At 35.6% G+C, this 139840-nt stretch overlaps 7 protein-coding genes and 1 long non-coding RNA gene across 18 annotated transcripts; 5 read left to right on the top strand and 3 right to left on the bottom strand.

The window, feature by feature from the left end:
• Nucleotides 1-25144: 25144 nt before the first annotated feature.
• Nucleotides 25145-27993, bottom strand: LOC127788000 (CEN-like protein 2). Its single transcript, XM_052316118.1, has 4 exons — nt 26850-27993; nt 26560-26621; nt 25908-25948; nt 25145-25701 (listed from the first exon to the last, which is right to left on the bottom strand). Exons 1-4 carry the CDS (start codon nt 27045-27047, stop codon nt 25484-25486), a joined length of 519 nt encoding a protein of 172 aa, XP_052172078.1. The 5' UTR covers nt 27048-27993; the 3' UTR covers nt 25145-25483.
• Nucleotides 27994-34713: 6720 nt separating this feature from the next.
• LOC127788403 (uncharacterized) lies at nt 34714-49817 on the top strand. Its single transcript, XM_052316617.1, has 5 exons — nt 34714-34997; nt 43977-44239; nt 44351-44562; nt 44867-45131; nt 49241-49817. The coding sequence occupies exons 1-5, from the start codon at nt 34904-34906 to the stop codon at nt 49550-49552; spliced, it is 1146 nt and encodes a 381-aa protein (XP_052172577.1). The 5' UTR covers nt 34714-34903; the 3' UTR covers nt 49553-49817.
• A 3967-nt stretch (nt 49818-53784) lies between these two features.
• LOC127788404 (uncharacterized) lies at nt 53785-63843 on the bottom strand. 7 transcript variants are annotated; one of them, XR_008020357.1, is made up of 6 exons: nt 63664-63843; nt 61548-63171; nt 61259-61476; nt 58976-59017; nt 54901-58120; nt 53785-54217 (listed from the first exon to the last, which is right to left on the bottom strand). It is a non-coding gene; the product is annotated as an uncharacterized LOC127788404 (long non-coding RNA). The 7 variants fall into 7 exon arrangements; XR_008020356.1 differs by lacking the exon at nt 53785-54217 and having other exon boundaries at nt 54780-55134; nt 55217-58120; XR_008020358.1 differs by lacking the exon at nt 53785-54217 and having other exon boundaries at nt 54780-55129; nt 55217-58120.
• Nucleotides 63844-67377: 3534 nt separating this feature from the next.
• LOC127788758 (transmembrane 9 superfamily member 4-like) lies at nt 67378-74740 on the top strand. Its single transcript, XM_052317358.1, has 9 exons — nt 67378-67448; nt 68000-68070; nt 68859-68966; nt 69138-69681; nt 69771-69866; nt 70503-70665; nt 70760-71014; nt 71086-71250; nt 74447-74740. The coding sequence occupies exons 1-9, from the start codon at nt 67378-67380 to the stop codon at nt 74738-74740; spliced, it is 1767 nt and encodes a 588-aa protein (XP_052173318.1).
• A 2389-nt stretch (nt 74741-77129) lies between these two features.
• Nucleotides 77130-81287, top strand: LOC127788757 (transmembrane 9 superfamily member 5-like). Its single transcript, XM_052317357.1, has 7 exons — nt 77130-77287; nt 78495-78538; nt 78970-79576; nt 79697-79804; nt 80098-80257; nt 80372-80919; nt 81062-81287. Exons 1-7 carry the CDS (start codon nt 77130-77132, stop codon nt 81285-81287), a joined length of 1851 nt encoding a protein of 616 aa, XP_052173317.1.
• A 9333-nt stretch (nt 81288-90620) lies between these two features.
• LOC127788402 (cell division protein FtsZ homolog 2-1, chloroplastic) lies at nt 90621-111515 on the top strand. Of its 4 annotated transcripts, none has more exons than XM_052316613.1 (9): nt 90668-90764; nt 90921-90990; nt 91069-91810; nt 92220-92519; nt 108337-108427; nt 109050-109174; nt 109961-110053; nt 110852-110917; nt 111077-111515. In XM_052316613.1, exons 3-9 carry the CDS (start codon nt 91154-91156, stop codon nt 111206-111208), a joined length of 1464 nt encoding a protein of 487 aa, XP_052172573.1. In that variant the 5' UTR covers nt 90668-90764; nt 90921-90990; nt 91069-91153; the 3' UTR covers nt 111209-111515. The 4 variants fall into 4 exon arrangements, with proteins under 4 accessions (XP_052172575.1, XP_052172574.1, XP_052172573.1 ...); XM_052316616.1 differs by having other exon boundaries at nt 90675-90764; nt 90921-90979; XM_052316615.1 differs by lacking the exon at nt 90921-90990 and having other exon boundaries at nt 90621-90764.
• A 1523-nt stretch (nt 111516-113038) lies between these two features.
• LOC127788651 (protein BIC1-like) lies at nt 113039-113792 on the top strand. Its single transcript, XM_052317206.1, has one exon. The coding sequence runs from the start codon at nt 113225-113227 to the stop codon at nt 113642-113644; it is 420 nt and encodes a 139-aa protein (XP_052173166.1). The 5' UTR covers nt 113039-113224; the 3' UTR covers nt 113645-113792.
• An 881-nt stretch (nt 113793-114673) lies between these two features.
• On the bottom strand, nt 114674-127954 carry LOC127788650 (protein CIA1). 2 transcript variants are annotated; one of them, XM_052317204.1, is made up of 10 exons: nt 127581-127951; nt 125446-125592; nt 124930-125148; nt 124751-124815; nt 121564-121629; nt 121361-121432; nt 117209-117271; nt 116246-116315; nt 115800-115883; nt 114674-114942 (listed from the first exon to the last, which is right to left on the bottom strand). In XM_052317204.1, the coding sequence occupies exons 1-10, from the start codon at nt 127779-127781 to the stop codon at nt 114793-114795; spliced, it is 1137 nt and encodes a 378-aa protein (XP_052173164.1). In that variant the 5' UTR covers nt 127782-127951; the 3' UTR covers nt 114674-114792. The 2 variants fall into 2 exon arrangements, with proteins under 2 accessions (XP_052173164.1, XP_052173165.1); XM_052317205.1 differs by lacking the exon at nt 114674-114942 and adding an exon at nt 115153-115203 and having other exon boundaries at nt 127581-127954.
• Nucleotides 127955-139840: the final 11886 nt, after the last annotated feature.

Raw genomic sequence — 139840 nt, 5'->3', positions numbered from 1 at the left:
TCATGAACATGATTTTTCCACAAAGAATGATTGAAAATGTTAATTGTGAAGCTCCAAACGGTGTCGTCTCTCTTTGCTGACTGGATGACCATGTGCAGCAACCGCATGCTGCCATTTGGCAGCCGCTGGATGGCTGCACGTGGCAACCATCAGCTGACCCTCAGCTGGCGCCTGATCATGCTCCCTCATCCTTTGCCCGATCATCTCCTGCTCTCCTACTCCTCTGCCGTTTTCTGTTGGGATTCTAATCGTGCTTGCACGATTTGATCTGGTCCATTAATCCTCACCTTTTTTGAGGCGCAATCTCAGCCGCTCTTGATTGCTTTTAATCGCTGCCTCGAGATGTGATCTGGGAGAGAGGCAAAAAGAAAAGTCGGAAGGATAATCAGAAAGGTTTTTCTCTATCGGGTTGATTTCTTGCGGGCTGGTTCTTGCTGGTTGAAGGCTCTCGCCTTCTGGATAGGGTTCTTTCTGGTTTGTTCCCGAATTCTATTTTTCCTGTACATGTCTGTATAGTTTTAGTGGTTCGATAGGTTTGCCTTTAATCTGTATTAAGTGATTGATCGGCAGTTTTGTGTTCTCGAACCATTGATTGTTTGAGGGGTTTTTTTTTTTTGATTGAGGGCTTATGAGAGTGTAATCCGATTTTTCATCTCATAGTGCAGTGAGCTCTTCTCTCTCGAGCTCAACGTGGATGTAGCCTCGTTTTGAGGTGAACCACGGTAAAAACTCTTGTGTCTCTGTTCTTATATTTTTTGTTTCTCTGCGTTTGTAATTTCTGATCCCAGCACTGTGAATGTGTGTTTCATTTAGACCATCAAATATTTTGTGATTGCTTAAGAAAAACCCTAAGTTTTCTGCCAAGTCTCAACAGTGGTATCAGAGCCTCTTTAAGTTCGGCTTCTAGGGTTTTTTTTTTTGGTAAGGTCAATCATTCTTCAATATTTAGGGTTCTCTGATAGAGTCCGTGTCAGCGGGTGTTTGCTGTATTGATTCATTTCAGTGAATAGAGCCCTTTTAGGTTACCTTCGTGCAATACGAAGATGAACTCTACCCGATTTGAGATCGGTATATTTGATGGAAGAGGAGACTTTGGAAGCTGGAAGAAAAAGATGAGAGTATTACTCTCACATCATAAAGTGCTTATAGCACTTGAGACAGACGATCGCAAATGGTCAGTAGACCAGCTTGCAAGAACAGAGGAAATCAGGGAGGAAGCTTTTAATTTGATCTTCCTCCATCTTGGTGACAGTGTGATCCGCAAAGTGGATGGTATGACTACTCCCTTAGAGCTATGGAATAAATTAGATGCTTTATTTTCTGTCATTACTGCACCAAACTTAGTATATCTGAAAGGCATGTTATTTAATTATAAAATGAGTACATCTAAGACAATGGATGAGAATATAGATGAATTCACTAAACTTGCATTGCTACTTAGGGGTACTGATCAAGCTTTAGGAGACTCGAGTGAAGCTATGATTTTATTAAATGCATTGCCTGATGATTATGATGTTGTTAAACATGCATTAAGATATACTGGCATAGTACCTACATTAGACCTTGTTATTTCAGGCATTAAGGCTAGAGAACTAGAATTGGGAACATCTAAGAAATCTGGAAATAACCTATTTGTAAAGAGTAAGAATGAGAAAAAACACTTTGCAAATAATAATGATCAAACCATTGGGTCAGGGCAAAAGGGTAAGAAGAAAGATAAAAAGGGTAAGCAGAAATGGAAATGCTATCACTGTGGGAAAGAAGGACACATCAAAAAATACTGTTATGACTTTATTAAGAAACAAAAGCAAGGGGGAAACATAAATGCTAATCCAAATAATTCAAATTGCTTAGCTGAGGTACTTACTGTTTCAAATGTTTCTATTGACAATGAATGGATCATGGATTCCGGTTGTTCTTTTCATATGTGCCCTAACATTGATTGGTTTCACAAATTTGATAAAAGAGAATCAGGAACAGTGTTTATGGGTAATAACCAATCTTGTAGGATTAAAGGTATAGGAAACATATCTCTCAGATTGCATGACAACAAAATTAGAACATTAACTGATGTAAGATATATTCCTGATCTAAAAAGGAATCTAATATCTCTTGGCACATTAGATGAACTAGGGTTCTCCTATAAGGCAGAAAATGGATCCATGCATGTGTTTAAGGGAGATAATCTAATTCTAACTGGAGTTAAGAAAAATGGATTATATGTGTTGGATGGCTATTATTTTCCTTCTGATATTATTAATTCTGCATGCATAGTAAAATCTGATAAGACAGAATTATGGCACTTGAGACTTGGCCATATGAGCCTAAAAGGTCTTAAGGCTCTGTCCAACCAAGGTTACCTTGGTTCAGTGCCAGTGGGGTCCCTCGACTTTTGTGAGCCATGTGTCCTAGGCAAGCAACACAGGCTGGGATTCCATAAGGGAACCCACCTGGCGAAGGTATGCCTAGAGTACATACATGCTGACTTATGGGGGCCTTCTCAGGTCCTTACTCATGGTGGTAACAGATACTTTCTCTCTATTATTGATGATTTCACTAGGAAGGTTTGGGTTTATCTTTTAAAATCTAAAGACCAGACCCTAGAGAAGTTTAAGACTTGGAAGAACTTAATTGAAAATCAAATAGATAGAAAGATTAAAACCTTAAGAACAGACAATGGTCTAGAATTCTGTAACAAAAAGTTTGATGAATTCTGTAATACCCAAGGTATTCTTAGGCATAGGACTGTGAGGTATACACCCCAACAAAATGGGGTAGCTGAGAGGATGAATCGAACTCTTCTTGAAAAAGTTAGATGCCTCTTGTTCACCTCTAATATGCCAAAGTCTTTTTGGGGGGAGGCCTTGTCTACAGCAGCCTATTTGGTAAATAGAAGCCCTTCCACTGCCTTAAATCTAAAATGCCCTGAAGAAAAATGGACCAGTAGAAAAATAAATTTAGATTACCTAAGGGTGTTTGGTTGTGAAGCATATGCTCACAAATCAGATGGTAAGTTAGATGCTAGGTCCATTAAGTGTGTGTTTATTGGTTACCAAGAGGGGACCAAAGGCTTTAGATTGTGGGAAAGACAATCTGGTGGGATAAAAATTATTATTAGCAGAGATGTCATTTTTAATGAAGCCATTTTCCCTTGTAAAATCATAACTCCTGAAGAAACTAATAATAATAAAAGTAACCCAGATGATTTCATTATTCTAGGAGGGTCTCAAATTGAGGTGGAGCAAGCAGAAGGTCCTCTTCCAGCTGCTCCAACAGAATCCAACCTAGAAGATGTCCCAAACCCTTATGAAAACCAAACCTCTGATCATGATGATGATCAAGAGGAACAAGAAAGAGAATCTGAGATTGAGGTGGAGCATTTGAGCCCCACCCAAGATCTCAGTGATTATCACCTAGCCCGAGATAGAAGCAGGAGGGTTTCTAGACCCCCTGCTAGGTATGCCTATTCGGATCTAGTGTTTTGTGCCCTTGTGGCAGGTCTGGAATTAAGGAGCAGTGAGCCTTCTACTTATGAGGAGGCTGTCAGCTCTAAGGAAAGTGTTAAGTGGCAGCAGGCCATGGATGAGGAAATGGCCTCACTTAAAATTAATGGCACCTGGGAGTTGATGCCTAGACCTCAAAAACAGAAGTTAATCCAGTGTAAATGGTTGTATAAGTTGAAGGAAGGCATAACTCTTACTGACCCTATTAGGTATAAAGCAAGATTAGTGGCAAAGGGGTTTACTCAGAGAGAAGGAATAGACTACACTGAAATTTTCTCCCCTGTAGTAAAGTTCAAAACCATTCGCATGATGCTGTCTGTGGTTGTTCAATTTGATCTTGAATTAGAACAATTAGATGTTAAAACAGCTTTTTTACATGGAGATTTAGAGGAGAAAATTTACATGATACAACCTGCTGGATATATTGACTCAAACAAACCTGAGCATGTCTGTTTACTAAAGAAATCTCTTTATGGCTTAAAACAATCCCCAAGACAATGGTATAAAAAGTTTGATAATTTTGTCTTAGGAATTGGGTTTGTAAGGAGTAAATATGATAACTGTTTCTATTTTATTCTCTCAAATGATCCCATTTATCTATTGTTATATGTTGATGACATTCTGTTAATTAGCAAGTCTAAGTCAAAGATAAATGAATTAAAACAGATGCTCAACACAAGTTTTGACATGAAAGACCTAGGTTCAGCTAAGAAAATCCTAGGAATGACAATAGAAAGGGATAGGAAAAATTTCACCTTAAAGGTTCATCAAAATGACTACTTGATGAAATCTGTGAAAAGGTTTGGCATGCAAAATTGCAAGCCAGTGAGTGTCCCATTAGCTGGACATTTTGTCTTAACTAAATCTCAATGCCCTTCGTCCAACTCTGAAATCATTAAAATGGAAAGTGTACCATATGCTAATGCTATTGGAACCATCATGTATGCTATGATTAGCACAAGACCTGATTTAGCCTATGCCATTTCAACCCTCAGCAGATTCATGTCCAACCCAGGTAAACCTCACTGGGATGCTCTTAAATATTTATTGAGATATATACATGGATCAGTTAATGTTGGATTAAGTTACAAGAAAAGATTTAATTCTCTTGATCTTGTTGGGTATGTAGATTCTGACTTTGCAGGGGATAGAGACTCTCGTAAGTCCACTACTGCCTTATATTTCACCTTAGGTGGAAATTGCATCAGTTGGAAATCACAGCTGCAGCCTCTGGTTGCTCTGTCTTCCACTGAGGCTGAATATGTAGCAGTAACTGATGCTGTCAAAGAGGCAGTGTGGCTTCAAGGTATCCTCCAGGAAATCCAACTGCTCCAAGGTAAGGCTGTGGTATACTCAGACAGTCAAAGTGCGATTCACTTGACCAAAAATCCAGTCTATCATGAACGCACCAAGCACGTGGATGTCAGGTATCATTATATTAGAGATTTGGTTGCTAATGGCACTATATCTATACTTAAAGTGCCTACAGAAAATAACCCTGCTGATATGGGTACAAAGTTGCTAAATGTAACAAAGTTCAAGCATTGCTTGGACCTGTTGCATGTGGGTGTTGGTTGATCTTATCAACCAGAGCCATGAAAGAGAGAATTGTAGCATGCTGCATTTTTTGTTATGATGTTTGGATTTCACTTTTCTGTTTGGTGCTTCAAGGTGGAGATTGTTAATTGTGAAGCTCCAAACGGTGTCGTCTCTCTTTGCTGACTGGATGACCACGTGCAGCAACCGCATGCTGCCATTTGGCAGCCGCTGGATGGCTGCACGTGGCAACCATCAGCTGACCCTCAGCTGGCGCCTGATCATGCTCCCTCATCCTTTGCCCGATCATCTCCTGCTCTCCTGCTCCTCTGCCGTTTTCTGTTGGGATTCTAATCGTGCTTGCACGATTTGATCTGGTCCATTAATCCTCACCTTTTTTGAGGCGCAATCTCAGCCGCTCTTGATTGCTTTTAATCGCTGCCTCGAGATGTGATCTGGGAGAGAGGCAAAAAGAAAAGTCGGAAGGATAATCAGAAAGGTTTTTCTCTATCGGGTTGATTTCTTGCGGGCTGGTTCTTGCTGGTTGAAGGCTCTCGCCTTCTGGATAGGGTTCTTTCTGGTTTGTTCCCGAATTCTATTTTTCCTGTACATGTCTGTATAGTTTTAGTGGTTCGATAGGTTTGCCTTTAATCTGTATTAAGTGATTGATCGGCAGTTTTGTGTTCTCGAACCATTGATTGTTTGAGGGGTTTTTTTTTTTTGATTGAGGGCTTATGAGAGTGTAATCCGATTTTTCATCTCATAGTGCAGTGAGCTCTTCTCTCTCGAGCTCAACGTGGATGTAGCCTCGTTTTGAGGTGAACCACGGTAAAAACTCTTGTGTCTCTGTTCTTATATTTTTTGTTTCTCTGCGTTTGTAATTTCTGATCCCAGCACTGTGAATGTTTGTTTCATTTAGACCATCAAATATTTTGTGATTGCTTAAGAAAAACCCTAAGTTTTCTGCCAAGTCTCAACAGAAAAGATTCTAAAACGATTTGTTCATGCTTGGTATAAGGGGTATAGCACTTGGTTGGAGTATAGTATAGCTAAAGATGCAGTCTATGTTGCTATCTTTATAGGTCAGAAATTGGAGAGCAAACAATGGTTGTTAGAAGAAGAAAGAAATATTTCAAATTCATATTTTGGCAACCATAATAGTGCTCACAATGAAGTTTGGAGGAAATCTCAAAATCTAATGAATCAAAAACAACATATATACTTATGTTGCTTTTGAGACTCAATTAATCAAGCTCAAAAAGATTATTGAATACGCCTAGCTATAACAATAGATTGTATTTGATCGGTTTCTTTTAGGCGAAGCATTAGCTTTTGTAGCAATGATAGATGAATCAAAGAATTTAGATAAAGGTAATTTTCTAGAGCTTTTGCAATTTCTTACTAATTATAATGAAGTCATAAAGAATGTGATTTTAGAAAATGCCCATTGTAATGTCAAGCTGGTTGCATCTGAGATCCAAACTGATATTTGTGTGTGCTGTTTCAATTGAAAAACCTAATGTTATTATCAATAATCTTTAAAATAATCTATTTGCTATACTAATTATTAAGTCTCATGATACATCAATGAAAGAACAAATGACAGTTGTGTTGAGGTATATAAATGCAAAATGATGTGTAATTGAATGTTTTCTTAGTATTGTGCGTGTCAAGGACGCTACTACTTTCTCACTTAAATCATCAACCGAAGTATTATTCTCAAAATATCATTTGAGTTTATCACCTTTACATGGTTAAGAATATAATGGGGTTAGAAACATGCAAGATGAATTTAATGGCTTGAATGCACCATAATGAAAAAGAATCTATATGCATATATATTTTGTCCATTGCTTTGCTCATCAATTGCAATTGGTTATTGTTATTGAGGAAAAAAAAAACATGCTCGTATATTTTTGCTATTCAATATTGTTTCTAATTTATCAAATATTGTTGGAACTTAATGTAAAAGAAGAGATCTTTTTATGTGAGAAATAATATAGTAAAGTTATTGAAATACTTTAAAGTGGTAAAATTCAAAATGGTAGGGGTTTAAATCAAAAAACTTCTTTTCAATGAACTAGCAGTTCACATTATAGATCATTGCTAAGTCTTATTGAGATGTTTTCCTCCACAACTGATGTGCTTGACATAATTGAGGAAAATGTGCAAATTTAGAGCAAAGAGGTGAAGCATATGTCCTTCTTGATTTAATATAATCTCTCAAAATGATGAATTTTTTTCTAAATTCATCATTTTTTTCTCTAATAAATATTGAACAAGTCACACAAATTACGAGCTACAGGACAAGTTCAGGCATGATTTTGTAATGGAATGTGTTGAGGGGGCCGGGACGAAGGATAAAGTTCGAAAATTGATTTGGACAAAATTCAGCCATACTCGAACGCACGCTTTGTCTGGGTGATGGCATCAATTGGTCTGCAATTATTGTCCTTCTGACGATTCTACCGAGAGATAACTACTAAGTGGCCAGCCCAATGGATTGGAAGCTTGACGGCATTGTTGCATCTTGCATTCCTAGCTTTAGCTACTTCAACCTATCCATCTATCCTTCCTGTTTGTTTTCTCCTCCGATCCTCTCTGTCTTTTAACTTTGGATATAGCCTAATTTGACAAGGCCAAAAGCTCTGGTCATATATCTTTTTCTTTTCTTTTCTTTTTTTTTTTACTTTTTATGCATAGTGCTAAAATTAGACATGTGCAAAATTACCATATATTCCCGTGTCAAATCCAAAGTTCTATAAGATTTGAGGATATATGCCTTTCTTTTTCCTTTTTACTTTTTATGCGTAGTGCTAAAACTAGACATGCACAAAACTATCATATATTCACTTATCAAATCCGAGATCCCATAAGATTTAGTGATATATGATATACCCCTTTCTTTTTCTTCTTTACTTTTTATGCTTAGTGCTAGAACTAGGCATGCACAAAATTACCATATATTTAAGTATCAAATCGGAGGTTTTGTAGAGTAGGTTGCTAGCTAGCTCATGGCCATGGCAGCCATCCTTTCATTGATCTAGTCTAGACAAGTTTGAGATAGTGGTCGTATTTTGTGGGCATAATTAAAATGGTAGCTACCTGGGTGTTTATATGACATTATTGTAAAATTTTTATTATTGTGACAGTTATGTTTTATAAAAAAAAAAAAATGATTTAGCAGTCAAATAAATTATCTAGAGAACTCTTTTAATTAATGTTATTTCATGTATTTAACCAGCTATTTCAAAAATGCTTTTACTAAAAAAATTATCAAAAATATATTGTTAAAAATACTTATATGGTTAATAATTATATTTGTTCATGGGGTATGGCTCAGAAGGGATGAAAGCAGTCCATATTTGAATTGAGTAATAGTGATTCCATATTTTATATTTATGGAATAAAATATGCAAGTTGTTTAAGGTGAGGTGGTTGGCTCTACTTGTGCTCTGACTTTTTCCATGGTTTTGGTATATCCAAATTAACTAACGGAAACTACGGGTGATGATCATGAGAGAATTAATTAATTAATTAATTAACTAACATTAGTGCCTTCCAACAACCATCACCAAAGCATGTCAATTTACAGATCTACTGGCTTATGACTTGACAACAATGCATGAGCATGAGATTCCCATCACTTCCATCAAAAATCAGTAATAGCCTGTAATACTTCTGTAGTTAGTCATGTCTCATCCAAACCAAGGACGCCCTACTACTTAAAATTCAGTTTCACTTATTGTACTTTTATAAGTAAAAGGGGATTATAGTATCTCTAGGTTAATGCTTGGGTCCAATTCTCTTTTAGTTTGTAATTTTATTATTATATTTTTTAAAATAATTATGTTTACAACTGAAACCCTTAAACTCTTAGTTGCATTGTTCTAGAGAGGTTTGCGTCATCAATGCACAAAGATTGGACTTTGGAAGAGCTGCAAAGATTAGAAAAATTAATGATTTTTAATTAAAAGCACCAACTTCTAGTTCCTCTCATCTCATCAGATAGTTGTAGATTTGTTGGAGACAGTTCTACTTACCACCTTCCAAACCCCACCCACAAATCTCAATGCATAAATATATAAATTCACACATAAACATGTAAATTAATAGTACTTCGCCATGGCTTCCATTACAGAAGACGAAGAAGAAGCCAGAGCTTCCATGGAGGATGAAGAAGAAGAAGAAGAAGAAGAGCTATTTGAGATCAACTTAGAGGCGGTCAACAAAATCCCTCCACCCCACTATTGGGAAAGCTACTTCACTGCAACTAATAGTGCTCTTCTTGCCAATTGCCTGTTGCCAATCGCAGACCTCTCCTGTGCTGTTCCAATCGTGTCCAGAACCTCACGTGAAAGGCCCATTGCCATTGTCTTAGCAGAGGGGTTGCCTTCTATTGGTGCTTAAAGCTTGATCTCTAATTAAACGGAATTAGCAGAAATTAATATCCTTAAGAAAAAAATAAAAAAAAGCTTGCTGTTATGAAGTTATCCTCTGTTTGGTTCAGTGTAACATTGAGGATCCCATTTCTGGTGAGCTCATGATGCTTGTTTAGAGAAAAGTGTATTTCAAATATGATTTTTTTTGTGATTTTACAGACTGTTCGTTGTCTTTTCTAGTTTTTTCAATTAATTAAATCATGTGAGACAAAACAAATTAAACGTGTTTTACCCATTTGTCAACGATCTCATTTAATAATAAATAAAATTACAAGTCATCCTAATTAATCTCAACAATTATAGGGTTTAGGGTTTAAGATTTTTTCAATTAATTAAGTTGTTAGGACACATATATTGAATACCTTGCAATCCAAACATCCACCAATATTAAGTTATTCCATATTGTAGATAGAGTGGGACACTTTTTCTTCCATCAACGTACATTCATGATGGCAACTCTCTTGGTCTCATTTGAGGGTGATTTTTCGTGCAAAAATTATGGAAGAATGGCCAGAAAAGACAAAGGTGTGTGTGTTTTTGCAATGGCATGCAGGAAGCTTTCTTTCCCTTGTTTCTCACTTAATCGAATGACTTGGCTGCAGCAACAGCTTGCTGTCTTCAAAACTGCTTTTAACAGGCCATTGAGATTCCTCAAGACAGAAAATGAATGGCGGATTCCCCCAAATCCAAATGACTGAGCTTGACACAGGGAGACAAAAATGCTCCCCCGAGGAGACTTAACTTTCACAGGCTTTTCCGGTCTGTGAGCACAGAGGGAGCTTTGGATGAATGGAGCTTCTACCAACTTACACTGTCCTCCCCTCTCTGCATCATTGCTTTCTGAAAAAGGGGTGCAATCGTATCGTTGCTGGTCGAATCCCATTGGCCACTTGAAACTTATAAAATAATTTTTCAAGTAAGTTAAAATTGAAGTAACTGACATTAGTTATATAGATTAAAATTTAATATATTGTAATAGATTTTATTGTGTATTTTGTAATTTTCTTGTATTGTTTGTTTCTTTACTTTGTACTTTGCTTATTTTGTAGTTACTGTATTTTGTCTTTAGTGACAATTTTGTAATCCATTAAACATTATATTAGTTTTAAGTATATTTAACCCGAGATCAATAAAGAGAACAATTAAAGAGGCATTTTAATCTCTTGTCTCCTCTCTCTCTAGTAAAATATTGATATGTAATTTGACGTCGACTCATATAAAATTATAAATAATAATATTTTTTTGAATTAAGGGTAATTGAAGATCTCGTCTCATATTTGTTAAAAAGATTAAGAAAAAAAGCCCAGCTTGTTCTTAGAATTGCCAATTTTATCCTAAATTATTGCTTAGAAAGGTTGGTTTTATCGACCAGGTTAGATTTAGTGTTTGACAGACTAAATTTATATTAATCTACTCTTGCTGCAGTCAATTGAAGTGTTATTTATGGAATTAATAATAATATTTTTTAATTCTAGTGACAACATCATTAGTTTCTTTTACTCTTAAAATCGAAATAATCTCATAACGGACATATGTGCTACAACAATCCCATTACACCAAATGAATTATTCCAACCAAGAAGCCCCAATACAAGTTCCATTATAACCAATGAAAATGAACATTTGGATGATGTATGCTACATGTAATTAGTGGCCCGAGGGCTGCTAAACTTTAAATTACAATTATTTTAGTTCTTAGTTGTAAATTTCAATTATTTTCATCCTATTGATTGAGTTTCTATGCAGATATTCTGTAATTTATTTTACCCATTTGCTATATCACATTTGTTTCCTAATATTTTTTTTTTTTTTGTAAGTAAAAATTTATAAAACAAGAACAATGCTAGAATGACTACAAATCAAGGTCAAAGCATACCCCAGACCACCAAAGAAAACCAAGGGCTAAGACACAGCAACGATCACTCTTTGAGTCAAAAAATAAAAAAAGAACTGAAGATATATATAATGGTAAAAAAAAAATCAAAATCAATATCCAAACTCGAAATTTTTAATATCAAGCATGAGACTTCAGAATGACAATAATCAACCCCCCAAAAAAACAAGCGATCACTCAATGGAAAGAAAATGTCTAGTCCCTTGGAAGTTGCGAGACATGACAAAAAACATGACTTTGAAAAGATGATTTGAATTGGATAGTCGTCAAATGAGCTCACATAGCGCATACTACAAAAAATTGCACTTTTGCGGCAATTTTTTTTTTCTGGGGTCATTTTGCGACAATTTTCAAAACTGCCGCAAATATAGCCATTGCAAAACATTTTGCAACAATTTTTAGCAATCACTGGAGTAACCACCGCAAAGTTATATTTTTTGTAGTACTTTAAGAATAGTCACTATTTTTCAATGACTTTAGTGACGGTTTCAAAATCGTCTCTAAATTTCAATGCAATAAAATTTAGTGACAGTTTTGAAACTGCCGTTAAAAGCATAGCAAATTTAATTCTTCTATTTATTTTTTTCAAAAAACTTGTAATTTATAACCTGTATACTCAACTCACAAACACAATATCTCAACCTATTTAATCATCAAACCATAAATATATATCCAACTCACAAATAACCTAAAATCTATAACCTATGTACCAAATTCACAAACATAATATCTCAATCTATTTAATCAACAAAACATAAATATCCAATCCAACTTAAATATCCAAATATGTAGCATATTAAACTCCAATCAAAATGGACTTACATATCTAAGTAAAATTTAAAAATTTTAATATTCAAGTAGTTCAAATATTTGAGCAATACATTAATTTTGTTGGTGTGCAGGTTGCTATGTCTTGTGAATGTCATGACTAGATATAGAAGAAGGCATTGTCGCTAGTGACGCTTGTCCACTATGCGCATTTGGTGCGCCTAAAATAATTAAAAGTGTATTAAATGTATACAAAAGAAGAAAATTTACTTTAAATAGTATTTGTGGAGATAAATATAAACAATCACTTAAAATGAAAAATTAAAATTTATAATTTTAGAATTAACATATTAATATACCATTAAATTGAGTATACGAGCAAACTCAGGTGGTATATTCTCTACAAGATTTGTGAAAATATAAGCCATTGCACCTTGAAAATTTTGCACCTGTATCTCTAAACTTTGAACCCTTTGATTACTAGTTTATAATTGTTCCTCCAATCTTTGCACCTTTTGTTAGCATTCTACAACAGATGAACCGATATTATTGGAAGACAATGACATCGCATTGAATTAACTAGTGGTCCCAAAAACTTAGTTTGGACTCGGATCGAAGCCCAAACCTCGAACTTGGCCTAAATGTTCTTTTCCTTGCGCCTGAGCAAGTGAATCATCTAAGGAAACTGACTGCAAAGATGTGCTTTGACTGTCAATCTCAAAAATTTTATCCTGTATAGATTAAAAAACAATATCAATCACTCCAAAAACACCATTTAAATAAAAGTCTATTTATGTAATTATAAGAGTTTAAAAATGGAATGGTTATGATACAAAAAAAACTTATTCTTATAGTTCATGCTTCTTCATTCACAAAAGATTCATCTCTCTTCTTATGCGTCACGATATATAATAAACCCCTACTCACAGGTGGGTCACTCTCAATTTCCTATAATTTAGAACAATTTCACATAGTTGATGTTAGAATAAAAAATTCATACTTAAAATAATTTTTTGCAATATTACCATCTCATGTTTTTTTCTTGCCAGACTTTTTGATCTTCCTATGTGTGGGATTGTCAATTTGGATCAATTTTCAATATTTTTTTGACATATCTCCTAGCTATCCAACAAGAACATTATTAGTTTAATCGTAATCATTTACTCGTATAAAAATTAGTAATCTTATATAAACAAGATTAGTAACATCACCTTAGTCTTATCTCGTGCACAATAGTCAAAAAAACTTGCCCATTGGTCTTGAGATATTTCTGGTGGATGCTTTGTAATACTAGCTTCTCGACCAATGACGGGATCATACCACTCATTGTATAATTTGCACCTATAGTCCTTCCATTTCTTTTCAATATTCCTCAAAATAAAACTCTTAACAGGTCCTTCGTCAACATTAAATTTTTCCTTCAAAAAACAACAATATTAATTATAACAATATATTCAAAAAAATATATCAAAACAAACAATATTAGTTAATTACCATGATTCTATTTTTGTAAATTTCTTATATATATATATATATGTCTTCAGAACTTTGTGACAACTTTCATAATTGATGGGAAAAGTAACAAAATTAGAAGGCAACTCTCCTAAAATGTCTCCACAAAGTTCAGTTGCATATACAATTGGTTAGAGTGATTCATTAAATTCTAACATCACACGCATTCCACATGCAAGTAACCAAACATACTTAATCCTTAGCTTTTTTTTTTTTATAAGCCCATGTTTATCTGTCAATCAAAATATATATGCCTAATTTAATAATTAATGCAAGTATATAATAATTACACTCAATTTAAATATTTTGTTCATACCTATATATCACATTAACTGTCTAGTAATGACATGATGTAAACGAGCGTGTCAATACCAAATGCTATGGTAGATTTGGGGTGGATGATCTTGATGGAGTCTGGCTAGATGTTGGAGGCTGTGATGGAGCATGTGCAGATAATGGAGGTTGTGGTGGAGATAGAAAGGATGTTGGAGGCTATGGTGGAGTTGAAGAGGATGCTGGGGGCTATGGTGGAGCGGGGATGATGCTAGCGGCTGTGGTGAAGCTGACAATGATGTTGAAGCATGTGTGGTAAGTGAGGCATCTCTACCTAAATCAATAATGCCTATTTTTCTTATACGTTTCTTCTTATTCATGGCTGCACTTTTTTATAAATAAAAGAGAAAAACATACACGTATAGATAAAGTAAAGCAAAATAAAATAGACACATGAACTCCTAGGTATGCAAAAGCAAATAAGAGGCAAACAATAATATAATAAGCAAAATAAAATGTAATATAATATTCTACATTTGTATTAATTAAATCCTACACAAACATATCCTCATCATCAACATTTTCAACATTAAGCATTGGATCATCATCTATTTGTGCTCTTGCCAATGACAAAATTCTAGTATCATTAGGAAAAAATAACCCTAGGTCTTGTGTTTGATACTGCTCGTTCTCATAGAATGCATCTTCAGTATCTTCACCCATGTTGTACAAATCTCTTGGTTTTAAAGTATAATAGCACTCCAATCATTTTCCACGACATCTGGAACATAGTACACTTGTTGCATTTGTGAAGCCTCAATATAAAGTTCATCTTCTTCACGCTCACCTATATGTATCAATCGAGAGAAATTCACTAAAATAAATTACAAAGCATCTTATCTAATCCCTCTATCAATTATGGTATTAGCTCATTTACACTTGAATAGAATAATCTTAAATCGACCATAATAATTAAGCTCGATTATATTTATCAATTTTTCATAATAATTAACATCTCCATTGACTGGGTTGTTATCACTGATTTTAGAATGACTTCTTGTTTCAGAAATCATTATGAGTTTTCAAGCTATGTTCTCATTCCATAGTTCGAAATTTGTATCCATTGACATTATATGCACTAAATCATCTAGCGCATTGAAGGCCTTGTGCAAGGAACTTAGGATCATCTGAATGGGATTCATTTTCATCATTCATAATCTAAAATGAAGCAAAATGATATTGATAAGTACAATTTTTCATAATTGAAATATTATTCTTAACAAAATATATCAATGGTAATTAAACCTATACGCTTAAAGAACCAAATAATGAATTCTCGATGCACTATTCTTTCAATTTATATAGTTGATCGTGTAATATCCCATGTTCGTATGAGGATGCCACGTAATTTTAATAAGTTTAAAATACCAAAAAATTGGTTTGATAATAGTTATTAGTACTGAATCGACTATAGGGAATCCCTCAGAGCGAAATTATCTAAGGAAAATTATATAGACTCGACGAGCATATCGAGATAGGATTTATGGTATCGAAAGAAATTGAATCAGGAACAGTTTTCGGTACAGCTAAAATACAGCTGCCATTTAGGCTGTAAAACCGAATCGTTGTAGGAGGCTTCCGAAAAATCAACGAAACCCTAGGGGGCTCCGATTTTGTGTAACGAACAACCCTTCAGTGGTTTTGGGATGAAACGACAGCCCGGTGAAGACACTGGGATGAATCGTTCTTTTTTACTAAGCTTCGAGTTATTAATTTTGGAATTTCGGTATCAGAATGCAATGTAATTCAGTATTTAAGAATGTAATTGCAATTAAGCAATTGTCCTAATGAATTTAGAATGAAATGGGAGGTTTAAAAGTATAATTTCTCTATTAATATAAGTGCAATATATATATATATATATAGAATTATATATAAGTGGGCGTAGTAGTGCTCGTGTAATGGCCAGCTTCTGTGAAGCTTTAATGGCCGAGATTTTGGCCGCAAAATGGGGAGATTGTGGCAGCATAAATTGAGGAAAGAAATCTGTAAGAGGTAGTGTCTGAAGATTTGAAAGATTTAGCCATTAATGTGATGTAATATATATATATATATATAAATATACACACGTTCGTGAGCAATGGCTGCCTATAAATAGAGAAGAAGTGGGAAGCAAATGGCAGGGAGCTCGAGCTTCGGCCCAGAGAGAGAGAGTGTAACATCCCGCATCGAGCGATAGGAAGGACCGGAACAACTTACCCTGATGGGCCTACACGAACTTCCCAGGGGGGTCACCCATCCTTGGATTGCCCCAGGTCAAGCACGCTTAACTTGGGAGTTCTTTGCCAACATTCAGCCCAAAAGGTATCCAGCTGGTGTTGTTTCCTTTCTTACACTATCCTCGATATATTCTAACTTCTCTGGGCTCTCAGGGTATTACATTCTCCCCCCCTTAAGCACATGACGTCCTCGTCATGCGACTTTACAACCGGTCCCAGATCTCCCCCCGTGCATGGCCGATGTGGGATTCGCCTAAGGTGCCTACACGCACCCCCCATAGGGGCCTCACACCCCCCTCGAGACTCAGCCTCCTCGCTGAGGTTTGCCCCACCACCGCGCTCAGAGGCTCGGGAGTCGGCTCTGATACCACTTGTAACATCCCGCATCGAGCGATAGGAAGGACCGGAACAACTTACCCTGATGGGCCTACACGAACTTCCCAGGGGGGTCACCCATCCTTGGATTGCCCCAGGTCAAGCACGCTTAACTTGGGAGTTCTTTGCCAACATTCAGCCCAAAAGGTATCCAGCTGGTGTTGTTTCCTTTCTTACACTATCCTCGATATATTCTAACTTCTCTGGGCTCTCAGGGTATTACAGAGAGCAAGGAAGAGAGAGAGTGTGTGTGTGTGCGTGTGTGCTGGATCAGAGATGGCCGAGTGGGAGGCAGCAGCTTGCGGCAGCTATGGCTGCAAGCTCGAGCAGAGCAGCAGTGAGCGGAGCAGGGGCAGCGATCGCGGTGATGTTCGCACGATGCGGCGACAACCGGAGGGCTTGGGGAAGGCTCGCAAAGCGACAAGCGAAGGCCGAGAAGCAGCTTGAAGCGGCCGTTGATGGCAGCAAGGAAGGTCGAAGTCGGCCATGGTAGCTCGTCAGTGAGCTTCCAGCAGGTTGACGTAAAGTAGGGGCAGTGCGAGGAGGCCGCCATATAGCCGATAGTTAGTCGCGGTGATGGCGGGAATGGCCGAAATCGGCCAGGGTAGCAGCACCAAGGCTGCTGTGCGGCAGCCATGGGAGCTTCCGCAAGCTCGGCGAACAGGGCAGCAAGGTGGCGTCAGCCGCGATGGCCGCGGTAGTGCACGGAGGAGCCGGTGGCAACCGGCGACGGCAATGCCGGCCGTAGTGGCGGTGGGAGGTGGCTGAGCAAGGTGGCGGCGTGGCTGGTTCGCGCATGGAGTAGTGCGCGGTGAAGAGGAAGAAGAAATGGAGGTTGAAGATGAAGTGAGGAAGAAATAAAAGAAAAGAGAAAAGAAAAGAAAAAAGAAGAAAGAAAGAAAAAGGAAGAAAAGAAAAGAAAAAGAAAGAAAATAGAAAAAAACAAATTGGAGAAAAGTTCTAGAAAAATCCCAAAAAATAGGATTTGGGTATTTACTAATATTTCGGAGATTTTGGGCTAGAGAATGGTTCGGGCACGCATTTCAAAAATATGGCACGCATACCGAGGAAGCTAGAGGCTAAGTCGAGGTAAGTAAAATTTCTTAGAAAATTCTAGAAATTCCAGAATATTATTTTATGAATCGTCGTAGTGAAATAATTTAGAAATATTTAATCTGGATTTATTGAGTAAAAATAGGAAGAAATAGAGAGAAAATTATAGAAAATGCCAGTAATTATGGAAAATAGGTTTTAATGTTTATTTAAATAATTATGGTGATTAGGATGCTTTGAGGCTTAAATTGAAGAGACTTGTGCAAATTTTGAGGTTGGCACGCAAATCGAGGCGATACACAAATTTCGAGATAAGCGCAGATATCGAGGTAGCTCGATAAGCTTGAGAAGGTAAATGGTACTCCCCAATTAAAGTTAATTTTATGGAAAATGGTTGAGTTGTAAGTGATTTATGTTCCTCGAAAATGTTTTCATCATATTGACATGCCCTGATATGTATCTATCACGTAGACTGCATACATGACATGACTATGAAATGCATAAATACACGTTGATATCATTGATCACTCGCATTTGAGGCCGTAGGAAGTACGAACTGGCACCGCTACTTTACCAATGGTGCACCCATACACCTCAGCTTCGAAAAAATGAGGCCGCAAAAATGGTAGGTAGCATGAGGGGTGTAGTTGACACCTACGAGGTAAGACATTGCATACACACATGATATAGTATTATGTACCCTTACTTAGATGATTAATCATCTAACTTGGGTTTTGCCCCTGGAATATTCAAACGTTCCAAGTGGAGATTGTAGCAGATTCGATGATGAATGAGGCCATGAAATGACACTTAGCAGAGTGCATGATAAATGAAATATATGTAACGTAGCCCCTGTATTTAAGTTCTGCTACTTTAGATTCTGAACATTTTGAGAAATGTTGAAGATGTAAGAATTTATTTATGACTAATGTTAAGATATCAGGTTTCGATCTTTGCTTCCGCATTTGATGTGTATAATGATTTTCTTTCGAGATTAATGTATGGGAATTCTTGGACGAATTCGAGGAATGATGCGATTTAGCTTTAGTGTTAGTAAAAAAAAATTTTATTATCCCGGAATTGTCCCAAGTTTATAACGCGCTTGAGAAAGCGGGGCGTTACAGATCGTGTTCGATTCCTGAGCCTTCTCTTGGTTATCTCTCTAAATTCCCTATATGAAATTAAGTCATTAATGCCACAATCTAAGAAAATATTTTTTATGATAAATTATATATCATTTATGTATGAACTCATATCTTTGTACTAGTAGTTTCTCAATATGAGTAAGGTTGAATATGAAGTACTCCCAATTGATTTCCCTATTTTAGTAAAAAAACGTTGACATTTAAGACGATTCATTATTTGTAGGTTAATCATTAACACGTCCAAGTCGATTGAATATTGTCTCAATGCCCTCCAAATATCTTGAACAAAAGGTCAGACATTCTCCAGCAAACTGCCTCTAAATATCCTTTTTTTTTGTAGTGGCATTGAATCTGACATGTCAACTGAGAAACAGATCTTTCCTAATTTCGGAAGTACCTGTCCTTACACTTCCTTAAGACGAAATACACCAAAGCATGAAACGCCAACCTATTCACCACATGTCAATGGCTCTTGCCACTCTCTCTTGCAACTGCCCAATGCACACTAATATCCCATTAACGCTAAGGCTAGCTAAATTTCTTCGATTTGCAAAAGAAATACAACACCTCTCAGGAACAGGGAACTCAAAAAATAAGCGGTTATGTCTTTTTGCATTCGTGTTGTAAAGAAAACATCTATTTGAAAAAGACAAGAACATGTTAATATGGTTTAGAGTAGATAAATGCTCTCAAATTGCTAACCAGGGAATGAATGAATGGGCGAGGATACCCATAAATGACCAAACTAACCAATGCCAAGGAACTTGGGGACATTGGCCCTAAAAGTCCTGCAAAGTGGCCCTAACCGAAAAAACCTTGTTCGAGGCTGGAAACTAATAAGGCTCATCACAAAATCTCAAGATGAGTGAGGCTAGGAAGGTGATTCGGAAAAAGGTCTGAAGACGGAGAGAAAGAAGTCTCTGGCCAGATCTAGGAAGCATCCTTAATAAAATTCGAGACCTTAGCCATTATTGAAATGCCTAATTACCGAGGCAATTTGAGAGGAGTGATCAATGAGCACACCCAATGGGTGCCACTGATCAAGCCAAAGGAACGTGCTCCAACCGTCCCCAATCCTCCACCCAAAATAGGATCTCAGAGCCCTCCTTAATAAGAGCAGTTTTCGCCAATACCACAGGCAAGCATAGAGAACTCTAAGAAGCCAAAAGCACACCCCTTTTACCCTATAAGTATGCATCCATTTCATCCACAAGAACTCTCTATCCCCTACAAGGAAACACCAAGGAAGTTTGGTAACCAAGGCTTGATTCCAAATATAAAAAGGCTTAAGACCCAAGCCCCCGTACTCTTTTGGGAAGCAAATCTCACACTAAGCTACCTTGGCTCTATGGGGGTTTGCCTTATTACCACTCTATAGGAAATTACAAATAAACTACTCAATCTCATAAACCACCCTTTTTAAGAGGATGAACAAAGATGCCCAATACACATAAATGGTGGATAGAACAAACTGAGCCAACTACAGACACCCCCAAATGAGAGCAACCTACTACACTAGCCACATATCTTATTCCTTACTTTATCAATAATGGACTAAAAATTCGGGAACCTCAAGTAGTGGCTCACAATACCATGTAGAATCTGCATCACAAGAACAAAGAGATAAGGGGACAGGGGGTCCCCTTGCCTCAAACCCAAACCCCTAAGAAAGAAGCCATTTAATTGACCATTGATCTTAACAGAATAACGAGGCATTGTAATATATTCACAGATCTAGCTACAAAATTGTATGGGGAAATTCATCAATAGAAGTACCATCACGAGGAAATCCCACTCCAATGAGTCATAAGCCTTCGCTAGATGCTTTATCGCACATCGAGGGTGCTCCTTATGGAGATGATATTGAAAAACCAACTCTTGGGCTAGCAACACATTATCCTCGATCGAACGACCTAGCACAAAAGTAGCTTGAGAAACATCCACCAAGCTAGAGAGCACTGGCTTAACCTATTAGCCAAAATCTTGGTAATGACTTTATATAAGACATTACAACAAGAAATAAGTTTGAATTGGGATGGCACCTCAGGGTGGGGAACCTTAGGAATGAGACTGGTTATGGTCACATTCATTTGCCCCAGAAAGCGATTGAAAGAGAAAAAGCTATGCACCGCCTCCACAACATCTGGACCTATAAATTTTCAGGCCTTTCTAAAGAACTTAATAGTGAACCCATCCGGCTGATTCCTAATGTCAATTGTTCAATTATGTGTGACCATAATAATCATGCTTGATAACTTGACATATTTACCAAGACTAGCAGACTTCGTTAGACATCAATAAACATGCCCTCAACAATCAATAATAGTGGTTTAATTAAGAGGATTAAGCACTTTGTGTTGATGCAAAATTGAATACTTTCAAGAATAAATACACATAACATAGACAGCGAAAGAAAAAAGTCTTTGAAACTATTTGGTGAAAATCATATTTATACCTATGAAATTTTATGTTTATTTAATTTCTTATGCAACTCTAAACTTTTAGTGGTTTTAAATGTGCTCTTGAATTTTGGGCAGCCAAAAGTATAATTATGCCCATGAACTTTTAAGTTTTTTCTTGTAAAATCTTAAACTTTTTGTAGTTCTAAATGTGTCTTTGAACATTACAAAATTATTTATTTAAACACCTAGCTAACAATTGAACCAGGGACACATTTCAGGTGTTTAAATGAGTGATTTTGTACAATTCAATGGCACATTTAGAACTACGAAAAGTTTAGAATTCCACAAGAAAAAAAATGTAAGTTCAAAGGCATAAATATGCTTTTGGCCAAATTTTAGGAATGCATTTGAAATTACGAAAAGTTTAGAATTTCACAAAAAAAAAAGTAAAAGTTTAGGAACATAAATATTTGGCCAAACTATTTACTATTTTAAAATTAGCTCGTGTTTACCATAATTAAAACACTCTTTTTTATATAATTTTTACTTGGGATAAAAAATTTGAACAATTACAAGTCAATGAAACTCTAAAAAATAACAAATTATTTATACAATACTGAATTATAATTTGTTACTCAAGACTAAGAGTGGGAGATAAAATATTTAAGTGACTACATTGCCATTTCTTTCTCTAGAGTTTCTTTTGATTAGATTGCTTCGACCACCACTCCCATGGCTTTTAGACCTAATTGCCCAATCTTCTTTGTATCCCTTTTCAACCTTTTCTTTTGATCAATTCATCTCCATCTCTTTCTGATTGCTCCATCACCTTGCCCTCTATCATTTCCTATCATTACTCTTTGAGCATAGGTTTTATCGTCTCCATGGTTCGTTGCCTAGAGCCTTTCTCTCCCCTTAACCTTCAAGCTTTCTCTTCATTCCTCTACGTAGTGTTTTATCTCAATCCCATCCTATGGTTTTATCGTTATTCAAAATCTTGTCTCTTGTTCAATGGTTTTCCCTATCTAAGACGTTGCATCTCTCATTTTCAACTCTATTTTGGTTTCTCCTCGTCCTTACCTATTTTAGATCTTGTTACGACCTATATCAAAATTTACCCTTGTTTTAATCCTATCTCCCCCTTCCTCCCCAAGATGATTTTTAGGTGGCCTAGTTTTAATGCTTCTTGTTGGGCCCACATGAGACATTTGTTTGGTCTATTGAGGTTATATTCAGCATGATATCACACTTTCGAATATGTCATTGTCTACACTAGGGTTGAGAAATTAGATATTTAAAGATTTGTTTAGAGATCCCATGGATGAATCACCAAGAAAATACCCATGGTAATCACCAAAACTCAAATCATATATTTTCACCTTCAAGAAGATGAGACAAGCAATGTTTGAGTGCCATTTTAAAATAGCTAAAGAAAGACTAAAACCAAATTGCTTGACGGGAACCATTATCTTGAGGAGGCAAGAAATAGAAAAGATTGAGGTAGGGGTAAGATCTGAAAGCAAGGTCTAAAATAGGTAGGGTGAGGGAAAACAAAAATAAAGCTAAACTAGAGAAGGGTGGCATCTTAAATATGGCAAACCGTGGAGTAAGTAATGGGATCTTTTGATAAGCGTTGAAGCCATAGGGTTAGAAATAAAGATGAAACACTATGGAAAAGAATGAAAGAGGGAATTAAATTAGTGTTGAAGGGAAGGAAAGGAAGCTCTAGGCAATGAACCATGAAAGAATAATGCGAAGAAAGGTTAGGGAAAAAGCGATTGAGTGATAGAAGGAGATGAATCAATTAAAAACAAAAGGTCAAAAAGAAGTATAAAGGTGGGGTGATTGTGCAATCAAACATGACAAGAGGCGTGCAATCAAAGGTGATAGGGGCCGAGGGGAGCAATGGCAACATGAGTAGATGGAGAAATCTCTACTCTAAAGAGAAGCCCTAAAAAAAGAAAAGGAGAAACAGCATATGCATTTTTCAATCTAGCCATTAACATCCTTCATACATATTTCAAAATACATAATCTTAACAAAGAAAATGAAATTTTTGCTACCAAGAGGTGAAATGTAAATTTCACACCTTTGCTTTTTATGTGAAAATCAAGCCAAGGAGTGAGAATTAATGATGTTTCACCCATCTACACACCATAGATTTATGATCAACACTACGTTTTAAAGTGCCAATAATTAAATTTTCATAACAGATGATAAATTAAAAGTAGTTTAATATTCACCTAATAAAAAAATAATTAATATTTGGATTAGATTTCCTACTTGGGCTTTCCTAATATCAAATTCACTTTAATTAGGAAAGCTTTTGATATTGTTACACGCGCACGCGCGCACACACACATATATATGCATATATATATATATTGTGGCTAGCTAGGGATATTAGCACAAAAAATAAAGTTTGTACTACTTATAAATCAACATGATAATGTCCTCACCAATTTGCCATGGCTGCCCCTGCCCTAAACCTTGAACCTGGAGATACTCTCAGCTCCTTTTCCCTGGCCATTTCACTAATTTCTCAAATCACTTCCTCCTTTATTTTGCCTCCCCTATTTTCTTCTACATCACCCATTTCCCTCATTTTATTTTCCCTAAAACCCTTCCTTACTTTCAAATCCTAGCTTTCCCTTCTATTGCTATTTGAGTTATAATCCCAACAACCTTTCCCTACTCCTACAACCTAGCTCTTTCCTTCATTTGAATTCAACTTTGCATCTTTATTTTCACTCCCTCTTTAAGCTTCAACCCCCTACTCCATCCCTCGTTCCCCTCTCTCTATTTCTTCTCCCCAATATTCTGTCTCCTCAAGAGGATGATGATTCTCAATAGGTGCCCAATTCTCAAATGCCTCTTACTTCTCTAAGAAAGGCTCTTGAACATCCTTGCATCATCTAAACAATCCTTGGTGCTTCGTTCATGGGATCTTGAGATAAATCTATAGAAATTTGAATTCTCAACCCCTAAAATAGACATCTACAAAAGGAGATTTTAAGAAAATCCTTGGTGGAGATTGATGCTAGCTACTCATGGGTAGATGAATCTAGTAGGTAAAACCTTTCTCATTTAACCTCCTCCCACCTCAGTGGTCCTATATATATATATATATAAGTATATATGTATATTATCTCCATCAAGTTATCATTTTAATTATTTCCATGGCCTTTAGCTTAGAATCTAGTGACTCTTAGGGACTTTATATATATCTATCCATCATGGACTATAGTTCATGTTCCTCAAACTATTGGATTTTGTTGCTTGGAGAAGGTCATTTCTTGTTGGGATCCTGGCATTCACATCATTGGTTTTTAGTAGCCATTTCTTCTTATATCTACGTTGAAGGGATAGTTGGAAATTTCTATTATATATGTTAATTATAAGTCATTTTCTTTTTTTTTTCTTTTTTTTAAGATTACAAAGAAAAAAAAACTCCTCGATAATTAGCTGCCCAAGGGGGATCAATTTTTTTTTTTTTGATAAATATTCATTTCCATTTTTTAATGCCTAAATATTAGTAATTTATATAATTATGCATGAGAACTTTGTAAATGCATAAAATTTTTTATTACGAGTAATAAGAATCTTGCTAAAGTGTATATCTTGATGAGTGTTCACATCATTTACATGTAAAATTATGAATAAACAAAACCAATAATTATTAAAAGATTATCATAAAAATAAGTCCATGGTTAAGAGACACAAATGTAGATTCTAGAAGACTCAAGATGAAGAACTTGTTTTTTCCTTTTAAATTCCTTAATCAAATTGTAGAGATACCTGAAAATATCAGGTAGATATAATTGCAACTATAATGAAAATTAAGCACTTCGGATTGATGCGCATCAGTTCTCCTCTTCCAGCCCAACCAGAAGCAATAACATCTGAAACCCTAAAAGTAAACAGGCTGGCAAAATGGGATAGTGCCACGTGTACCTAAATAATTAGGCTGTTGAAAATTTGAGACAAATCGTCTTGATATATTCAATAAGATCATACATTAGTTGTACGCAGAAATGACAGTCACAAATCTGATTCATAATGCAAAGCATGTACCACCACCATCTATTACAGAAAAAAAGGGAAAACTGAGAGAAAAGCTAAGAGAGCTCCCCTTTCTTTGACGCCATTATTGTAGCTACAGGCGATCAAGTTTTCTACATATGAATAACCCCTTAAGATCGATATCACATACATGAAGCACAGCTTGATTTATTACTGCATAATATATATAGCAACTCAAATGTGGAGCTTGCAATCTAGTTAGGTTTTAATCTAACCCAGCTAGCGTCTTCTGGCTGCGGTTTCTCTCTGCGCATTGAAGAATACTGCGGCGACTGGAAGGCCGAAATCATTCTCGGCGGCGAAACTTCGGGTGCTGAATTGATCCCTTGAGGAAGGTGGGTTCACTGTTTGTCGGCGTTTCTGCTTGAAAAGAACGAACACAAACCTGTGGATCCCTATGTTTGGCCTCGGAATTTCATAGCTCACCACCTCCCGTCCTGTTAAATAAAAGCACTCTTCAGACCGACACACACATACATAAACCAGTCTTCCCTATCTCTTGCAAGTGCTTTTTCTTTTAAGTGCTTTATCTTATGGCTTAAGGGCACAAAAGTGATAGAAAAACCCTTTATATATATATATATCTATATATAGAGAGAGAGAGAGAGAAAGAGAGAGAGAGAGAGAGAGTAAATGAGCTTACCAAATGAGGCATCTGTGGTGCCTGGGATGTCTGTTACTATCCTGTAATGGTCACACAAATGCTACTGTTAGTTATATGTGATCTTTACATTTATAGCTCAATCCTGTTTCATGCATTTTAGGGTCTGATGATTGCTTCTTTTCCTCCCATCTTCTTCTTCTTCTGTCTGGTAGGTGTCCTGATTTAGTATGCCCTAGTTTTCCTTTTATATACAGTATACTATTATGTGTCACTGTATATCACTTCGATTTTACTTCTTTTATAATTTTCCCCACAATAATTTTCAATTTAATCCATCATCTTTTGGAACTATTACAGGTGCATAAAGTTCAATTAGATCTGTTTTTTTCTTTTGGAACTATTACAGGTGCATAAAGTTCAATTAGATCAGTTGTTTCTGCGATTCATATATGCACCATGAACTTAACTTTTGATGTCTTTTTCTTACTTTTTTTTTTTTTTGTCATTAGAATTGACAATCACTACTACTCTGTTGGGTGTGTTCTGGAGTGTGCCTCGCAAAATTTTGGTGTTTAATTAGTTGAGTAAACGTACTTAAGGATCAATTTATTCTACTGCTTTCTCCAATGGATCAACACTGAAATAGTTCATAAATTTTTCATGAAAAATTAGTTAGATGTTTAGGGTATACCAGTGCAGGTGCTCCCTTAAGTAAGGATCACTAGGGCCAGGAACATCAGGGTCTGTCATCACCTGCATTAGAGAAAAAGATCGCATGTGTAAGCTTAACACAGTATATAATGAGAACAACGACAACATATAGGTGTTCATCGCACTATGTCGGGTTGATTTTATAAATTCTAGCTCACTTAACATGATTTTTTTGGAAGAAAGAAACACAGGGGAAACAGGTGATTCAAACTGGTAAATATAAAGCTAGCACAGAAGATATAGGACTACTCAGAAGGTTGGGATAAGTACCAGTGTGAAGAAAGTTCTCAAGTCACCTCCATGAATTTCAAACCTAGGTTTGGAGGTTACTTGGGAAGGAAAGAGCTCATGGCCATTGAAAACAGGCGTGTTGTTAAAACAGACAGACATTCTTATGCTTGGAATGAAAGGATCAAGGACATCTCCAACCACTCTCCCAACAGTGAGAGGATCTGAGATTCTTGCCATTAATACAGAGACAGAGAAAGAGAAAGAGAGAGGGAGAGATTCAAATGGCTTCTGCTGGGTTGAGCTGCAGGGAAGGAGAAGGTGCGCTAAATATAGTGCTACAAAGCTCTCTTGGTACAGTACTGCTACTAGTAGCTAGACTTGAGAGGTAAATGGGAATATAGAAGCATGAACATGGGACATCAAGAAAGAGCCTACTAGAGTTTTATTTTCTGAATTCTCTCTCTCTCTCTCTCGAAGAGATTTTTCTATGATGTCATTTCAGCTTTCTCGGCATCTTTCTCTAACTTTCTGGGGTCCCTGGAATTGGTTCTTGATTGGTTGTCACCCAAACTATTCCCAGTTTCTAGTCAGAAAACCAGGCCCGTGGTAGCTGACTACTGTTCAGTGTTCAGGCCATGGAGAAGGGAAGCATTATTGGTTATATATTACTGCCAGTGGTCCCAACCAAGCCAGCTACTTGTCATCTTGTGCTCCTTTCTAGCTAGCAAAATGGGAAAACAACACACTGGCCAGCACAGGGGCTTCTGCCTCAACATGCCCAAACTGAAAAAGAAAGAATCCAACTTTTGCATTTGAGGAAATGCCTACTGTTCGTTGTTGAATGGTTACTGTTTTTAGTTACTTCTTAAACATCAATTAGAAAAGGGGTTGAATTAAAGATGATCGATCTGCTCGGTTTCAGAGATTCTTTCAGGCAGCATAAAGGAACTCCACCAAATTAACATGCACAAACAATGGACCTGGGTGCTGAGAGGTCTTTCAAGTAAAGAGATTCATTAGAGATTTCTAGAATTAGCAGCCACCAGAAGGTGGGTTTCCATAACTAGAAGAAGCCCCCTCTAGTTTTCTTCTCTCTCTCTCTCTCTCTCTCTCTCTATATATATATGCCGCCCTGGACTTGATGTCATCTTTTCGCGGTATATAAATATACCACATTCAGTAGTTTTTTCTGTCACTATATATATATGTATAATTTTAAGTGACTCGCGCATATTTTAATGGATAATTTTGTTGTAATATTTTTTATATATCATTAGGGATGTCGTATTTGTGTCATGTCCAATTAAGAGTATAATAAAAATAAGTTAATTCAAACAGAACCCAATTAATATCGTGTAAATCCATTTTAACCCAAACCCATTTACCACTAATTTAAACTCATTAATTTTTGTGTAATGTTCACGGATTAATACAAGTAAGTTACGCAAATACAAGCGAGAACGAGTACGTAGCATATTTTAACTTTTTAATATAAATTATATGTGTAAAATGGGCTAAATTTCAGTTAACTTTTTATGCTTGAACATTCAATTTTAAAGCCTAAAAATATTTAGGGAGGAGAAATCAAGTATGATGTGTTTTCAAATTTACAATTTCATTATTTATGTTGTAAGTGTTTCATTTCAAGTGACAGTTTAGACTTTCTTTTATTTTGATTTTGATTCAGTTTTATTTGTGATGATCTGAATATATCCTAATTAAAAATATAGACTCTTTGAGGTTTTTTTAATAATTTTTTTCTTCTAAAAAAAAATTCATGTTAAACATGTCAATTCAAACATAACATTATTAATTTTATATTAATTCGTTTTACCTAAATTTATTTTAACATAAATTCAAATATATTATAATTAACTTCATGTTGTAATTGTCAACCCCTACCAACATTCCCATCCACCCCTTTTTTTCAGCTATATATGTCATTCATTATTGTCCCCTTTTTTTCTTAAGATGTATTCTTATTCCTTTTTTAATCTTCTATTATTGGACTTCCATTAACGCTAATCTTGGAAGGTAATTCTCCTTTAAAATGGAAAAAGAATTCCCACCACCCGCCTTTCAATATATTCCTATCTATTTCTTATTATATATGCATTTTTAAGAAAACCAAAAAAGAAAAGAAGGCAAAGATTGCAATTACTAGCCAGCACCCAAAACCGAGGTTATGGGTGATGGCTTCTATTTTTTTTTCTAATGATGTAACTAAACTCATGTCTTTAATCAATGAAGCTCAAAAGACATAGAACTAGATAAAAGATAACCATTGACTCGATGAGAAAGAACATTTTACTCCAAATAACATCATTATATTAGATAAGAATAATTTAAGAAATTTTTAAATAGTTAGATTATGATAAGTTGAGATTTGCATTAATAAAATATGAATTCAAATTTTTATCTTGTGTAATGAGACAAAAGTCTTCATGTACCACGCAAGATGGATAATTCCAAAATCAACCTTATAAACATAATAAGTTCCTTCTATAAATACACATAAAAGGGTGGTTTTTCTATCCTCAGATGAAGTTGTTGTCTGTGAAATAGATATTTATCACGAGGTCCCATGGAAGAATCACTCAATTGCTCGTGGAGATCTTGAGAAGAGGCTTCCCCATAGTAGGGCGTGAATTGAAGCAATAGCCAGATCTGGCTCAAGGTTGGTTCACCAGCGATATCATGATTTGGAGCGACATCTAGAGTTGAAGTGGAAAGGACATCTTGATCTGAAGATGGATTTGGTGCAATGATGAGGATTGAATGGATATACTTCTTTTTAAACAAAGTGAAGCCAAAATTGTTAAAAGATGAGCATAAGCAGTTCATAACAAGATAAAAGTATATAAATCCAAAAAGAGAACAGCAAAACTAATTGAAGAAAGAGTCAAGCGAGCTCCCAACTGTCTAGTTTTCTGCCAAAACCAATTGTCTGTTGTGTATTCATGTGTGAGTGTTAAGTGTCGCTGTATGGTATGGGTGAGTGGTGTCCCACATTGGCGGCATAAAGAGAACACTAAGGGTATTTAAACTCTTCCCTTCCCACTTGGAGTTAGGCTCTTAAAGACACTTGGATTTTGCAAGCGAGTGAACCCTTTTCCACCCGCACGTTTTCGTCGTTCAGTTTGAAAAATAAATATATGTTTTTTATATATCAAAAATAAAATAATTAATTATTTTTTATTTTATTTTTATTTATTTCCCTTGCAGCATTTGAGTGGCCTGATGTCTTTATTCTTCCTCTTTTATTGCAGCAGTTAACCAGAGTTCATTTCCAATTGATGAGGCGTGACATTCACTCCGTGAGTAAAGGCTTAGTTTGGTTAGATTTTTTTTTTAACAGCGTTTAATTTGAATAGTGTTTAGTTGTGTAATAACATTTAAATTGGTAGCATTTAAGCTGATAATGTATTTGGATAAATATATTTTTAAGTTATCAATTAATAATATGTGTTTAGTTTGAAATAGTCGATAAACTATTATAACTTGATAAAAAGATAAAAATAGACATATTGTTTGAATGATGTAAAATCTTATCATTAAATGTTAATAAATTATATATAATTATTAAAAAATATATTAATACAATATTATTATACATATTATATAACAATAATATATATATAAAATATCATTATATATATAAATGTTTGTTGTTATATATATATGTATATATACACACATATATATATACATCGCATAGACAACAACGGGGACGGGAAAAAGGGGAGGCGAAGCAAGATCGTGACAGGTAGCGGTCGATGGGGCGACGAACAGCCTGCCACGGCCGACGGTGGCCGGCGACGATGGGAACAGCAGTTGGGGTGAGGGCCACTTCCGTAGCCGATGGGGGCGATTGTCGACGGGAAAGCAGCAGGTGGGGGCGATTGCAATGGCCGACGATGGTAGCCGGAAGTGTTGAAGAAGAAGGCGGCAAAAAACAGAGGTAGAAGATGAAGGGTATGGCTAAAAATCAATAAAAAGATAGGGTAAAATGGTAAACTACTTGGTCAACTCAGCTTTTAAATAAATAACTTTTTGCAAAAGCTATCTCCCAAAAGCTTTTACAAAACGCTATACCAATGGTGTTTAAGCTATTTAGCTTAAACACTGGTGAGTCACTAATTTTTTTTAACAGCTTATAAGTTGTAGATATAGCTTATAAGCGGTCAAACCGCTTTGCCAAATGAAGCCTAAATATCGATGTCTGTTCGTGAGTCTCCGAAGCACTATATAAGGCAGGGCTCCTTAGTGTGTGGGTATCGGAGTTCCATTTCCCTTTTGTTGTTCAGTTTTGGTCGTGGAGAGCTAGTGCCTGAGAGTTTTGCTAGAGCCCGCATTCGTGGTTGTCGTCGCTGAGTTGGTCGTCGTATCCTGCGAAGCCATACGCCGTAGCCTGCAGTAACCGGTGTAGGGCGAATTTATCTTCAGAACAGTGCCTTCGACGTGTTTCGACCGCTGTCGTCTCTTGCTGTTGTTCCCAGATTTGTTTCTCCGGGGTGTTTGTGGTTTGAATCCCCAACTTTAAGTTTACTGTAATTTCAGTAATTTTGTATTCAGTCTACTTGCTGGTGCGAGATACGTATACATATATTGTGTTGCTGTTATTGCTGTGGGAAATACAAATAGACGTCCATACTGTTCGGTATTTTTTCCAACATTGTCCTCCAAATCACTGTGAACTGCACTAGTTGTTAAGACTTCTATGAAACAACATTTTGTATCTGACTTCCACAACACCACAATCTCAAAACTATTCCAGAACCCAATGTCACAATGGAATAGATGAAGCAACCAGTTTGTGATATGTCATGGAAAAATGAGGAATCCCACGCCTATCTTGTAATGTTATAAGGAATGAGTCTAGATTAGAGTGAGTGAACCAATTAATTACACATCCGATTACCAATTTATTTCTTTCCAACCATGTTAACTAAAGAGAACCATAAAGATGGGACCTCCAGTATCTTTTTGAGGGCTATACCCTTTGCAAAAAAAATTCTACTGTGTAAATGAATCATTCGCTAACCTTAGACATACCCAAAAAAATCCCCACCAATTAAAGATATCACTCCAGATCCTTCAAGAGAGATCAAAGTTTATGAATAGGTGCTCAATAGTTTACTTCCACACCACAAAAGGGAGAAAGTAAATCATCCGCCATTCGAAATTCTTTTTTTACCAAGATTATATTTTGTATTGATTTCCACTATATATATATAAGACAAGTCAAACAAATAATTCCACTTTAGGAGGAACCAAACTCCCCCACACCCGTGAAGCCAATCTTCCCTAGGAAGCCGACATTGATGAGGAAAGCTTCATCATCAGAATGTTGTAAAAAAAGAGTACTCAGTGTAACACCCTCCACTGCCAAAACCCCAAAGAAATCTATCAGGGCAATTTTGTTTAAAAGGAAAACGAGATAGGTGCTGGATAATAGCAAATCTTTGATCCTCTTCCCAATTGAATAAGGTCCTTCTCCAACACATACTCCATATCCACTATGATCCAATCCAAAAGCCCAAATCGTACTAAAAGAATTTCGCACTATTAAATCTGCAATTCTTGAGAAAGGCAAGTTATACTTACCTTTTAAAACCCTGCACCTGTGCTGGTTTCCTTTAGGTATTAGCCTCCAAGTCTTCAGGCTCTCTCCTTGTTAACCAAGGACCAAACACAACACGCAATCCTCCCAACTGTTTAGGCTTTTCCGCCAGTTCCCATTTAATTAACAAGAGCCATTATACGCCTATAGTCAACCCCATTCCAGAGAAAATATCTTGTAATCTTGCAATTTTCCTCGCGACACCAACCGGGATTGGCAACAAGCTTGTGACATTACTAGGAGTACAAATTCACCTATTTTGGGAACCCATGTTTGTGGAGTTACCATGATGGATGATTTAGAGAGAATAAGAGCTGCAAGAATGGGGCATGTGGATGCACGGTTGATAGTGCCTTAGATATTTAGTGCAGCGGGTAATTGTGAGACTTATTGTGTTATTCATTCCAGATTTTGTTTAAGCCTTCTCAATTATAGATATGTTTTTAGAAATTATGACTGTTAATACCTCACTTTCTTATGTATTAGGAATTGACTTTGTTTTAAGTTTTTCCTTCCCTTTCTTGGTCAGTTTCTCCAGTTTCTATAGCTCTCAAACCTAAAAACATTTATTGTGTAATATCCCTAACTTGTTAATTAGTTACATTATCTCAATGATTTCACTTAAAATAAAAGATTATATATATATATATATCGTAACCAATATGGTGTGTGGCTTATAGTTTGCATGGGTTTGTAATTAATTATACAAGACGTATTGATCTTCCACTCTCAAATAAGAGCCTTCCACTTATCACCATGGCTCATGAAAAGTTAGAAGTAGAAATCAACATTTTAATTAGCAATTAAAAGCATATATCGTCGTCTTAATTAATATTACTATAGCTATTCTAATAATTAATATATATTATTTAAGTATTTAAATAACATTTTTATTTTACAATATACATGCATATATACCAAAGTGTGAATGTAATCCTGAAGCTTGTCTGCGGCGGCATGGAATTTCATTGCAGAAAATTAGGCCCGCCAGCCGCCTAACAAAGGTGATAGAAATCTGTACCTTTGTAAAGATTTGGTCTACATTACTAATTAATTCCTACCATGCACCTAAGCCTATATCTGTTTCTTTTCTTGACTTCTTTCACATCAGATGTTTTATATGTTTCACAACTTTGTTCTAAACGTTATTCTTTATAAACTCTTTTTGTTTAGACCTCTTGGAGAGGAATGGTGACTTTAGAGCAGTAGTGGCATTAGGGTGTGTTTGGGAGAGGGGGTTGGAATGGAAGAGAATGAAATGACCCACGATGTAAAATGGTTACGTATAATTAATTAATTTAATTTGCTTTTGTTTGAGGGATTTTATTTTTTTTTTTTCATTTTCTTCAAAAAAACAACTCAAATTAGAAATTTAATAAATTATAGGGTCGACAAGCGAAATTTGAAAAACATAATTAAAGGATGACATATGAGGTCAGGTGAGGATTAAGTAGAGAGAATTTCCCTCTTTCAAATTTTTAAAATTAATTATAATACTTTAAAATTTAAAGATGTCGTGATTAATTTTAATATATATATATATATATATTTCCAAAGGAAGGAAACTCCATCAGTAAGTTTATGAATTTGAGTCATGATTTGGAAGCACAAGTACACATGACCCAGACCTGTTGGGCTCTCCCAAATCCGGGTCCATATGTATCTATATGGTCTGATACTTGGAATCCAAGGCCCAGTAAGTGGCCCTAATGGTATTTCAGGCTTCTTCTTTTTCTTAATTTCTTTTCAATTTTTAGTATATTTCTTTAGTTGTCTAATTATTAGTATTAATAGCATTAAATGTCACAAGACAAATATAACATAGTTTTCTTTATATAGTTAATGCAAAAAAGAATAATCTCGGGTTTAACTGATTCTTGACTCTGTCAATAATTCAGGATCCAATTCAATTTGAATGTCAATTTTTTTTTAATATGTGATTAGTAGAATATTTGTATCAAATATTAGAATTTTTAAGTGTAAAAATTTAAATAATTAAAATAGAATTTTATTAAGTGACATTTGACGATAAATATTTATTTTTAAATTTTTGTTAGATACAAAATATTAAGCAAAATTACTTTACTTATGTATCATCATTAAGGTATTACAAAATTACACGTTAGTATTCAGGGAGACCGGAAGGGTGGCGCAATTAATGTATTTTTTAAAATATAAGGGATACATCCTGTAATTTAGTAAAATGTTATGAATGATGAAATTTTGACATAATAAAAAGAAGACTTATGAACATAACACAACTTGGGAGCCCCCCACAAAGCCCTAACTACTGTTGCACCAAACAGTCCCTTACTAAGCTCTTTCTTGACTTGAGAGTGGTTTGGTTCCAAGTCAGACCGTGAAGCTAACCGCAAGTCCAGATCTCTCTCTCTCTCTCTCTCTCTCTCTCTCTCTCTCTAAGGTTTGGGTGTTGGAGAAAGAAGGGCGGGTTTGGCATAGAAGAAGAAAGATGGCTGCAGGACAGTCCAGGAAGATATCAGCAGCCTCAGCTAGGGCTCACACCAGAAGGTCGAAGCAGAGCAGTCCTCTTCAGCTCCCTTCAGGTGGGTTTTTATCTGTTTCAGACACCATTTTTTGTCCCCATATAGCATGTACCTATTGATCAATTCAAAATTGAGGTGAAGTACGATGTGGTCCTTGGTTCCTGTGCAATAATTTTGTAGACTCGGGCTGTTGCTGGCAACATTTTATCTGCGACCTGCGAGATATTGTTTTGATGCAAAAGAGGATAAATTGGCAATGATTTGGGTAATAGTGAATTTTCTTCTTGATTAGCACAAAATGGCATGTCGAACATCTGGATCAGAGGTTCTGTAATTTTCCAGCTTTAGGAGTACAATGAAGTTTTCATGTGTTGAACCTGTTCGCTTAATAACAAAACAAACAACTGCACAGTATCGAAAGAAAACAAGAAACCAAAAAGAACAAAATAGTAAACGCCAACTCACGCACACAAAGGAGGCAACAACACATACGTGTTCCGACCCGTAAATAGGTCCTACTCACGGCAGGAGTGTTCAACCTAAATCCACTAGATCTAAGAACAAGAGACTTACAGAAACTGATTACAGAGAATACATCAAAAGAAAAACCATAAAACTTACAATACCGATACCGATGATTTAAACCAGAGTACATGCTCAATAGCCCGAGCAATCCCACTCACAACAATCATCAAGAACTCTCTCACACAGCCCAGAACGAAATCAGAAAGATCGATACAAGAATAGGGTTTCTCAATATCTCTAGTTTCTTTTTTTTTTTTTTTTACTTACAGAAAAAAAATATATATCTCTAGGGTTTCTGCTTACCGAAAGAGACGAACAGTCGAATGCCCCTTGCCCTTTTCACTTTTCTTTATATATTGTCACAGCGAATCAGATCGATGGTCACAATTAAAAGAGAAAGCCCAATCTGATCTTACACGTGTCGGTGACCGAAATAAAAGAATAAAGCATAATACATATAAGAATATAATATTAAATCAACTAATTGAATCAAAATATAACAAATTTTCACCTTGAATCAAGTTGGTTGATTTTTGGATTTGACCAGAGACTCTTGCAAAGTCTTCCAACTACATTGGAAGCACGTTGAGCTAGGACAAAGCTTGCTCAAACTTAGACACTGAAATAGGTTGTCAGCATATCAACTAGTTTGATTTCTGTTTTAATTTTTTTGACCTTAATATGACCTTTTGCTATTATATCTCTTACAAAATGCTATCACACATCTATGTGTTTGGTTCTCTCATCGAAAACACTATTCTTACTTAAGTGTATTGCACTTTATGAGTCACAATAAACTTGAGTTATAGGCTTAACAATTCCTAACTCTTGGGATATGCCTTGAAGCCATATTACTTCTTTAATGGCTTCAGTCAAGGCCACATACTCTTACCTCCGTAGAGGAGAGTGCTACAATGTGCTGGAAATTTGACTTCTAGCTCACTAAATTCCCTCTTAGAGTGAATGCATATCCTGTTAGGGATCTCCTCTTGTCTATATCAGCTGCATAGTCACTATCACAGTATCCTAGTATGCTATTTCCACCTCCTTTGGATGATCTATACACTAATCTAATATTTACTAAGCCTTTCAAGTACCTTAGCAGCCACTTGACTGCATTCCAATGCTCTATGGAAGGTTTACTCATGAATCTACTCACTAGACTTACACCTATGTCCGGCCTAGTTCCAATCATGGCGTACATTAAGCTACCTACTGCATTTGAGTAAGGAATATTCCTCATGTTTGCCTCATCGTCTTTTGATAGGTCTCCCTTAACAGCGCATAGCTTAAAATGAGGTGGAATAGGGGTGGTGACAGACTTACAACTACTCATCTCAAACAGCTCAACTACTTTCCTTACATATCCAGTTTGAGTTAGTGTTAGGGTTCCTTCCTTTCTATTTCTTTCAATATCAATGCCTAGAATTCTTTTTGCTGCCCCCAAGTTTTTCATTTCAAATTCTAAAGACAAAGACTTAGTTAGCTTCATTATTTATCCTTTATCTTTACAAGCAATCAGCATATCATCTACATAAATCAGTAGATAAATAAACTGATTTCCTTTTAATAGCTTGTAATAAACACAATGGTCATACTCGGATCTTTTATATCCTTCTCTTACCATGAATTCATCAAAACGCTTATACCACTGTCTCGGAGACTGTTTCAGGTCATATAATAACCTTTGAAGCTGACACACTAAGTTCTCTTCTTCCCTTTTAACAAACCCAATAGGTTGTTCCATGAAAATCATTTCCTCTATATGTCCATGTAAAAAGGCTGTTTTAACATCTAATTGCTCTAATTCTAAATCGAATAGAGCTACCATAGCCAATACTAACCTTATAGAAGTATGCTTCTCTACTGGTGAGAAAACTTCATGGTAATCTATTCCCTCTACCTGGGAATATTCTTTGGCCACAACTCTAGCCTTCTTAAACCTAGCTAGTTCTACACCTGGGATTTCAGGTTTCCTCTTGGTCTGACATCCGCATGGGCATACCTAGAAGGTAGCTTTACTTCCCTATCTCTAGTCAACCAGTAGTCACTTAAATCCTCCTGACTACTAGGAACTGAGTCTGAATCAGGTATGTTAAGGACATCAAGATCTATCTCAAAACTGGATGGAACATTATTTCCATCGATTTCTTGAGTCTTCTGAGTTTAAATGATGTGTGCTATCTATATTTCCACCTAATTTACTATTTCTTTCCACCTCAAACTGGAAAGAAGTTGGTTTGACATTCAAGTTGTCTTCTTGCTTATCAGGTTTATAGAACTTAAGTTCGTTAAAAAACACATCTCTACTAAAAATAACTTTCTTATCTTCTATCAACCACAACTTATATCCTTTTGTTCCTTTGGGGTATCCAAGGAAAATGGCTTTCTTGGCCCTAGGATCTAGTTTTCCTTACTTCTTATGGACATAAGCCAAAAGGCTTTAAGTGGGAAATACTAGGGGGTTTTCCTGTCCATATACCTTGAGGTGTTTGGAATTGAATTGAGGAGAATGGGGATCGATTGATTAGATAACAGGCTGTAGCTACAGCCTCTGCCCAAAACTTCTTTTCTAATCTTGATTCATTGAGCATACATCTCACTTTATCAAGAATTGTCCTATTCATCCTCTCAACAATGCCATTTTGCTGAGGGGTGTCGTTGCATGTCTTATGCCTATTTGTTTACAATAATTTACAAACTCACTGTTACAAAATTCAAGGTCATTATCAGTCCTTAAATACTTTATTCTTTTTCCTATTTGATATTCAACTAGGTTTTTCCATTCCTTAAACTTCTCAAAAGTTGTTCACTCTTATGTTTTAGGAAATAAATTCACACTTTTCTAGAAAAACCCTTTACAAAGGAGATAAAGTATTGTGTGCCAGACATGGAATAGGGCACATTAGGGGAGCCCCACAAGTCAGAGTAAATGTACTCTAGAATACTCTTGGTCTGGTGCCTAGCAGTATTAAACTTTAGCCTATGGGATTTTCCCAAGGCACAAAAGTCTAGGGTCCTTACTTTCTTAGGATCCAAGATCCCTTGTTTACATAATTCTTGAAGACCTTTTGATCCTATGTGGCCTAGTCTCTTATGCCACAGAACCGTTTCATCATTATCTATAGATGAGATTATAACATCTCCAGAGATGGCCTCACCTTGTAAGATATATAAACCTTGGTTTAAGATACCTTTCAAGACTACCATAGATCCCTTAATTACCCTTAGAATACCCTTTTCCGATTTATATGTGCTCCCATTTTGGTCAAGCATACCTAATGAGAGTAGGTTTCTCCTAAGACCAGGAACTAACCTTACATTATCAAGGATTCTATGTGTCCCATCCCATAATTTAAATTTTATTGAGCCTATACCTATAATTCTACAAGATTGATCATTTCCCGTAAGCACTTTGCCCCCCTCAATTGATTTAAAGTTTTGAAGCAATTCTTTCCTAGGGGTCATATGAAAGGTACAGCTTGAGTCCATGATCCACTCATCACTTGGGCTTTGCTTTGAGATGGTTAAGCCTTCCCCGCTTTCATAACCATCTAAGAGGTTTACAGTATCTACCTTTTCTTTGTGGTTATCAAAACTTTTCTTTTTATTAGGACAATGCTTCCTAAGATGACCTTCCTTTTTACAGAGCCAACAAGTTGTAGGTCTTGAATTTCCCTTATTTCTAGACCGGGACCTAGAATTATTTTTACCCTTGGATTGACTCCTTTTATTAGATCTGCCTCTAACTTGTAGGCCTTCAACTAGGGAATTTTTCTTTTCTTTCTTAAGTTCAAAATCCCTAGATCTTAAAGCTATTAGCACATCTTCTAGGGTAAGGGTTTGTCTACCATATTTTATAGTAGTCTTTAAGTCTTTGTGAGACTCAGGTAGAGAATTCAAGAGAAGAATCGCTTGATTCTCATTTGAGATTTTCTCATCTATATTTGCTAGGGCTATGGTTATAACCTTAAAATCATCAAGATTTTCCTCTAAAGACTTAGCAAAATTCAACTTAAAACCACATAATTGCTCTTTCAAATAAATCTTGTTAGACAATGATTTAGTCATATACAGAGATTCAAACTTTAACCATACCTTGGTTGTTGCGTCGTCATCATTTACCTGTCGAAGTACGTTGTCTGAAAGGTTTAAAATGAGCAGGCTATATGCCAGCTCTTGCATATCCTACTTCTTGAGGGGATAAAACATCCGGTTTGTCTTTTTCAAACTTTTCTTCAACTAGGACTTTCACGCATTTATGTTGCACGAGGATTGCCCTCATCTTTTTCTGCCATAGGTTAAAATCACCATGGCCATCAAAATTTTCAATTTTCAATCTCGAGGATCCCATTTACCTTTATGATTCTTGGTGCTTCTTGGATCGATATTATGTCTCCTTCGATCTTGAAGCCAACACCTACTCTAATACCACTTGTTGAACCTGTTCGCTTAATAACAAAACAAACAATTGCATAGTATTGAAAGAAAACAAGAAACCAAAAAGAACATAATAGTAAATGCCAACTCACACACACAAAGGAGCAACAACACATACGTGTTCAGACCCGTAAATAGGTCGTACTCACGGCAGGAGTGTTCAACCCGTAGTCAATCCACTAGATCAAAGAATAATAGATTTACAGAAACCGATTACAAAGAATACATCAAAAGAAAACTGCAAAACTTACAGTACCAATATCGATGATTTAAACCAGAGTACATGCTCAATAGCCCGAGCAATCCCACTCACAACAATCATCAATAACTCTCTCACACATACCATGACGAAATCAGAAAGATCGATACAAGAATAGGGTTTCTCAATATATCTAGGGTTTCTGCTTATCGAAAGAGACTGTTAAATAAGAAAAGAAGATTCAAATAGATTAAAGGATAAAAAATTATCCTTGTAGATTATCTGGTTGTTATACAGTTGTATTTAAATTAATTTAAGTTTGTTTTTATCTATTTTATCTCCTAAAGTTTAGGAGATAGTCTTTTCTAGTTTTTAGGATTTGATTATTCCAATCCTTTCCTACTCTAGGAAAGAGATAGATTGTTCTTACAGCCACTTATTTGATAAATCGTCTTCCTTCTAAACCTTTACAATTTAGAACCCCACTTGATACTCTTTGCGACATCTATCCTTATGCACCGTTTCTACAATCTCTTGATCCTAAAATCTTTGGGTGTATGGTGTATGTTCATAACTACAATGTATCCCGCACAAAATTAGATCCCAAAGCTCTCAAGTGTGTCTTTGCTGGGTACTCTCATTTTCAAAAGGGATACAAGTGTTATTGTCCTGTTACCCGTCGATTCTATGTTTCTACTGACTCTCTTATTATTCAGGAACAGCTTCTTTTGCCAACTTACATGACCTTTTGCCTCTCTCTTTACCTCTTCCTACTTCTCTGCCAGCATCCTGTTAAGGGGGAGAAGTATCAATCTCTGACAATGTACTGGCAGAATCAATTCCTAAGCCAAAAAATCAAAATCCCCCACTGTTTGTGTATTCTAAGAGACCTAAAGAACTTTCACAGACTCAGCATGTTCGATCATCTACCCTTGAAGCTAGTCCAACTGAAGAAGACAATTCTTCAGGAGATGCATCAGCAAAAGATAACAGTGGAGGCAGGGAGGAAACTAAAAACAGCATTGACAGTCATGCTCCTCAAGGAGATGGTCTCGATTGGACAGTTCCTATAGCTCTAAGAAAAAGGGTAAGGTCATGTGTTAAATACCCTATGTCAAATCATCTGTTTTATGCAAAATTGTCTCCCAACTTCAAAGGTTTTATTGCCAGACTTGATAGTACAGAAATTCCAAAAAATATCCAAGGAGCTTTGGATGATCCTAAGTGGAAAGATGCAGTATTGGAAGAAATGAAGGCCTTAATTGGGAATCATACTTGGGAGATGGTTGAGCTGCCCCAGGTAAGAAAACAGTTGGATGTAAGTGGGTTTTTACTATCAAATACAATTCCGATGGGAGTATTGAAAGGTATAAGGCTCGATTGGTGTCCCAAGGGTTTACTCAAACCTATGGGATAGACTATGAGGAAACTTTTGCTCCTGTAGATAAACTCAACTCTATTCGGGTACTTCTTTCTATAGCTGTTAATCTTGATTGGCCCTTGTTTCAATTTGATATTAAAAATGCATTCCTCAATGGGGATCTAAATGAAGAGATCTACATGAGAATTTCCCTGGGTTTTAAAAATGAGGTGAACAATGGAAAGGTTTGTAGACTCAAGAAATCTTTATATGTGTTAAAACAGTCTCCTAGAGCTTGGTTCCAAAAATTCAGCATGTCCTTAATCCGACTAGGATATGAACAAGGGAAATCCGAGCATACTTTGTTTATTAAATCCACTAAAGATGGAAGGAAGTTTATATTAATTGTCTATGTTGATGATATTATTGTGACAGGAGATGATATGCAAGGAATTGAGGAATTAAAGAAACAACTAAGGGCTGAATTTGAGGTTAAAGACCTAAGGCATATGCGATACTTCCTAGGAATGGAGGTGGCAAGGAGTAGAGCAGACTTTTTTATCTCTCAAAGGAAGTATATTATGAATTTACTCAATGATACCGAGATGATGGCATGCAGATCTGCTGGAACACCATTAGATAAAGGCTGGAAATATGAGAAGGATGATGACATCCCAATGGAAAAAGAAAGGTATCAAAGGCTGGTAGGAAGATTAATCTATTTATCTCTTACTAGGCCAGACATAGTTTATGCAGTAAGTTTAATTAGTCAATATATGCATTCTCCTACAAAAAGACATATGAATGTTGTTTTTCATGTATTAAAATACCTTAAAGGGACACCCGGGAAAGGTTTGATGTTTAAAAAGACCAAGGACCATGGAATTGAAGGGTTTTTTAATGCAAATTGGGCAAGTTCTTTAGAGAATAGCAGGTCCACAACCGGCTATTGCACTAAAGTGTGGGGAAATATAGTAACATGGAGAAGTAAAAAGCAATCAGTGGTGGCTCGCAGCAGTGCCGAGGCCGAATTTCGAGCCATAGCCCAAGGAATTTGTGAGGTTATTTGGTTAGAAAGACTAATGGAAGACCTAAGGATACCCTTGACTCAACCTACAAGGGTATATAGTGATAGTAAATCTGCAATTAGCATTGTAAGGAATCCAATCCAACATGATCGCATGAAGCATGTAAGGATAGACATGAATTTTATAAAACGAGAAATTGATGGAGGAGGGATAATTCTATCTTATATTCCAACTGCTGATCAATTAGCAGATGTGCTCACAAAAGTCACGATTAAATCAAGATTTGAATCCTTGATTAGCAAGCTGGGAATGACCTGCATCTATTTCTCAGTTTGAGGGGGAGTGTTGGACGAGAAAAGTAGATTCAAATAGATTAAAGAATTAGCTGTATTTAAATTAATTTAAGTTTATTTTTATATGTTTTATCTCTTTAAGTTTAGGAGATAGTCTTTCCTAGTTTTTAGGATTAGATTATTCCAATCCTTTCCTTTCCTACTCTATAGGAAAGAGATAGAGTTGTATCCTATATATATTTCCTAGCCCTCTCATTAATCAAGCATTTTGTTTTGCTCGTTTCAGAGACGAACAGTCGAATGTCCCTTGCCCTTTTCACTTTTCTTTATATATTGGCACATCAAATCAGATCGACAATAACAATTAAAAGAGAAAGCCCAATCTGATCCTACACGTGTCGGTCATCAAGGTAGTGACCGAAGTAAAAGAATAAAGCATAATACATATAAGAATATAATATTAAATCAACTAATTGAATCAAAATATAACATCATGTATGTTCTTATTTTCTTTTGTAGCTTTCTAGCTTTTTCAGTTGCAGTTTCGTTACATTTATCTTTGGGACCTGAATTTATGGTGAGACAAGAAAAGGAATGGGGAAAGATTGGTAAGGAAACTGAAGTGAACATATTTTGTTAAGTTAGGAAGATGGAAACGTTGACAGGATTGGCTTTTGATCCAAATGTGATTGGTTCTCTGCTGTTCATGAGACAATCAACTTTTGATTGAACATGGCTTTTAAATTGTTGGATGAATCTGCATTTGCATGTGTTTCAGTGTTGATACCAGAGGGGATTGTTACAATATTCAGGATAAGTCCCCAGTAATTATATATTTGTAAAATTAGTTTTGGATATGCAAACAACAACATACCAACCCTTTATCCCATTATGTGAGGTCAGCTATACAAATTATAGGTCTCCAATCATTTCTATTTATTTTCTTATCTTCTGTAAGGCCCTTTTAACTAATATCATACTTAAGTGTCGCTCACCAATTGATTGAGATGTTATGTTGTCTCTTGTGATTTGTGTGTAGCCTTTGTTATTTGACATGAATTTATATTCAATGCTTGATGAGTAAGTCTTTTATCCAATTGGTAGATGTAATTATGTTTCTCTGTATTTTCTAGAAATTGTTTACCTCCCCTGAAAATTTATGTATCAAACTCTAATCATAACATAATATTTTAGGGATGTTTAAGAAAATATTAGCGGTGTTCTTGATGGGGATTATGGCATGGGCTTATCAAGCAATACGTCCACCTCCACCAAAGATATGTGGCTCTGCGGATGGCCCACCTGTTACAGCACCAAGGATAACACTTAGTGATGGTAGGCATTTGGCCTACAAAGAGCATGGTGTCCCAAAAGATAAGGCCAAATACAAAATAGTATTTGTCCATGGCTTTGGGTCCTGCAGACATGATGCTGTAATTGCCACAAAATTGTCTCCGGTACTCATATTTATATAGTTTTCTTCTGTTGTTTTTAGTTCTGTTGTGGGCCTTGAATTTAATCTATTTTACTGTAGAACTGCTTAGTTCACATGCTTGGTTTTTTCACAGGATGTTGTTGAAAGTCTGGGAGTCTACATTGTGTCATTCGACAGATCAGGTTATGGAGAGAGTGATCCAAATCCAAAACGAACAGTGAAGAGTTTGGCTTTGGATATAGAGGAGCTCGCTGATCAGTTGGGACTAGGATCCAAATTCTATGTTGTTGGTTTTTCCATGGGTGGGCAGGTGATTTGGACATGCCTTAAGTACATTCCTCACAGGTATTGTATTCCATTTAGTTATGTTTCAGTGATGACGGGCAATGATTATTAGAGACTTGAATGACGTTATGCATTTTCCTCCTGTAGATTCCTTGCTAATTTAGTCCACCAAAAAGGTTTATATAGATAACAGAGAAAGGGTGGATAGATTATTTGAAAACAAGATTAACACCTTGCCTTTAGTACTGGTACTGTAAGCACCTCTCTGCAAATGTTTGAGGAATCCAGAGACAAAATTAAAATTTTTAGTTCTTCTTTGGTACTTGTCAATATGTTTCTCAATTGGGACGCTTGAAATGTTTAGGCTTGCAGGTGCAGCACTTCTAACCCCAGTTGTTAACTATTGGTGGCCTGGGTTTCCTCAAAATTTATCTAAAGAGGCCTATGATCAACAGTTACCTCGTGACCAATGGACGCTTCGTGTTGCTCACTACACTCCATGGCTTACCTATTGGTGGAACACTCAGAAGTGGTTTCCCGCTTCTAGTGTTATAGCTCACAGCCCTGCCATTCTTTCTCGCCAAGACTTAGAACTCGTGGCCACACGACCTGAGAGAAAGGCATATGAGGTATTTACATTGAAAGTCCTTTTTCTACATATTTTCACTTGTTAAATTGAGCATTGTGTTATGAATCCATAAGTCACCAACTGTTCTCCAATTACTTTATGGAAAATATGGTAGTTACTTACCCGAGAAGCATCAACCTAGGGGGATTGATAGTGCATAAAGGCCTTCACTCATTGAATTAGTATTTTGACCTGTTAGCAACAGTTAATTTGTCCTTATTTTTGCTCTATCCGTCTTAGACATCAAGCTTCATCAAGTGTTGATAGCCTCCTCTTTTCCAGAGTTAGTTTTATACCTGGAGGATCTGTATCCAAGTTTTCATGAAATTCCAAGTTCAAATTTGGAACTAAAGCACACAGACACACTGTTTGTATTCTTGTCAGTGCATGGATTTTACTTGATTTCTGATGAATTATTGCTTGATTTCTATATAAATTTCAGTTGCATTAACAAGTTCTAACTTAACTGTACATTTTTTTAGTAAACAAATTGAGAAATAGGTACGAGTGTACCAACCTAAGAAGGAATAGTTTGTACCATGTCCAATTTGACCTATGGTAAATCTATTGTGCATTAAACCATAAATTTCAACTTTGAAGTAATGAAATTACAAAAAACGTGGGATGCTTGAACTTTTTAAAAGGAGAGCCCTTTTTGGAGAACTCATTCTGCCAACTACATGCAGGCCCCAAACCATATGTTGTGAATCCGACAATTAATTAGTTCTGTCCATTGTACAATCATGTAATTTGTTTAACAGTTATAAAACACAATGTTTAACCTAAACCACCTAATTCATCACCCTAACCCTAGGATGTCAGATCATGCTCCAGAGTGCATATAGACAAATCAAGAGAAAATTTACTTTATACGTGGAAAAGTCATTTTCATGAATCGTGAAATTCATCTTAGACATTTGCTGATTAATATTATTTTTATAATCTGACCAATAATTTGAAGACACTAAGCTTTGTAATGGTAGATCAATGCATATTAGCAACCATCCACATTCCCATGGACTCATACTATGCCGCAATGCATTCTAAATATGAATTAAACTTGTTTTTATGCGCATAATATTGTTTTCATGCGCAGAATATTGTTTTCATGCAAATTCATCTGGGAATATTGTTCTTCCAAACTTTTATCTTATTTTAACTACATAAAAAGATATTTTACTAGATACTAGAAGACATAAAATTATACATATATTTCTGCAAATGCTGAAGGCATCATGATAAATATATGTTTTGAAGACATGAGTGCACATGCTCAACGCATACCTAAAGCGCTAACTTAACTCCTCTTGCATTCAATGCAACCACAACCAACGTGTAATTTTAAAATCTAACCAAAACCTAACCTTCTCATGGTCGGTACTGGTTACTTATTACAACCAATATCATGGACTCTACAAACTGTGGTTGAACTATTCTTGGCAAGTTAACCTTGACCAATCACCTAATGCTTGAAGAATCTCGTTGACTCCATGTACTGCTTGTTGTCTGTATAATCCAGCTAGACGATCTTCAAATGTGGAGAATTTGTGAATAGTATCTTAGGTTTCTTCTAGGAGAATGGTACACTGTAACAGTAACACAGCAGCGTATAGGTTCCCCTCTTATCTCTAAGAGAGCCATTACCTTTCTTTGTGATTTATGGTAAATTACATGCACTAGCATTGAGGTTTGTGGACAATACAGCTACCCCTATTTTAAACAGTAGCTTGACCTATTTTTGTTGATTGGTTGGTTTACAATTATGGAATAATGACTTTTATGGTCTTATCTTTTAATACTATGTTTTTTTTTATTGCAATTCTCTCTTCATACTTCCTTTTTATCCTCTTCTTTATCTACTACCCACTGAACTGCACCCTAGCACCTCCTTTCTCCATCCCTCTCTTCAATTTCTCTCCTGAAACATCAAAATTAATCAACCCAAACACATGACAATAGTTGATCTTTTGTTGGCAAATTTGAAACAAAACTCTGCACATATAGATGTATATCCTGTATATACAGGGAGGTGCCTCGACCTTCATCACCCAGGTTCCACAAGCACCCATTATCTTAGGCATTGATTGCAGGGGGTAAGGATTGAATGGCTGATGGCATTGATGGTTTGTTGCATGGTGGCGTGCATGTGTTAGGTTAGGGGTTGGTCAGATGTGAAACACAGATGCAAACATGGACAGGTAGGATGTGACATAAATATTGCCAACGCCATAATCTTCACAAAGAAAAATAAGATGACTGACAAAGACAGGTTATATGTTTTGTCCATAGATGAAAATAATTAACATTTGCATCTTTGGAAAAAAAATGTTGGGAATAACTTATTGTATGCCTTCATAAGCAAGTTGGAAACTTTAGATATTAATGTTCTTAAAAATATATGCCATATGAGGGAGAATATACAAATGCAAATCACTTTATTTTTATTTTATAATTGATTCTTAGTTATTTTTTGAACTTTTTATATGGTTCTAAATTGTTTAAAGTTGTGGACAAATGTGACTTTTATAGATGCGTTTTTGAATTTGAAGTTAAAGTTACACACACTTTTGTAATGGACATTGTGTATCTTTACATGTGCATTTCTTGAAAAGTTAAAAAAAAAAAAAAAAAAAAGATAAGATAATTTTGTCCAACAGTCCAAGTTGGTTATTTCTGAAGATGTCAAGCGAATGTCATTCTTCAATGCAATATAACACTTTCTGACAAGTGTTCATGTTTCTTAGGTGGTCAGGTACGTGGTGGGGGATGGGAATAGTGGTCATAGCAGAAGAGTTCCTAAAATCTTGAAATCCATGAAGTTGTGTGCCTTGTGTTGCATGTCAAAAACTCAAAATTGAGCATATTTATAGTCCATTACTCATGGAAAATGTTATTCTAAAATGATTCTTTTTCAGTGATATTTATATGAAGATTGAAGCAAATGTTGGTCATTACCGTTGGCATAATGAAAAGTAGTATATTTTAATTTGTGACCTTTTATGTCTATGTGCTTCTAGGGATCTAACCTTCTATAATTAGGCTCTTTTGCCTTTGAAGATTCAAGTTTCTTTATGAACTCTTCTTATTCTCAAGTTAAATTGAATTTTAAGCCAATGTGTAGTTCCATATTTTCCTATAAACTTTTCACTAGGAAGTTGCTTGTTCTGGTTAAAGCTGGGGACGTCCTAAAAAAGCCCTATATTAGGATGAAATTCTAGGTTCCATCATACATTCGATTTGGCATGAGCCCCTCCATGTGGTAAAGGTGGCTTCTATGGCTTCTATGAACCGTGATTTTTTTTTTTTTTTTTTTTTCTGTAGCATTTCGGCTTTTGGCTTTTGCATCAAATGCCCCTATAGCCACCAAATGAAGATATTGTGCTTTTGTTTTTAATCGTCGTGTGACAGAAGACAATGAAATGGAGCAGGTTATAGTGCAGCTCTTACTAGTGGTATTTTTGCCTAGTGCAGTGCATCTCTTTTGGTCTACCATTACCCAGTGGAAATTCCCTGCAATGTGTAACTGGTGCTCTGTCTGTCTTGTTATCATCGAAAACCTGCATTTTGCTCACTGTTGCTGATGTATGTGCACTGTGATGGAAGACATTTTTCAGTTAATCTAATAACACTACTTAGATTCTCTGCACATGCCTGGTTAGGATTTGGATATTATTGGAATGTTCCTCTCACTACTATGTTGTTCGATGATTGAATGAACCAGTATCGCCTACTACAATTGGCAATGGATACATTAACAAGATCAAATCTCGGCTGTGAGGAAGTCCATGTTTCATTTGATATACATATAGGAGACTTTCGTAACAAGTTGAAGGACCTTTAAGGAGTTTTCACTTCAAAGACTCGGACATGCATACCTGCCCCAACCCTTAAAGCTGACATAATTCTTGGCCCGAACATTCCTATATGACATTCTTTTCAGTTTCAAACGCCATTCACAGTAGTTGTGCAAAAAACCTTGAAGGGGCCTAGTGATAATATGTACTTAATTTCTAGTTCAATTTATTCATGCTTGATTGATCCTAGTATCCGGCCATCTACTCCTTTCTTGCCTCATCTATTGATCACGTCAACATTTCTTGACATTCTCAGGCACAGATAACACAGCAAGGAGAATTTGAGTCCCTCCACCTCGACTTGAACATCGGCTTTGGAACCTGGGAATTTGATCCCATGGAGCTGGAGAACCCCTTTACAAACAACGAAGGGTCAGTCCATCTATGGCAAGGAGATGAAGACATCCTAGTGCCAACCAAGCTGCAGCGACACATCGCCCAGCGGCTCCCATGGATTAGGTATCATGAAGTTCCAGGCGCCGGGCACATGTTCCCATTAGCCGATGGAATGGTTGATGCCATTGTGAAGGCACTTTTGGTTGGGGAGAACAGCCAGCCTCAGGCTTGATGGACTCTCTTTAGGTCCTGCTTTTGCCGGTTTTCAGTTGTTCTAAGTCTTTTTCTGGTCCTCCTGCTCCTGGTCTAAATTTTTTTTGGACCACTTGCTGGTTCTCTTAAATTAGTAAGCCCCATTTGGTACTGAGGATTTATGTATAAGTAGAGTGAGTTTGAAACGTTCATGGCTTTTGTTTTTCTTAACTTTGTTATGCAATTGTTTCAACCTTCATGATGCCACTGATTAAGGGCATGTTTGGATTTTTTATGGTCATAAAGGTTCCTACGAGCATAACAAACTTCTGTAAAAAATTCATGGGAGTTATCTCTGTATGATGTGTTTTTGTAAGAAATCCCAAGCAAGCAAAAAAAAAAAAAAAAATAGTAATAAAATAAAAAGGGGCTTTTAACAAAAATATTATCAGAAATATTATCTTTAAAATTAATATATTCTTGATAGGTAAAATGTTTGCAATTTTAAATGTTGATTAAAGGTAATTTTATCTAAAAATGTTATTACTTTTTGTTTATAGTTCATAGTAGAAAAAAATAAAAATGGAACTTTTGTTATCAATGAAAGTATTTTTTTTTAACTTAATAGCACATATATTTTCCAATTGGGGACGAGGATTTTCTGAAATGAGTAGGATTGGGCTGAATGGGCCACTGCGACTATTGGTTAGATTTGGTTTGAGATTAAGGCCCATGGTTAAAACCTTTGGATCAGCAGGGTAATTTTGGGCTCATTCAAGCTAGTTGGGCCCAAAGTTTTGAGTAAATATTGGGCTCTTCCGTTCTTAATATGGGCCTGCTATTTTTCTTTATCGTTTTTTATTATATAAATTCTTATTTCCGTTACGAGCTTTTGAAAATTTGAAATTGTTTATAATAACATAATTAATATAGAAGAAGAAACTCCACAATTAAATAATAAAATCACTTAAAAAAACACTCATAAATGTTACTAAAAAGGGGTCAATTATATGCGACAATCAAGTTATTCTCTAAGTTTAAATTTGTATTACAGGAATATATCTGAATTTTTAAAAAATTACACAACTTTTTTTAACAAATATTTAATCAAAGGAAAATAAATGTAATTTGCCAAATGTGGACATACAAGTTTTAATTTACTGAAATTTCATACATTTTAAGTGTAGCGTACTCTAAAAATATTACTTGATTTATAATTTTAAAATGGTATTTCTAACTCATTATGCTTCATAGTTGGCTTCTCTGAGAAAGAATGCAATCGGTTATAAAGTCGTGATCGAACCATGGCCTGATAAGATCGATCTTAGTATAATTTGTTAAGTATGACATTAGTACAACGTAACAAGATTAAATAGTTAAAATAGAAAAAAAAAAATAAGAACTTAAGTAAAAATGAGCCTTGTGCATATGCGCTATACGAGATTTCAATGGGCATTGTCTAATTTTATGGGACCACTTATGATTATTTCTTATTTTAAAAAAGAGTAAATTAAATAAAAATATTTACTTTTTTACATTATACTATTGTTATATTTTATTATTAATCACTACCCTGATAAACTATGTTAAGGATGATTTAGCCGATAAGATATTAAGATGACCGGTTGTAAAGGGTTGAAAAACTACAAAAAAAAAAACATAAAAAAAAAATAACTAAAACTTTACTCTTAACTAAAATGTGTGAATTTTAATATTTTATTATATTATATTATTCCTTCCACCAAATCATGCAACATGATTTCTCATATTAGCAACTTACAATAATCAACTTATAATAAATAATTATATAATAATAAACCTTGGTCTATAGTTAAAAAATATTAAAACACCCTAAAAATGTTAAAAATATTAAAGTGTCATTTCAATACTTAAGTTTAATATAAAATTATTATGTTGATTGTGTTACACAACCTAACAAATATCACAATTTAAGAAAGGGCCACGAGTCTTATTATTGAAGAATAGTAAGACCCACATACCATTCCTTACATATCAAGTTTAATATTTATAATAATACTTTATATTAATATATTAAATTTTGTGTTAGATCTATATAAATATACTAAATATTAATATAAAACATTATTAGAAATATCGAATTTGAATATTTAAATAATATTTTTATTAAAAATAGGATTAAAATCGAGTTTTTTTTCTTTTTTGGTAACGTGCAAACATGACGTGGAATCATGCAGCTTGACGGGGAAATCTGCGGCGCAATTTTGTAGAAGGGTCGGGGGCAAATGTGTCAAATCAGAAAAGGCCGGACGACAAAAGCGCACGTGCGCAGGATGCCTCACCTCGCCCAATTTCATGGCTTAGAGCATTCTTACTCTGTTACTCGCTCAGAACTTACCAATCTCTCTCCGAGAGACGTGGAACTATTTGATTCCGTCAACCTCCTTCTCCGTTAGCTCAGGTAAGGATGTGCATTTGGTTATAACCGAATCGAATAGATCAAAAAATCTTAATCAAACCGAACCAAATTGCATGTAATAATCAAACCGAATTGACCGATTAATTCTAACTAACTGAAATCTAAACTAAGTTAATCGAACCGATTTGGCAAAATCAGTAAAGAACAAATCGATTTGCAAAAATAAAATACAAAAACATCCATTAAATTGATACAGAAAAATGCAAAATCATTTAGAGATTGAGAGAAATACAAATCAATTTGTGCAAAAAAATGAAATACAAACAAAAAACCTAGCAAAGGAAGAAATATAAGAAACTAACTTCACTGAGTCCAAAAAAATTGAAAAATTAAAATCCTAACCTAACGTCAAAACTAACCTCTGTTTGATGGTCGGTCATTGTTGGTACTTGGTATGGGTCGGTCGTCCAAGCACAAGGAAGGGAAGAAACAATGAGACGAAGCCTCGTGCGATCAGCGAAGGAAAAGGCATCAGTCTGGGTCTGATAAAAGGGATGACGATCGACGAAAGGAAAGGCAGGAAGCGACCGATTGCTGATGGCAAAGGGAAAGGCGTCGAAGGTGGAGGCGACACTGATGGCGACGGACTCGAAAGACCTCTCTCGGCATCTCGCGTCCATCTCGATCCAGCCTTTCAGTTCCAGGTGAGTGAGATCTCTGCCTTGGGTGCCGCGGCATCAACGTCGGCATCGGAAAGGGCGATGATGTCGTCGTGCCAGAGCATCAGAGACGGTGGAAGGGAGAGAGCAGAGCGAGGAAGGATCGATTCGATCCTTCCACCTTTAGGGTCTTCTCTCCTTTGCCTCTGCGTGACTTCGATTTGACTTGGGTGGGGATATTTTCACTTTGCTTTATAAACTCAAAACTGTGTTGTTTTTGTAAGTTTAGTTCGATTCGGTTATTTCGATTATTTTAACCAAAAAATTGAACTGAACACCAAAAATCGAATTTTCTAAAAAAATTAATCGAACCAAACCGACCGAATTCGTCGATTCGGTTCGATTACTTCGGTTTAACCGAAGTTGTACTCACCCCTAAGCCCGGGTAGTGCGGATTTGTCTTCGCTATATTTAATGTTAATATTTTAATTAATTAATAAAATTATTTAATATTAAAAATAGAAAATATTAAAAACACAAATAATATATTCTATTACCTACATCGAACAACATAACATTTATTGAACACCAAGAAATTAAAAAAGGAGTGTGACCCTCACCCATACACCCTCTGCCAACCCATATTAAACAACATATTATTGTTCGATACAGACAACATAATATGTCTCAAAATTTTTATATTTTTTATAATTTAAAATAAAATAGAACGCGAAAAAATATAAATCCTCCCCTTAGAACTATAATAGATCACACCTTATATTAGATTATTCGAGCGACATTCATTTTGATTTAAATTTAATGAAAAATTAGATTTAATTATTAGATTTTAAATAGCATTTAACATAAAATATATAATATATTAACATATAAATATCACTTAAAATATTCAAATAATCTGTAAAACGTGGGTCGCTTTAAAAGAAGAAAAAGTATAAGTAATAAGAATAAAAGATAGTCTTAATTCTGTAATATTTTAAAATATTAAAGATCAAGAAACAAAAAGTAAGGTATATTTTATAATTTTTAAATATACATATTTTTTTTTAGTTTGGTTATTGGTCTAATACTTTATTTTCTTTAAAGCTTGATTACTCAATTAAAAAATAAATACTAGAAAGAAACTCTCTTAATTATAAACTACTAAAGAAAAGATTCAACAACTAGTTATTTGCAAATTATTTAAAAGAGAAATATAAGAGAATAAGAGGGGAACGAAAGGAGAAAAATGATTAAAAAATATTTAAAAATTATGTGACAGTTAATTATATAAGGTAAGGGAAAAATCACTTTTTTTCAAATTATTATCTAAAAAACTTTTATATTATAATAAGCTTAGTTTTATATAAATAAAATAATGTTAAGTAATTACAAGTCTGTATTATTACTAACTAAATTGATAGTTTCGTAAGCTTCTAGGAGTAGACCATCTAAATTGATTACTGACTAAATTGATAATTAGATGGAATGGAACCGGTTGCAGTGCATACGGGCAACACTGGATAATGACCACGGCAGAGACACGTGTTGAGCTGTAGAGAAAAGCAGCAGAGCAAAACTGAGTGTGGAGGAGGCACCTGGCAGAATCGTGGCAGCACCTCCGTGCATCCTTCCCCAGGGCGGACTCGAACTTTGCAACCAAATCCAGAGTCACATCCCAATTTCACCGTCAATGCCATCGCCATAAATATTCAGTAATCATCAATAAATCTATTCTAAAATCACAATACATTTGTAACGGCATCATCTATGTGTACGTACTTATCTACTTTACCTGATTAATTGACCAACTTAATAAAACTAAAATTTATGATCATTTTTGGTAATTTTTTGTGGGACCCAAATTTAATTTAAAAAAAAAAAGGTTAAATCGGAGTGAAATTTCCAGTTTTTGATGGCCGAAAACACCTCTTGTAAATATCATAGCGGGGACTTATTTAATCCCCCCCCCCCCCCCCCCCCCTCTCTCTCTCCTCTCTCCATGGCAAGACTGTTGAAGGAGGCGTTGGGTACCTTTTGAGGGCTTCAAACACTTGGGCGAAGTACTCCAGAAGTTCAAAGACAGCAGAGATTGGTGAGATCTAGCTGTCAATATCAGGTAACTTGTGTTCATATCTATGTTCTGAAATTTGTAAGCCTACGAAAATCTACGATCTTGCTATGGGATCTGATGAGTTCAATTTGTTTGACCATTTGGTGAAGTGCACGCCTTTTTTTTTTTTTTTCCTTCTCATTTTACTTCAGTTTGGCCACTGGAGTCTGTAAATTCCGAAAAAGGAAAGATTCTTTCTCCCACCCTAGATCCCAAATTACCTGGCTTTAGTACTTCCATGTAGTTCTTCTAGTTAGTTGCCTCTCTCTCCATTTCATCTCTTCTTCCCATGGTTTCCCTCAGCCATTCGGCGGGTCTCTTCTGCTCCACGTTCTCGCAAATGGAGCAGTACGCAGATCCGCTTAACCAGAATAACATCTGCAGTTGGGCCCGAAGATTTTGTCCAACCCAGGCCCACTTCTAGCCCGGCCCAGGTAGACCACTCCTTTGCTACCCTTGTATATGAAATTAGAAAATGTTCTTGAAGCATATCTATGACCAGAAAGTAATGGTGAGCAGTATTCGATCAACAACTACCTGATTTTCTTGACCTTGTGTCTTTTACAGAAACCCAAACAAGTTCAACTGAAGCTGGTCAAAATGGTGGTGCCAGAGTCCGAGATCATGTCTCAAGCCGAGGTGGAGTCGCCATTGCAGGCTGAGCAGCAGCCCAGCAGGAACCTCGCCGCATTTGCGTCGCTGGGAAGACAGTCGTCGATCTACTCCCTCACCCTGGATGAGTTCCAGCACACCCTCTGCGAAAGCGGCAAGAATTTCGGCTCCATGAACATGGACGAGTTCCTCAACAGCATCTGGACAGCTGAAGAAAACCAGGCCCAAGCTCAAGCCCACGCTACTCATCACTCCAACCCCACCGGCGCCAATACGGCTGTTGATAACTGCAACCACAATATACAGTTTCTGGCCGGCGATGCGGCGGCGGGGTCGGCGGCGGAGAAAGGCATCCCCAGGCAGCTCAGCTTGTCGAGGCAAGGCTCTCTCACGCTTCCGGCACCTCTGTGCCAGAAAACGGTGGACGAAGTGTGGTCGGAGATACACAAGAGTCAGCAGGAACAGCATCGGGGTGGTGGGAATAATAACAGCATTCAGAATTCCGGTTCTGCCCAGCGGCAGGCCACTTTTGGGGAGATGACACTGGAGGATTTCTTGATCCGGGCAGGGGTAGTTCGGGAACAGTGCAATCCGCCTCCGCCGGCTCAGCCAGCGCCGTATGGAATGTACCAGAACAGTAATAATCCCGGAGTTGGCCCTAGCTTCGTTTCCAGGCCGATCATGGCTTCAGCCGCGCCTGGTGGTGGGGGTGGCGTTAATATGCCTGCATACCAAGCAATGCCCCAGGGTGGGGTGGCTGAGACACCAGGGTACGTAGGGAATGGGAAGAGAAGTGGTTACCACCCACCGCCACCACCGGCGGTGTGTTATGGCGGCAGTGGCGGCGGCGGTTATGGGCTGGGAATGGGGTCACCGGTGAGCCCAGTGTCGTCAGATGGGATATGCGCGGGTCACATGGATGGTGCCCATCAGTATGGAATGGACATGGGCGGAATGAGGGGCGGAAGGAAACGTATCACGGATGGCGGACAGGTGGAGAAGGTGGTGGAGAAGCGGCAGCGCCGGATGATCAAAAATAGGGAGTCCGCAGCAAGGTCTAGAGCAAGGAAACAGGTATTCTACCATAAACATCGGGCAAGTTATAGCTGTCAATGGGACAAAAGTGAAACTAGTTTACTTAATTCACTCTTTGGCAGGCTTATACGGTTGAACTGGAGGCCGAGCTGAACCAATTGAAAGAAGAGAACGCTCAACTGAAGCAGGCTTTGGTGAGAATGATACAAATTTGTTAGTACTGGTCTATTTTTTATTCTTTTTCATATGCTTTTACTTGATGTCACTGACAAGAGGTTGCCTTCTCATGCTATTAACAGGCTGAGCTGGAAAGAAAAAGAAAACAACAGGTAAAACACGTAAATCACTGTCTTTTTTCTATTGTAACATAAGAGCCAATTTTTTAAACCCCTTGAATCTGCTTGCATCCAGCAGCCACCAAATAGCTCTCATCATGTTCTTTTGGTCACGCTTAATTTTTCATTGCCAATGTGCCCAAATTTGCAATTTTGCAGATATGGTGCAACCTGATGGCAACAATCCATGCCGAGGTGGGTCTATAATGGAAACATTTTTACTTAAGCTAGTCAACTTCCGAATTTTGTTCCCTGTGAATTTATAATTTGGACTGAAATGTAAATTTGATTATTTTCTGAAGTATATAACAGGGAAAGATCAAAAGAATCTGCGTATCATAATAAAGAATTTTTGTGTGCACATATATTTCTTCAGACCCACATGGACTTCCGTAGTTGAGAATTAAGGTACATATTTATGTTTAATGTGTTCGATTGTCATGCAGTATTATGAGGAAGTAAAAGCAAAGGCTAATACCAAAGCTCAAAAAGCTAAGGATAGATTGCGGTTGTTGAGGAGGAGCTCCAGTTGCCCAGTCTGATTCCCAAACCAGTATTAATGATTGGATGAGAGGTCAAGAACAGATGACTCCTTTCTGGGGATCATTTCTATATAGAAATTACATAAACTTTTTCTAGTTTTAATGGTAAATTATACTAAAGTTTGTGTTTTCTGTTTCTCTTTCAAGACAAACAAATGAAAAGTGACAAGCAAGTGCCAGCTCTTATGGGGCTGTGATTGTACATATTTTCTTCCCTCCTTTAAGGTCTGATGCTGCGTGATTGGAAAACTTTTCTTGAATACTTTCGTAGATAATAACACAAACCAAATTAATTGAACGAACTTGTGCTTCTCTTTAATGTAATTTTGGTTGTCAAAGAGAGCCGAATAAGACTATAGATCAATTTATACCGATCCCCCGAATGTCCTAAATGAGCAAGTGTGTGACTAAATTTAGTGGGGTGGGGTAAACAAAGTTGGAATCTAAAATACTATGTACAGAGACATTTTTGAAAGACGAAAAGGAAACTTCCTCTGTTAATGATTGCACAGTTAGGTTCAAAATTTCTCTGTTAATATGTGACATCTTGGATAAGGTTGAGAAACAATAAGTTGAATGGTCATTTTCTCTCTTAATGAGTATGTGATATCTTGGATAAGTTTAAAAAAAAAATAGAGTTAACTGATGCTAAGGCTTTAAAATTATTTGAGGGAAAGGAAAAAAAAGAAATAGAAAACTCTTTTTAAAGAAAAAACAATTTCGCTTTTGAAAAATTTATCATTTTAGGAACACATTTAGTAGAGGGTAGTGGTTTGAGATCTAGCAACAAACGAAGGATTGACATTACCTTGTATATCTTCAGGTGCAGAGCTCCTAAAGCTGGCAGAAGCGAAGCATAAGCATATAGGCACATGAGTGATGGGTCTCCTTATCCAGTAGATCCAAGCAGAAAACACCTATGCATGCAGGGTTAATGATAAATCATAAAATATACTCTAATCTCTTTCAATTTCAGAATAAATAGACATGCTTGTCAGTTTTTGTACTGATTAACACCAGATCTAAATAAAGACATCCAATTAAAAGCGGAGCCGCATGATTACTTATGTTTCACTAGCTATTTTTGAGGCCCTTTATTCTTTTCTCAAGTATGTCTACCTGACATAAGTAGTCCCTTCGTGCAGTCATGAAAAAGCCAGGTTTCTTCACTCATACAATTCACGAGATGGATGAAAAAAACATGAATAAGCCAAGCCTGGCCATTTATTAAACAAGGCAGCGTTAATCACAACGCTAAACTGAAACAATATCTTAATTATGTCCCAGGAATATGGGTCAGACTACTACAAGATACTTTTCGCAATGGCAAATATCGCCAATATTTGCAATAACTTGTAGTTTCAAATAGTTGCCATTTGCCATGGCTGCTTTGTGGCAAATTGTAAAACGAAGAAAAGGTAAAAACAGGGCTTGTGTCCTAATGAATTTCAATTATGCTCACATTACATTGTACACAAATATGTATCACACGTGGCTTCCTAGCACTACATATTACATCAATTTCCATAAATCTCGGCCCTGTAGTAACTACACATCCATTTTTTTCATTTCTTTCTATCCGTGTTACTTGTTCTATGTTTGGAAGGTCACACTCTCCAAGTTAATTATCTTGACATAAACTCTCAATTGAGTACCAAAACAGGGAGCAACAGGTATGTGAGGCAAATGTTAAACCTGCAACCTTCCAAGTATGTTCACGAATACATACAATACATGCTTTGTAACTACATAGAAAATGAATAATTTTATACCTGAACTGTGTAAACTGACCAACTCCAAAAACTGTTTTGGTTCTGTCAAAATGGATAAAGACAGAGTGGAATTAGTCAATATTGTCCAATCCTGTCCTTGATTAACTTCCCCAGAATCTCATTTACAACAGTTCACATTGAGATGGGATTAATAATCATTTTTTAGAAAATAATAATCTAAAAGAAAATTAAGTAGATAACATATTGATGTACCCTCAAACAAGAGTAAAAATGGTGATGTTCAATGTACTCTGGTTTCATAGCTGAACACAATCAACCCATCAACTATTTCAAAGAGTGTTTTATTATCTCACTGGGAACTTAACTAAATCCACTATTAAGATTTTTTCAAAGGAAATTCAAATATATAGCTTAAAGAGATCAGAAAATGAAAGAAAAATCAAGATCTAGTTTGAAGACAACTACAACTATAATCAAGGGATGGCATTGAAACTAAAAAGATTAGGTCACGTTCTCTTTACTGTTTTCAATTTTCCAAAATAGTAAAAATGTCTTTATTTTCATATTTTTAAAAATACATTTTCGAAAAACTCAAAACAACTAAGAAGAGTTGTTTTAGCTGTTTTCATCACAAATACGCTCAAAATTTTCAAAATGCAAAAAACGCTACAAACAAAAAAAATCCATTTTCAATAATCTCAAAACAGACACTCAAAACACAAAATTGAAAATAAATTCAAAACTAAAAGATGAAGAGAATAACCCCTAATGTCCAAAGTCCCTTTGAAAGAACAATTGGGAGATGCTCCTCCAACTTGAAACTGATTTGGGAGGGAAGAGATGAATTCCCATAACCACTTGTTGTTTGCCTCTGGTCGAACTCAAGGGGCTTTAATTGCTTCACCCTCCAAGTAATTCAAGAGGCATCTCAAGATCGAATGTATCATTACGAAATTATGTAAAGCAAAACAAATTCAAATATATATGTAACTTCAAAGATATTATAGTAAAAATCAAAGAAAGTAAATCAAGTAGAATACGCACCATGGACAGTAAAAGATACATACTCGACCATATCTATCATCAAGCAAGAGTTTTAACAATGTATTTAATTGAACTATTATTTTTTTTTTCCTAAAAAGTAGCTGAACTAAAAGGTTGAATGTCCGGAAGTCTCTTCGAAAGAACCAAGGAAGATGTTCCTCCAACTTGAAACTGATCGAGAGGAAAGAGACGCATTTCCGATACCCTCTTGATGTTTGGCTCTGGTCCAACTGAAGGGGACCCTATTATTCCATCCTCCAGTAATTCAAGAGGCATCAACCATCCATATAAAAGGTTTCAGATCATGTATTTTTCGTCTCGGTTCCAATGTAAACCGGAAATGTCTCAGGAGAAGAGGTCTAAAACTGTTTCCTGAAACATTTCCCAGCAATTTTCAATGAACACCTCCAAGTTGTTCTTATACTCTGTTATGATCCTTTTGGGAAGGAGAACAAAAAAATTACATACAGAAAATAAGGATTTTTTCTTGGGATTACCGCCCTTGCCCGGTACTCCGTCGCTCATGTTCTTGATTTCGACAAATGAGATAAATCGCAAGTAAAAGTTTTGTCTCACTATGCAAGACAAGAAATTAAACTCATAATCTATTGGTGCGAATCTCAAATTATCTGGTCCAACCACTTGAAATATGCCTTGAAAACAAATAAGAATTTTTTCTCACTAGGTAAAATACATTGTTTTCATATTTAATAATGTTTTGTTTTTGATAATGATAAACAAATATAAAAATAACCACAATAATATGGGCATAGTAAATCACCATATCTCCTAATTATGAAAAAATTATTTCGTGCCTTCCAAATATCAAGAACAAAAATTTATATACTAGACTAATCAATTATGATAATTTTATGATTTTTTTTTTTATCATTAACACAAGAGCATTTGATAAATTTCAGAAATCATTCTTCTTGTTGATTTGATACTGCTACCTAGAAGCAAAATAATTTCTCCTAGCGAAATATCAAAGGAGGAGTAAGATGCAAAATAAATGAAAAAGTTTGCATTTGCCTTCAAATCCTATTCAAACCTCACCATTATGGAAAGAAAAAAAAAAATACCATTAACCAGTAATAACACACCACATCCCCAGAAAATAAAAATAAATAAATAAATAACGCATCACATCCGCCAAGGCACATACATACATGCAGGGTGCAGGTACATATATTTATATACCGATATAACCGTAGGTATATAACTGTATATCCGCTAAATACACACATATACGAGTATATTAATGTGTAGTACTAATACCTAAACATGTACGGATAACCATATGCATTTTATATATACATCAAACAGATCGGCACTGTAGAATACTGGGAGGAAGAGAGATCGGATAAGAACCGGCGTGATCAGACACTGGCGCCGCGATCGTCGTTGAGATTTCGTCCGTGAGCCAACCTAGGCTTGATGATGGACGGCGGCGTTTCATGTTCTTCTCCGGAATCTTCCAGAGAAGCGCGGATCATCTGCACATATAGAATTCGATTAAACGAAGTAAACCAGTCACAACTTCAGCAGAGCGTGAATATAGAAATACCTGATCATCCTGAAATCGGGTTCCTTAGATAAACATCGCGAAATTTCATGAGTGAGAGAGAGAGAGAGAGAGAGAGAGGAATGGATCATCTCGTACGATTTGTTTGCAAACTGCTTCGCTATTTGTGTGGTGTATGACAGTTTCGGTTTCATTTTATCTGCATGGTAGATTATTCTGGAAGATATTTTCTTTTACTTTTTTATTAGAAAAATTAGATAAAAATTAAATTTCTTAAATATTATACCTTTTAGAATAAGAATTTAATAAAATAAATTATAAATTTTCTAAGATGATAAAATTCAAAATCATTATTTTAGTATATATACATCGCTTCAAAATTACTTAATTAAAAATTTAAAATAAACATATAATAAAATTTCTATAGCTGAAAATCCAATTATTGTTGGGAAAAACCATTGCCCCTCATGTAAATATACACTTGCATCCGTTTTATAAATAAATATTTTAGTAAACCTACTATTGATATTTTCATACCTTAGAGTTAACAATTGAGAATTTGTGGGAAAATAACTTAAGCAGGCGTGATTGGATATATGAAAATGACAGTGCGGTACCTGAGATTCGAGGGCCTAAGGCGAAATATAAAACTGAGCTCCTGAATCGTAAAGTATATTTAAATTTTATTTTTTTATAATAAGATAAAATAAATAAATATTTATACCATATTAAAGAATAAAATTAAAATTTTTCTAAATTATCAATTAAAAACTACACAATTTTAGAAGCAAAAAAATCAATCAACTTTACATAATCAAGATGTTCGAGTATTTTTTTCTTAATAGACAACATAGCCAATCCAATACACACTTAAACAATAATAATCTTAAACTTAATTTCTATATCTAGACTTGTAATAATAATAAAAAAAATAAAATGAACAAGGCATCTCTAGACTCTAGTTCTATTTTCTAAGAAAAAAACAAACAGTTATCATGTATATAAACAAAATGAAGATATCAATAAAATTAAATTTTCTTTTGCTAGATTCAGCTAACATCAATAAAATAGACATAGGCAAGCTATCCAATAATCCAAATCTCCGAATGTATCATAATTTTATTTCATAAACGAAATAAAATGAAAGAGAAACTAACCGCTAAAAGTTGAATGAAGCTAAGCAGATTTAGATACTGAAGTTAGGGCTTTTGAGAAACAGATTTGCTTCAAAGACAAAGATTGAATCTAAGGCAGTGAGCGACGGAGAGCGAGGCAGGGCAGTGTGAGCGAGCCACCGATGACCGGCCACGAGGGCGAGCGTCGAGCGACCGTCGACTGAACACAGCAGCAAGAGGCGAGCCCAGGGAAGGTGAAGGCCGATGGAGTAGAGAGGCGCGAGCGATGGACCAGTTAACGGCGAGAGCGAGAGCGAGGGTGAGGGCGAGTCGACAAGGATGAGAGCGACGGAGGGAGTGACAGAAAGAAAGAGAGGGCAAGAAAAGCGAAAACGAGAGAAGGAGAAGGCAGGGTGAAAGCGAAGATTGCAGAGGGAGAGGGTAGATCATGGGCAGCTGGGCCCTTTCCAAAAGAGGGGTTTCCAATTTATGGGCCCTCTAAATAGTCAGATTTTTATGGGCCTCATGAAAGGTCCATGAAAGGTCCAACCCTGAAAAATAATATAATAGTTCTTGAAGATTAAACAGTAAAATGTCATTAAAAATGAACTTACTCGTACACGTGTCCACTGTCCAACAGCTGCCACAAAATGCATCTTAATCATGCTAGCGTTTTCTACAACGAAATGAAAAAGAATGCAATGATGCATTACATTGGACTTCTGACCGACACGTATCGAAAAGGGAAAAGTTTCTGTTAACCACTACTAACGCGCCACATTTGCCGGATGTATGCTTGAAGAGATGCACAAATATGCAGAGGTATTTCACATACATAGATGATAGATGCATGTATGCATATGTAAATAAACATATATCCGCTAAAAATATATACATACATACGAGTACATCAGCAATATACACATTCATGTACAGGAAACGATCGATATGCGTAATTTAGATGTATGAAACAGATCGGTACAGCTGTACAGTAGGCGTACAGAATCGAAGGAATAGAGAGATCAGGAAAGAATCGCCGTTACCGGCCACGGGCTGCCGCGGCCATGGATGAAATGGCATCCGTCCGGCTGTCAAGGTTAGGGCTCGATGATGAAAAGCAGCGGTTCTGTGTTCTCCGCCGAAGAAGCGACGGATCGCCTGCAAATTTTCGAGATCGAGAGTAAATGGCGCAATTAATGGACGGCTTCAAGAGAGTGAAACGGAAAGTCGAAACCACAGTACATCCCAAATCAGGCGGTTTAGATGAATATCAAGAGATCCAGTACAGTATGATCAAAACACGTGGAGTCTGTCCGGATTGTGTGGTGACCATTACTTTTTCTAGTCCTGATCATTTCACAAGTCTTTTTTTTCAAGCATCAGAATAAAAATAATTCTTTTAAAAGATCAATAAAAATACTTAGTGATGTAAAAAAAGAAAAATACTTTTAAATAATAAAAAATTATAGTTAAAGAGAGATATCAAAATTAGGGTGGCAAATGAAGAGAAGCGTTCGATCGTGACTAGTAGGGATTTGCAAAAATTTGTGTAAATTAAATTGAATTGAATTGATTAAAATTATTAATTTAATTTAGTTAATTTTTAAGTAATTTAATAAAATAATCAAATCAATCGAAATATAATAAAATAGTTTTATTTTGAGCATAACATTATATTATATAATATGTACAATTTGAATTCTAAAAGTCTAAAAATTAAAATCTCGGGTGCGTTTGATTGGAGGATGAAAAATAGGATGGAATTTTAATTCCATGGAATTCCAATTCTCACCCCACCCCCTAAGAATTCAAATTCCTTGATTTCAAAAAAAATCTCCACTTTTTGAAATAAAATGGAATTCGAATTCCATGGAAAGAAAAAACTGTTTGATAGAATTTCTTAGAATTTGGGTGGAAAATAAATTCCACCCTCATTTTCCACCCTATCAAACGCACCCTTAATTCTAAAGCAAGCAGGCTATGCCTTTGCCCCTACCCACTGCCCACTTTTTGACTACGGTATTGCAACTTGCTACTATTGGCTCCCTTATCTCTACGTCTTGAAGTTTTTATCGTATTTGTCTCCTCTTTTATAAATCCGATCTTCACACTTTCCATCGTCTTCGACTCTTCCCCCTTCCATTGTTTCTTTGTTGTCTTCAAGTACTCCAATTGGTCAGATTAGTCCTTTTGTCATTTTCGGTCCTTATTTTATCAACTCTCTTCTCTTATCTTGTTTTATCGTTTCATCGTCATCTTCGTTGTCCTCAATCCTCACTTTGCTAACCCGTTTCTCTTATCTTTTTGTCCATTGATCTTTTTTATTGTCTCCAGTCCTTACTTCATCAATTCTCTTTGCTAACTCGTTTCTCTTATCTTTTTGTCCATTGATCTTTTTTATTGTCTCTAGTCCTTACTTCATCAACTTTCTTATTTTTTCTTGTCTCTTCGTCTATTTGCCATCTTTGTTGTCTTTGGTCCTCACTTTACCGACTTTCTTTTCTTTTCTTGTCTCTTTGTCTGTTTGTCATTTTCGTTGTCTTCGATTCTCATTTTGCTAACTCTCTTCTCTTTTCTTCTCTTTTCGTTCAATCATCATTTTCAAGTTTTCATTGTCTTTGTCTTTTTTTTTGTCAATTTAGTCCATCTTCCTCTCCAAGCTCCAATAATCTTGCTCCCTTCTGTGCCTCTACTTCCTCAAAAATGTAGGCATAGATTGGTTTGGTACTTTTTTTTTGTTTAGAATTGTTGATATTTTGAATTGTTATTGGCTAAACATCATGGTTTTCTTTTAATTTATTTGATTTTCAAGTTTTCTTTTAGAATTGTTTAATGTTTGGTTTGTTCAGTTAATTGACTAAATCAGAGTTTTCTTTGGTTAGTTTAGTCTCTCTAGTGGCTCAAGAATTTCAGTTAATTTGGTTCAATTATTAAGCTTATTTTGGTTTGTTCAATTAATTAACTAAATCGAAGTTTTTCTTGGTTAGTTCAGTCTACTCAATTGTCTAAGAATTTCAATTAATTTGGTTCAATTATTAAGCTCATTTTGATTTGTTCAGTTAATTGACTGAGTTAAAGTTTTCTTTGATTAGTTCAATCTATTTAGTTGCTCTAGAATTTCAGTCAATTTGGTTCGATTATTAAGCTCATTTCGAATTGTTTTATTTTTAAAGTTCTGTCGAATGCTAACCTAATTTGATTTGGGTTTATTTATTTATTTATCAAATTAAATAGATAAATATAAACTAGGTTTTAAACTCAATTAAAAACAAATTAAGTTTATGTACTTAAGTGGTTTAGATTCATAAAGAAGTTTGTTAATATTTTGAAAGTTCAAGAAAAACAATATTTAATTTAGTAAATCATAACTTTATTTTAAAGCTATAATTGTTTCTTTAAAAATATAAGTTAAGGCATTTATAATATAAATCACATTTCTTTCTTACTTTTAATATTAATAAGCACCGAGTTATCTACAATTATTTGAGACTATTTTTTTTACACTAATTTTACAACATAGCATAAAAAAACACACACACACACACACAATATAATACAATACAATAATATCATATAGGCCTTTTAAGTGTTTGATTGTATGGTCACTTATGCCTCATTAGGTGCGTGTTTTTTTTTTTTTTTTATCATAACTTATATTATTCAAAATATGTTAAAATACACTAATTTTGTATGTTTTACTTAATAATATTACATATCTATTAAAATAATTAAAATTATGTGAGTTTAGCTTGTGGCCTGTTCAATTAATACTAGTTTTTGGATATTAATAGAAATGGTTACTGATTTGAGGTTTAAATGATTTTGAAATTAAGTTTAAAATGAATTTTAAATTTTAAATTTATAAAAATATTTATTTATAAATGAGTCAAGCTACAATTTATGTAAGGGGCGGATTGATAGCTAGGGAGCCAGCCCTCCCCAAGGTGCACCGCTGTCTATATATAACTTGTTAATAAATGGGATTGAGCCTAAGAGACTATTTGGCTTATCGTTTTTTATTAGAGTTTTTAAATTAATTAGCTTTTGATATAAAAGTTATATAATGTTTAAGTTGATAATGTGTTTAGATAAATGTACTTTTAAGTTATCAATTAATAATTATGTGTTTAGTTTGTAAAAACTGATAAACTGTCAAAACTTGATAAAAAGATTAAAATAGACATGATATTGAATAATATTATAATTAAAAAACATAAAAATACTATTTTTGATAAAAAAAAATTATAAATTAATTTCTAATTAATAAAATACAAGTTGATAAATTATACATAATTATTAAAAAAATATTAATACAATACTTTATATTTATTAATTTAGGTTTAGTGCGTAAAAATATTAAATATATATCTTGATACATTATAAAAAATTCTTTTATTTTTATATTTTATCAAAATAGTTGTCATATATATGCAGTCATATATATGCAAGACGTAGAGACGACGATGGCGCAACAACGAGAAGACCCACCAAGGACGACAAAAGCGACGTCTAATCTGGAGAGGAAGTCGGTCTTGCAACGATGGATCTGAAGAAGAAGAAGGCGGCAACAACGAGTCTGGAGAAGAATGAGGCGGAGGTGATGGTGCGACCCAAAATCAAAGGCCGCTTGCTGCGATGAATCTGGAAGAATGACTGATAATTCCGTGACCCGAATTTGGAATAAGGTTGCTTGCGGTGGCCCAACTGGACGACGGCTATGGTAGTATGGAGGAGGGGCGACGGCTGCGACGATAGTTATGGCAAAGCAGAGCTTCGAAGAAGATGATGGAGAAAAAGTTTTGGGGAAAAGATGTAACGATTATGAAAGGTACGCGCGTAAATATGAAAAATATTTTAAGGCATTTTGATAATTTTGTTGGTCAACCTAGTAGCATTTTTTGACAAAGTTGGGATACCAACTTTTGGTAAACACTCTTAGAACAGCTTTTAAGTAAGACAATTTTTACGCTTATAATTTATATCAAATACTTAACTATCAAAAGTTATACAATTTATTAGTTGCAAAATAACTTATACGTGGTCAAACCGTGAAGCCAAACAACCTCGAAATTTTGAATTCAACTCGAGCTCAATACAGCACCCGAGCCTCACAAATTTTTAATTACAGGAAGCTGAGTATTTGCAGGCGGGGATGTATACCTGGAAGCAACAAAACAGCCGCACAGTATACTCTCTCAATTTCCCTCCATTCCAGCTCTTCAAACGCCCTGTTGTCACATAAATTCCATTCTTCTCTCACTTCAACCTCTTCAAACTCTCTGCCACTCTCAAATGGCTTCAGGTTGGAGCACAACCGCCATAGCTATCCTAGTCACTGCTCTAATGGTCTACCTTTTGTATATGATCGACATGCCGCAGGATCGCCGTTTCAAATATGGAGAACGGATCCCGCTGTTCGCTGGCAAAATTTATCCTTCGTATGATAGCTGGTATTCGCTTCAATTCTGTGCAATACTATTCTACTATGTGTCTCAGTTCTTAATCATTGATTACTCCGTTTCGAATTTAATATCTCTGTTTCCTGAATCTCTACTCTGTTTTCATATGTACTCTTTTATAAGTGATCCGTAGAATGTGCTGAACTCAAAAACTTTCTTTGATTTAATCCGAAAAACTTTCTTGGAAATTACGTGCATATATTCGCTTTCATTCTATGCAGTACTATTCTACTTTGTTTGGCAGTTCTTAATCATTGATTATTCTGTTTCGAATTTAACTTAATCTGTTTTCTGTACTCTGTTCTCATATGTACTCTTAGGCGATTTGTGGAATGTTCCGAAATCGATAATTCTTCGATTCAATCTAAAAGCCTTGGACGATATGTGTATATATTCGCTTAAGCATGAACGCTGGTACACCCCTCTGTTTAGAGTGTGAATATAGTGTGTGTTGGTTTTATTCACAAAATAGAGATTTAAAAACATGTACATATATGCAAATGCTTACAAGAAGCACGAAACGTTCATGAGAACGATGTATATAACAAATATCTAGATGAAATCTCTGTGATTATTGTTAAAAATATCTGCAAGCACATTCTGTATGTATGTACATGTGGAAATGTATCTGTGAGTTTATAGAGTTGGATGCGCATCGAATTCCATCTCAAGTTATCTGTTCATCATCGTAATTTTATGTAACATTTGCTTTGAATCCTTTGGTGTGTCTCTTGTTTATTGTTTCCTTTTACTTAATTGAAGCGTTTCTGTTATTGCAGCTCCACTTTCCCATACTTCAAACTGCCTTTCTGCCCTCCAGGATGTAAGAGTGAATTTTAGAAATAAAGATATTGATGCTTACTACATATATGATGCCACATATAGCTGTTTTCCAATCAAGTTTAATTTCATATGGACTGCTAAAATAAAGAGACAACAGTAACTGCTTTCAATATGTTTAATTTCATATGCAACATATTAGCTGTTTTTTAATCACCTACATGGACTGCTAAAAGAAAGAACTAATAAGACTGACAAAAGTTACTAATGAACTGCAGCTCCAGTAACAAATTGGACATTCCTGGAAGAGATTTTGGAGGGCGACTGCTTCACCAATACTCAATACCAGCTAAACTTTAAAGTTGACAAAATTGAAGAAACACTATGTGAGAAGAAGCTGACATCTGATGATGTTGCAATGTTTAGGAAAGCAATCCATAACGAATTTGTTTTTGAGATGTTCTACAACAACATTCGTATGCAATGGCTTGTAGGGGAGGTTGGAGTAGAGAGTGAGAATTCTTCAAATATTAGGTATTATCTTGTCAAACATATTCATTTCTATGCCAATTCCATTGGGGATCGAGTAAAGAACATTCTAGTCATGGGTGAACTCAGTTCTGCTGTTGATATAACTGAAGATTCTGGTAGGACAGTGAAATTCACGTATTCTGTCTCCTGGAATAAACGCAAATATACTGACGAGAGCCCTGTAAAGCAAGAAAAAGATATTTCCTTTTTGATATTCATATTTCTCATTTGCGTATGGATTGGAATGCTCACGATCATAATTGTCCCATACTATAGAAGTTACCTCAAAAGGTATGTCACCGTGACCTTTGCCTTATGGTAGTGTAGGCAAGAAGCATACTGTTTGCAGTGTCTTCTTATATTCCTGCTGTTAATTGCAGGGATTTGAGGCGAACTCATGGTCATAGATGCAGATGTCCTCGATTCACATCCTTGCTTGGTGCCATCCTGGGAACCGGCATTCAGCTATTCATTTTGTGAGCCACTAAATTATTGTTTAAGCTGACATGCTTTTTATGACCTCCATGACATGACTCACTCCATGCTTGTAGAAATCATTCGTGAATTGCACTTCTACTGCGTGGCACACAAGTCAAATTTATTCTATCTTTTCATGGTTCTGACCTCTATAGCATGAACCCCAACTTTGTATTGAAAATGACTAGGACATTGTAAATTACCTATAATGTAGCTCTCCATTGCTTCCTTATGTGATGTTGTAACTTTAATCCGGAAATCTGGCTGTGCATCAGGTGGGGGGATGCACAAGTCAGTGTATGTGACGTCTGACACGAAGTGCATCTGTCTTTCTACATAGGCTTCCTCCATGAACATTAGTTAGCCAAAACTTGGTCTAGAGTAGTGTATAATACTGGCTTTAGTTAGATAATTAAAGAATACCATCAAAATGCTCACACAGAGAGCCGAAAACAGGTGATTCAGTGTTTGGATTCAATCACAAAGAACAAATTCCAAGTCCATCATGGCTTCGCCATTTATTTATTGCATCAGAAGCTTGGAAAGTTAATAAAGTTTTTCAGGTATTATATTACCAGCTCCTGCATTTAAATAGAGTATAATCAACCATTCTTATTGTTGTTTCTTGGTCACAGATGCTGCACCTTATTCATACTGGCATATGTTGGATTTGTTGGGCGCTGCAATCAATTTACTATGATTAGATCGACTCTCATGGTACATGGAATGGCATTTGTGGTTTCTGGATATGTGGCAACTGCATTTCACACAAATTACAGGGAAACTGGAATTGGATGGGTACAGTTCTATTTGTGTACATAATTTACTTCCTTTTATGTTCCTTCCCGTTAATGATTTTTTCTAGTCATGTTACAAATAATCATCTGTGCAGAAAGAATGTCTTTTCCAGACTGGCTGCATTTGCCTTGCCCCAGTCTGCTTGACATTCATATTCACGAATTCAGTATCAAAATTAGTATTCGGGGTCATTGATACAGATATTGGCGCCATGGCTCCAACTTTTTTCATATGGGCGGCTGGTTCATTTTCATCTCTAGTTTATGCTGGGAGGAGCGGATATAAGGACTTTAGATCCGTACCTCCATTGCCTTGTGCTACCAGCAGAGTCCAAGGGGTGGCTCATCCGGTACCTTGGTACATGAAGACACCTGCTCATATGTTTCTTGGAGGCCTTTTTCCTTTTATGTTAATATTCAGGGATCTGGACACCATATATCGAAGCCTATTGAACCTCAGGGTCTGTGGTTCATTCACCCTCCTGTTGACAACCTTCATTTTGCTCATTCTAGCGACTATTCTGGTGGCCATTATTTTCACACAGATTCAATTTTGCAAGCTGCAAGACGAGGACTGGTGGTGGAGGTATTACTCTTAAAATTTCCTTCTGTTTACTTTTCCGTGCTTATTTATTGTGAACTGGTGGGTGTCACTTGGACTTGGAGATTATACTGTCTTAAAATTAGAGTGTACTGTTTTTGCCAGGTCAATTCTAGTCTTAGATGAAAGTCCTCTCAAATGCAAACCAGAAAAAAATATGTTCTTCTCCCAAATTCAGTAAATACTGGAGTGCATGGCTTCCTCATTGTCCTTCTTGATTATCAAAACAGTAGTGAGACAAGCTGTGAAAACTGAATGGGAACTTATTTCTTTTTTCTGTCTCTTTCCTTTTGATCCCCTGAAGAGCCGCACGTGTCTGGTGTCCATTTCCATAATTTCCTGGTAAATCTACAACAGTTGCTAAATCGATCGTCAAGGGAAAATTTGACGAACCAACCCTAAAATCACGCCTCCAACAGCCTTGCAATCACCAAATCCATTCGTCAAATTTCTGACGAATCTCAAAATCATCCCCAATTGTGGCGATCGAAATCAACAAGGACAATATTGTCATTTCTCCCCCACAACGGTCGTCAACATTAGAAGAGGACGACATCAGCCGAAAAAGAGAATGATCAACTAGAGAAGAGAGGTGTCGGCGTGGTGGAAGACAAATCGACCACTTGATCTAATATTTGTAACGACCAGCAGAATGATTGATTGTGGCGACTCCACAAACGATCGGCAGCTTATAGAATGGCTGTGGTGACTCCACGATCAGCTACGACGAGAATGAGCAGAACGAGTGGTTTGTGATTTTTTTTGAATTTTTTTATTTATTATTTTGTGTATGTATGTATCTAATTATTTATTAGTTTAATAAATTGATTTAAAAATATATTAAATATTATTAATATTTAATATCATAATATTTATTATTAAATTGTAAAATAAATAATAATTTGTTATAATAGTAAAAATTATATATAAGATAAAATAAATAAAATTGAAGTTTATTAATAAATAAATAAAATAAAGAGTCAAATAGAGAAGAGATAAGGAGTATTGTTGGAGCACATAGTGTTCGAGATAAAATTAGAATAGAGAATAAATTATTTATAATATAATAGGGATTGTGATATGAAAGTTTGTTAGAAATAGCTTAAGACCAACTACAATAACCTTCTTCGTCTTACTCCATATTATATTATAAACAATTCGCATCGTATTTTGATTTTGCCTCTTAATTGTGTTTGTTCGAACAACATTCTCTATTCTCCTTTATATTTGACTCTTTATTTTATTTATTTATTAATAAATTTTAATTTTATTTATTTTAAAATACATAATCAATAATCAAATACATACGTATATAAAATTAATAATCAAATATACAAAATAATAAAATACACGCATACATAAACTCAATAATCAAATATACCAAATAATGAAATACACACAATATCACTCATCCAATACAAAAAAAATCCAAAATCACAAACTAGGCTGATCTACTCCTCATTGTCATCGAAAAAGACATCGTTATAGCTATCGCTGCTGGTTCTAGTCGTCCTCGCCACCATCTCTGGATCTGATGTCTGTAACTCGTCTACCGCTACAATTTGTTCGTCAGATCTCACATCTCTTTTCCAATCAATTTTGCCTTTGTTGACAACTCATCTTCTCTGCCCAATTCAGCCTCCGCATGTCTAGTCGGATTCTTATTGTGTTGATTGCAGTTAAGGAGGGGAGAGAGAGAGATGGCAAGGAAGACTACATGGATTTTGATAGCCAACATTGGCGAGCCTTTTAAAGTTTGCCAAAATTTTGGCGAGGGAAAATAGGTATATAGTGAGCATTGTTGGAACTGATTTTCTCACCTTAGCTTCCCAATTTTTAGCTTGCGGAATAGAAAATGCCACCTTTCGAGTCAGCCTAACAGTCATGTTGATACAGTTTCTTGAGGTTGATGAAATGTCTAAATAAGCAGGAATTCTAACTGTAATCGTTCTTCCAAATTGTTAATGCCTGCGAATTAATATGTCAAAAACAGTAATTCCAAATTTTCTTGAAAAAAATACTCTCATTGTTAAGTGAGACCAAAAAGAAATAAAATATCATAAACTCAAGAACAGAAGAAAAAGAAGATCATAACTCAATTCTTGTCTTCTTTTCGCTTTTATCAAATCATTCAATTAGAAGCAATTATGATATTCTGTTATTTTGTAACTACCTGAAGTAATGAGACGATAAATGGATAACTGTCTCATTAATTGGCCTCCAAGTAGCCATGAGATTTTTTTATCAACATCAACTTAATGTACAAAATGTTCCATCAATGTAACGTTTGCAGGTAATATTGCCTATTTTTCTTTTTTTCCTTTCCTTTTCTTTTCTTTTTGTAGAAGCACACCGACGACTTCTCCCTTTCTCCGGAATCTTCTCTTCCAATGCCTACTCTCCTTCTTCTTCTTCTTCTCCAGAAATTGTTCCTCTTATTTTCCTTCTCCGGAATTTTCTCTCCCTATGTTTCCTTCTCCAGCATCTTCTCAGAAACTGCCCGCCGACTGTCTTCTCCAGAATCTTCTTTCCAGAAATTGCCCTCCTCTCTCTACAATCTTTCGCCACCGACCTTGAAATAGTGTAAATATAGGACTTGGGTTTTGAATGAGGGTGCGTGAGGAAGGAAAAAGGAGACCAGAATGAGGAAGAAGAAGAAAGAAAGGGGGGTTTGTCAAATTACAAAGAAGGAGATAAGAGAGATATTAAGGTTTTAAGGTGTGTGTCTGGTGTATGTGTTCAGGTGTGAGTGAGACAGAGGTGTGTTTGAGTTGAATCTCACTTATCGAATAAAGTTTCAACTTTTATTCAATATTTTTTTTATTAATAACCTTGATATACAAAATATTCCATGTTATATTTTGTAGCTAATATTGCCTATTTTACACTAGGTAAATTTCCTAGTTTGGACAATACCTCATAAATCATGTTCACCAGGCAATCACAGAAAAATCAATGTGTTGAGAGATTTGAATCTTAACTGTAGAACATACTACTATTATAGTCTATTCCTACCGTCAGAGTCTCTTAGAGGTTTGATTTGTTTTTCACTTTAAAAGCGAGATAACCGTGGACATCCATTGCGTTTTCAATCTCCCTAGCACATCAGGGAGAGTGAATATATGCAGAATGAAGTTCAAAGCACATAACAGATACTTGGCCAAATTTGGTGCATTTTCAGATTGTCTCCCCAAGTTTACTATTTGAAACAACAGAGATCGAAATCTCCTGTTTTTATCTTCGCAGGTCGATCTTCCGTGGGGGCTCAACTGCAATCTTCTTGTTTATGTACGGCATATACTTCCATGCAGAAGTATTGAATATGCCCATTAACACCTTGAAGCTGTTCATGTTCATGTGCTACGATGCTTGCTTCTTCTATGCTTTGTTCCTGATGCTTGGAACCGTTGGCTTCTGCTCCTCTTACCTCGTCCATCGCGAGAGACAGAAGGCAGTCCACGAGCATGACAGCTGAACCATTTGCACAGTCGACTCTTCCATGAACACGAATTCCATAAAATTCAGTCCTACAAACAAATAGATTGTGACAAAAAGACCCACATATATAGTACAAATCATCTGACATGATAATGTGTACAAATTAAACTTGCTTTTACTATAATAAGCATAATAATTACAATGGCCAAGAAGATTTTCTAGCTTCTAATCATAATTTATTTTTTCCTATTCTGTTACAAACTTTTATGTCACGTATATGTGAAGGAAAATAATCTTTTGTTATAAAATTAATTTTATTTAGAAAATATTATTAACGATGCGCTTGATGCATTTGCAAATTAAAAGTTAAAAATTATTACAATAAATCACTTATTCTACTTATCAATATATAGATTAAAAGAGAACTACTATATTTTGCACGAAATTTTTGTATAATTTTTTTTTTATAATATTATGTATATACGATGATGTAATAGTAATATGTTTATTTTTATGAGTCAGTGACATAAAATTTCTAAAAACAAAGTAGTTGTTTTAACTTTTTTATAATATTTTTATTTTGAATAATATTATCATAAACTACATAACATTAGGAACTAGGAAGATTCGTAAGTAGCTTTTGCTATTATGAAATTTCAACCGTGAAGCCACAATTGGAATCATCTAAATCCCTAAAAGAGTTGCCCTTGTGCTAAAAAACTATATATGACTTATTATTATCAAAGTTTATTAGTTGAAACAATTTCGAGGGTAAATGAATAAATTGTTTTCTTTCTATTTAAGACCATAGATTCTAGTTTGCTTGTTTAAAATTTTGTCATGCTTAGACTTGAGCTTGTGCTTGTCTCGAGTCCAAATTTTAGACTCAGACTTATTTATTCAGAATTATGTTAATTAGATATGAACTTGGAGTTTTATTTATATTATATAATCATATCTATGAACTTTAAATTTAAATCTGATTTAAAGTTCAAATTAGTAATCCATAATGTTAACATCTAAAAACTAAAAAAAAAAACTTAAAGAGTAAAATAATTTATTATTTAAAGGCCAAATATGAAAAAAAATTCCTAAATTTTGCCTCATCTATTAATTATATAATGAACTTTAATTTTTATGAAATATATACTTAAAATTTCATAATTATATAACAATAGCACCATCAATTTCAAATTAAGGGAGAAACTTTCCGACCAAAATTTAAATATTTTAATTTTAGAAAAATTCATCAAAAAATAAGAAAAATGAGAAAATCCAAAAAAGAAAAAGCAAAAGGTTCAATATTTTTTTTTTGAAAAAAATAAAAATTTGGGAAATCATTTTTTTCTCATCTTGTATGATTTTCATTTCACTACAAGTTCACAAAACCCATTAAACATCTTAGACTGCGTTCTTTTTTGTTATTTTTAAGTTATTTTTAATTTTTAATTTTTTAAAATAATGAAAACGAGTTCTTTTTGTTATTTTTTAAAATATATTTTTGAAAACAAAAAAAATTAAAAAAAAAAACTCAAAACAACAAAAAGTTATTTTGAGTGTTTTCATTCAAAACAAACTTTAAACTCAAAACACATTTATTTATTTATTCATATTTTATTATTGTAATGAGAAAAAATATTACAAAATTCATTAATTTTAAAATGTATATATATTTTTAATAATATATTAATATTAAATATTTTTAATTTATTGAATAATCAAATTTATTGAATAAAATATTATTAAAAAATTATTTTCGAAATTTCAAAGAGAATTCGTTTTTAATTTTTTAAAAATAAACTATTAAAACATAAAACTGAAAATGAATTCAAAAGTTAATTTTTGAATTCATTCAAAACTATTAAATATCTTTTGCTTTTCTTGAATTTTCTAATTTTTTATCTTTTTCGTGAATTTTTGTAAAAAGAAAAAAATAATTTTTGGATGGAAACCTTATTTAAATTATAAATAGAATAACAAAAAATATTATTTGTTAAAACACACTCATAGATACGAATTAAGAATAAATGAGTTTATTTATACTGAAGAGGGCTTGGAAAAGGCCTCATTTGGAGACGCATTCGGAAAATAAACTGAACTGTTACTTACAACACTGTTATTAACCGAATCTGTTAGCTTTGGAGGGCCCCGCTACCAGCAACGCCATGCAATGCAACGAACAACCAGATGTAATGTCCTCGACCCAGGCTCGACACCTTAACGCGTCAGTGAATTCATCTGCACCGTCCATTTTGTTCTACGTTCTATATCAAATCACGCCATCATAAATATCCGACGGCCACTAATATAACCACTCCAAAACGCCCACTCAAAGCATCCGCATACAATCTTTACCCATTTCCCTCCATTCCAGCTCTTCAAATACCCCCCCCCCCCCCTCTCTCTCTCTCTCTACTCTTGAAGAAATGGCTAAAGTTGTTCTGGTGAGTATCTTGGTTATGCTAATCGCGGCTCTGGCAATCTCAGTGGGATCTCTGAATGCTTCTCAGGATGTTCGCCGCTACAAACATGGAGATGACATCCCGTTGTTCGCTAACAAAGTTTATCCTCGGGATCGTCCATGGTAATTAATTATTCTCTCTTTCTTTCTTGATTGTTCCTTATTGATCCATTGGAACTGGTTACATTTCTGTTTAACTCTGTTCTACGTGTATGTATATATAGTTGATTAGATTGATGATTTGATTGTCTTGGTCTTGAAGATTATCAATCTGAAAAGTTTGATAACATTTTAGCGTGTCCTCGGATTACGTTTAGTCACATTCATAATCCTGATGAGCTTTGAGGAGTTTCCTTTGATCATTATGTCTTGATCAATCTTTTGATCTTGATTCTTTTATTTACATTTTCTTTATAGAAGAAACTGTTGAAAATCACTCAGCAAAAAAAATAAATAAATAAAGAAAATAAAAGAAAGAAAGAAACTGTTGAAAATCAGCAGTGTTTCTTAATCGCTCTGTTGTACATATATAGTTGATTTGATTTGCACGAGTAATTAGTTCCCCTGCAGTTTGTTATTGGCTTCTTTTCTTGAAGAGGAACAAACTGGAAAGTTGAATAATAAACACAATCATTCTGCCTATGTCGTGGTTGAAATATACATACAGACTCATAGATTATACAGAAATATGTTATATCTCAATTTAATAGTTTCAATATTAACAGTCAAAAATGTTTATTTGCTTCTTTCTTGATAACAATACTTATTTTCAATCAGTGATATGTTGAACATTTTTCATCATCATATCAACAGTTAACATCACGGTTTTTTCTTCAAATTTGATTAATTAGAACATTGATAATTCTTCTGGTTCATCCCTTCTTTGCAACTTCGTCCTATGCTAATATTAGCTTTAGCGTAATTCATAATTACGAATGAGTTTTAATTTGAGTTATTCCTTGATCTCATGTCTTTGATCATCTTCATCTTGATTTTTCTCATTTACCCTTTTTTTCGTCTGGAAGTTGTAAATCATGTAAGCAACAAGCTTATGATCCGCATTCAAAACACTGTAATTTTCATTTCAAAACAATCTTCATGCATCCGTCAGCTATCAAGTTACTAATTTGGCAATGCGCTGCAGAATAATTACTATTCCCATTCTAGAGCAAACAAATTGTTTCTAACTTTCTTGAACAGTACCATATTGGAATTTCTTGATTCAAAGAAATTAATAGATGGCATGATTTTGTATATGTCAACTCTTTTCGCTTCAGCTCATAATTATTATCATTTCTATTAACTAGTTGACATTTATTTGTTCTTCCAGTGCGGCAGAACCATACTTCAAACTACCCTTCTGTCGTCCATCACGTAAGTAATTAAATTCAAGAAAACTTGTTAAACTCTTGCCCTGCATCAAACAAGGAAACTTGTTTAGTTAATGTTTTAAATTATGCATGTATACGAGCTGTTATAAAGACATTATTATAGCAGAATTGAGCATCTGTCCATTGTTTATGTTTGCATGAGATTTGGTTCTATTCAAAAAGCACCATAGAATAATTTAAACGGACTAAATCATTGCCCTTATCAAATTATATTAGCCATATAAATATTTTTGTCAGTATTGATAATTTTATTATTATAAATATTTTTTAGTCATTTTATCAAACATATATAACGATACTAAAACCGTTTTCTAGATTATTTATCAAATTACAAACTGCTTTTCAAGTGACTATCATAAAAAGTAATTTTATGGAATAAGCATTAAAACTTTGACTTCTGATCTACAATTGCAGTTAGTAAACCAAGCGACCGAGTAAAATCCTTGGAGGAAGTTCTGCAGGGTGACTGCTTCACCCACACTCAGTACCGACTACAGTTTCTGGCCAAAAGAATCAATCGATCATTATGCAAGAAGAACCTGACGATAGAAGAAGTTGCAATGTTCAGGCGCGCAATCCGCGATAAATTTGAATACCAGATGTACTGGGACCGCTTTCTCATTCAGGGCGTAGTCGGCCAAGTTAGATCCGTAGTTAACTCTTCGAGCCCTAGGTATTATCTGGTCAAACACATTGATTTCCTTGCCAAATACAACGGTCGGGTTGTAACCAATATAGAAATCGCAAGTGACTTCAATTCTGCCGTGGATATAACCGAAGACGCTCCTGTCAAAGTCGAGTTCACATATTCACTCTATTGGAATATTACAGCATCCCATGCTGTTCAAACATCAAATGACACGGCTCTGATGCCCATCAATATCATTAAGAAGCAAGGGCAAGGCAGTTCCGTTGAGTTCATTCTGTCATTATTCATCGGCTGCTACAAAGCCTGTATCGGCTTCCTTCTTGCATTTACTTTAAGCCTGTATTCAAAAAACATATTCGGCCTTCTAAACCGGTACCTCACCTCGTCGTGTTCTATACCATTTATTATATACATGCCTCGATTAATTTGTAGCATAATTTTCGAGCTTGCTGTTTTGTAATTTTTTAGCTCACACTCTGGCTGTTAACTCAGGTTTTTATTGGTAGCTTCAAAGCAAATCCATGGCAACGCATGCAGTTGTGTGTCATACGCCTCCTTACACTGTGCAGTTGTCGGCATAGGCACTCAGCTCTTCTTTCTGTATGCTATTCTAATCGACTTCACTTTTCTCTTCTGTTTTTTTTTTACCTTGTAATTTGTTCATTTATGTGTTATGTTTCTACTTTTTAATATTTTGGATCTTCTAGTAAGTTTTTCTACATTTTTGTAATATATATTCTTATTTTAATTATTATAATTATTAAAAGTTCAGAATTTTTTCATCTTATACTTAAGTGTCCAAAGATATATACACCATATTCTGCTAAAAGTTAAAAATATTAGTTGACCACTACAATATTAAAATTTAGTCATTGATGTGGTTTTGGCCACAGAATTTGCGGCCTATTTGCGTTGGCTTATGCAGGATTTCTTCATCCCTGCAATCACACGGAGTATGCCGTTCAGATTCTTGTGATGTATTACCTCACATCCGGTATTTCTGGATATGTGGCAGCTTCATTTTATAGACGTCATCATTTTCAAAATGGATGGGTAAATTAATTCTTAATTAAATCTAGCCAGGCACACAATTAATTATTTCATTTATTAGTTACAATATATATATGTGTGTGTGTCCTTAAATTGTTTATATCCATTAATTTGCAGGCAGTATGTGTCCTCCAGACTGGGGCCCTGTACCTGGTCCCAACCTTGTCGATGATCTTGGTCATGGACGTATTAGCAGAAGCGGCCCTTGGGGTTCCGGTCCTATCCAATTTTGAATTCATGATTATAGCTGTTTTGGGATTGGGAGCTGTCACAAATTTGTACCTAGTTATAGGCGCGTTTATTCCGTATGCTCCCCAGGCTGATCGTCCTGGGGCTAGTAGTAGCAGCAGATCCCAACATCAACATGAATCTTCTTGTCCCCGTGCTACCAACAAAACCCCAACGAGAGTACTGGTTCATCGGCCATTTTGGTGCTGGCGAACAGCCTCCCAAATGTTTGTGGCTGGCCTTGTTCATTTCATGTTAGTGTCCAGCCATGTGGACATCTTGTACGCAAGCCTCTGGAACCTCAGAGTCTGTGGCGCATTCATCACCCTGCTCACTGACTTCTTTTCTCTCAGCTTTCTCACCTTTGAAATGGGCCTACTTTTTGCATGGCTTGAGCATTACATGCAGCCAGATGATGACCACAACTGGCAGTGGAGGTACGTATATTTTAATTTCCCTCACATGACATGCAATATCTTATATATAATTTACTTTGCTTATAGCTTTTCTTGTAACGGCACAGCCAAAGTGCCTCTGTCTGAACTAGCATGTGGTTTTATTTATATATTTGTTTGACAGATGCGTGCTGCGTGGGGGCTCAACTGCTATTTTCATGCTGGCTTACGGCATCCGCTTCCATATCAAAGCATATCCAGAAGATGGAATGGTGAAGTTGGTGATTTTCATGGGCTATAATGCTTGCATATGTTACGCTTTATTCCTGATACTTGGAACCATTGACTTCTACTCTTCTTTACTCGTCCACAAGCTTGTTGAAGCCCCTTTGGCTGAACATGAGGGGTAGCGAAATTAAACTTTTTTTGTCACATCTACAACAACCAATAATCGAATCTGCAAGAATTTAGTATCTAGCTATTAGTATAATTCATATTGCGAGAAAGATCATTCATCCTACCTTGCCAATTATAGATTTTACGCCACTATATATACATATATATATTGTGAGAAACATTCCTTTTATATTTGTTAACTGGAAAACTGATAATATATTACAATAACTCTTATTCACAAATATGAAGTTAATTAATCATCGTAATTACCCTTCTTTTTTACAAATATATATATATATGTATTTGAATGTAATTTTTTTTTAAAAAGGTATAATATTTTTGTTTTTCTAAATTTAATAATATAGATATAAGGTGGTAACGTCTCTAAAAAAATGTTATACTCATAAATAAATTTGATAAGTAATCCTCATAATATCTCGAAAAACTTGAAGAAAAAGGTAAAAAAAACTTGTTTTCAAGATAGTAGATATATTTTACCACAAGAGCCCAAAGACTCCTTTTTTTTAACTAGACAAAGGAAGATGATTGGTATTTCTATAAACCCTTGATGTGATGCCAATTTATGGACTGTTTCAATCCTAGACTACTTGATGAGTTATAGCACTATTTTAATTCTCGAAAGTAGAGTATTACTTTGTCAGAGAGAATGACAGAGATAGAAAAGTTTTAATTACTTTACAATTTTAGCTATTTAGATTCTTATTTTGTTAACAATTTGAACATTAATTGTTCTTACTTATCTATCTTCTCTAAAACTAAAAGGGATTGCACACAATATAATCTACAAGAAAGAGAAAGAGAAAGTTGTTTGTCCCCTTTCCTAGATGTAACTTACTGTAAGACTAATACGACTAGGGGCGGATGTAGGGGGAGCTGGCACGGGCTTCAGCCCGTGCTAGCCCCAACTAAATAGTAAAAATATATATAATAAATAGTAATATATATATAAATATATAAAATCCCAAGCACAGCCCAGTCCCAGTAAGGCCTCTACATCCGCCCCTGAATACGACATTCCTAATTGATTCCAACAAAAGTTTTTTAAGTTATGCTTTTCACCACCGTATAATACCTCTACAAGGAGAGTTTCAGGACACCTTCCAGACCATGAAGTATTAGGAATTTTAGTTACTTGAAATTTTGTTTCTTTTTTCTAATCAATTCTTAGTCTAATTAGATTGTGCTTTTAGATGCCTCACAATTGCAAGCATCATTTGAATTTGGGTTACTGATTATCAAACACAAAAACTGGATTCTTCTTTCTTGGGTATTCTTCCTGTCTGCCTTTCCTCCCAGTTTCTTCTTCTTTCTTGGGTATACTTAAAGTGATTGCTCATATTAGGAGCCTTTTAGATCATTGTTGTATTCATATAGGATTAAATTCATTCACCCCTTTGAGGTTCAAGAAATTATAATTCCCTCTGTGTGTGTATCGTGTGTGGCATATTTGCCCACCATTATGAATGTTGAATCATCAAAGTGCTTAGTGAGATTGGACGTATTTAGAATTTGAGTCAAGAAATGAATTGTTATAGATAACTCTAGTTCTACATCAAATAGGAATGGGCTATTCAAGAAACCCAAATTCCCACAACAGGTAGGATAAGAAACACAAAGAGTTGATATCTATAAATAAATAATTTAAAAAAAAAAAGATATCTATAAATAGACCTCTTAATATAAGGTAATAGTGTAATATGCTTCAATACCCAAAGATATTTAAAGAGGATGTAACTAGGTTATTAAGGTGGTTTGAGTTGACAAAGGGGGCTCACAAATTTTCCTTTCAAAAGTTGTAAGTTTGGTAATTAGTGAATTATCCAATTTAGGGATCATGGAAGTAGATCTATTGAGAAAGCGAACCACATTAAAATAGTTATGTTCCTCCTCTTTTCTATAAGTGCAATTTTTCTTTCATTTTATATCTATATAAATCCCAACAACTGATACAGAAATCCTAGATTTTTCCCGAACAAGTAGTGTTAAAGCTATGGAATTTTTGCTAATATATATAGTTCCTTTTAATATAGTTGGTGATCAATGGCCAGCATGTCTGGAAATTTTTAACATTGTGGATTAGCAAGCTATCAAGAATGGTTCTAACACTTAACTAATAACCAATATCACATCTAGATAATATATAAAGCAATTAATTAAACAAATAGAGAATGAATGTGCAACATAAATGAAAAACCAAATAAAGGGAGAAAACCCACAAAACTCATTGGACACCTATATATGATATGAAGTGGCCTTCTCTGGTTGACGAACACTGCCTTGATAGACAGACTAAGGATAAAGGAGAAGTTAACACTATCCTTGAACAATGAACCCATATATTAGATCTTCAAGCTCTCCCTAAGTAACTTGTTAGTGAATTCACTTTCTCGTTATGGTCATCATTTTCCTCCCGCCCTAAGAAAAGAGGGAGAAAACAAATAGAGACTTCACAATTAGACAAAATATAAGATAAATATGCGATTTCAGCCCAATATAAGATAAATCAGCTCTCTAAATCTCAATACATTCAAACAAATCCATTAGAATAGGTTCAAATCCCGTCTATTGGGTTGGTTCAGGTGGCAACTTCACTCCCTTTTCACCTCAGATGTATTGGAATTTGAAAGAATCAATGGAAGACGCAAAGACATGATTTTTAAGTCTTATTTAATGTTGTTAGAATTAGTATAGTTTAGGAGCAACAAACCATTAATGCCAAGGTGTTGAAAGTATCTGAAGTCAAAACTTTGTGTTGCGTGATTTTATTTTCATTTTTGGTCCAAACGCTTGTACGTGTGAATGGATCAACAGTGAGTCAAAAGGAATCACAGTAGGAGTCATGCATACATGGATTATTGGATCTAGGAAGGGGGAGAGCTAGATATAATCACCAAAGAGAATATCAAGGTGCAACTGTGTCACCTCACAAAGCTTAACACTTGGAGAAATACCATGAAAAACTCAATTACCAGAGTGACAGATCGATGGAGGACTTAATTTCCAAAGGGTGAGATTAAGGAGATTCACGTATCCTCACTTGAAGATATATCATAGAGAACTCAATCCACAAGGGGAGAGAATGCAAATTCATATGAAGACTCAATCCTTTTAGAAATAAACTATGGAGATGGGCTAGTTTACATGGAAGCGATCTAACATGCCACCAAAGACACAACTTCTTGTACCTTGAATTGAACCACTTTGAAATACACATTAAACTCATTTCAAACATCTATTTATTTCTCAACTAAACTATAAAGATTAGTTGAATTACAACCTGAATTGATCATGTGAACATAAGGTTGCCATTTAATTGAGCTCTTTCTTCAAATCTACTGAAAGAGAGGTCCATCTTTTTTGTAAAATGGTATTTCATGGATACTAGGATTTTCTAGTAGCCAATGTCTAGAAAGAAACAGCTTATTCAAAGATAAGAAGTGTGCATTAATAAACAGCATTGGTACAATTAGTGGGCTGTAAAAGCTTCTGTTTAAAGTGCTAGAGATTGATTATGATAGCAAGACAAGTTACAAGAACACTCAATTTTATAATTAGATAACTACATAAAATACTTTTAATTTTTTTTTTTTATCAGAGATGCTATTTAAACACTCAATTTTGATATTTGAAGTGATACTTTATATTAATATATTATATATTTACATTAATATAAGGTATAATATAATACATTAATACACAGGTGTTATTTATAAAAATTAATATTCAAATAACATTTTTAATTTTTTAATAACAAAAAAGTGACCGTTGTAACTCTCACCTAATTACCTCAAAAGTAAAAAATTTAGGATAATAACAAATTTACCGAGGACATTGTCTGACTAAAACAATCCAATGGGAAAAATTACAACATTACCCAATTGCAACTTTACAATCGAATGGCTAATGTTGTAATTTTGGCCATTCAATTGCTCTTATGGGCAAATTTTTTCATCATGTTATCATTCAAAAGTTAATATGCAACTATTTTATTGTTAATTTTAAGTCAGATTAATGAATTTAGGTAGAATTATTATGATTTATGTGCATGTTAATTTATGAAGATTACTTATAAATTTGTTTATCAGTATAACATTTTTTTTAGAGAGACATTGTGATTACATCAAGTACCAACTTATATTTACATTATATTTAGAACAGAAAAAGTATTATATATACCCTTTTAAAATAATTACATTCAAATATATATATATATATTTGTAAAAAGGAGGAGTAATTACAATGATAAATCAACTTCATATTTGTGAATAAGAGTTATTGTAATATATTATCAGTTTTTTCAGTTACAAATATAAATGAATGTTTCTCATAATATATATATAGTGGCGTAAAATCTATAATTGGCGAGGTAGGATGAATAATCTTTTTCGCAATATGAATTACACTAATAGCTAGCTACTAAATTCTTGCAGATTTGATCATTGGTTGTTGTAGATGTGACAACAAAAGTTTAATTTCGCCACCCCTCATGTTCAGCCAAAGGGGCTTCAACGAGCTTGTGGACGAGTAAAGAAGAGTAGAAGTCGATGGTTCCAAGTATCAGGAATAAAGCGTAGCATATGCAAGCATTATAGCCCATGAAAATCACCAACTTCACCATTCCATCTTCTGGATATGCTTTGATATGGAAGCGGATGCCGTAAGCCAGCATGAAAATAGCTGTTGAGCCCCCACGCAGCACGCATCTGTCAAGTAAATATATAAAAAAAACCACATGCTAGTTCAGACAGAGGCCCTTTAGCTGTGCCGTAACAAAGAAAAGCTATAAGCAAAGTAAATTATATATAAGATATTGAAGGAACCATGTGATGTGAGGGAAATTAAAATATACGTACCTCCACTGCCAGTTGTGGTCATCATCTCGCTGCGTGTAATGCTCAAGCCAGGCAAAAAGTAGGGCCATTTCAAAGGTGAGAAAGCTGAGAGAAAAGAAGTCGGTGAGCAGGGTGATGAATGCGCCACAGACTCTGAGGTTCCAGAGGCTTGCGTACGAGATGGCCATATGGCTGGACACCAACATGAAATGAACAAGGCCAGCCACAAACATTTGGGAGGCTGTTCGCCAGTACCAAAATGGCCGATGAACCACTACTCTCGTTGGGGTTTTGTTGGTGGCACGAGAACAAGAAGATTCATGTTGATGTTGGGATCTGCTGCTACTGCTAGCCCCAGGACGATGATCAACCTCTGAGGAGCATACGCAATAAACGCGCCTATAACTAGATACAGAAGAGAAAAGTGAAGTACTGGATTCGAATAGCATACAGAACGAAGAGCTGAGTGCCTATATGCCGACAACTGCACAGTGTAAGGAGGCGTATGACACACAACTGCTGAACTGCATGCGTTGCCATGAATTTGCTTTGAAGCTACCAATAAAAACCCGAGTTAACAGCCAGAGTATGAGCTAAAAAATTACAAAACCGCAAGCTCGAAAATTATGCTACAAATTAATCGAAGCACACGACGAGGTGAGGTACCGGTTTAGACGGCCGAATATGTTTTTTGAATGCAGGCTTAAAGTAAATGCAAGAAGGCAGCCGATACAGCAGGCTTTGAAGCTAGCAGCCGATGAATAATGACAGAATGAACTCAACGGAACATCCTTGCCCTTGCTTCTTAATGATATTGATGGGCATCAGAGCCGTGTCATTTGACGTTTGAACAGCATGGGATGCTGTAATATTCCAATAGAGTGAATATATGTGAACTCGACTTTGACAGGAGCGCCTTCGGTTATATCCACGGCAGAATTTGAAGTCACTTGCGATTTCTATATTGGTTACAACCCGACCGTTTGTTTTTGGCAAGGAAATCAATGTGTTTTGACAGGATAATACCTAGGGCTCGGAGAGCTAGCTACGGATTTAGGGATTCAGATGATTCCAATTGTGGCTTCAGGATTGAAATTTCAGAATAGCAAAAGTATCTTCCCATGATTGATTGTTATGTTGTAACAAATTTTATGTTACAAAAGACTATTTTTCTTCACACATATGTGAGACAAAAGTTGTAACAAAATAGGAGACAATAAACTAAGATTAGAATGTAGGAAATCTTTTATGCGCTTACTAGCTATAGTAAAAGCAAGTTTTGATTCCTACACACTCTTATCATGTCAAATGATTTGTCCTATATAAGTGGCCTTTTTTGTCACAATCTATTTATCTATAAAACTGAATTTTATGAAAGGTGAAAAGACAGTCATATAATACTATAATATGTGACAGCTCTTTCAATAAATATGGAATCAATCCCAAGATGTTTATATATTGTGAACAATTTTAAGGTTGGCTAAAAGTTAAAATTATGTTTCTCTATTAAGTACGAATCTCATTTCAAACAATGTAATATCATTTAATATAATATAATATAATAAATAAATAATAACCATAAAATGCATGTAAAAAATAAAATGTCCTAGTCTATTGTCAAATATTAACACAAGTTATCGACTTTGTAGGATATACAGAAAAGACTTTCATAATTAACATTAAGTCTAATTAAACTATAGCTTGACTAAAATAAAGAGGGGTGACTATTTTGTCTCAATATTTAATGAAAAGAGGAGAGGAGAGTTAACAAAGGAGAGAGATACTTGGGACAATTATTTATCCAACAAAAATTTAATTTAATAAAAGTGAGGTAATATATTGTTGAACAATTGAGATGGTTTTGTGTATTTGATTTGCATGATAACTTGGGATGGTCCATCGTGATGAAATTTCAAATTTGGGAACGAGTGAGAGCACTTGTAACCCATTATGTAGTAATTGTTCGTTTATTTGTTTAGGAGTCATTTTAAGTTCTTGATAAAGTAAAATTTTTTATAATAAGATTTTGTATAGATTAACATTGAAATAATCCTTTAAAAAGGGATTGTACAATAAATTATTTTATCTATAATTTCACTTCTTATTAGTGTGAATGATCACTAAGGCCAAAAGTATAAGTAAAAATCAAAAAGAATCATTTTGAGTGATCACCACCACTCGTATTGATGTTAATAATAACTGAGGCATTAGCTCTTTGAAATGACAGACATATGGACACTTGAATTCACATAAACTTCTTCAATCCAACAATTTGTTTGATTACTCTTAAAGTTCCAAAAATAGTAAATTTATTATTTTGGTTAAGTCTAGTTTAGTTTGGTTTAGTTGTTTAAAACGTGTATAAGATTACTCTTAAAGGTAAATCCTATATTTTATGTACAAAATATTGTACCTAAAAGACACCCACCTGTTTAAAGTACTCACTGATGGGCTCAGCACGTCAATGGCTTTCCTTCCTAGATTCTGTGCTGCCTTTCTCTGCTCAATTTCTCCAGCACACCTCACATCAATGGAAAATGCTGCTTGTACACAATGGCCCCAGTCCAGTCCATCTTGTATTTCAAATTTAGGGATTCAGATGATTCCAATTGTGGCTTCAGGTTGAAATTTCAGACTAGCAAAAGCCACTTATGAATCTTTCCTAGTTCCTAATGTTACGTAGTTTATGATAATATTATTTAAAATAAAAATGTTCTGAAAAAAAGTTAACACAACTACTTTATTCTTAAAAATTTTGTCACGACTCATAAAAATAAATGTCACTCTTACACCATTATATGAAAATAGTATTATAAAAATCTTTTTATACAAAATTTTCATACAAAATATAGTGGTTTTTTTTTAATTTATTTATGAGCCGTGCTACAGTGCCCGAATAATTGACGCACAGAATGACCGAACAAAATGAAGCCTACTCGACCAAGGTTTGGCAGACTTCATCTAAGACGAAATCCACCACACTGCTATTAAAATTAAAATAAAAAAATAATTAAATTTATAATATAAAAAATAATTAAAATGAAGTCCGCCCGCATAGCAACGAGCGGACCGCATAGCTGTTGAAGTCCGCCTGACTTTTATTTGAACGCGTGCTTTGAGGTAAAGCAGCAGTTTCGAAGTGAGAATATTTTTCTCTTTTAATGCCTTTAGTTATCCTGTGCGTCAATCAATTCAGGCATAGTAATATTTTTTTTTATTTATTAATAAGTAGAATAAGTGATTTATTATAATAAATTTTAATTTACAAATAAGCGTCATTAATGATATTTTTTGAATAAGATTAATTATATAACAAAATACTATTTTCCTTCACACTACCGGACACAAAAGTTGGTAATAGAATAGGAGAAAATAAACTAGGATTAAATTAAAAGCTAGGAAATCTTTCCTAACCATTGTGATTATTATGCTTAAAAGCAAGTTTAATTCATACACACACTATCATGTCAGATTATTCGTTCTATATATGTATATATATGTGGGCCTTTTTGTCACAATTTATTTGTTTGTAAGAGTGAATCTATGGAATGCATGCTCATCGGAAGAGTCGACTGTGCAAATGGTTTAGCTGTCAAACTCGTGGGCTACCATCTCATCTCTCTCACAATAGATGAGGTAAGAGGAGCAGAAGGAGTGCGATTTTGTTCACTCTTTAACACTGGGTGAACATAACTCCCAAATATTTTGGGAGTTATGACTAATAGAAGGGCCGACAAATAATAATGGGGGCTGTTCTCTCTGTTAATTTTAATCCCCAAAATACTTGAGGGTTATGTTCACCCTGTTAAAGGGAGTGAACAAAATCGCACTCGAACAGAAATCTTCATGCACAGAATCTCTTCCAAGATGATCGAACGATGGATTCACTTCTCTAAATGGTTTTCTCCAACATGATCCATCAATAAACTTACTTTAATCATTATCAGTTTACGATATTTATATATTTAAGAATTTGATTTTGTACACTTGAGATGATCATTCTGACGTGATTCTTAGTGTTTGTGTTTTCGATTACTCTAAAAGAGATAAATTACAAGTGTGAGGTTTGTCTTATTGTACAAAACGAGAATCGAACTCATGATCTACCAAACTGATATCGACATATTACTTGTCTGACTGCTCAACTTATGTCCTGAGAGCATTTGATCTTGCAGGGAGATCTCATGTTATACACAAAATTTGTATTCTTTTTTTTATTTTTGTTAATAAAATGAAATTATAAGGTTTAAATAATTTTAATAGAATTTTTAAGATTTTATGCACATAAACAATTTTATTTAATTGGGTGCTCTTTTTTTAAATAACGGTGTATTACAAAGTGTTTTTTGCCATCCGAATTATGCTCAGGCTATATATATATATTAATTGTTATATTGATCGCACATATTTATTTATTTTAATTAAAAAAAATCCGACTTACTTTTTGGAGTGAAGGCGCGTGAGTGACAAATCAAATCGCAACAAAAAAAAAAAAAGCCGAACCGTCCAAAACCCCTACTCACACCACACCCCGTCCTCAAAACCCATCCACAAAGGTCAGGCGCAGCCAAAACCCCAATTCAGATCACCTCACCTCACCTCTCTCTTCTTCGAATGCTGCTCTCTAACCTTCTCCAGGTATTAGCCCATTTCACATTTTCTTCTTTTTCTGCTTGTTTATACTGGATTTGATTTCTTGATTCTTCCTTCGGTGAGACAATTCTCGGAACTTCTGTTGTGTTTCAGTTAATGGGACTTTCTCTGATACAAATTTGTCTAATCTTGCATTTGTAGATTGCCGAATTCCTTTGACTGCTAGGCTCTGTTGCGGTCTTCTTTCCAGAATTACTTCTGTTGCTTTTCTGTAGTGACTTGTACTGATCTTCTTGTTTGGCATTAATGGGTTTATTTCTAATTAGTTCTCTCTGGTTCTGATTAACAGGTAGTGGGAGAAAATTTCGGTAGGGAATTTGAGATATAGTCAATTGGGTTCTCGTTCTCTTGAAAATAGTAAGGTTATTTTAATAATGGCGACCGCTTTGTTGCCCCATTTCACACCTACTGATACTCGAACTCCAATCGGAATCCTAACTGTTCTTGGGAAAAGGGTTTCCGTAGAAAGTCATTGTGGAAGATTAGGCGCCCCGAAAGTGTTTGATGAAAGGAATGGGATTTTAGGCTCTAGTCAAAAGTGTGTTCCCTATTCTCCTCTGGTCAAATGTTCGTCCAACTCCCACAGTGTCAATAATTATCACAGTAAGGACCCATTTCTGAATCTACATCCGGAGATATCGATGCTTAGAGGTGAGGGCAACACCACATCAACTAATCCAAGAAAAGATGGCCATAGTGGAAATGTCACGGAAAGCTTAAGAGATTCAACAAGTTTGAGTAACTACAATGAAGCCAAGATCAAAGTTATTGGTGTTGGAGGTGGTGGGTCAAATGCAGTTAATCGAATGATCGAGAGTGCAATGACAGGCGTGGAGTTCTGGATTGTTAACACGGATGTTCAGGCCATGAGAATGTCGCCTGTGTTTTCTGAGCACCGGTTACAAATAGGTCAAGAGCTTACCAGAGGACTTGGTGCTGGTGGGAATCCAGAAATCGGCATGAATGCTGCCAAAGAAAGCAAGGAAACAATAGAAGAGGCAGTTTATGGTGCAGATATGGTCTTTGTCACGGTAAGTCTCGGACTATATTACCTATGTAAATTTTCAGCATAATATGTTTTCTGTTTGCATATTAATTTTATGATCAATGATGTATCCATCTGAAACCCATCATCCCATTTGTAATATACCAGTTTCTAGGCCTGTTCACTGCCCAAATCCTTTAAGAAAACATTTGCATCATGAGGATACTAGTATTAACAAGTGCATATAGCTCATGGACTAAGCAACTATGCACTTGTGAATTAGGATCCTGATGTTCCATTCCCATTTTTGGTACAGAAGCACCACCTGATGTTTATGGGGTTCAAATAGATTTACCTAAGTAGCAATAAAACGCATGCTGGCCACGCATTTTTTTGTTGCGTGTATATATTTTCTTTCTTTATGCTACTTAGAAACTTTGAACTATGACAAACAGGCTGGAATGGGTGGAGGAACTGGCACTGGTGGGGCTCCTATAATAGCAGGGATTGCAAAATCGATGGGTATCTTAACTGTTGGTATTGTAACAACTCCTTTCTCTTTTGAGGGAAGAAGGAGAGCAGTTCAAGCACAAGAAGGAATTGCAGCTTTGAGAGAAAACGTTGACACGCTGATTGTCATTCCAAATGACAAGTTATTGACTGCAGTTTCGCCATCTACCCCAGTCACAGAAGCATTTAACCTGGCTGATGATATTCTTCGACAAGGTGTTCGTGGTATCTCTGACATAATTATGGTATGAAACCTCTGAATAAATTATTGTGGGCATGTCAACTCTCTCTCTCTCTCTCTTTCTCTTTCTCTGTAGGTTCATTCAACTCTTCTCTATGCTGACTCAATGCAGCAATTTATGGATCTTAAGTCTCTGAAGGGTCTTTGTGGTATGATTTGAAAATAAGATTGAAAAGAAAGGGTGTTTGGCCGTGGCTGTTGGGGGGAGGGGGTTGTTCAGAGGGACTTTTCCTTGTGTTCTCACTGATTCTTTCAGTACAGAAGCTGGAGGAAATTAGACAAATGGCTCTCTTTTCTCTTTTCACATTTTCCCCCTCTAAAAGTTCTCTTCTGTCAATATGTAAGACTATATTATAAACCTCATCATATTCCTTTCCTCCCTCTCTTGTTTCATTCCCCCTTACTAAAGAAAGAGAAAGATATGCAACTCCTACTCTTTAGGGGTATCTTTAGCTTGATTATAATGCCCCTTTTGTTATTATCGTATCGCTTCTAGCAACAAAGCACTAGGTGTTTGTCCATTAAGCTTTAACTTGCATTAGATAATATTTATGTTCAAATACTTGTGCTCTTGTACAAGCTCTATTAATAGGAATCATGAGATTGTTGTATTACTTAAGTTGCTAGCTCATTCTTTATTGCTTCCATAAAATTAGATATCCATTGCTTTTATGGAATACCATTGTTGGTTTGCTAAAAGTGAGAAGAGAATTATGAAGTTAATTTGTGTAGAAATGTAGGAAATGGGAACAATGGATCCATACTTTATGGGATCCCACAAATTGAGGAAACATGTATCCATGTTTTATGGGTTTTACTTTTCTATCTTTTGGTGTGTATATAAGGTTTTGTATGTAGATTAGATGGTGTGTGTGAAGATATCATTGTATTCCATATTGTTTTGTTTGGTTATATGATATCAAAGCCACCCACAACTGCCGTTGATATGCCATTGTTCTAACAGACGAACTCCCTGCTACCATCAAGCGCCAAAAATGGAGAAGACAAAGGGTCTCCTGTCCGTCGTTTCTAGAAGCTGCGTTCAATTCCAGTTTCTGTCACAGCAAGCCTCTGCCATAAACGGCCAAGGCCTGCCCACCGTCATCGACATTAGATCGGCCACCCCCTGGAACACAACTGTCGTTGAGCCTCCACGCGTTGCCACACGCTGTTGCCCAGATTCTCCCTCCTAGTTGCATCATCACGCCTGTCATCTGCCATAGGCCTTTTTTGGCCATCATTTGCTCCAACAACCACTGCCATTGACGTTGCCGACCTAGGATCGGCCTACCCTCGAAGTTCGGCCACCATTGTCACTGCCACGCGCCACCATCTGATCTAACCATCACCACTGTTTGCTGCTCCTATCTCTCTCTCTCTCCGGTACTCCAATCACGACGTTGTCACCACAGTTGGACTCGTCTCTCTTAGATCTTCTAGATATTTGTGGTTTCGTCGCTATCTGCCTCCGACCGTCACCGCCGGCCACTGTTGGTCGTCGTCCAACTTGGTCGGTTCTCCAGTGATTGCTAGTGGGATTTCTCCATTGTTGTTGGCCACATTTTAAGTAAATCCAAATCATTGCCAGATCTGGGTCAGATCTAACCGCCCAATTACGACTCGCTTCAGATTTGGTCAACTAGAGTCGACTCATTAGGCCATATCCAACTATCAAATCCACTAGACAGATCCAACAAACCCAGCCAACTCAGATTAAAAGGTGAAGGATGACTGAATCTGCAATGTGCAGTCACTTATTAGTCAACAGATCATCGGTCCCTTCCGCCACCATGTTGGACGTTCCCTCCACATCTAGTTCCTTCAACAAAGAGCAGTTCAATCAACTCTTGACATTGTTACTGTCCAATTCATTACTTGGTACACCTAATGGTTCTTATTTAAATAGAACTCATTTAGCCCTGTCAAGTTCCTTTAAATCTACTTCATGGATCATTGATTCAAGGGCATCTGATCACGACTAGCTTGCCCAATCTTTTCGATTCATATACTCATTGTTCAGGTAGTGAGAAAGTAAGGATAACATACGACAGTTGTTCTTCTATTGCTGGCAAAGGCCTCATTAAAATTTCTGAAAGTATTGATCTTCAATCAATACTTCATGTTCCTAAACTTACTTGTAATCTTTTGTTTGTCAGTGAATTCTCAAAAGATTCTAACTACTGCATTACCTTCTTTGATTCTTATTGCCTATTTCAAGACTAGAACTCGGGGAAGACAATTGGCAATGCTAGAAAGATAAACAAACTTTACTACTTTAATAAGGATTTCTTCGTTAATAAAAAAGCTCACGGATTGAGTGGTAAGAGTTCAATTTCTATTTCTGATCCAATAATGCAATGGCATCTTAGGCTAAACCATCATAGCTTTCCTTATTTAAGACACTTGTTTCCAAATTGTTTAAAGGAGTGGATTGCTCTATGTATCAATGTGAAAGCTGTCATTTATCTAAAAATCATCGTGTTAAATTTGTTCTCAAACCTTACTGTCCTTCAAAACCATTTTATTTGATTCACAACGATGTTTGGGGACCCTTAAAAGTTACCACTTTATCTGGTAAAAGATGGTTTCTTTTACATGATCGAAGCCCAATTTCAAACAAAAATTTGTATTCTTTAGTCTGATAATGGAATAGAATACTTCAATGAATGTTAGGGGAGTTTTTTAAAGAGAAAGGTATTTTACATCAATCAACATGTTGTGAAATTCCTCAACAAAATGGCATAACTGAATGAAAAAATAGACATTTACTTGAGGTAACTAGGGCTATTATGTTTTCTATGAATGTCCCAAAATACCTCTAGGGAGATGCTATTTTAATTGCTTGCTATCTAATCAATAGGATGCCCACTCGAGTCTTAAACTTTGACACCTTTAAATTCCCTAAAAAAGACTTTTCCTATGTATCAGTTGTACTCTGAGCTACCTTTAAAATTTTTTGGATATACTTGCTTTGTTTACATTCCACAAATTTTTCGATTCAAATTGGATCCAACAGCTGAAAAATGTGTTTTTGTTGGTTATGCTCCTAGGAAAAAAAGGTACAAATGCTTTTAATCCTTTGACAAAAAAAACTCACATAAGCATGGATGTATCTTTCATGGAGAATCAACCCTATTTTATCAAAAATCATCTTCAGGGGGAAAATATTGTAGAAGAAGATAATTTTTTTTAAAATTTCTATTTCTAAATTAGTAGAAGATGATAATCTTTTGAAAATTTCTGAATCTCTTCCAAATATGTTTGATATGATTGACATTTCACTTCACTCCAATCTGTCGGTTGTACTCTGAGCTACCTTTAAAATTTTTTGGATATACTTGCTTTGTTTACATTCCACAAATTTTTCGATCCAAATTGGATCCAACAGCTAAAAAATGTGTTTTTGTTGGTTATGCTCCTAGGAAAAAAAGGTACAAATGCTTTAATCCTTTGACAAAAAAAACTCACATAAGCATGGATGTATCTTTCATGGAGAATCAACCCTATTTTACCAAAAATCATCTTCAGGGGGAGAATATTGTAGAAGAAGATAATTTTTTTTAAATTTTCAAAATTAATAGAAGATGATAATCTTTTGAAAATTTCTGAATCTCTTCCAAATATGTTTGATATGATTGACATTTCACTCCACTCTGATAAACGATCCAAGGAAACTGGTGCTCAAAACAATAAAGAACAGAAAGCGTTTAGTTCATAGGTGCCAAGCATAATGGAGTCGGAACTGGGGGAGAATTACTACAAACGGATCAAAACAATTCGAAACCTGAGCTTCAGTTTTATATCAAAAGAAAATCTCAGAGAAATGCTATTGATCTGAATATCCTTCCAGTAACTGAGCAGTTGGCATCTTCGAATGATGGTCCTTCTTCCATTCAGGTAATTCTAAACTTACTCCTTTAAATTCTTCCTCGGTTGATTTGTCTGATCTTGATGTCTCCATTGCCACTAGAAAAGGAGTAAGATCTTGTACTAAATATCCTATTGCCAAATACTTGTCCTATCAAAAACTGTCCAATAGCCACAAGACATTTTTTTTAAATATTTCTAACTTGCATGTATCAAGAATAATTCAGGATGCTCTAAGTGATCCGAATTGAAAGCTAGCCGTAAAGAAGGAGATGAATGCTCTTAAAAAGAACTGAACTTGGGAGATTATGGAACTATGGAGAGGCAAGACAACTATAGGCTGTAAATGGGTCTTCACTGTAAAATGTAAGGCAAATGGAAGCATAGAGAGGTATAAGGCAAGACTTGTTGCCAAGGGGTTCACCTAAACATATGACATCGACTATCAAGAAAGCTTTGCTCCAGTGGCAAAGATAAACTCTATTCGAGTCCTCCTCTCTCTCGCGGTGGCCCAAGATTGGCCTATACATCAACTCGATGTAAAGAATGCCTTCCTAAATGGTGATTTGGAGGAAGAAGTGTATATGAACCTCCCACCTGGATTTGAGAAGACCCTTGGTACCAACAAGGTATGCAGTCTAAAAAAATCCTTGTATGGTCTAAAACAGTTTCCAAGAGCGTGGTTTGAAAGGTTTGGAAAGGCTGTAAAAGGCTATGATTATACTCAGAGCCAAGCGGACCACACAATGTTCTTCAAACACTTTGGTGACAGTGAGAGAGCTATTTTAATTGTCTTATGTGGATGATATAATAATGACTAGTGATGACAGGGAAGAGATTGAAGAACTTAAGAGGAAACTAGCATATGAGTTTGAGACCAAGGATTTGGGACCCTTAAAGTACTTCCTTGGGATAGAGTTTGCAAGATCTAAGGAGGGAATCTTTGTCAACCAACGTAAGTATGTCCTGGATTTACTTACTGAAACAGGAATGCTCGGGTCTAAGATAGCTGAAACTCCCATCGAACCTAATTTGAAGCTACAACCTGTCGAAGCCAAAAATGTGGTAGAAAGGGAGAAATATCAAAGGCTTGTGGGCAGACTCATCTATCTGTCTCACACTTGACCTGATATAGCATTTGCAGTAAGTATAGTAAGTCAATTTATGTACTCACTAGATTCACAACATTTTGAAACTGTCTACAGAATTCTAAGGTACCTAAAGAGAACTCTTGGAAAAGGTGTGTTCTTCAAAAAACATGAACATCTTTACATAAAGGCTTATACAGACACAGACTGGGCAAGCAGTGTTATTGATAGAAGATCTACATCAGAATATTGCACCTTTGTGGGAGGTAATCTCGTCACTTGGAGGAGCAAGAAATAAAACGAGGTGGTCAAAAGTAGTGCTGAAGCTGAATTTCATTCAGTTGTCCACGAGATTTGTGAAGTTATGTGGATAAAGAGACTTCTAGAGGACTCAAGGGTCTCCACTCCCTTACCAACTAAGGTTTACTGTGATAATAAAGCTATGATTTTCATTGCCTATAATCCAGTACTCCATGACAAAACAAAGCATTTAGAGGTGGATAAACACTTTATTAAAGAGAAAATTGATAATGGGGTAATTCGTATGCCCTACATTCCAACAGTTGATCAAGTCGTCGATGTTCTTACAAAGGGGTTACACAAAAATCAATTTGAAAAATTAGTGAGCAAGCTTGCCATGGAAGATATCTTCAAGCCAGCTTGAGGGGGAGTGTAAAAATGTAGGAAATGAGAACAATGGATCCATACTTTATGGGATTCCACAAATTAAGGAAACATGTATCCATGTTTCATGGGTTACGTATATCCATGTTTTATGGGGTTTTACTTTTCTATCTTTTGGTATGTATGTAAGGTGTTGTATGTAGATTAGATGGTGTGTGTGAAGATATTATTGTATTCCATATTGTTTTGCTTGGTTATAATTTGTTATATATATGAATAGTTTAGCAAATTGATCCCGAGATGTTATTCCTAGATTATAGATGGTTGTACTTAGCTATAGAAGCGATTTTGTTCCAGTTATACCACACAAGTGCATGGTTGAGACTATGAGGCTATAAATAAGCCACAGCTAGAGGATGGGGATTCATTAATGATATGACTTGAATCTTTTCCCTCTAATTTTCTCTCTCGAACCTTCTTCTCTCACTTTTTTCTTTCTCTCAATCTCCTTCCCTCCCAATTTCCGCTAATTCTGGAATTTCATCTTAAATACCTTCTGTCAAATCCGAAGATTTGACAATTGGTATCAAAGCTAGGCGACCCCCAACCCTATGGTTTCGAGTACTCCCAGCGAGCAGTAATTCCAAGCAATTGGAATTCAACGCAATTACAATCGGAAACATCCACTGATCGATTCTAGTGAACTAGAAGTTAAGTGAGCGAAGGCGATTGAAGTTTACGCAATTGCGATCAAGTACCTCCACCGATTGGATCCAGTGATTTCGGTAGCTAATTGATTGCAAGTGACGGGTGAATTAAGTGATGGCAAAAGGAATGCGGATGAAGCAACTAGAGACTCGGTTGGATGCAATGAAGATTGGCTTTCAACATAACCAAAAGCAACTGGAGGATAGATTGGAGACAATGCAACTTAGCCTCCGTCAGACTCAAGAGGAAGTGAGTTGAGGCAAAGCCAAGACGATGGCGGTGAAGAGGAATCTAAGAGAAGACTCTTCTAGTCTCCAAAAAGAATTCTCTAGTTTTGGACAACGGCTAAGCATCGTCCTAAATTTGCTCTCCGGAATTCCTAATGCGAGCTTGCCGACGCACTTCCCGCCAAGGACCCACATGGCCCTGATTCTTGCTGGGGCCAAAGTCAGGCAATGTACTCCTGACCCTATAGAAACAGAGGAACAGCCGGAATTTGTGTCGAAATTGTCAACAAGAGGAGCCTATGCAAACCCATACCATACTCCAATACCGAGATTAGACATTCCAATATTGAAAGGAGACAAACCATGATGGTGGATACAAAGATGTGAATGATTTTTCTACCATTATAGAGTGGCGGAAGGACAGAAGGTGAACTTGGTAGTCGCTTATCTCAATGACATCGTGGATGTATGGTTTCAAGGATGGAGTTGGAGGAGGACAGAACTGAGTTGGTTGGAGTTCGTAGAAGACGTTTGTATGCGGTTTGGGGAGAGAAGTATGATGGGCGTTATTGAGGAATTCAACAAGATGAAGCAGGAGGGTATGATGGATGAATATCTATTTAGATTTGAGGAGCTCAAGTCATTGCTAGTTTTCTCCCAACCTTAATGCATCCTATTTTGTGTCTAGCTTCTTCAGTAAGTTAAACGATGAGCTAAGACCAACAGTCAAAATGATGCAACCCACCACCGTAAAACAAGCTGCAGAGAATGCCAAACTGCAGGAATTGGCCCTAGAGGCGATTTTCAAGGAGCATCGGGTGGTATCAAAGGGCTTGACTGCAAACAATCCACTGGTAGGGGGTGGAGTGTCCAAGACTGTCAATCAGGTTTTGCAGAAAGGAAATGTGCTACCAAAGGCTTCACCAAATCCAGCTCTGGTGAAGTCTCTGTTCATAGAGCAGAAAAGGTACCTAGGGGTATGTATCCGGTGTGGGTAGAAGTATGGCTCGGGCACCAATGCCAGAGATAAATGTTGCAGATGGAAGGGCTAGAAGAAGAAGAGGAAGTAGATGTTGTGGAGGAGATGGAAGCTACTTGAGAGGAAGATGGTGAGATTTCTTTGCATGCATTGCAGGGGAGTCTGTCAGGTAAAATAATCAAGGTGAAGGGATCAGTGGGGAAGAAGAAGCTAATGATTCTCATTGATAGCAGGAGTACACATAGCTTCCTAGATGAGGCTACTGCTGAGGACTTACAATGTCCAACACAGGCTACACTTCATTTGTCAGTTACAATAGCCAATGGCAGTAAGATGATAAGTAAACTGAAATGTCAAGGTTTTAAGTGGACAATGCAGGGTGAGGAGTTCACAGCAGATCTGCGAATTTTGAAGTTGGGACTTGGGAGGCTGCAATATTGTTCTTGGGGTGGACTGGATGAAAACGGTAAGCCCTCTAGTCTTTGATTTCAATAAACTAGAGGTAACCTTTGAAGTAGAAGGGAAGAGGCTAACATTAACAGGAAGCTGGGAGGCTGGAGAGTGCAAAATAATGACAGGCCGGAGGATGCAGAAATTAATTCAACAAGGAGGGGCTTCAATAGCTCAATTACACTCCATATATGCAGTGGAGGTGGAGGCTGGGGAAGGAGAGGAAAGCACTGAGGCAGCAGCAGAAGTAAAAGACCATTCATGGCCTGCATTGACTTCTACTCTGCATTCACTCACTGAGGTACACTATTGTCAACTGAGTTTGAGGATTTGTTTGTTGAGCCCTCAACCCTCCCCCCAACCCGCTTCCTTGACCACAACACTTGAAACCCAATGTGGAACCTGTCAACATTCAATCTTATAGATATCGACCCAAACAGAAAGTTGAGATAGAGAAATTGGTCAAGGAAATGTTGACTAGATCTATCATTTAGCCAAGCCAAAGTCCATTTGCCTCCCTTGTCCTATTAATCAAAAAGGATGAGACTTGGCGGCTTTGTGTTGACTATCACCAACTGAATTCCATTACTGTTAAAAATAAATTTTCTATTCCAATCATCAAAGACTTGCTAGATGAACTAGCTAGAGCCACCATTTTTTCAAAACTTGACCTAAAAGCTGGATACCATCAAATCTGGATGAGCCTTGCAAACATTCCCAAAATAGCCTTCAGGACTCATCCTATAAATTCCTAGTTATGCCATTCGGCTTAACTAATGTTCATGCCACATTTCAAGCCTTGATGAACCACATCTTTAGCCCCTACTTGAGAAAATTCATCCTTGTGTTTTTTGATGATATCCTTATGTACAGCCAATCTTTGGACCAACACTTAACCCACTTGAGGGCAACATTTGAAATTCTCAGATCCAATCAAATGCTTGTGAAGAGGTCCAAATGTACCTTTGCCAAGGAAAAATTGGAATATCTAGACCACATAATCACTAGAGAAGATTGAAGTACAGACCCTAAAAAGATTGCAGCTATAATGGAGTGGCTAAGGCCGCAGACTGTCAAAGAATTGAGGGGTTTCTTGGGCTTAACCAGGTATTAGAGGAGATCTATCAAGAATTATGGGATTATAAGTGGGCCACTGACTGATCTACTTAAGAAGAAGAATTTTTGCAGAGAAAGCATTTCAGGCCTTAAAGGGGGCCATGACCCTGTCTCCAATATTGGCCTTACCCGATTTTTCAAAGCCTTTCATCTTGGAGACAGATGCTTGTGACTTGGGAGTGGGTGTTGTTTTGTTGCAAAAAGGTAAACCCCTAGCCTTTTTAAGTCAGGCCTTAGCCCCAAAACACTTGGGCCTAAGCATATATGACAATGAATTGCTGGCGGTCTTAATAGCAGTAGAAAAATGGAGGTATTATTTAGAGGGCAATCAATTTATAATCAGAATCGATCATGAAAGCCTCAAATTCTTGCTACAACAAAGGCTATATACACAGCTGCAAAAGAAGGGGGTGATTTAAGTTGCTGGGGTTAGATTATAAAATGTAATACAAGAAGGGTAAGGAAAGTGTAGTGGCAGATGCACTGTCCAGGAGGAAGTTGCCAAGCTATATTAATAGTGATACCTGATTGGGTTAAGGAGATTGCAGCAAGTTACAAGGCAAAAGACATCATCACTCGTTTATCTGTTCACCCTACAAATCAGTCTGGTTACACCTTATCAGTCGGGTTACTCAGATATAAAGGGAGACTGGTAATAGGGGAAGACAGCCAGCTTAAAGATAGAATCCTACAGTCCCTGCACAATTCACCGATAAGGGGACATTCGGGCTTGAATGTTACATACAGCAATGTAAGGCAATTGTTCTATTAGCTGAGGCTGAAATGAGATGTGGCCATATATGTTTTGGAATGCCCTATTTGTTAGCACTGTAAGCACGAGCAGTTCCTTACCTTGGTTTGCTGGAGCCATTGGACATATCGGAACAGGCATGGGAGCAAATTTCCATGGACTTCGTGGAAGGATTACCTAAGTCGGAAGGCAAGGATGTAATTCTTGTGGTGGTGGATGGGTTGACAAAGTTTTGCCACTTCTTGAGTTTGGCACATCCATTCACAACACCTAAGGTAGCTAGATAGCTATTAGATTCAGTTTTTAAACTGCATGGACTACCACTATCCATTGTGTTAGACAAAGGCAAAATATTTACCAATAACTTCTAGCAAGAACTATTCAAGAGTCTTGGAGTGAAGTTGCATATGTCGATAGCTTACCACTCAGAGATGAATGGGCAACAAAAAGAGTGAACCAATACTTGGAAACCTCTCTTTGGTGCATTTGTTTTTCTAAACCGAAGAGTTGGATCAAATGGCTTCCCTTAGCCCAATGGTGGTACAACACTGACTGCACTCCCACCCTGCAATTAAAACACAAAACAAAACACAATAAAAATTTTATATTTTTTTCTTTGTTTAGGTGAGAGGTTTATACTCGTCAGTGTACGAGTGCAGTTGTAGTCCAAATTTAAATTTATATTTTCTGAATGAGTCCAGGTCGTCCACTGAGATATTTATTTATGGCAAAATAAAAAGAATGTCACACAAGCACACACGCATTTGGATAAATTGGCAACAAGGTTTTTTATGGTTTCTTAAACAACAGATACTAGGAAATAAATTAAGGCAGTAATTGAAATAAATACTTTAAGTGAGAATATAAAATTGGATAGTACTTGAGTTAAGACAATTTCAGTGCCAATTCGTTGATTCCCAAATTTTAGCATAAAAGATTAGCAACATTAATTTAATTTCAGATATGAGACTTTGTTATTAAATGCAATTAGAGATGATGATAATTCTAGGTTAAGCAATCCCCATACATGATATGCGGGATTCTAATTTAAGCAACCACCATAAATTCAATTGCAATTAATACACAAAACAACTAAATTAATCATCCGGGTTTGGGTATGATAGCGTTTCCAGTTCTAGTAACTCTCATACATGGCATGAAAGCTCTAAGTTAGGCTTACGCTCCAATCCAAACCTAGTATTTCTCAATAATTAAGATACACTCATACTGAAATTTAAATTAATGTTACTTATTTAAAGCGCAGCTTTCTTTGGGAATCATTGGCGTTGGACACTGTCCTTGCCTTAACCCAAGATTAGATTTAGCTACTCATTTCCATTTAAAAGTTAATTGACATGAATTTAAACGACGTAATTTAAATAACAGAATTTAAATGACAAGAAATTTTAAAGGCATAAACTAACCGGCCATTTAGGCGGTGAATAATTAAATAACAAGAATTAAAATTACAGAAATTTAAAGGCATAAACTAACCGTCCATTTAGGCGGTGAATAATTAAATGACAAGAATTAAAATTGCAGAAATTTAAAGGCACAAATTAACCGGCCATTTAGGCGGTGAATAATAAAGTAATAATAAATGACATAAAATTTAAAAGAAGAAAGGAAGGAAGTAAGATCACAAGAGAGAATACTAAAGAAAAGGGGAAAGAACAAGAACAATTCTCAAAGAGAGAATTATAAGAAAACAACTAAACTTTTATTCAAGAATAATAATCACACTTACAAATGCAATCAAGTGATCTATTTATAGGCCACAAGATGCAATACAAACCACACAATTTCAATTATTCAATTAGACATAATTATATCTAATGGGCACTCACACACTTAAAGTTAAATGGATTTTAGCTATAATATCCACCTAATATTAAATGGATTTTAGCTAAAATACATACCTAATAAAGCACTCATAAAGTTAAATGGATTTTAGCTATAATATCCACCTAATAGTTAAATGGATTTTAGCTAAAAAACACACCTAATAAAGCTCTCACATAAAAAATAAAAATAGATTTCTATAAATTGGTTTTTAATCTTCATTAGGATTAAAAATAATCCTTGGGCCTTCTCCAAATAATATCTTCCATGGGTTGCTCAAATTGGGCCTTAATTCTTCATGGGCTTGAATTCTTCATGGACTTTAATTTTTCATGGGCTTGATTTCTTCATGGGTTTGATTTCTTCATGGATTTGAATTCTTCATGGGTTTGAATTCTTCATGCCTAAAAAAAATAAAAATAATTTAATGTTATTAATAAATTATATATTATATATATGTATTACACATGGCACATATATATATATATTAGATTATATTATATATATATATATATATTACATGCATGCATATAATGATATATATGTATTATATATAATTTTATATATTATTATTATTTACTTTAGAACTTCATTTCATTCATCTTTCAATTTAAATTTGCATATAACCATAAAATATATATTAATATCTAATTTAAACCATTTTTAAGATCAAAAGAAGGGTATAATTATAACAAATTTTTTATAAAATTAACCACTAATCAAACACCAGCTTTCACAGTTCACTGAAAAGGACTCCTTTTGAAGCTCTATTTGGCTATAAGCCCCCTATACTGCTTGCTGTTATGCAGTACTCAAATATGGAGATGCCAGTGGATCGTTACTTACAGCAGAGGCAAGAGGTTCTATAGGTGATAAAAAGGAAACTAACTATAGCACAAAACAAGATAAAGCAGATGGCAAAAAAAAAGGAGTGAATGATCATTTGTGTAACACCCTGCCTCGTTGAGCATGTCACTATAAGGGATTATTGGGAATTTTTTTTCCATACATAGTTCGACATACTTGGTGCTTCAAAGAACAATCTTTACATACTCACAAACTCTCAGACCTCTCAGTCTTGCCTATTTAGCTAACAAGACCAATAGACTTAATCTAAGTAAGGCATACCATTGCACAACGAAAATTAACAAGAATGAATGTCATAGATTACTACAGTTGCTCATACATAATGTCTTACAACCACGATAAGGATTGCATGACTTAGAAAACGTAAATAACGACGATCATGCTTGTTCTCCATCGGCCCCTAGCTGACCACACCTTTGCCCTCGCTGCAACCCTCGTTTGGAACGTTTGAATGTTCCAAGGGTATAACCCAGATTAAATGCTAAATCATCTAAGTGATGGCATAAAAATAGTTTTCATAAAATCCATGTATAATAGCATGGCATATAAACAACACAACACAACATGTTAACCTTAAGAAATCTCCCTAGCACACTCAATCCCTTGGGTGCATATTGGCGTTCACCCGTGGAAAATCCATTCCACAACATACGGTTGAGATTGACCTTGTTGCGACATACTTAACCTCTGGGGTGCACATTGACGTCACCTAAGGAAAATCCATTTCCACATACGGTTGAGATTAACATTGCCCCATTCTCAAGGAGACCCCATCCCATCCCAATGGACACATGCAATGACACGAATTCACACACACCGATGTCATGAAAACCACTCACCATGTACTTTTTTACAAAACATTTTTAGTTGATGCATTATGTAATAAATTTAATATGCACAATATGCTTGTAAAACGAAACATTTAGGCAAACTATTCACATACCAAAACCATTTGCTTGAAAACAAATCAAGTATAGGGTCGAACCACTCACTTTTGTATAGCAATTCATGTTGTAACCTCGAAATACGTGTTGACCTCAAACGTCGTGCAAATCCTTAAGTCTGATAGCCAAATCATCTCTTGACCAACAATTTATCCAAGGAAATCAATATTTTTTATTTTCCTAATTTTTCATAATTTTTCCAATTTTTCCTTATTTTCTACAAATTCTTTTTTCTTCAAAATTCTACAATAAATATTTCCTACCTATTTTTACCAAATATTTTTTCACAGAATCCTAAAATAATTTTTTTAAAATTATAAAAATAATTTCAAATAAAACCTATACCTCACGTGCCAATCGCGTGGACTGAAAGTGAAGTCCGCACGTGAACTCCAAACGCCGATCGACTTCTCCGACTCTAGTCGCCGGCGATTGCTCTAATGGTCGATTTGATCCCACCTCCTTGAAGTACTCCTCAAGTCAATCTTAGGGGTACCCTTTGATGCCCCAAAAACCAACCAGAAAAGCCTTAAAACGGCCGGTTACAGGTTCGGCTTCGGCGAGGCCCGATTTTTTGACGAACTCTTTGAAATCCACTCAAACTTATACAAAACCTCACCAAAATCTCCAGAAAAACTCTCCAAGACATGAGGAATAAAAGCCCTTTATCCTCAACACTCGAATCACTCTAAAATACCACGAATTGCACTCGAAATTGAATAAAAACCCTGAACCTTAGATGCGCTATTTATAGGCAAATTTTAGCCGCAATTCGCCAAAACTCAAGCTTACTTAATCCCTAAGTCTCAAATCTAGCCACTAAGTGGCTCAAGTAGCCCTAAATCATGATAAAAATCCCTCAATTTTTTCAGCCAGATTTTTCGGTCACTTCAACATTAAATTCCATCAAATCACGGCCGATCTCGGCCAATAGCTACCACAAATGAATTCATCATGGCCCGGAACACCTTCTAGGACCCCTGGGCGACTTTCTCGATGGCGGCAGGTGGATGGTCAGCGGTGACAATGCAGCGGCCGGCCATTTGCAGGTTTCACACCTGACTTTCGGAAATTATACTTTAGCTCCCTATCTAATTTCTAACTTTATTTTGGACCTTTCCTTGAAACCCTTGAGCTTTTCAACAATTTCATTAATCCCCATGAGTTCCAAATTCTTCATTTCATCCTCAAAGATTCAAAAAAAACATCTTTTTGACCTCCCTCAGCCAAGATTAATAATTTGTACTTAGGCCCGAATGTATGAAAAATCACGTTTTGATCCTTATTTCGTGAATCCTTTGAGTTTATGAATCCTTAACTTCCTTTCCACACTTTATCCCCCAAGTTTCACCTTTGCCACAATCGTTTCACCATTTTCGACCAAGATTCATAAATTATGCTTTGGCCCTAATGTATGGAAAACTGAGTTTTGGCCCGAATATTCTACAAATTCCAAAATACTTTCAATATAAAATTTTGGGTATTACAATTTGAGTTGGGAGATATGGTGTACTTAAGGGTTAAAAGCTTCTAGCAGCATCTTTTCTCTAATAACCCTACCACAAAGCTAAACCCGAAGTACTATGGTCCATTGCTCATAGTAGGTAGGGATAGTGGCATATAGATTACAGTTGCCTGATGGAATACTAATACACCCTGTTTTTTATGTCTCTTTGCTAAAGAAATCCATTTGACCAACTGACAACACTAGTTTGGATATCCCTTCCCCATCAAAAGACTTGACAGTTGATTTGGAGCCTCAAGCAGTGTTGGAAAAACAGGTGATTTACCAAAACTCCCTGCCCTTAACTTAAGTCTTCGTGCAATGGACTCACCTACACCCCAACCATACAACATGGGAGTATTTGCCCGACCTTCTCAAGCAGTTTCCTTGAGTGGCCCAACTGTTATAATTTCTTGAGCACAAGAAATGTTTCATTTAGGGGGGAGGGGGGTTGTATTTGTCACGTTCCAAGGGCAGTAATTGTAATTTTCTTTTCTTTCTGTTATAGATGCTTGTACTTAGCTATAGAAGGGGTTATGTTCTGGTTGTATAGCACATGAGTGCATGGTTGAGGCTGTGAGGCTATAAATAAGCCACAGAGAGAGGATGGGGATTCATGAATGATATGACTTGAATCTTTTCCCTCTAATTTTCTCTCTCGAACCTTTTTCTCTCTCTCTCAATCTCTTTCCCTCCCAATTCCTGCTAATTCCAGAATTTCATCTCAAATACCCTGTGTCATATCCGGAGATCTGACATTCCTAAAATTATTGATCTTCTTTATTTGTACAACATGCATCCTTAAAAGCTCAATCGTCTATTACACTAATTGATGACCATATGGCTCATTGCAGATACCAGGGCTAGTTAATGTGGATTTTGCTGATGTTCGAGCTATTATGGAAAATGCAGGTTCTTCATTAATGGGAATAGGAACTGCAACTGGTAAATTCAAGAATACTTTATTAAGTTATCTCTAGAACATTAAGGCTTCAGTGGCATTCCTGGGGATTCTTTTCCAGGAGTCCCAAGAAAAATAAATTAGAATTTACCCCTTTGACCTAATAAATAAAGTTCATGAATATTTTATCATCTTCTTCATTGGTTAATTTTAATTGCAAATGTACCTTCTTGGGAAGGTTCTAGCTCTTAATACTATGTTCTTGGCAAGGTTCTGGCTCCTGGTACTAGAAACAGTTTAAAAGTATTCAAGAAGCATAGAACAACCTTTTTCTTTTCTTGATCATATTATTGATATTAGAATGATTTGTGGATTCACTATATGAGCCAAATGATATTGTAAGTAACATGATCTAAGATGAGAAAAGAAATCAGCAGCAAAAGCAAAATATCAAGCTTTAATCCCAGTAAGTGGGGTCGGCTACATGAATTCTAACTCCTCCAATCATCTCTAGAAGGCCACTGGAAAAGAAATCATGTACGGAAAATATTTGGCAGTTATATTTTTCTGTACTTTTGCTTTTGCCTTTATCTTTACAGTCAGCTGAAAAAAGATGAGTGCCAGAGATACAATTTAAGTCAACTTTTGGTATGTATTCTTATGTAGGGAAGAGTAGAGCCAGAGATGCTGCATTAAATGCTATTCAATCACCTTTATTGGATATTGGCATAGAAAGGGCTACTGGAATTGTATGGAATATAACTGGTGGTAGTGATTTAACTTTGTTTGAGGTGCTCTCTCTCTCTCTCTCTGATCACACTCATGTATTTGATCTATGTCATTAAGAATTATGCATCCAGCTTTACCTCATTTATTGTCTGGGCTTGTTCTAATTGTCACCGTTGTGGTCAAGATATAAGCTAATTGAGAGCCAACTTAAAAAATCTTCAACATATACTCATGCATCTGTATTTATGTCTGGATATCTCTGTCAATTTTTAGGGGATTAGAGGGATAATTGTGTATTAGCCTATGTAACTCTTAGACCATTATCTTTTGGAGATTAAAAAGTTCCAGCTACACCTACCACCTGTGTACCCTGAAGATTTTCCAATTCTCCAATTTTACAACAACAGAACAAAGAAAATTTCTTCTGCTCAAATGTTTTGTGCTGTGTTTGCTTATAAAGGCTGCATCTTGGTATCTGTTCTCTATCTACACTGAGAGCCACACATTGGACCTAATGGTTGGTATTATTGGTGAAGTAAACTAGTGCCAGGCATGCATTGGTCATTAAATAAATATTGTTTATCAGCAATAGTTATATCCAGTTTTGATAGATATCTGTCTTAATGGCGGAGTTAAGAGTCTGGAAGTGTAGTAACAGTTCAACTTTCCTGGGTCTAAAATACTCTTAAGAGGTTAACATTTGCTGGGGTGGAATTCTAAATCTTCTAAAGAGATTCCTAATTGAGCAATGATAATGCTACCTTTCCTGATGTGATTGTGGCATGTTACCAGTTATCCAGTCTTTTATGTCCTTTTGTATGTCCTATTTTCATATGAGAGTGTTACAGGTAAATGCTGCAGCAGAGGTTATCTATGACCTTGTGGATCCTAGTGCCAATTTAATATTTGGAGCAGTGATAGATCCGTCAATCAGTGGTCAGGTTTGTTACTACTTTCTAAGCTCTGTTGAGGGTGAAGTTGTTGCCATCTGTAAATAACTTGGATAGCTTATATTTCATGCCCTTAAAGTAGAATCATTGAAAATGTGTAGTACTTTTTGAATCTCTGTTTAGTTGTTCAATCAAGAGACCATAGATGAAAAACTGTTATTTGCTCATGATAGTTGAAAAATGTTATTGTTTGAACAGTTAAAGAAGTTAAGGCCTAAAAACATGAATTAACAATCAACTGGTTCCAGTTGTCCTCTATAGTTCATAGTATAGGATAACAGATGTAACAAACTGGCATGCATATGTTTAGCTCGTGAATATTGCAATATACTAGCCCCCCAAAAAGTTTGATGATGAAACAAGCCATTGCTGTTGAACTTATGAAAGCCAGACTCATTCACATATGTGGAGTCTGGAAGTATCTAGTCATCATGAATAAATGAGTGAAAAGTCACTGAAATACTCATTCATGATGGTGAGCCAACAGAAATGTTGTCTACATCTAGAGGGAAGAAGATGGGAGAATAGGGAAATGTTCAAGAGGAAACTTTAGTTTGTTTTCCCTATATAGAAAGTATTGGTAGAACACATATTAAGAGGTAATAGAACCCTGGGTGGTGTTGAGGCAACGTTATTAGGGTCTTATGCCCATATTTGAAAAGCTCATTTTTTGTTAACTTAAGTGCTTTCAACTTAAGAAACCTTCTTGCTTCCATTTGCTTTGGCATAAAAATATAATAACAAAAAAAAAAAAAAAATTGATACCTTGGGTTTTGTCCTTTCTTTCAGGTCAGTATCACTCTAATTGCCACTGGGTTCAAACGCCAAGAAGAAAGTGATGGAAGGCCTCTCCAGGTATTAGCTAAATGCTTCCGCTGCCACCCCCTTTTTTCCTCCTTGTCGTGAATTCATTTCAAAACTGAAGCGTGGATGATACATGTACTGACACACACATATATGCACTCTCCAAAGAAGTTTATATTCTAAGTTTGCCCTCCTCCGGCCCAAATGCAGGCAAGTCAGCTAGCACAAGGAGATGTTACTCTTGGAGCCAACCGACGACCTTCCTTGTTCAACGAAGGTGGTTCTGTGGAGATCCCCGAGTTTCTGAGGAAGAAAGGCCGTTCTCGCTATCCTCGAGCTTAAATTGCTCTCATACTTCCTTCCATCCTGTGAGTATTGTTCAGTGAGACTCAGTAGTTCCAGAGGAAGAAAGGGCAATCTGGCTATATCAAAGACCTTAAATTAGTTCCCTCTAGTATACCTTTTTTCGAGTTGGGCCCCTTTGATCTTGCTTTTCTGGGAACTAAGCCGTTCTCCGGTAGGTACAAGACTGTCCGTATAGTGCCTAATAACAAGGTTGTATATGTGGTTTGTACCTTGAATGCTCAAGACAGAAACATGTTACGAAGTCTTTTCCCCAATCTGAATGAAATAGAGAGGCTTCTAAGAAGGGCTTGGTATTAGTTTTAGCACATCTGAAAATCGTGTATGTAATCATAATTCTTTCTGCAGTCTGTGTCCATAAAACTAGAGTTGGAACTTGGGCATGGGGGTAGCTTTCTCTAATGTTTTTGGGTGTAGCAAAAAAGGTGGACAAGTTCGCATTTTCATGCTAATGACCAAAGAAGGTAACAATTATAAATTAGTTCTTTTGTGATAGAAGTTCACGTATTTGATAATCATGTTAGTAGCTCTCTTATATTAACTGTACTGGAAACTTTAAAAAAGAGAAAAACACTCCTCACACTCATCAATGATAAAATGAATGTCACTAGTACATTATTTGAGCAACATATTAATGTATTATGTAAAATTTTCTTAAAGGTACCATTTATTTTGTTAGGTATATTTCATACCACCTTTTACGAGGCAAAAATAATGGGACCATCAAATGTGGTAACTCTGTGGAAGTCACTTAAAATTTGAAGTTTGAATTGTCTTGTGCCCTTCAATTGTTTTAGTGACGTTTATAGTATTATTTACAAGTTTAAAAGGTAAAGGGATTAATAATATTATTAAAGATGGCTTGTAAGAGGAATTCTTTTTAGTCTTAAATTAGAATCACTAACATGTTAAAATTTATTGAATTAAAGGACATCATACTTTGTAAGTTCTCCTTTCAAGTAAGAATAAAAAAAAAAAAATCAAGCTGAATGAGAGGTTGAGATTTTTGAACAAGCTATGGTGAGAACCCCTAACTATAGCAACAATTTGGTTAGGAAAATTTAGCACGCATCCCAGAATATCTCCATGGTCCCCAGTATCCTCCATCACATAAATTAATTATCAATTAGCATTCATACTTAGATAGTGTTTATTAATTAAAATATAAATTTAAAAATATAAGATATAAAAATTATTCTAGATAAAAATATTTTTTATTATATTTATTAAATTTATATAATAATTTACTAAAAAAAATCACATAACTTCTTATTTGAGATTATTTAGATAAATTTATGTTTTCACTCATTCAAATAAATTTATTTGACTCTTTACAAATAAGAAAAAATGACATATATGTTCTGTAATATATTTTAAAAAAATTAACAAATAGTCTAATAGAAATTTTAAAATATTTTTCAGAATTATCTTTACCATTTCATATCCTAGTTTGAAAAGTATTTCAAAATTATCTTACTTATTTTAACAAACACAACTTTAATATATAATTTTATTCAACACCCAACTATATATATATATATATAGTTTCTCTTTTCCTCCTACCAAAATCTTGGCCCTGATTGGCCAGAAGCTAAAAGTCACACAAATACTTGCAAAAATCAACCTCTCACAGCCCTCCAAAAATCTTTCCAAGGAATCACTCACTTCCCCCTCCAACCTCTCTTTCTCCCGTCTCCTTTTCCAATATACATGTGTGTCTGTGCGCGCGCGAGGGCGCATTCATTTATCAAAACTTAACTGCACCACACAATACGGCAATCCAATCTCAAACCACACACGTTCACTTTTCACTAACCATACAGAAGATTTCAAAGGTTTGGAGATGACGTGTAGCCTAACCCCCCCACTCGTTTCCTTTGCCTCATTCCCCCACCCCACTCCCTCGATGCTTCAAAAGAGAGAAGCGTACAACTGAAAGCAAGAAGTGAACTAGAGAAGAGCTGTCTACGCAGGAACCCAAGAACCCAGTCCAAAATGACACTTCAGGGCTGTGTTGAGCCGAAGGGAATTCACCCAGAGAGCCTCTGTGATCAAACTGGGCCTCAAAGCCCATCTTCCGAACCTCACCGGCCGGGTACCGACCGAAAAGCTGCCTTGAAAAGGGCTCCGGCAGCTCAACCGGAGGCCGCTCCGAGCACCACCGGGGACGGTGGAGCAGTGGTGGAGGTGAATGGGAGGGAGAGGCTGAAGAGGCACCGGGTGGAGGTGGCCGGCCGGGTCTGGATTCCGGATATATGGGGCCAGGAAGAGCTGCTCAAGGACTGGATAGATTGCACCGTGTTTGATGCTTCATTAGTGAGCAGTAGCATATTGTCAGCTCGTTCTGCTTTGGTCCAAGAGAGAGGAATAAGAAGAGCCACTCCCAGTCGACTACGGATAGAGAACAGGTGTTAGAAATTTGATCCCAATGCTGTCTCCTCCTTCCACTCTTTTGAACAATTAATTACCTTTTTATTTAATTTTATCACGATTTTATAGAAATGTTGTAGCTTTTAGTTCTTTTCTTTATCAATGAAGACTCGCAATCACTATTTTTTAGCTACATATTAAGTAATTTTATTAGATATACATAATAATCTAAGAACCATATGAGTTGACATTAAAAAAGAAATTAAAATCTCATCTCCAAAGAAGTCATTACAATCTTTTATGGGGATGCGAGGCTAACTCTTTGAATACAATTTTCCAGTCTTCACAAACTGCACCTAAAGCTGTTTAAAAAACAGTATTTATCATGCTTTTGCTATTTAGCACATAGTGATTTAAAAGAGTAAGATGACATGAAACTCAAGAAAAAGATAATATAACATACCCTTGTACTATTTAGCACAAGAAAACCATTATTTCATATATTATTTTATGTATATATCAGAAGAAATGAAAGGGGGTACAAGAGTTAAAACCATAAAATTTGGGACAAGTAAACTAGCAAACCTAAAGTGTTTATGCTTCTCCATGTAAATCCATTGAATTTTGCAAGTCAGGCTTGAGAAAATGGAATTAGATCCAACCCATTGATATCCTTAGGCTGTGTTTGTAGAGATCTAGTAATGGAATTGAATGGAATGGATTATATAGGGAAAGAATGAAAATGAGAATGAAAAAAAATGAAATGAAATATTAGTTCAAGGAACCAATAAATAGCAATAAAATTGGATGAAAATAATTAACAGATGAATCTTTTCCCCTTCCATTATTAACTATTCTCCCAAACAAAGAAAATCTGTTTCCATTCAATTCCATTAATTTCCATCCTTCCAAACACCCCCCTAGTCCAGTAACTATACACTACAATCATTGTATCCACAACTTATGTCTGTATTTACTCATTTCTATTCAAACCAGGCCTAGGAAGCACGCACACACCACAGAAGTAGAATCCTTAACCAACTACAAAACAATGTGCTTTTGTTCTCCCGAGAATGCAATAACTTTATCCTTCTTTTATCTTTATTATTATTATTATTTCTCATACGATAAGTAAGAATTTGGTATGAACTACAACAGTTTGGAAACATGTCGTCCTTTCTCAAAGCTGCAAGTTACATTACATGGATAGGAGCCCCAGAATGTATTACACAATCATCTTCTGGATGTTCCATCTTGATTGATTTCAGGGTTTGGGGTTTGGTTGTCAACTCCCATATCTTTACTGTCCCATCATCACTTGCAGAAGCAAGTAGCCTATTGTCCTGTTAAGTTTCAGCAGAAGCAGATACAAGGATATTTTTGTTACTAGTATGAAATCGATTAATGTGGAAACTTATAGAGTAAATCAGCACATCTAAAAGAGAAAAATATCAATCTCACAAAATTTCTATATATATATATATATATATATATATAGAGAGAGAGAGAGAGAGAGAGGAGAGATCTACCAAATATGTGGCTGTGGCTCTGGCATTTTGGAAAATGAGTCAGCATTGAGGGTGCGTATGGTGCACAATGTGTGGCTACCAAGGAATTCCGTATAAAAAATTTATTTGAAAATAGCAATAACCGACCAGAAAATAGTGCTCATTAGTGCAAATTGAAGATTCAAGGATCTCTACCAAAAGAATGGTCCAGGTGCAACCGTATAAGAGGGCAACCACAAAGTGCGGGGACTTTCCCTGTAAAATGACGTCAGTTTGGCCACGCCAGTGGCTCCTACCATACAATGTCAAGCTCAGAAGAGTGAACTGGCTGTTTTCTCATCTACAGAAAGAATTTTGCCTAAGGAAACCTTGCCCTTCGCAGGGTTGCTCCAATCAAAGCTAAAAATATATCCGGATGACATTCTCAGCTTTAGATTTGGAGTAATCAATCAAAAATCTCAGTTTTAAGTCCCTAGGGTAATATTTTTCAAGGAAAAAGGGGTGCTTTTATTATCAGTTAAAAAAAAAAAAAAAGGATGCTTTCTTCATTCATGACTATGCATTGTGCAACTGAAAGATATGTCTAACACAGTGATACCTTAGATGAAGGTCCTAAAAAACACATCAACTAGATAACATCGTAAGATGAATCTTTGGAATAGTAAATGTAATTTCTTGACAAGAAACTATACCGAATAGCTCCATTGCACCGCATTGACATCCATGTCATGAGCTTTATCCTTCTTCATAAGCAATTTGTAGATAGGTCCATCAACCTGTAATAAGAATAAGAAATTATGTAGACAAACCAGACAGAATGCAAAGTGAATGGTTAAGCAAGAAAGGGGGCAAGAGAATGAAAAATTTTCATCACAATGGACGCACATGCACACAAGAGAACACATTTTGACAGCAAGAAGTGACAAGTAACTCTTTAAAACGCTTCAAGCAAAAAATAAAAAAACTAATTTAAACCACTACAGATCTACTTTCTCCACTGTCTCAATGATGAAAGAAGAAAGGTGGAAAATAAGGAAGGAAAGTTGGCCAATTCTGTCTCAAACAAGAAAAATAAGTTGACAAGTATTACATTGGTGATAAAAATTATAAACAAAATGAAGAGAAGGCTATTAAATACCAGGCCATCATCATTCTCAGCAAATAAACGTATGGCATCATCAGCTGCTCCAGTAGCAATTATTCCTTCCCTGCAACACTCGCACATCAAACAAGATAAAATCAAAAATGAGATAAAGAAAGAAATATCTAAATAAGAGCCATGGTCAAGAATCCTAGACCTCCAATTCATAACACCTATAAGTGTTGGACCATTAAGCAGAAAACTGAATAGGTTATGCCTATCTGGGTTTGGTTAAGGAAGATTAGAGTTATTCTTGTTCCTATTCCTATTTTTGTCAATTGTCAGTTTTTCATCAGTACTAGGAGTCTTTGTGTGGTAGAAGACTTTTTTAAAATTTGGTTGTTATTAGGTGCAGTGTCCTAGTAGGAGTCTTCTAGGGCTTTCTTATAAATAATCTCTTGTAAATACTGTAAGGGGATGAGAAAATAAACTTTTTTTTCCTGCATACTTCGTGTGCAAGAGATTGAAGAGTTCTCTCTAAATAGTCCTAGCATGAGCATAGGTCGGCAAGGACAGAAGTTATTGAGGGCATTAGCTGCAAATTTAGCTGATTGCCCATGGACTCGATCCGTTAACAGATATATCATCAAACAGTCACATGGAGATTCACAGGTATGAGAGTAGAGGCAAGTAGAAAGAAGTAAAACTAGTATACTTTTTGATATCCCCATCAAAATTACACATACAAACTACAGGTTTAAAAATAGGAAATGTGTGGTATAAATAACCCAAAGGAAGCTAGACAACCAATAAATTAAGGATCACTACGTTGTGGGCATGTGAATGTGTGTGTGCATGTGCAAGCCTGTGTGTGCCTCACACCTGTAGTCATGCTTGAGTTCTTGCATGAAAGAGAAGCTTGAAATTAGCAACCCCCCCTCCAAAAAATAAAAAATAAAAGATCTACAGGCATGTAGTTGGCATATGGTATAAATCAAATTTGCAACAACGTATTGCTACCTTGACCAATGCACTGAAAAGATTGTCCGGTCATGATAACCAGAAAGGGTGGCAAGATGTTTCCTGGAAAGACCCAAAATAACCACTCAATCAGCAACGTAAGAGTGAATAATAAAGCAAGTATAACATTTTTCCAATTCTTCTAGCAAAACAAGAACAAAAATAATTTTCCAATTCGTTAGAAGTAATTCTTATAAGACAAGCAACTTTTGTATTTTTTTGTCTTATTTCAATAATTGCAAGAAAATATCAATTTTGAATCTGGCTTATCAAATATATTAGGCAATTTGAAGATGGATTATAAAAATGGAATAGTATTCATTGTACAGGGAAGGATATATTTTCAAACAAGAACTAACCTTTTTCTGTACCAGAAATGTGAAGTAGGATAGTCTATAAGTACCAAATAATTCCAGCAAATTTAAAAATTTGTGGCCCATTAAATTATCAATGCATTTGTAACTATGTTACCTAGAACGTGGATCATTCTGTTACGTGGTACACTAATGTGCGTCACCATATGCTCTGGATTGTGGTATGATCAGGGTAAATAGTATCGTAATGTTCTAGAATGTGGTGTGTTAGGGGTAGACTTGCATACATTACTATTATAATTTAATATGTTTTATCAGCTATATTTCTAGCAAAAAAAAAATCCACTGAATACAACCTAATCTGTTGATTCCTAAAAAATTACTACAGTACATATTTTCAAAGAATAATGGTATATTTTCGTTTTTCATTTTTTTTAAATGAAACCCCTCCTAGGCTTTTGTTCATTGTATGCATTTATTACCCTACTAAGAAACCATTTAAGAGAGTAAAAAAGGTAAACTCAGTGTGATACCTTGAAAAGTGGGTACCAAGCCCACATTGAAAAATTATACAGTTTTTTTTTTTTCCTTCGAAGTACTATATTTAAGTCCCACATTGGAAGGAGATGACACAATAGTCCGCGCGGAGTGCTATATAAACCCCTTGAGGTTAGTTGTAACACACTTTTGAGAATACTTTTGAGTATTACAAATACAAGGTTTTTTCCTTGTTCTCTCTTACCTAGTTCAAGATTCCAAGAGGACAAGGGTTCCTTATCATTGAGGTGACCTCTCAAATTTATGATTTGGCTAGCAGTAGTCCAAGTGGGTTACTAACCTCACCAGGATCAACAATTTTTAAGACATCCCAGGGTCAGTTGATATCAGAGCTTTTTGTAGAAACTATTTTTAAATTTTGCAATTGGTCTGGCTCAGCCGACTATTTTAATTCTTTTAATTGGTCAGGCTCAGCCAACTATCTTTAATATAAGCAATTGGCCCGGCCAGCCAACTATATCTTAATCTGTAATTTGTCTGGCTATGCCACCTAGATTTTAATATGCAAGCCCACAATGGATTGCATGCCCACATTAGTAGATGTTTTATTCAGCAGGTTTGCTTTCACCTTGCTAGGAAATTCATATTATGTTAGTTCTTATACTTATGCAGCTGCTAGTGTAATACCTGGTTATTTACCTCCTAGTTGCTTCAACAGGAAAGGCACATGTTGAGAGAATTGTTAGAGCCTGTGAAAGGAACTTGGAAGTGCAGGGTGTTAGTATTGTGAGTGATGGGCAGAGTGACTTACACAGGAGGAGGTTGATTGATTTCATGGCAATTGCAGATGGTCAATCTATGCTTCTAAAAGATGTTGATTGTTCTAGGGAAGTTAAAGATAAGAAGTTTACTGCCAATCTGATGCAATTTGTGATTAATGAGATTGGGGTTGATAATGTGATTCAAATAATTACTGTTAATGCTAGAAATTATGATGTGTTGGACAAATCACAATGAACCACACATGGAGTAAAAAAAATATATATATATATATTTGGAAACAGTCCTTCAATGATTTGCCCAACACCTTTACAATTTCTAGCATTATCAGTAATTACTTGAACTATGTTTTCAGCCCCAATCTCATCATTGCCTTTAGCATCAGATCAGCAATTAACTTCTTATCTTTAACTTCCCTGAACAATCCACATCTTTTAAAAACATGGGTTGACCATATAAAATTGCCATAAAATTAATCAACAGCCTCCTTTGTGAGTCACTCCACCCATCACTCACAATACTAACACCCTTCACCTTCCAAGTTCCTTTGATAGGCTCCAACAATCCCTCAACATGTCCCTTTTCCTGTTGGAGCAAACTAGTTCTCAACAGATTATATCCAAGAGGCAAATAACCAGGTATTACATTAGTAGTCACATACATATAAGAACTCACACAAAACGAATTCCTAGCAAGATGAAAAGGCAAACCTTCTAAATAAAACATCCTGTGAATGTGAGCATATAATTCATTGTGAGCTTGCATATTAAAAGATCAGGAAAGAGAGTAACTGTTCCTACCACCACCTTCATTCACAAGTGTTGTTCTCCTTTTTGAACACTTTCTTGGATATAACCCCCCAACAGTCCTATTCCTATAGTCTTTGATGAACTGCTCTGAGGAGGTAATCGAACTTTTTTCTGCTCATTCTTCTTTGCTAACTTTTTAGCTTCATTTTTGTAACTTTTGTAGCTCAATAAAATCACTTCCTAGGATTTTATTGCAAGGTCCAACACCTTCTCCTGATACTTTTAGCAAGTAAGCTCTAACCCCTGTGTATGAGCTTGACTTTTTTCATTGCAAAAGCTGCATGGCCATTGAAAATTTCCCACCCTTTTGACTAGAATTAGTTTTCGTGACACATCTTCACAAAAGCTTCTCCAAACTTTCCTCAGAGCCACCCCTTAGCATTCATCGCTCCAGTCCAGTCATCCTTGTCACTAGTCACTCATGGTCAGTCATCATCGTCCGTCACAATCCAGTCAATGTTCAAAGATAGAGGATACAAGCATGAAGAGTGTGAAAATTGAAGAGTTGTGTAATCAAAATGTGGCAAAACTGAAGAGTCATGCAATTGCCCAGTCAGAAAACTGAAGGGTCATGAAAAAAGGGCAAGTTGCAAGGAAAAACTTTGTTTTTATTTTAGACTGAACTTTTAATTCTTTCTATACTAGTATCCAATTTTAATTTTGTTTCAGTTTTGGACCATCATTAATATTCAATTAATAAAAACCACTAAATGTTGACATGGCCTACTAAGGTGGCTGCCACGTCAGCTTATATTTATAAAAATATATGTTTATGTAAACTATATAAATATAAAAACCATGGCTGGCAAATACCCGTTATCAAAGGGGGTTTCTGACCACCCCATCAGCACCTAAGGCTGTTTAGACAACCCCCGATGAGGGTGGCAATATGAGAGAGAGAGAGAGAGAGATGGTGGAGGCATGGCTGAACCCATATCATGATGGATTCATCGCACAATGAAGATGACAAGATAATAATGAAATGAATCTGGGTTCATAGCAATGTAGGCAAACCCAGATAGGGGTTTCTGAACCCTCCTAGCACCAGCTGACCATGGTAGTTGGCTGCCACCAATTATATTTATATATTTTTTAAAATTTATAATTATTTTTGTTATCTTTATTTAGTTTACATAAAGATAGTTTTTTGTAAATATAATCTGATGTGGCAAAGACTGTTGAGGTGGCAGCCAGGCCCACATCAGCATTAAACGGTCTTTACAAACAAAGGATTAATGCCAGTTCAAAATTGAAACAAAATTAGATTTAGATACTACTATTGGAAAAATTGAAAGTTTGGTTCAAAATAATTGAAATAAAGGTAAAGTTTTTTTTTTTTGTTGCAATTTGCCCCCACCAAATCCCTTATGTTTTATATCTTCAAAGTGTATGCAGAGCGGACACACATGTCCCCTCCTGCCTCCTTTAAAAAATTTAGAAAGTGTTGGACACACCACGTGGGCGTGTCTAACACACTGACGACACTGGCATGGCAGAAGCCAAGGTGTGTTCACGCTTCATATAGAGTTATTCATGGATTTACCTTAACCCTTCCATGGTTCACTGCATTGTTGTTAATAGCATTCTAATCAACTAATGACAGTCTACATGCAAATGAGTGTTTCTTGTCTAGTTCTCCAAACTCTGAAAACATCTTTGCGTACTTTAAAAGAAAACAAAAAATTGTTTCCTAAATAAAATCTCACTTTCCAAACTGAAAATTCAAACATGTAAGAAAGAATGCTACTCACCAAGTTGCATTGCCATCCCCAGATTGCATTCTTACGATATCAGTGCCCCATATCTTTACAGTTAGATCATCACTACAAAATCAGCCCAATATTACTGCAGCAATTATTTTCAACACAATTTATATGCAGTTTACATACATGTATCTTTATCAATACCATTTCCATAATGCTGCAACAAATAGGCATGAAAAGAACCATCATACCTACAAGTGACCATCTTGTCTCCACTAGCATTGAAGGATAGGGCCCAGACTGTAGATGAGTGTCCACTAAAGAGATAACCAGTCATGAACGTATAAGTCTCCATACTTAATTCATAAGTTTACACGAAAACACTATGTTTATATAAGATTTTCATGTTGCAATTATATCTTCTTTTACTCCAGCCAAAAAAAATCATTTATTATTTTGAAGAAATCCAATGGTGTACAAAGAACGAAATGAGCATATCCAAACAAAAATGACTCAAACAACAAAAGCAAATTCACTGAAACTCAAACATCTTAAAGTCACTGCACCACATATCAGACAAGAATATATGGGATGACAAGAAGTCAAAAGATCAACATGACAATGGCAAACAGATACATCAACAATGATAATCACAAATATTTTTTGTTCAAATATATCTTTCTGACAAAGGAAACAAAATAGTAAGACCATTTGCACAGGAAGAGCATAATTTTAAACTCTTTTAACTGTGAGAAGGGCAATGCACTTAGTTCGATTCATCTGATAAAATTGCATCCAGGATTCCAGATAGGGTATAGTTGTTCAGAAGTAGTGCTCCATTAATTACGTACTGATTAACACTCAATAGATTGTCAGAAAATAGCTAGGAAGTACAACAAATTTCAGGCCTCTAACCATATTGGCCATCATGCAATCGTCAATTACCAAGGACAAGCACTGGAGAATTGCATTTTTCTTACATCATTTCTACTGTGCAAAAGAAAAACTGATCAAATACCATTGCTAACAGACTAACAGTTACAATATAATGAAGAAATATCCTTCAAGTTTCCACTTTCCACAACAAGTATATATTTCAGAATGCTTAGTAATATCCTTCGAATTGCATTTTTCTTCTTTCCGGAATTCAATTCAAATTCCTACAATTGACCAGCCCACAATCTGAGGCCTTGACAAGTGGTATCAGAGCCGAACTAACCGACTGTGGGGTGATTGGTGGGTAGCATCACGGTAAGGGAAGGCAATCGGAACTAGCAATAGCAATTCCGACACAATCACGGTAGTATAAACAATTCCAGCAATTCGGTAATTCAACAAAGTAGATCGAATTCTTGAAAGATTGTAACAAAGCCGATGACTCTCTACGGAATTGATCCGAGGTTGAGTTTGAAGTCGAAGCATGAAGTTGCGACCAGAGAGTCGAGTCTCAAACAAGCTCAACAGAACCAATCAAGTCACGAAAATTAAGGATATAGAGGCGGGCGTAGAGCCAATCAAGTCACGAAAATTAAGGATACAGAGGCGAGCGCGGATTCAAGATTTTGTCAACTTCAGGTGGGTCACGACTTGGGTAGGCGAGCAGGAAGGCGCGATGTGGGCAAAGCTTCAAGAAGAAATCCTGATTGAAGATTTAGAGCCGATCAATCCTCGGCTATTGTTTGATTTGGATCAGGATTGGAAAGCGTGAAGTGGTGAATTGAGGTCTAGGCAGATGGTGAAAGGTACCAGATTGAAACAATTGGAGATTAGGATGGAAGCTTTGGAGCATGGGTTGTCACAAACCCAGGAGGCGATGGTCCAAAGTAGGGAGGACATGGCGGAATTAAGGGAAGTCATGCAAAGGGAGTCGGAGAAACACCAAGAAGCGTTGGAGCAAAGCCAAGAAACGATGGATCAGTACAAGCAAAGGCTCAACAACGTGCTTAGCATGCTATCTTCCCTGCCCCAATTCCAATTGCCGCCGAAATTTCCACCAAGGCAAACCTCTGATCCAATCCTGCCACACCAGGGCAATTGTCCAAGAATGCAGGGGGTTCTTGAAGTAGAGGACCAGCCTACGAATCAAGAGACACGGGTGAGGAATATACAACCTTTGACTCAATACTCATCCTCCGATGCCAAGATTGGAGATCACAATGTTCCAGGGGATGAAACCAAGGTGGTGGATACGGAGACGTGAAAGATTTTTCCAGATCTATAGGATCCCAGAAGAGCAGAAGATCAATTTGGCTGCAACTTACTTGAACGATGCAGCCGATTCTTGGTATCAAGGCTGGATCCAAGATGAAGGAAATCAAGGAAGTTGGGCAGAATTCACGGAAGGGTTGTGTAGACGGTTTGATGAAAGAAGCATGGCCGATGTGATCGAGGAATTTAGTAAATTGAAGCAAGACAAATCGATGGTGGAGTATCAAGCAAAGTTTGAAGAATTGAGATCTATTGTGTGTATTGTGCAACCAGGATTGACAGAACAATATTTGGTGTCTAGTTTCATTAGTAGGCTGGGCAGGAACTAAGATTAATGGTGAAGATGATGATGCCAACATCCATGAGGCAGGCGGCTGAGAAGGCAAGGCTGCAGGAGCTCACGTTGGAAGCAATCTATAATAAATACACAATGGCAACAGAAATTCAGCCTTCATTCTATCAACCAGTGGAAGGGGATCAAGTGAACATGCATTCTAAGGGTTTTCCTAACCCTATTGCAACTAAATCAAGTACTATGGAGCAGCGATGGAAGTTAGGATTATGTTATAAGTGTGGAGACAAATTCAGCCCCGGCCACCGATGTCAAAAACAGTTACTCAACATGGAAGGAACAGAGGAAGAAAATGAAGAAGAAGAACCGGCAGGAATTAGGTGATGAAGAAAGGCATAGTTGTCCTAAATTCTTGGGGACAAGAATTGTTTGAAAGGGAGGGGATTGTCATGACCCTAAGGGTAAATCCGTAAAGAGCCGATAGTAGACGTTAGTTGTTAACTAGCAAGGGGGTTAAGAAGTTAGGGAGTTAGTTAAATAGGTAACAGCTTATTGTTTTGTTGTTATGATTAGTTAGCTGTACTGTTACATTGTTATACTCGTTGTTAGGGTTGCTAGAAGATCTATAAGAATCCTATGGCAGTAAGAGGAAAGGATCATCGAGAATAATGACAAGTCTTCTCTTAAAATACTCTCTCTTGACTTTCTTTCATTTCTCTCTCGTTCTCTATTTCTCCCTTCTTCTCATTCTATCTGTTTCTTCCTAAATTATATCTTCTTTCCAGAATTCAATTCGAATTCCTACAACTGACCAGCCCACAATCTGAGGCCCTGACAGATAGGAGGAACATCTGTCAAATGACAGACCAACCAAACGGCATCAACACTATAAACATTTACTTTTAAAAAAAAGACAGCAGTGAGGATTCAGGTAGTACCCATTAGAATCACTTAGTGTTTGAACACAATGCCAATCATCACTGTCACCGTCCTCTGCCCAAACCTGCAATCAATTGATGCATTCTTATTCAACCATGCTGTCTAGTTTCCTTTGCTTAGGCTGAGAGCTGTAGAAACTAATACTGAAAATACCAGAAGATAGTGGAAATTATTGTACCTTGACAGTGTTATCGTAACTACACGAAAACAGAACATCCATTGAGGGATGCCACTGGACCATTTTAACATCTTGTGTATGCCCTTGCAACACTGAAACACACTCAAACTCATTCCCAGCAAGTACTTCCCAAATCCAAACAGATTTATCTCGGCCACAGGTTGCAAGCAGTGAACCAGATGCATTCCAGGACACACTTTTGACCTCATTTTCATGACCCTGTGTACAATATTATCCCAAGATTGATTAAAAGACCATGCCAACATACTGTAAAAACCAACGCAGATTAAAAGATCATAAAGGAAAAAGCACTAAACCAAAAGATTTTCAAATTTGATAAGACAAGAGCACTTCAAGTGCATTTTCTAGTAAATATCATTTAAGAGACATTGTTTAGGATGACTAGCTTTATGTAATTTGAAATGTCAAGTCACAGCCACTGCATAAAACTCAAATGAAGAGAAAAATAACTGGCAATATAGATTTACAGAAACGGCGCAGAAGATCATATATTACCTCCAGGGTAGATACACATTCAAAATCATCCCCAATATATTCCCATATAGCTGTGGTGGCATCAAAACTTGCAGTTGCCAATAATTTACCTGATGGGGACCAAGCACAAGATCTAACAGTTCTAGAATGAATGTCTTCCAAAACAGCCTGATTGCAACCCAATCATTCCAAAATAAAAAATAATTAGCTTCAATAGTTGGAATAAATTACTTTCTAAAAAGATAAGAGAAGAAAATGAATAATGAAAGTATGCAGAAGTGACACCAAACAGATACTCACATTACCATCTTGTACTTGTTTGTTCCTACCTACAAGGGTCTTCTAATGGGGAAGTATGAAAAACAAAAACAAGCACGAGGTTGAGACAGAAATCGAAGGAAATGGAGGCCAAATTGTATGAGGAGCATTCTCCCTTCCTCCCTCCCAGCAAAAATTAAATGATGCTTTAGTTTTCTTCCAAATCCATACATCTGATAGGTTAGACCCAATAAAACAGGAAACTGCACCCTCAACCCAACTCAAGTAAGCGTACTTTGGGTCAGCTACATGGTCTGCACCATCAAGGGCCATATTTTGGGATAAACCAGAACATCTCATGTTTTATTTATTTTCTCAACTCATGTATAAATTTGACTGTGCTTGTGACCCTAAGATTAATCACAATATGGAAAAATGGCATTTTTCTTAACCCAAGTACTTAATGATTTTACCTATATGTCCAAGAAACCTGAACTGATTTTCTATAACTTTGTCCTTAATAGGTGATTCCTCTATCATCTTAGGAATTCATTAATTTTTAACACAGTCTCTCCTAGTTTACAACAGATTGACCTTAACATCCTCAGTCATCTCAACTTAATAGGAAACTACATCCTGCTGGATTGAAAGGTCAGTCATATTACCTTTTATCAAGACCTGCCATTATTATGATATTCCATATTCTAATCTGCTTCAATGATAGAAAAGGAAATAGATTCAGTTTGATCTTTTCACAGGAACAAGATAGGAACAATAACATCTATTAATTCATCAGAGAATATATTCAAAAGAAAGACGAAAACAAAGTGATAAAGATTTTGAGAAAGTTTCTAATATGTTAATGGGTAAAAGGATTGGAGTTGGTTGAATATATTTCAAAAATAAGACAATCATTTTTTGCCAAAGCAACAGTAGGATTTATATCATTCATGTGACACAAAAATGAAACTTTAGAAAAACTTTTGTTGCCTTGTAGCTCTCTTAGCAACAAAATGGTATCTCAAACAATCTTAAATCAGTCTGGCATTAGAAGGGAACTACGGGACTACCTTGCACTGTTCTTTACTCTTTTCACAACTACTGTAACATGAAAAAAAAAGGACTCTGAGAAATAACTGGGAATCTTTTTGTATAAGCCTACAAGTATTTTTCCAGGTTAATAAGGTTTCTGGTTTTTTGTTCAAACTTTCTCCTTTTGCTTGTTGAGAAATAAAACAGAACAAGAGATGGTAAGGCCGTTTCTTTGGTGCTTTTGCCTTCTCTCCAAATCCAGCAGCATCCAAGAAAACTAATCAAGAGAAATATGAAACACTCATGCTAAATTACCAGAATCCGGCTAAACTCAAGAAACCAGAGTAATAAATATTCTTCTGTTACTCAGATTTTCTCAGGAATAAGACAGTCAGTGACTAAGAGGGAAGAGCCACCTTGCCCCAAAGAATTCAAATTCTAAAAGAACAAATAAAAAAGAGAATTCTCTATTTGGGAAACACAAACCTACAACATAAAATTCTTTTTTTTTCTTCCCAGTAAACTTGTGAACAGGTCAATTGAGCAAAATTGGTGAAATACGATCGGACAAACTTATTGCTAGAAGCCCTAGTTTAAGTTAACTTTAGCTTAATTTCGTGCCCAGCAACAAAAAACGATAGGCAAATAGAAAACGCACACACTCTTCGTTTTTCCTTTCAAATTTTCCTTGTACGGGACTATAATTCTCTGCATTCAGTACAGATAACCAGGCTAATAATGGGATCCACTGTCAATCCCTTGACTTTCCTGTCTCGAACTTCTACTCTTCTTTCCTTTTTCACTCCAACAATCCACTTCCAGAACAGATACCAGCAAGCAAGCAAGATTAAGAGACACGATCAGACCTTGCATTGGAAGGAACCAGAGGGGGAGCCCTGCTGCCAGATACGGACGGTCTTATCGCCGCTGCAAGAGGCCACCACCGCCGGTTTTCCAGCGCCTCCAGTGGCCGGGTTCCAGGCGAGGCCCCAGACGCGATCAGTGTGGCCTTCGAGCCTCTGAATCTCCTTCAGCTGAAGGCCTTCTTCGTGGTCGAGGATACTCATCGTACGAATTGCAGAGCGAGTTCAGCGTATCGATTGATTTGGTATTATAGTGACTGCTAAGTTCTAAGCTTTAGGGTTTTGGGGAAGAACAGAGAGAGCACAGAAGACGGGAAGACTGGGGATTCGAGGGAGAGTGGGTTGGCTGGCCGATGCGCTGACGTGTGTGGGAACCACTGGGCCACTGCCGTGTGCTAAACACGTGCCAACACTCCGCCACCGGCAACCCGCGGGTCCGTTTGCCTCGCTTTTGTTACTAGATTACAATCTTAATAATGAACTTAAAATATCACGGGGCGTCTTGGCCTTTGTATCCCATTAGAGGTCTTAGAGATACTTAAATGTGAATTAGTTAATTTAATTATATATTTTTTGTCCCATTGTCCAACCCAACTTATATCTTAGTGACATCAAAGCAATTTCTTTTTCTAAGGAAAGCTATGTTGTTTATTGAGGTATCTGTGTACTTCTCTTGTTTGCTTGTGCTAGTCTTCTTTTTTGGATTAAAATGTAACATAAACTAATTTTGAAAATGTTAATAACATGTCACAAATTTTGAATTATAAAATTTCGATATAAATTGTATGAATTTTGGAACCAATACTTAATTCAATAAACCCAAATTTAATTAAATTGTGTTTGTTCTATTTTGATTAATGAATAGCTCAAATCGAAATTCATATAAATTCTAATCCAACTCGTCTCATTAATATCAATAGCCACTAAATTTTTTAACTTTGTGTACCATTTGATCATAAACAATCTAGAGTTATCTCAAAATTTAAAATCATTTATTAAAAAATCACAAATAAAAGTAATTTGCATACTAAAAAAAGTAAAAGTCAAATTACAATATGCAAATTAATTTTGTTTGAGTTTTAATGTAAAAATTTTGTGTGAATGAATCACAGGCCGACATCAATAGTAAAGTTGAACATTAGTTAGGTTTGTTCAATGATTCTATGAATTTGTTTCATTTTTAGTTTGGTTTAATTTTTATAAATTTTGTTCAATTAGTTCATTTTACGATTTGTTTAGTTCGATTTTGTATAACGGTTCATTTTTTCTATTATTGAATTTCGGTTAGCGCGGTAATCGAACTAACTGTTTATACACCACTACATATATCATATTGGGCATAATTTTTAACTTTTCATTAAACCTCTTTTTAACTCTCAAAATCATACAAAAGATAATTGACCTATTAAATAATAAAGTCACTTGTACAATGAGGCAAACACTACAGTTGTGAGAGTCAAGGAAATTTATTTTTTTTTCTTCCTTTCTTTTGCTCATTAAGAAATGGGCATTTTGGGTTCAAAATTTTATTGATGAGTTGGCAAATAGTACATTGGAGCATTTTGTATGATTTTGTAATTTTAAGTTAAATTTTAGAAAAATGAGGTACAATTTTGTAAATTAATATTATTCTCACAAAGAGTCTTGGTAGCATGTCATGTAAGAGGTCTCATAACACATGTATACGAGAGTAAAAGTTCCAATAACATTAATCATTTGTGAAGGTAAAGTCCTCATAAGATGTAGCTTTCCATTTCATGAGAGTCAAAGGAGAACAGTTTATGTATATAATATTAATCATCTTTCATTGCAAATAGGCAATTTCCACAAAAGGAATCATCATATTGTAGCTACCAAGAGTTGTCCACTAAACTTTAAAAAATCATTTTAATGCCAATAACTACAACTAATGAAAAATAAATTAGCATCTTCAAAACATGTGGCATTTCCCAATTTATGAAAGTTAAGAGATAATCATTTTTATAGGTAATTTTTACCTTAAATTCCACTTTTAAGGTACAATTTTAAGTCCACTTTTGAAGTCTGCTTTTGTGATTTGTGATTTCAAGTCTACTTTTGAAATTCGAAGAGTGCTGGGTGCGCTGACAAGTTTCTCAAATTTTAGATTATATTATTTTTTATTTATTGTTTGAAGTATTAAAATTACATTGACTTTCCTTGTATTAAGTCTGCTTTTGAAGTTCGAAGAGTGTTGGGTGCGCTAACGAGTTTCTCAAATTCTAGGTTATATTGTTTTTTATTTATTGTTTGAAGTATTAAAATTACATTGACTTTCTTTATATTATTTTTGTTTTTAAGTAACAATGTTTAGTAAGAAACACCCATATGAAAGTCAAAAAAGAAAAAGATAAAGAGAAGAATTAACTCAATCTCAAAAAGGAGCTCTCGATAAATTTTTTCAAAACAAAACAAATAGTTCACTCGATAACTCGTTGATTTGTGATTTTAAGTCCACTTTTGAAGTCTGCTTTTGTGATTTGTGATTTCAAGTCAGCTTTTGAAGTTCGAAGAGTGCTGCGTGCGCTAACGAGTTTCTCAAATTTCAGGTTATATTGTTTTTTATTTATTATTTGAAGTATTAAAATTACATTGACTTTCCTTGTATTAAGTTTGCTTTTGAAGTTCGAAGAGTGCTGAGTGCGTTGACGAGTTTTTCAAATTTCAGGTTATATTGTTTTTTATTTATTGTTTGAAGTATTAAAATTACGTTGACTTTCCTTGTATTATTTTTGTTTTTAAGTAACAATGTTTAGTAAGAAACACCCATCTGGAAGTCAAAAAAGAAAAGGACAAAGAGAATAATTAACTCAATCTCAAAAAGCAGCTCTGGATAAATTTTTTCAAAACAAAACAAATAGTTCACTTAATAACTCAACTGAAGATTTAGTCAATGAATCTGAGCAGCAAAATTATGTTGAAGAATTTGTAGGAATTGATAATGATTTAGTCAATGAATCTAAATAATAAAATCATGTGGAAGAATTGGTAGGAACTGAGAATGATTTTAATGCACAGATAGATGACTTAGGTAAAGATAAACATGTTGAGAATGAAGATTTTGATCATCTTTATAATAATGAAGACACTGGACCTGAGGATATAGAACTAAGTTTTCCTTTAAACATTTTTAATCCAAGAATTTGGGATAATCTAGATAAAAAAAATAAGAGCTTTACTTGTGGAAAAAGGTTCTACAAGAGATAATAATATCAAATTTCCTATGGATAAAAACTTTATACATTTTTCCTCGACTTATTACATGAGAAAGTTATCAAATAGAGAGACTCATGACAGGAAATGGCTAGTATACTCAAAGGAATTGGATAATGTATTTTGTTTTTGCTGTAAGTTGTTTAAGACAATGTGTTGTAGAAGTAATTAGCAATCGAAGGACTTAGGGCCTGTTCTCTTTGACGTTTTCAGCCCGTTTTGAGTTTTCAATTTTTCAAAAACACTGAAAACGCGTTTACTTTGTTATTTTCAAAAACACATTTTTGAAAACAACTAAAATATTTGTAAAGAAAACCCAAAACAACATTTTGTTGTTTTGGGCGTTTTTAGTGAAAATATACTGAAAACTCAAAAACACGGAAAACACTCAACCCCCTTAACCCCCCAAATTCTCGATTGAATTGCTCTCTCTCATATTTGCTCTCTCTCTCTCGCAAGCATCAACAACCTTGCCATCTCCACTCTCATTTCTACTCTCTCTCTCGCAAGCATCAGCCATCGACCGCCTCGCCATCTCCGTTGCTGCCACTCTCCTTTTTTCTCTCCCTTTCGCAAGCATCGGTCGTCGATCGCCTAGCCATCGACGTTCCTGCCACTCTCCTCTCTGCTCTCTCTCTCTTGCAAGCATCGGCCATCGACCTCGCCCACCACCTTTGAAGCCACCATCGACCTCGCCCACCACCGCTAAAGCCGCCATCGCCACCGCTGAAAGCCGCCACCGTCAATCTTGCTGGTTCTATTGAAAATCGCCACCATCGATCTTAAATCTACGGAGATTTGTCCGTTGGATCTTGCTGGGTTTTGGGTATGTTAACTCCCTTGGCTTGGAGCTTCTAATGGTAGGCTCTGATCGGTGGTCACCGGCAACAGAATCGTCGATCGGAAAAGATGCAGCGCTGGAGAATGGAAAAAGGAAAGGGAAGAAAAGGAAAGAAAAAAAAAAAAGAAAAGAAAAAAAAACATAAAACAATTTTTCAAAAATTACAAAGTAAACGCGTTTTCAATTTTTAGTTTTGAGAAAAAAAAATTTAAAATGACAAAGAGAATGCATTTTCAGAAATCTCAAAACACAAAACTCAAAAATAAAATACAAAGAGAACACTAAACAACATGAAAACAGCATTGAACACATAACTAACATGAGTTCTTGGATTGAATTACATAACATATTGAAAAAAAATGAAACAATTGATAAAGGCATACAAGAACAAATTAGGAGAGAGAAGGAACACTGGAAACATGTTTTGGTAAGAATAATTTCTATTGTCAAATGTCTTGCTAAAAATAATATTGCATTCCGTGGAACAAAAGAGAGAATTTATGAAGAAAATAATGGTAATTTTTTAGGTATATTGGAAATGGTTGCACAATTTGATCAAATAATGCGAGAACATTTTCGACAAATTCAAAATGATGAGATTCACTATCACTATCTTAGCCATAAGATTCAAAATGAGCTGATAGCTTTGCTGGCTTCAAAAGTCAGAAATGCAATCATTGAGAAAATCAAACATACAAAATATTTTTCAGTTATACTTGATTGCACTCTTGATTCAAGTCACAAGAAACAAATGACTTTGATAATACGGTGTGTAGATGTGTCAAGTAGTCCAATAACAATAGAAGAATAGTTTTTAGAGTTTTTAATTGTGAAAGATACATCAGGATTAGGACTTTTTAATGAATTGCAATCTGTCCTAGAGGCCCTTGGTCTTAAAATTGATAATGTTAGAGGACAGGGTTATAATAATGGCTCTAATATGAAAGAAAAACATCAAAGTGTACAAAGAAGATTACTTGAAATAAATCCTAGAGCTTTATTCATGCCATGTGGTTGTCATTCTCTTAATTTAACACTATGTGATATGACAAATTATTGTGTGAAAGCGAAATCCTTTTTTGGGGTGGTTCAACGCATTTATTATGTTTTTGCTAATTCTACAAAGCGTTGGAAGATTTTACAAGATCATGTAGATGGTTTAACTCTTAAAACATTGTCAACTACACGTTGGGAAAGTCGTGTAGAGAGTGTTAAAGCAATAAAAACCCAAGCTACTCAAATAAAATAAGCTTTATTTAAAGTAGCAGAAACTAGTGAAGATACTAAAACAAAAAGTGAAGCTGAAAGTTTAGCAACACATGAACTTGAAAATTTTGAGTTTTTATTAGGTATGGTTATTTAGCATGATATTTTGTTAAAAATTAACTTAATCAGCAAAAAGTTATAATCTAAAGATATGTGCATTGATGCTGCTTTAAAAAATTTGGAAGGACTCATTTCTTTTTTTGAGAATTATAAAGAAAATGGATTTGCATTTGCTATGCTTGAAGCTAAAACTATTGCTTGTGATATGGGAATTGAACACGAATTTCCTAAAAAACGTCAAAGTCATAGAAAGAAACAATTTGATGAGAATGCCAATGATGAGACAATATAATCAGTTGAAGAATCATTTAGAGTTAATTATTTCATCTGTGTAGTAAATATGGCTCTTTCTTCATCAAGGAGTAGATTTGAACAAATGCAAACATATGATGCTATTTTTGGGTTCTTGTTTAATTCAAAGAAGTTAACTTCATTGGGTGATGAGGAATTGAAAAATTGTTGTGTGAAGCTTGAAACTACTTTAAGAAATGGTAAGTCTTCTGATGTTGATGCAAATGATTTGTTTTCAGAGTTACAGGTGTTGCAATATCTTTTACCATCAGCAGTAAACACAACACTTGAAATTGTAAAGTTTGTAAAATATATGGACTATTTTCCAAATATTTTGATTGCCTATAGAATACTATTGACTGTACCTGTGACTGTAGCATCTGCAAAAAGAAGCTTTTCTAAATTAAAATTATTGAAATCTTACTTGAGGTCTACCATGTCACAAGAAAGGTTAAATGGGCTAGCAATATTATCCATTGAAAAAGAGATGTTAGAAAAACTTGAATTTGAAAGCATCATTGAGGATTTTGCTTCTCAAAATGCAAGAAGAAAATCATTTAAATAATACTTTTTTAGTTGTGATTTTGTTGTTTTTCATCTTATTTTGCAAGTGGTGATGATATTTTGTTGGTTGTTGAGGATGCAAAGAGATTCAAATAGGTTGCTGCAGTTTATTTTTGGCTATTGAGGATGTACAGGTATTTTTGTTTTGCTAGTTGCTAAAGCTAAAGATGTAAAGAGATTTCAAATAGATTGATGTTGTTTTGCTTTAGCTATTCAGTTTGTAGAGAATTTTTTTTTTTTTTTGTTAGATGAAAGAGAATTTATTTTGCTGGATGAAAAAGAACTTATTGAATTATTATAAGTATTTATTTTGTTTATATATTGTATCCTTTTATTCTAAATTTTAATATATTGAAGTTTGAATCAATATAATTTATTTGGCTTGAATGTTAAAGTTTTAGTTAATTTAGACATATTAGATCTTGATTGAAAAATAAGAGTGAGTTCGTCACTATATTTAAATATATATATGGGGGCCTAATTTTTACTTTTGCCCTGAACTCTAAAATATTCAAAACCGGCCCTCCCCCCTCTTTAGGGATATCAAAGGAGCAAACATCCTTGTAGACCCAAATGGTCTTGTAAAGTTGGCATATGTTGGAATGGCAAAGCATGTAAGTATTAAGAGTGCATTTTTCCTAAATATTAGTCTTGGTTTAAGTCAAGGATATCTTGAAGCAAAATATTTGCATAGAAAATTAGTAGTTATGTACGGTTAGAAATGTGTGTATGTAAGTTATATATATTTTTTATTTTCTTTTCTGTCAAAAAAAATCCTTGTTTTGAACAGAGCCCAAGCATCTATATTCCTAGTGTTTTATCATTATGTGAGATTATGTAGTGAGAGATTAAGATATTTTGACATGGTACGTATCATGTAGGTACTTCAGCCTGACTTTGAACTAAAATCATAGTATGCTTGGCTCCTATATGTTTTATGTTCTCTGTATAAATGCTTAGCCCTAAACCATTACACTACCTGTTTGAGCATCCTGGCTATTCTCTTAACATCTTTTAAATTGCAGATAACTGGGCAGTCCTGTGCTTTATCATGTAAGGGGAGACCTTACTCGATGGCACATGAGGTCAGAATATAATCATGTGCCTTTATTTAGCGTTTATACTATGGTTCTTAACCTCCTCTTCCACTATCACCCAGGTTATAAAAAATTCAAATGGTTGCAACCTTGTCGTTGATATATGGACTCTTGGATGCACTATTTTAGAAATAGCTACCACGAAGCCACCATGGAGTCAGTTTGAAGGGGTCAATAATTTTAAAACAAAGATTGTTAACTGTGAACATTTATGTATGTAATTTCATTTCATTTCAGAGATAAGAAATGTATCTCTCATACATTTGAGATATTTTCAAAAACTTTTATACTTTATTATATAGATATATATACACATTGCACGCAGCGAGAAGAATAGCGGCTGATGGTCGATGGTGGTGGTAATAATCGATAGGGGCGATGGCTGACGGTGGCGGCCAAAAGAGGTTGAAATGGAACCCGACGGGGGCTTGAAGCGATGGTGCAACCCACCAACTTGACGGTGGCTTGCGGCAACCTAGCTGGACGACGACGGCGACGGATTTAGAGGAAGGATAACGGTGGCAACGACAATAATGGCCAAAAGCGAAGGGAAGATGATGGGAAAGAAAGCAAGGGAGAAGAAGAAGATATAACTTGAGGACATAATAGTATTTTCGTCGGTCAACTATGTAGTGTTTTTTGTCAAAACTGGGGGCACCAGCTTTTGTAAAACGCTATTACAATCGCTTTTAAGGTACATAACTTTTAAGCTAATTATTGTTGTCAAACATTTTATTATAAAACGCTATACAACTTATAAGCTGCATAAACAACTTATTAGCGGTCAAACCGCTAAGCTAAAGAGCCTCTAAATGTTGCTAGGCCGCGACCTGACTTTGGTTAATGGGCCTAGCAGCAAGCCCAATTTACTTTTTTTCTCCTTTCCTTTTTTATAAATCAAAATTTCCAAAATCTTTATTAGATTAAAAATATAAAATTCAATTTTATTTAGAATTTTCTATTAAACGTCTCAAAGTTGATGGTGCTAAAGCGATCTTCATTAATATTAAAAGTAATGTTATTTGCACATTTAAATTGACATTTATATTTACACGCTATTAATTAATTATCAATACATTATTAATTAAATCATTTAAGTAATGAATGTATTGATAATTTATTTAATTATCTGCATTGATTACTTGAATGAATTACTATGCACTCATCAATAAATTATTCAAAATGAGAAATGTATTAGTAATTGATTAATGAATGTTAACACAAGAGAAAATGCTTGAGAGCCAGACAGCCTTACCGACAGACTTACAGAAAGGGGGAAAAAAGACGAAATTGCCCATTTATCTCTTCTCCTTGCTCTGCTCTCTCCTCTCACCTCCCATGGCCGTCGCCTTGCCTTCCCGCCTCTCCTCCCCTCCTCTTGCCGACCATCGCTGCAAGTGAGAGTAGCGAAGCGACGACAGCATGGCAGCGAGGCGCGGTGGCCATGGGAGAGAAGATGAGAGAGAAATGCAGTGACCCACTTTACAAATTTGCAAAGTGGGATGGGACAATTTTGTCTTTTTACCCCCATTTTATAAGCCTCTTAACCATCTTCTCTGACTCTGTAGAATAACCCTAACATGAGTATCAACTTAAATGTACAAATAGTATTAGCGAGTCTAACTACACAATGAGAGAAGTAGAAAGTCCGCACGTGCCAAGTGAAACTCTCTTTGTTTTTGGTCAGCCGATATCTCTCTTGTCCGAGGAGTGCTAAAAGAAAGGGAAATAGCCAGAGAAGCTGCCGAAAAATCAAGCTGCCGTTTGTTGTGGCGTGAAACAGGGGAGCAGTCCTACAAAGCTGGCTTTCTCCCTCATCCGACAAGCTTTTGAGCTGCCGTTTGTTGGGTTAGAACCTATACTACCTAAGGAAGACCCTGCACGCATTGATTTGAGGAAAATCAAGCAAGAAAACAGTGTTCTAGCAAGATTAATTTTCAGACAGTCTTGGCCGAACATGGGGGCAATTCGAGTAAGTGGTTTCTTTCGAGATTTTAACTGAATTTTATGGGATTTTTGGGTGAATTCAAATCTATTAAAGGCCATAGACTTGGATTTATGCTTGCATGTCGCAAATTTCATGCAAGAAATTTTGTGTTTGATTGAAATTTAATATTTGGACAGAATTGATGAGAAAACAGGGACAATTTTCAAGGGGTTTAAGTCATGGCTTTTGCTTGATTTCCTTCTCCTTTCTTACTGTATTTTTGCTTTAATCAGGTCCTTAGATCAATGATTCAGGGTTGTAGGCTATCTAGTAGGTGGAGGTATTGATGGCGGCAGTGGCGACAATATTGGCGGAGAAGAGGAGCGTGTAGAATCAATTATAATCGAATTAAATTGGTCGAAAATCACGAATCGAACTGAACGAACCATATGTAATAATCAAACCGAATTGAGAAACTAATCCCAACTAATCGAAACTGAACTAACAGAAACTTAAATTATGATAATCGAACCGAAAACTAAACTGGAACACAAAATAACTAAGAGGTCGAACTAACACAAAATAACTAAGAGGCCGAACATTAGTTCGACCTTATTGTTGTCGCCGACCACCTATCCTGTCAATGATTCATATATCTCAAAATGAATTTGATCCAACAATTTATTTCTTATAGATCTAAAAATTAATTTTATAATAAAAAACTCAAAACACGTTTATGAAAAAACATCGTGAACAATCCACCATCAAATTCACTTTGCCTCAGTGACCAAGGCCGACCCCTAAGGCAAAAAACCAAAGCAGTTGCCTAGGGCCCCCCACCTAGGGTCGGTCCTAGGCCTAGGCGACTTGGGCCCATCTCATATCCAACTAATTTTAAGTTGAAAAATTCATAATAATAGAAAGAAGGGAGATGGTTTTCATGTGAGAAGAAGTCGCAATTAATGGGCAACATAATGGATTTGATGTAATAAGGTAGCGCGCTACCACTTATATATATACATAATATTATATAATAAATGAAAGAAACAGTTGAGAAAACCCCATATAAAATTTTAGGGGCCTACTTATATATATATAACAAAATATATAATATGGTCGAATTTTAGGGGCTCTATATAAAATTTCACTTAGGGCCCTAAAATCTCAGGGTCAGCCCTATCAATGACCCATATACCTAAAAATTAAATACATCTAATGGTTGGATTTTAATAGATTTAGGTTTTAACGTAAAATAAAAGTAGTTGAAAAATTTACTGAAAGGGCCATCGACTTTGGCTTTGGCTTTGTCTCTGGTCTTTATCTTTGTCTTTGCCATTGGCAGAGGATGGTAGAGGGAGGGAGTAGGGACAAAGAGATGAGGAAGTGCTTGATCTACGATAGCCCGAAACCTAACGCCAATATGATCGAACTGGAGTACATAGTGTAAAATGAGTTGTTCCTAATTGGCTGCACTCCCACCCTGCAATTAAAACACAAAACAAAACACAATAAAAATTTTATATTTTTTTCTTTATTTAGGTGAGAGGTTTATACTCGTTAGTGTACGAGTGCAGTTGTAGTCCAAACTTAAATTTATATTTTCTAAATGAGTCCAGGTCGTCCACTGAGAGATTTATTTATGGCAAAATAACAAGAATGTCACACAAGCACACACACATTTGGACAAATTGGCAACAAGGTTTTTTATGGTTTTTTAAATAACAGATACTAGGAAATAAATTAAGGCAGTAATTGAAATAAATACTTTAAGTGAGAATATAAAATTGGATAGTACTTGAGTTAAGACAATTTCAGTGCCAACCCGTTGATTCCCAAATTTTAGCATAAAAGATTAGCAACATTAATTTAATTTCAGATATGAGGGTTTGTTATTAAATGCAATTAGAGATGATGATAGTTCTAGGTTAAGCAATCCCCATACATGATATGCGGGATTCTAATTTAAGCAACCACCATAAATCCAATTGCAATTAATACACAAAACAACTAAATTAATCATCCGGATTTGGGTATGATAGCGTTTCCAGTTCTAGTAACTCTCATACATGGCATGAAAGCTCTAAGTTAGGCTTACGCTCCAATCCAAACCTAGTGATTTCTCAATAATTAAGATACACTCATACTGAAATTTAAATTAATGTTACTTATTTAAAGCGTAGCTTTCTTTGGGAATCATTGGCGTTGGACACTATCCTTGCCTTAACCCAAGATTAGATTTAGCTACTCATTTCCATTTAAAAGTTAATTGACATAAATTTAAACGACGTAATTTAAATAACAGAATTTAAATGACAAGAAATTTTAAAGGCATAAACTAACCGGCCATTTAGGCGATGGATAATTAAATGACAAGAATTAAAATTGTAGAAATTTAAAGGCATAAACTAACCGTCCATTTAGGCGGTGAATAATTAAATGACAAGAATTAAAATTGCATAAATTTAAAGGCACAAATTAACCGGCCATTTAGGCGGTGAATAATAAAGTAATAATAAATGACATAAGAATTTAAAAGAAGAAATGAAGAAAGTAAGATCACAAGAGATAATACTAAAGAAAAGAGGAAAGAACAAGAACAATTCTCAAAGAGAGAATTATAAGGAAACAACTAAACTTTGATTCAAGAATAATAATCACACTTACAAATGCAATCAAGTGAGCTATTTATAGGCCACAAGATGCAATACAAACCACACAATTTCAATTATTCAATTAGACATAATTATATCTAATGGGCACTCACACACTTAAAGTTAAATGGATTTTAGCTATAATACACACCTAATATTAAATGGATTTTAGCTAAAATACATACCTAATAAAGCACTCATAAAGTTAAATGGATTTTAGCTATAATATCCACCTAATAGTTAAATGGATTTTAGCTAAAAAACACACCTAATAAAGCTCTCACATAAAAAATAAAAATATATTTCTATAAATTGGTTTTTTAATCTTTATTAGG

The sequence above is a fragment of the Diospyros lotus genome, chromosome 13, assembly GCF_014633365.1.
Source record: "Diospyros lotus cultivar Yz01 chromosome 13, ASM1463336v1, whole genome shotgun sequence".
In the NCBI taxonomy this organism is placed as follows: Eukaryota; Viridiplantae; Streptophyta; class Magnoliopsida; order Ericales; family Ebenaceae; genus Diospyros; species Diospyros lotus.
Note: the sequence above shows the minus strand (reverse complement) of the source record. Positions and strands in the feature narration are given on the sequence as shown.

Coding starts and splice junctions, on each gene's coding strand:
- LOC127788000 (XM_052316118.1), bottom strand. CDS start 27,047: ATGGCAAGAATCTCAGATCCTCTCACTGTTGGGAGAGTGGTTGGAGAT. Junction 25,949..26,559: donor TTAAGGGAGCACCTGCACTG/GTATACCCTAAA, acceptor TGACCATTACAG/GATAGTAACAGACATCCCAG. Junction 25,702..25,907: donor CACCACAGATGCCTCATTTG/GTAAGCTCATTT, acceptor TTTATTTAACAG/GACGGGAGGTGGTGAGCTAT.
- LOC127788650 (XM_052317204.1), bottom strand. CDS start 127,781: ATGAGTATCCTCGACCACGAAGAAGGCCTTCAGCTGAAGGAGATTCAG. Junction 124,816..124,929: donor GTTACGATAACACTGTCAAG/GTACAATAATTT, acceptor AATTGATTGCAG/GTTTGGGCAGAGGACGGTGA. Junction 117,272..121,360: donor GGGGATGGCAATGCAACTTG/GTGAGTAGCATT, acceptor GGGTCTTTCCAG/GAAACATCTTGCCACCCTTT.
- LOC127788757 (XM_052317357.1), top strand. CDS start 77,130: ATGGCTAAAGTTGTTCTGGTGAGTATCTTGGTTATGCTAATCGCGGCT. Junction 77,288..78,494: donor TATCCTCGGGATCGTCCATG/GTAATTAATTAT, acceptor TTGTTCTTCCAG/TGCGGCAGAACCATACTTCA. Junction 78,539..78,969: donor ACCCTTCTGTCGTCCATCAC/GTAAGTAATTAA, acceptor CTACAATTGCAG/TTAGTAAACCAAGCGACCGA.
- LOC127788402 (XM_052316615.1), top strand. CDS start 91,154: ATGGCGACCGCTTTGTTGCCCCATTTCACACCTACTGATACTCGAACT. Junction 92,520..108,336: donor GTATCTCTGACATAATTATG/GTATGAAACCTC, acceptor GGCTCATTGCAG/ATACCAGGGCTAGTTAATGT. Junction 108,428..109,049: donor GGGAATAGGAACTGCAACTG/GTAAATTCAAGA, acceptor ATTCTTATGTAG/GGAAGAGTAGAGCCAGAGAT.
- LOC127788651 (XM_052317206.1), top strand. CDS start 113,225: ATGACACTTCAGGGCTGTGTTGAGCCGAAGGGAATTCACCCAGAGAGC.
- LOC127788403 (XM_052316617.1), top strand. CDS start 34,904: ATGGCTGCAGGACAGTCCAGGAAGATATCAGCAGCCTCAGCTAGGGCT. Junction 44,240..44,350: donor TTGCCACAAAATTGTCTCCG/GTACTCATATTT, acceptor GTTTTTTCACAG/GATGTTGTTGAAAGTCTGGG. Junction 45,132..49,240: donor CTGAGAGAAAGGCATATGAG/GTATTTACATTG, acceptor TGACATTCTCAG/GCACAGATAACACAGCAAGG.
- LOC127788758 (XM_052317358.1), top strand. CDS start 67,378: ATGGCAAAGCAGAGCTTCGAAGAAGATGATGGAGAAAAAGTTTTGGGG. Junction 67,449..67,999: donor AGATGTAACGATTATGAAAG/GTACGCGCGTAA, acceptor GACATGCCGCAG/GATCGCCGTTTCAAATATGG. Junction 69,867..70,502: donor GGCATTCAGCTATTCATTTT/GTGAGCCACTAA, acceptor TCTTGGTCACAG/ATGCTGCACCTTATTCATAC.